At 49.8% G+C, this 142,669-nt stretch overlaps 3 protein-coding genes and 1 pseudogene across 4 annotated transcripts; 3 read left to right on the top strand and 1 right to left on the bottom strand.

Annotated features, from left to right (window-relative positions):
- The first annotated feature begins 50,594 nt into the window (after window positions 1–50,594).
- On the top strand, window positions 50,595–51,139 carry LOC130881484 (40S ribosomal protein S10-like; annotated as a pseudogene).
- A 2,168-nt stretch (window positions 51,140–53,307) lies between these two features.
- Ccn5 (cellular communication network factor 5) lies at window positions 53,308–63,836 on the top strand. The gene is made up of 5 exons (XM_057781499.1): window positions 53,308–53,608; window positions 53,831–53,923; window positions 57,867–58,083; window positions 60,312–60,566; window positions 62,793–63,836. The coding sequence occupies exons 2-5, from the start codon at window positions 53,864–53,866 to the stop codon at window positions 63,011–63,013; spliced, it is 753 nt and encodes a 250-aa protein (XP_057637482.1). The 5' UTR covers window positions 53,308–53,608; window positions 53,831–53,863; the 3' UTR covers window positions 63,014–63,836.
- Window positions 63,837–75,559: 11,723 nt separating this feature from the next.
- Kcnk15 (potassium two pore domain channel subfamily K member 15) lies at window positions 75,560–81,017 on the top strand. The gene is made up of 2 exons (XM_057781879.1): window positions 75,560–75,857; window positions 80,329–81,017. Exons 1-2 carry the CDS (start codon window positions 75,575–75,577, stop codon window positions 81,015–81,017), a joined length of 972 nt encoding a protein of 323 aa, XP_057637862.1. The 5' UTR covers window positions 75,560–75,574.
- An 863-nt stretch (window positions 81,018–81,880) lies between these two features.
- Window positions 81,881–141,184, bottom strand: Rims4 (regulating synaptic membrane exocytosis 4). 2 transcript variants are annotated; one of them, XM_057781638.1, is made up of 6 exons: window positions 140,793–141,184; window positions 102,973–103,111; window positions 88,666–88,778; window positions 88,333–88,434; window positions 87,793–87,932; window positions 81,881–86,153 (listed from the first exon to the last, which is right to left on the bottom strand). In XM_057781638.1, the coding sequence occupies exons 1-6, from the start codon at window positions 140,887–140,889 to the stop codon at window positions 85,935–85,937; spliced, it is 810 nt and encodes a 269-aa protein (XP_057637621.1). In that variant the 5' UTR covers window positions 140,890–141,184; the 3' UTR covers window positions 81,881–85,934. The 2 variants fall into 2 exon arrangements, with proteins under 2 accessions (XP_057637621.1, XP_057637623.1); XM_057781640.1 differs by having other exon boundaries at window positions 102,973–103,108.
- Between the last annotated feature and the right edge of the window lie 1,485 nt (window positions 141,185–142,669).

Below are 142,669 nucleotides of genomic sequence, written 5' to 3'. Positions count from 1 at the left end.
TGGTCCTGAAAAACTCTTCTGGGGGTCCTGTAATCTGGCTTCTGTGGACGTAGCCATGTGTTCTTCAGTTCCTACAATGCGGCCTTTGGACCGCCTTATTCACTCCAAATTCCCCTTTCTTCACAGTTCTCTCTGATTTCCACTACAAAGCATTTAATAAATGGGTCATCAGAAGACCTGCCCAGTTTACTCCTTGGCCATTGCTAGCTAAGAAGGAACATTCTTCCTGGTCTGAGGACCTTACCCAGGGCAGTCATGGTAACCCACACTTGTAATCTGGGAAGTAGAGGCAGGAGAATTAGAGATTCAAGATCATGTGTGGCTATATAGCATGTTTGAGGCCAGCCTAGGCTGTAAGAGTCTTTAAAAAAAAAAGCCTTAAATTGAGTGGTGGTGCATGCCTTTAATTCCAGCACTTGGGAGGCAGAGGCAGGCGGATCTCTGTGAGTTCAAGGCCAGCCTGGTCTACAAGAGCTAGTTTCAGGACAGTCTCCAAAGCTACAGAGAAACCCTGTTTTGGAAAACCAAAAAAAAAAAAAAAAAGTTTGATGGGGCAGGAAGGTTCCACGTGTCTGGGAGCATCACCAGCACTCTGGTACCCTGGCCATGCTAAAAGCTCCCACTTCTACAAACACATAGCCACTCCCCCTGATTTTGAGGACATTTAGGCTCTAAGATGCCCAATCCTTTTTTGAATGCAGATGCTGAATCTCAGGGTAAGGTCATATGAGTTCCCTATTTGGGAGTGGCTTTAGTCCCCTTTACCCTTTTCTTTTAGGTCACAGAAAATGAGTAGACTCAGCACAATGGGGAGTCCCCTCACTCCCAATGACTTACCCTTGGGCTGCCCAGCCCCACTCAGGGAAGGGAGCCTTACTCTTGTTCTCTTCTTGTTTTCTTATGTTCTCACGTGCTGATGTCTGACCCATGTCCTCGTGGATCTGTTACTGTTTGGTTTCTGAACTGGGCAGCTCTGGTGGGGCTGAATAAACGTTCTTCCCATGAAGCAGAGAGAGACATATAGTTATGATTTGTGTTTTTCTTTTTTATATTTGTGTATGTAGTTGTGCATATGTGTGGTTGGTGCATGCAGATGTGTGTTCACATGTGTGGAGGCCAGAGGACAAGCTCAAGTGTTAGTCAGGTGTCATCTGCCTTGCTTTGAAGCAGGGTCTCTCACTGGCCTGAAGTTCATGGGTTCAGCTAGGCTGGCTGGTTAGAACCAGGGCTTTGTTTGTGTCTGCCTCCTCAGGGCTGGAGTGTAAGTACCTACTGCCAGGCCTGGCTTTCTATCATATGAGTTCTGGTGATCAGATCAAGTCTTCTTGCTGACAAGACAAACACTTAGGAGTCTGCCCCATGTTTATGTCTTCTAAACTCCTCTTGTGGCTAAAAAGGATTATATGTTATTAAAATAGAGTTTCTCCAAATATCTAAGAATATACTCTGACTTAACATGTGTTCTTTTAGTTTCTTATCTGTGTTCATGATAATTGTTGACTTCATGCAAGTGTTTACATGTCATTTTGTCATTACCCTGACATTAGCCTTCGACTGTGCTGACTGATGATGAAGGCTTAAAAACTCTGAGGAGGGCAGCAATGGTCTCATTAGAGATTTATCTGTCGAGGGTCTCCAGACCCCAAAGAAAAGAGACAAATGCTTACCTTGGCCTGCTGTGGGCGACCACAGGTGTCTAGGGTCTTAACAGAGGCTTCAGAGTGTCTGACCCCACACCATGCGTCCACCTCACAGGGCCTCACGTATCATATAGGAATGAGGGTTGGGAGTGATTCAGCAGCTGCTCTGGAGAATCCTGGTGTGATGGCCCTCGTCACCTTGAACAACCTGCACCCCTTGATGTTGGGGTTTCCTGAGACTCCTAATGGAGGATATCTGGCCATTGGTGACTCCAGGAAGTATGGTTTGCTGAGTTCAAATGCTTCCCTAACACAGACTCTCAGAATGAGCCTCCACTGATGTGTCCTGAGGCACTTGGGCAACCTGCAGGTGCTTCAGTTCAACACTCTGAACTCACCTTACAGATCTAGGTTGATACTGGTGTGCGTATGTGTGTATGTGTATATATGTGTATACATATGTGTGCATGTATGTGTATATGTGTGTATACATGTGTGTGCGCGTGCACAAGTGCATGTGTGTATCTCAAGGGCTACAGTTGAGAAACTTCCAATTTATTGTGTTTATTCTCTTCTGTTACCTCTTTTGAAAATATAGCTTTGGCAAGATTATCGTAAACCAGCCCTGCACAGAACCCAGACGTGCAAGAACAAATGATCAAACTGGTAAAGTGTTCAAAGGTGACTCTTTGAAATCCAGTCATCCAGTCATCCGTGAGGCTTGCTTAAGACTGGTCTCTAGTCAGGCAAAGTGATACAGATCTGTAATTCTCAGTCTTGGAGATGCTGAGGCAGGGAGATTATGAGATAGGGAAACCTAAGCTACATAGACTCTTCTGTCTGTCTGTCTCAAAAAAAAAAAAAAAAAAAAAGAACCACTTACAACACCTAAAAATTGTTAGGGTTTGATCATATAGGCAAATGACTCATTTATTCTGCCATAAATATACCTCATCATAAATATAATTAAATTATTTGTGTACTTACATTACTTTGGGATTTATTTATTGTTTGTTTTTTGAGACAGAGTCTATGCAGCTCTAGCTGTCCTAGAACTTGTTATTAGGTCAGGCTGGCCTTGAACTCACAGAGACCCACCTTCTGTAACCCAGATGGGCCTGAACTCTCAGCAACACTTGCCTCACCCTGGGATTGCAAGGCTGCATCACCCGGCCCAGCCTTCAGTACTCCTTTTCATTTCATTTTTGTTTGTTTGATTGATTTGGTTTGTTTTTCTGAGATAGGGTTTTTGTGTGTAACCCTGGCTATTCTGGAATTCACTCTGTAGACCAGGCTAGCCTCAAACTCAGAAATCTCCTGCCTCTGCTTCCTAAGTGCTGAGATTAAAGGTGTGCACCAGCGCCGGGCGTGGTGGCGCACGCCTTTAATCCCAGCACTCGGGAGGCAGAGGCAGGCGGATCTCTGTGAGTTCGAGACCAGCCTGGTCTACAGAGCTAGTTCCAGGACAGGCTCCAAAGCCACAGAGAAACCCTGGCTCGAAAAAACCAAAAAAAAAAAAAAAAAAAAAAAAAAAAAAATTAAAAAAAATTAAAGGTGTGCACCACCATTGCCTGGCATCAATACTCCTTTTCAAATGAGTAGATTATTCTCGCTACACTCCTTTGTCTTTGGACTCAAGTTTTAGCTTGAAGTCTATATAATCTCAGTTTGTGTGTGTGTGTCTGTGTGTGTGTGTGTGTGTATATATATATATACAGATATACATACTATATCTATCCATATCTATATACTGCCTTTTGTATTGGTATATGATATATTTGCAAAATAAGGTTCTCCAAAAAGACTTTTATTCCAATTGACTTATGAATAAAAATGTGCTCATATAAAATTAGGTCAAATTCCTTTTAGTTTATAGAACTGAAGTCATTGGCAAGTAAGTTAATTTGTTGGTAATATAAACAGAAACGTGCTGGGCAGTAGTGGCCCACACCTTTAATCCCAGCGTTTGATAAGCAGAGGCAGGAAGATCTCTATGAGTTAGAGGCCAACCTGGTCTACAGAGTGAATTCCGGGACAGCGAGGGATACACAGAGAATCCCTGTCTCAGAAAAAAAAAATGACAGCAAGACAAACAAACAAACAAACAAACAGAAAAGTCTCTATCACTGTAAACTTAATCTGCCTATATATGGATTTGCATGTGTTAGATGTTTACAACTGAGTGTTCTTCACGTTCTCTGTTTCTGACATCACTTCCTGGGTCATCGCTAAAATATAAAATATGTGATTTTATTCATGAAGAAATAATTTTGTTTAAGTTCAGGAATTGGTAAAGTTTGTTTTGAATTTTATTGTTTAAAGAAGAAAATAAGTCAGATAAAGGAACCAGCTGGGCTGGCATGACGGCTCAGTAGTAAAGGCATTTGAATACAAACTGGACGACCTGCGTTCAAATCCTGGATCCCACAGGTGGCAAGAGAGAACTGACCCTAGAGTTGTCCTTTGGTCTCCAACTAGGCACCATGGTGCATGCACACCTGCAAGCATGCACACACATACACACAGAGAAAGAGAGAGAGAGAGAGAGAGAGAGAGAGAGAGAGAGAGAGAGAGAGAGAGAGAGAGGAGAAATTATTAAAATTTAAGGGATAAAATTTTATTTTTGGTTAAAAAAAGACTTTTTGGATTAAAAGAAGGTTGCTTCCAGATAAAACCAAAAACTGATAAGAGCAAAATTATAAGGTTAAAGTGTGTCACCAAAGTTAAGGAAAGATATAAATTCTAACACACACACACACACACACACACACTCACATGGCAGGAGGCATTCATTGGTTGGTTGGATGGCTGGTTTATTTTTGGCCCCTACATAGCCTTAAACATATGCAACAAGAAAGCCTAACCAAAGAACGGAGTCATTGGTATTGATCCAATGCAGAGTGAGGGAAATGGGCCCTTGGGGTAGTCAAGAAAAGACTCCAGTGGCTTCTGTGTGCAGGGAGGAAAGCCAGAATGTTCCAGCACTCTCCAGACTCAGCTGTAGCATCTTAAATCGTAGCCATAAAACTCTGGACCCCCAGTGCTGTGGACTCTTGCAGAAATGCATCCTTCAGCCCTTCCTGGGGCATTGTCATTCATGCATTCTTTGCATTCAGATATATCTTCAGTTTTGTGAATTACCTCAGGCTTGGTGCATCAGGCTTGGATCCAGTGACTACAAAGGCCTTTGGAGCTGTGCTTTGGAGACTAGACTTTTTTTTTTTTTTGAAAGCTGACTCACTCAATCTAATCTTGTTCTGAACATTCTTAGGGATTCTGGTAGTCATTCATCAGCTCTTTGTATCTTAACATTTAAAAAAATAATTTATTTGTATGTGTCTGTGTGTGACTATGTGTACATGTATGTGGGTGTCCTCAGAGGCCAGAGAGGGCCTTGCAGCTGGGATTACAGGCAGCTGTGAGTCACCTGACATGGGTATTGGGGAACAGATTTGGGTCTCTGGAAGAGCACCAAGTGCTTGTAGCCAGAGCCATTTTCCAGGCCTGGGTTCCTACATTTTAAGCATTCTTGTGTATTTTTCTTTTTAGTTTTTTCTCCCCTTCCTCCATCATTTTCTCTCTTCCTCTTTCTCAGATAGGATCTGTGTAGCCCTGCTTGACCTTCATGACCCAGGCTGGTTTTGAACCTTCATAGTTCCTCTTCTCTCCTCCAAGTGCTGGTGTTCCAAACCACATTGCCCATTAAATTCTTGAAAATTTTCATCTCCTAGGATCAAGGCCCTGGAAATCAATCAATATGAGGATCCCTAAAAATCAAAACAAACCCCTATAGTCCCTCGAAAAGCAAGCCTGGATTCTCTAGAGCAGGTGTCTAGATTTAAAAAGCCAGCCAGAAGTAGTCATAGAAAATAAACCTTCATCCCTCTGCAACTCCTTAAAAATAAGGGATGGACATCTGTGAGGAGGTATGAAGTAGTGACTGATCAGAGAGTAGAAAGTGGTCAAAGGGAAAATCTATAGGTAAAACAAAAAGATAAAAAGGAATTTATAGCCCACGAACCATGTGCACAGGTGTGTCCACAAAGTTCACACTCAAGATGTAGATGTCGTTACAAAAAAGTTGATCAAAAAAAAAATCTCATAATGTTTTAAGTACATTTATGACTTTTGAGTTGGGCCACACTCATAGCTTGTTTATATCCTGATAGATGTGGCCTGCAGGTCACAGGTTCAACATGCTTTGTAACGTTCAGCCAGATGCAGGCCACAAATTAGACATGCTTGCCAGTATCTAGACATGTAATTAATAGCCACCGAACTGGAGCATGAAAATCAATGTATGCTGCAGATACCGCATCTGCCACAACCCTCATCCTCAACATAGCAATATTCCTTGTAAAGTTACTCTAGACAAAAATAGCTCCCATAACCTCATACCACATCCCCTAGCTTTAGAGAAGGCACACCAGCCAGGCAGTGGTGGTGCATGCCTTTAATCCCAGCACTTCGGAAGCAGAGGCAGGTGAATCTCTGTTAGTTTGAGGCCAGTCTGGCCTACAAAGCAAGTTCCACGACAGTCAGGGCTGTTACAAAGAAACCCTGTCTCGAACCACCCCCCCCATGCAAAGAAAAAAAAAGAAAAAATAAAAAAAAAAAGGCATACCAAGAAAAGCCTGTGGGACAAGACTCTCTCTTGGGAAGCCCACCCTCACCCCTGGATGTAGACTTTCACTCTGTAATAAACTTCCTCCCATGACTTAGTGGGTAAGGGAGTTTGTCACAGCACCAAATGACCTGATTTCAATACTCAGAAACACCACACACACACACACACACACACACACACACGTAACGAAAGTTTAAAAATGTAGTCCTCCCAATGTCTTATCACGTCTCTGCATTCTTTCAGACATACCAAGAACCTGAGAACATCTCTGCGGTATGAGTCCTGGCTATCTTGGGGATCTCCCAGGCTGTTACCACCAGCACCTGAAACTCATGACACGCATGAGGCTTCTGTCCCCATTAACTCACATGTGAGAGTCTTACAGACCCAGCATTCCTGTGCCTGATTGTCACAGCTCCTAATTCTAATGCTGATGCTGAATGTAACAAAAAGTCAGTTATTTTATCAGTGAAGGCCTTGCGCCAGACCTGCCTTACAAAAGTTACAATTGTTGCCTTTGTTAAACAGTTACAATTGTTACAACTGTTACCTTTATTAAATAGTTACAACTGTTACAACTGTTGCCTTTGTTAAACAGTTACAACTGTTACAATGTTGCCTTTGTTAAACAGTTACAACTATTTAAAATCTTGCCCATAGTTCAATTTCTTTATTCTGATGCCCTCCTGATGCTTTTTGGAAATAGCTGCAATCCTCAAGTTTTCAGGAGGTTTGAGAAAAAGATGGAAGAAGTACTGTGGTAAAGATGGGTCTCAGGTAACACCGGGACAGTACCATAGAGAGGGTTTCCAGACCCCTGAGGAGGGCATTGACCATGGGCTCGTGACAGAGTCAGGCAGAAACAGGCAGAACCGGAAACACTGACAGCAAGACGGGAACAACTTGATTTTAAATAACGGGCTATGCATTTCTGCGACCTTTTGCTTCAACCTTTGGCCCACTGGTGCTAGTCCCAGAGACCAATCCGACAGGATTTTCAGGTTAGGAGAAACAAAGAGGCTTTTCTATCACCTCAAACTCTCATTCCTGAGGAGGGACATTTATTCACCCTCCACCTAACAGTTTTAGGGTCCTAGGTGAGACCAATGTCTCACCTCTCCAATTCAGGCTTTACTTGGTTGTCACTGGCAGTGGGGGACCCCTGAGCAGACTTAAGGATGTTCCTTTGTTGAGCCTCACTGCGTCTGTCTTTGGCTTAAACCTCTTGACATTTGTCTGTCCTGACATTACACCAGGACTGCCTACTAACACTAAAATCATGCTAGCAAAAGGCCTGGGTATGATTCTGGAATTTACTGCACTTGGCACATGGCTGCCTAGAAATGACCCTTCCTTGTGGCAAGGGATCTCCCCTACAGATTTGTTATTGATATTATAAATGCCTTCAATGGAAAGATCATCACCAAATGAGAACAGTGCTAGGGATATGGTTCAGGGGGTAGAGTGTTAGCCTAGCATGTCGGAAGCCTTGGATTCCATCAGGGACAGATAAACGGCATGCGGTAGTTTATTTAAACCCGGCACTCAGAAGACAGAGTTGGAAGTTCAAAGCCATCCTTTGGCTATATACTGAATTTGAGGCTAGTGTCAGGTACGTAAGACCCAGATCAGAAAAGAGGATGGTGGCGAAGTCATGAGTAAGAAAAAGAAAGTGGCAAGTCTCTGTTAAGCCTGCTAGGCAGGGGGACTCTGGGAATCTCAGGTTCTACTTGAGTTGGACCTTGGACCATTCCGCCTCCATTTGTCATGGTCATGCTGACATGATGTGAATGGAAAGCTTCCCAGAAAGACTGTGCTCCAGTGTCCTCTATATCTCACCTGAGCCCAAGGGACCAACCAACACCCAGCGTTCTTGCCACCAATAGTCAAGCAGTTGTAACTGCTCATCCTGTTCTCGTTAAACCTGTAACATCAGATTCTTTGCATCCATCCCAGAGTGTTGATTCTGACAATTAGTGTGTGTTTTCCCAGGTAGTCCGGCTCAGACAAACTCCTCTGACATGCTTGTGTGAGAGTCAGTGACTTAGGTGGTGTTGGGAACGTTCAGGGTTATGGTCACAGGCAGATTCTATGTTTTAGGTTTGTAACAGAAACCCTGATGTCTCAGAGTACCAATGCATTTTGGGATGTGGAGTGTTTGGGGGTTTGGGCAAGTATATGAAATATATTATTTACCACACCTATGGGATCTGGATTAATGTTCCATAACTCAATGCATTGGTATTTCTTTTTCTTTTTTTTTTTGGTTTTTCGAGACAGGGTTTCTCTGTGGTTTTGGAGCCTGTCCTGGAACTAGCTCTTGTCGACCAGGCTGGTCTTGAACTCACAGAGATCCGCCTGCCTCTGCCTCCCAAGTGCTGGGATTAAAGGCGTGCGCCACCACCACCCAGCAATGCATTGGTATTTCTGCAAAGAAGAAGGTTTTAATAGCCAAACATCTTTCTTGTTTGTCATACATCTTTTCAAGTTAGGATTTTGCTGTTGTTCTTTTAAAACAGGGTCTCACGTGTTCCAGGCAGGCTGAGGATCACCTTGAACATCTCATCCTCCTGCCTCTTCATCCCAAGTGCTGGGATTACAGATGCAATCACACACAGTTCATGCAATGCCGGAGATCAAACCTGGGGCCTCAAGCATGCTAGGTGAGCACTCTGTCACCTGAGTCACATCTCCAGTCCCCAGGTCAGAGTTTTTCTACTGAGTCTGATTGGTCAACTTCCTGTGTTTAGAAATGTGTGTGCCTCAAGGCTGTGTAGACGGTTGCAGCATTTGTTTCTACTATGCTTTAATGGACATTGTATGACTGTCATGTGGTCAATCAGTCCTTGAGGACAAGTCAGAACTTTTGTATCCACAACCCCCTTGGGTTCTTGGAATTTTCCAGCATGGCCTTTCTAAATTAAGTTTGAGGACCAAGGGACTCTGTCTGCTGTCTCTATCCAAGCCTGAAATGTAGCGATGTATTCCTGGTCCCTTGAGTGTGGTGTTTGTGGGCTGGTGAGAGGGGAAGGCCAAAACTCTAAGACCCTTCTCAGTAGAGGGGAGAGCCAGCTGGCCCCCGAGGTGGGAGGAGGGGCTGTGATTCTGGTGAAGTTGCTCTTGGTCACAAGCAGTCAACTCCTTTGCGGGAGCCAGCAGAGTCCAGAGAGGCCCCCAGCACCTGCTGTGTGTCCACTGTCTCATGGTAGAACCCGCACAGAAAATATCACGTTTCCTTTTGAACACTCCAGGAAATGCTTGTCTCAACAGGCATGAGGGGATTGTTGTGATATTGAGATGGGCTGGACCTCTCCTCGAGCATGGCTGCTGTGAGGGGCCCACAGAGAACACATTCTCTAGGTTCTCCAGCTCCACTCAAAACAGAAATGACCTTGCTATGTCTACTTGGAATTTACTTACAAATTTATTGGTTTTGAAGTTTTGTTATCTGGTCCTGCTTCTACAGCGAAGGCCTTGAACCTTTCTCAAGAGTGAGACAGTGAGTTTGGCTTTCCCAAGGTTTGTTTCCTATTCCCTACAGTCCAGGGTAGGTCATCCGGGGAGCTCAGTCCTCTTGTCTCAGGGTTCTTCCTTCTCCTGGGGTCTTCTCTGTCTGGCTAGCAGCAGGGGAAGATTGTGGCAAGGGAGGTTTTATTACCATGCAACATCATACTTCTGTTCATATTTCTTTGGCTGGAATGTAGTCCTATGGGTCTAGCTACAAGGGAATCTGGGGAATATAGTCTAACTGTGTGTTACGAGGAAAAGGGACACAGGTGCCAGTGTTGATACAAACTGGAAGTTTATGCACAATCTTCTGATTTTTAAATAAAACCAAGACATTTCATTTTATTATTATTTTTTGAGACATGGTCTCATGTAGTCCAGGCTGACCTTGAGCTCACTAAGTAGCCGAGGTTGACCTGATGACTTTGAACTTCTAATTCTTCTTCGTCAACTTCCCCAGTGTTGGAATTGCAGACACTTGCCACCATACCTAGTTTTCTCAAAAGCTGGAGATTGAACCCAGAGCTTTGTACTTTCTGGGTAAGCACAAACTGAGTGAGCTATGTTCCCAGCCCCTGGAAATCCAAATTTTAAAAAGATACCACATGGATTGAACAACTGTCCATGATCCATCTGGCTGACAGACTCCCAGTTTTTGACACTTGGACTGGTGGGTCTCATCTTATGAAAATGAGCTGTCACTCTACATGGGCAGGCAGGTGACAGGTGAAGCCATTTTCTTCACAGGCATCCTCAGAGAATCATCAGCAGAAATCCTAAAGTTTCTGACCCAGAGGGACTGTGTGAAGGTGTGAGGCAGCTGAGCCTGTAGAGGAGGGAAGGTCCTGCTTGGGATCTTGTTCCTGAAGATGAAACTCCATCATGCTTCTGTCTCCAGGGCCTGAGCATGTCCTCTGGTCTCACATGTTCTGTGTATGGAGGGACTCTCATTCATCCCATTTTATGAGTGAGGACATTGAATTTCATTTTTAATGGCTAAGTAATACTCCATTATGTAAATGTACCACATTTTCTTTATCCATTCATGTGTTGAGTGTCTTCTAACTTGTTTCTAGTTTCTGACTATTTTAAAAAGAGCAGCAATGGACGTGGTTGAACAAGTGTCTCTGTGGTAGGATGAAGCGTCTTTGGGTATATTGCCCTCCTAGAGTGGTATAGCTGGATCTCCAGGTAGATCAATTCCTAACTTCCTGAGGAACTGCCATACTGTTTTCCTTCGTGGTTGTACAAGTTTACACTTCTACCAGTGATGGATGGGTGTTCGCCTTGCTCTACATCCTCGCCAGCATGAGCTGTCGCTTGTGTTTTTGATCTTAGTCATTCTGACAGGTGTAAGATGTTTTGATTTGCAGGAGTTTTGATGTGCATTTCCCGGATGGCTAAGGATGCTGAACATTTCTTTAAGTGTTTCTCAGTCATTTGAGTTCCTCTTTTAAGAATTTTCTGTTCAGATCTTTATCCCATTTTAAAGTTGGATTATCTGTTTTCTTGATATCTAGTTTCTTGAGTTCCTTATATATTTTGGATATTATTCCTCTACTGTACATGTAGTTGGTAAAATCTTTTCCCATTCCGTAGGCTTCCACTTTGTTTAAAGGTATCCCTGTTGGATTGAACCTGTCAAGTTCTAGCTATGCCAAGATAACTATGAGTCTTAAAATGCCCAACTGTGGACTCAGGCTAAAATCTTTACCACACTTGTATTAATGCTCATTTAATTTCACATCTCATTTTAATTTCCATTGCACATTCAATCTATTTTTCTGTCATGGTGTTCATGGAGTTCATCTGCCTCATTCATGGGTCTATCCATTCATTCTGGGTTGGTTCCTAGCTCCACTAATTTTATCTGGGAGACCTGGACAGGCTACTTTAGCAGTTACAATTTGAGTCTATTATGGATTAGATTATTATGGATTATCAATATTTTATTTCTTGTATTTATGTGTATACTTTAGAGTGTGTACGTGTTCCTCGGGAATGCTATCCACTTTCTTTGAGACAGGGTCTCCTCCCACTGAAACTTACCAGTTGACCTAGCTTCCCCAGGTCTTAGATTACAGACTATTTATTTATTTTTTGGTTTTTTAAGACAGGTTTTCTCTGCATACCTTTGGAGCCTGTCCTGGAACTCACTCTGTAGACCAGGCTGGCCTCGAACTCACAGAGATCCGCCTGCCTCTGCCTCCTGAGTGCTGGGATTAGAGGTGTGTACCTCCACCACCTGGCCCACATCTGACATTTTTACACAGGTTCTGGGGACTCAGATCCTCATACCTGTGTTGCAAATGTTTGATCACCTGACCATCTGACCAGCCTTTGTTTTATGGGTGCAGAGCAACTAGACACAGGGGCTACTGGTGCCATAGAGTAGGTGATGGGCTGGGTAGCCGGCCTACCCCTCTGGAAGAAGTGATGCCTGAGAAGCAGCTGTTGGTGTTCAAGAGGGAAGAGCAGGCCTTTCATTCTGAGGAGAGGCAGAGGTAGATTTACTGTGAAGTCAGAGACTTACACCTCAGAGCAGCTCTGGGCTCCTCCCAACAAACTGGGGGATGGGCCCAACACATGTATAATCACATGCTTTTGTTGAACTGCCAAAATCATACATTTTAACAGAAGCTGATTGTGAGCTGATATTGCCACCTCTGTCCCCTCCAACTTCCCTCTGCAGCTTCCTCTCTTCTTGGGCATCGTGGGTGGCATTTAAGGAGAAGTTGCTGGGGAGTAGTGCTGACTATAACAATGACTAAAGTGGAATTATGTCACCCGTGGAGGATGCTGACACTGAGCTGGTCAGTGGGTGGTGTCAGTCCAAAGAATCCTCAAGATTAAAGATCAAGAAAACCGGTTTGAAAGCTGACAGCTTTTGGTCTTTGTTTTCACGGCTGCTGCAGAATCCAGTCTGACAACCATTGTCTTAGGGTGTTTTCATGTGAAAAAGAGACCTGCTGTGTTGGCAAGATCTCCAGAGCTCACACGATGATCCTCCTGCTTCAGCTCTCTGAGTACCTGGGATTAGTGGGTTCACAACCATGTCCAGGTGGCCTTAAAGCTTTGCTACGAAAAGGGATTTAGTTTTCCAATAAGGAGTGGAGACGCTGACTCTTTCCCAAGGGCCAACAATAAAAAAGTTTTGATCATTTGCTAGAGAAAAGATAAAATTATCTCACTTTCTGATGGAAAGATGACATCACAAAATTGACATGCAATAGGAACTTATTCTAAAAGTAGGCAACTAAGATGCAGTGATAAATTATTAATAGAGAGCTTTACATTAATGCAAACATGGATGCACATTTTAATTTACATAATTGCCTACATAAATGCAAAGTTGATCTCATATAAACTTAATGTTTATTGTTACTATGCAACTTTAGCATGCTCCTATATTTTATTATTAGGATGGTGTAAACTCTTGCTGGCTGTGTTACCAAACATGGAAAGGATTTGGGGATCTATCTAGTGAGATCAAGGCCAAAAAAGGAGGTGAATGGTATTTCCTTCAACCTCCCAGCAGAGCAGGAATCCTCTCCCACGAGGCTCAGCGTCACAGACTTGTGGGGGGGGGGGATTGGAGCGCTTTTCCAGGCTTGTGTTGTTATTGTCGTGGGTGAAGACACTGGCTGCTTTGTTCTTGACTTGTGTGTTCTAGGGTGTCCTAGTCAAGAACAAAACACTGGAGCCCTGTGCCTCAGAGTTATCATGAGGTGGAAGGAGAAGTAGCGATGTCTGCAGCCCTGTGGATGCTCAGGAGCCAGAGGTGAACCGCAGACAGCAATCAGCTGGGCAGAAGAACGCCACAGCCAAAGAATTCTTCCCCAGTGTCTTGTTTTCCATGGTCTAGACTCTTTCTCATCCCTGAGATTATATATATATAGTATATATAAATTATAGATACACACACACAGATATATATCTCCACCATCCAAGAAAGAGTTAATGACCCTGGGAGACTGACTCCAACTCACACGCCAGGCGCCACGTGGACTTCAGCTTTACAGCAATCCTAAGAGTAGACAAAGTCGTATAGACGAGGAGAGACAGACGGTCTGAGAGGTCAAGGACCCTGCCTAACTTACAGAGTACAGAGTGGGAGTCGCTGGGCTTTCTGATTTCAGAGTCTGAGTCTTTAGTCACCCCATGGCTGGAATTAGCTAGTTGCAGGTTGTGGGGTCGGGACTAACGCTGCTGATCCAATCGTGAGCAGAGAGGTCCATTTGTCAGAAACCTCGACAGTTACAGTTCCACACATGACCAACAAAGAAACTTTAAAACACATGAAGCAAGACGAGGTGGGATTAGAGAAACAGAATTCACGGTGATAGGTTTAGAACTGTACATATTTAAATGTTGTTGTGTAAAACTCCTATGAGAAAAACTGCCACCCTAACCTTAGGGCAACAGCTCAGCCTTGCTGAGTCAATGCGTTGTCAGGGAACCAATCTCCAGAAATTTCACGTGGACCCACTGAGCAACAGCTCCCACGTCCCTTCCCCAAGTCCCTGGCAAGCAGCATTCAACCTTCCGTCTCTATGAACGTGACAGCTCCATACACTTTACACAAATAGTCTGTTCTTTGTGATGTGTTTTGATTGACACAGGATCTTCAAGATTCCTCCATGCTATGACATGTGTCAGAATGGCATTCCTCTTTGGGACTGGGTAATGGTTAGTTGCACGGACATCCTGCAGCACCAAGGGGGCTACAAGGGGACCAGAAGAGCAGAGGGCACCTGCCAGCTGGGTGTTCCTAAGAATGGAGCCTTGAGCATCTTATTTCCCTCAGAGTCAAACCCTTAGCAGGCCACTTGCAAAGTATAAAGGCCGGTTGTCAGCTCCCTGCTGCCTGGGCTGGGCCCCCAAGCTTGGCCTGGGAGGGTGAGATAAGCAAGCAGCCACCTGGCTCTGACTCCACAGAGGCCCTGCTCATCCCAGCCCCCGGGCAGCCCCCTGTGAAAGGGTCAGGCTGAGCCTGTTAACAGGGATCTCAGAGAGGAATCTGGCAGATCTAGCTGGCCCAGCCTGGGGCTGGGGGTGGTGGTGGTGGTGGTGGTGGACGGGGGGTGGGGGGGTGGGGGGGGTGGGGGGGTGGGGGGGTGGGGGGGGGTGGGGGGGTGGGGGGGGAAGGGAGAGTAATTAGTCTTTGTCTCCATCCCACCCATTCCTTCCCTGCCCCAACCCACCAGGAAGCTGGGTCCCCAGCTCTCAATGCTGTTATAGTAACAGCTATTCATCGCTACTGTACCCTGCAGGGTTCACCAAGCAAGCTCCACCCAGGCATCACAGAACCCTCACAATGGGCTCCAAGGGGGGGAGGGGGGGAGAGACGGGGAGTGGGCATCAGGGACTGGGTAGTTGGCCGTTTTGGAGGTGAGAAGAATAGGCCCTCTGAGGATCCGTTGATGCATCTGCTTTTTTTTTTTTCATGTTGGAGAACCATCTGGAAGGCCCACACAACTTTAGCAGAGGGGTGGGAAAAAAACAAAGGGGTAAGTTAGAGATGTGGGCACCAGCAAAATCGTATGAGGCCTTGCAGAGCATGAACAAGAGTCTGACTTTTAAATTGGGCCTGGTGGTGCACACTACAGTCCCAGCAATTGGGAGATAGAGACAGGAGGGTCAGGAGTTCAAGGTCATCCTAGCTCCACAAGTCTTTCAAGACCAACCTGAGTCTGTGTGTCTCAACACAAAACAAACAAAAAAGAGCCTGGTGTTTGTTTGTTTGTTTACTGGCACTCTGTAGTGGACTTCCCACTGACCTAGGAGAGAGTTCACAGTACTGAAGTAACCTCTGTCAACTGCTGTCCCACGCTACCCAGGCCACACCCTGTGTGCAGTCCTCTTGAAACACTCCAGGTCCCCTTATTTGGTTACCCAGAAGTCACTGGTAGGTGAACAGACACCGACACAGAGGAGAAAACAGCCAGCAGATCAGTGTGTCCCCATCTTCTGGTGCTCAGTGGAAGTTGACAGAGCAGTATGGAGTGTGACAGAGGACACAAGAGGGTGGCCCCAGGGGGCTGAGAGAGGTTCACAGGGAGGAGACCCGAGCATGGAGCAGGCTTAGCCATGTTGGAGGGAAGACCTAGAGGGAGAGGAATGGATTCCGGGATGGGAACAGCAGGTAAAACATTGAGGACAATGCCTGAGGCTCTCGGGGATAAGATTTGTCACATAGATGGAGGGTTAGCCTGGGTTGCGGGGCAGCGGTGGACAGGGGCATGTCTGTCCTCTCCCTGCATGCATTGTCAATCCTTCCTGACAGCGCTAAGCCTTTCCTTACAGCCTTCATGCCTTCTTTCCTTGCCTGTCGCGTGTGTGTGTGTGTGTGTGTGTGTGTGTGTGTGAGAGAGAGAGAGAGAGAGAGAGAGAGAGAGAGAGAGAGAGAGAGAGAGGTGTATGGTGTGTGTGTGGTGTGTGTTAATTCTGGAGCATAGCCCCAGCCCCTGGCATCCATCCTGGCCCCCTGGCCCTGGAGTTGCATTGGTCTGGACTAGAAATCCCAGCATGCCACGTCCTGACCTCTGGGGGGGCGGGTCAGGACCACTCCCACAGGGTATTTAATTGGGCTCCCAGAGGAGAAACACATGGTTCTGGGTCTGCATGTGCTCCTTGCTTTCCTGTCTCCCCGCCATGCCCTCGGCCACCCAAGAGCGCCATATTTAATAAAACAATGGGTATTTTAATTTGGTTTGATATGATCTAATTGGATTTCTTTGCGCCGGTGGAGCCACCCGTCTCAGGGTTTTTTTTTCCTAACAGTGGTGTGTGTGTGTGTGTCTATGTGTGTGTGTGTGTGAGAGAGAGAGAGATGTATATGGTGTGTGTGTGTGATGTGTATGGTGTGTGTGTGTGGTGTGTGTGTGTGATGTGTATGGTGTGTGTGTGGTATGATGTGTGTGTGTGATGTGTATGGTGTGTGTGGTATGTATGTGTATTGTGGGGTGTGTGTGATGTATATGGTGTGTGTGGTGTGATGTGTTTATATTGTGGTGTGTCTGGTGTGATGTGTATGGTGTGTGTGGTGTGATGCGTGTGTGTGGTGTGCATATACGGCAGATGATAAATTTGAGGAGTTGATTATTGCTTTCCACTGTGGACTCCTGAGATTAAACTCAGGTCATCAGACTTGTGTGCTAAGCACTTTTACCTGCTGAGCTTTCTGGTCAGCCCCAGATTTCTTTTTTGTTTGTTGTTTTTGGTTTTGGAATAGAGCCTTGCTCTGCAGGTTAGCCTGTCCTTGAACCACCCTATTGCCCTAGTCTCCTGTGCTGGGGCTGCAGACCAAGTCACTGTGCCTGGCTTTCTCGCAGACTTCCTGTGCCTTCTGTGGTGTATAGCCCACCTCCGAGGGTTGGATACTGCGACCTTTCTGGTTTTTCTCTGTTTTAAGCAGGGGACGAACATCTCTGCCCACATCCCTTCACGCAAGTGTATTATTTCTGTACGATAACAGTGTGGAGTCCTGGGGTCTAGGTGGTAGACAGGGCTGAGCACTGCCTTGGAGGGACTGAATTGGCTCTGTTTGCAACCAGCCCGGGGACCACCAGGGCAGTTCTTGATGGGTTTCTCCTCCAGGGGCCCCAAACAGGGACATTCTGGGAGAAGGCGTGAGCATCAGATAACGAGCCTTGACCACATTTTCTGTGCCAGATAACAGACATGGGAGAAAGGAGTCCCGCCCAGGTCAGGGAACTCATGTCCCCTTTCTTGCTGCACACCCAGCTGTCAGCTGACATGTCACCAGCTGCCAGTGCCTTTCTGGGAGATGATAACAGTGCTTCAAATTGAGCGTGGACCTGAGTTCAAATCACAGCTCTGCCGCTGAAGTGATCTTGGGTCAGCTCCTCAGTGGCTTTTGGACTTAAGTGTTCTTCTTTTTTGCACAATAAGGGGAAATAACCTGATAGAAGCATCCTGAAAGGCAAAAGAGGAGGAACGAGTTCCTCCCTGGCTAATTGTCCACACTCCAGAAGTCACGCTGTATATTTTCATTGTCACCTAGGGTCTCCATTCTCTTTTTAAAAGGATGTTATTGGGGCTGGGAGATGGCTCAATGGATAAAATGCTTTCTGCATAAGCATGAGATCTCCAGCATCCATTTAAAACAGTCAAGAGGATGTGGTGGCCCAGCTGTAACCCTAGCACTTGGAGACAAGGGCTAGCAGGGTAGCTACACTAGATAGAGTCAGTGAGCTCTGCGGTCAGCAAGAGACCCTGTCTCAGTAATCAACGTGGAGAGCAATGAGGAAGAAAGCTGCTGCCAACTTCTGTCCTCCACATGTGTGGACACAGATATGCACACTTCCACTCATATGATCATGCACACACACATGCAAATAGATATAATTATAGCACACCATACGATTCACATGCTTGAAATGTTCGGGTCAGTGTACATCGAATTTTGTCATCCCCTAAATAATCTTGTCCCCATCAGGAGGCATCCCTGCCCCCAGCAGAGCCCCTCCCACCCCATGACTACTACCTGACTTCCTGTGTGGATTTGCCTGGGCTGGACATTCCATAATCAGCGCAATCAAGCATTGCACGTCTTCTGCAACAGCCTCCTTCACTGAGCATGCTCTTTTCACACTGTAGTACAGATTGCTACTCCACCCCTTCCGTTGTGCGGACCAACCATGTTTAATGTGTCCTTTTCTCGACTGATTGGCTCTTACAAATGATGTCATGGAGAACATTTGCATGTAGACACTGGGTCTGGACAATGGGATCTGATGGTACAGGCACAACAGAAATGATTCAAGCCAGCTATCATGAAGACAGGCATAATCCCTTTACTGAGACTTTAGCTGCAGCCAAGGGGGGCAGCACTGAGGAGAGGGGACCAGGTTGTTTGCTGTACAGAGGCTATAGAAGAGAGCTGATCGTTTTTAATAGCCTTGGGCACAATTTTGTACGTTTGTATTTATGTGTGTACACAGGAGCATGTGCATGTGAGTACACAGGAGAGCGTGTACATGTGTATATGTAGGAGTGTGTGTACATGTGTGTGTACACAAGAAGGAGTGTGTGTGCATGTGTGTACACAGGAGCATGTGCACATGTGTGTCACAGGAAGAAACGTGTAGGCATGTGTGTGTACAGAGGAGTGTGTATGCATGTGTGTATGTAGGAGTGTGTGTGTGCATATGTATACATAGGAAGGAGCGAGTATGCCTGTGTGTATACAAAGGAAGGAGCATGTTTGCATGTGTGTGTACACAGGAGCGTACGTGCATGTGTGTACACAGGAGCCTGTGTGCGTGTGTGTACACAGGAGCGTGTACGCATGTGTGTGCTGATGTGAGATGTTTTCCTCAGTTGTTCTCCACCTCATTTGTGAGACAGAGTCTCGCACTGAACCTGAAGCTCAGTGATTGGGCTGGGCTGGCCGCCTCCAGGGATGCTCCTGTCTCTGCCTCCCAGTGCTGGCATGACAAATGCACACCACCACGTCTTGAGTTCTGGGGCTCAAACTCACATCCTCATGCTTGCGTATCGGGCATTTTACTGACTGCACTATCTCCCCAGCCCATGGGCATGGTTCTAAAAGAGATCTTCACTTGTGGGACCTTGGCCTTGTACTTGCTAATAGTCCAGTCAAATAGGCTCAGAGCAACTGCTTCTTCTGTGAATGTCCTTGAATTATGATAAGGCTGAAGGACTTCCATGTTTGAGCTGCCAGGAAGGTACAAGGGCATTGCAAAAGACACAGGTCTCTGCTCCAGTAGGGAATGCCGGAGGTCAGTCTGCATTATAGTCTTAGAAAAAACATTTCCCAAACGATCGCTGTGTGTGTATGTAGAGCTGAGTGGAGTGCCAAAGGGAGCAGGCATGGTTTGAAGACAGAAGCTAAACTCATGTTCATCACCCCTCAGCACCTGTAGGCACAGGCACAGAGTCAATATTTTTTTTTTTTTTTTTTTTTTTTTTTTTTTAGCAAAAGTGACTTTCTACAAAATAACCTAGGTAACTGCTATCACACCCCCACACTCAGAGGTATAATCTGCAAAGTAACCAGGGGATTCACAAATGGCTGCTCAGAGGTGTCTCCTGCAGCGCAGGTGGCGAGAATCCAATACTGCGTGCTCGGGGTGTGACCTCCACAGTCAGTGGTGTAAAAACTCACCTACAGTGTGCGAGGATAGAGGGCTTATCTAGGTTTTGCTAGGCAACAATGGTTCTTTCTTTCTGATTATCATGTGTGACCACCTTGTATAGCTCAGTTCCATCTTTAGGGCCTCCTGACCTGTGGACATTCTGACCTTGTGGGCTAATCCGTTGCTCAAGCACAAGTTCGGATACAGAAGAAAACACATACTATGTTTTGAACATAACAGCCTTTTGTCCCCCTGTGGCGGTCACGAGCGGGTTCTGTTTCATTTCTCTGCTCAGCATCGGGAACTCTGGGTCAGAGTAGAACCCTGATACATTAAGGGGCTGCCAGATGGTTTCCAAGGGAGCTGCCTCGTCTGCCACCCCATGTTAGTGCAGGAAAACTCAGCTTTCCCCATACCTTCCCCGACCCCTGTTATTATCTGTCTTGACTGCAGTCATCTCCATGGTAAGTAGCTCACTGTGGTTTTGATTGACATTTCCTTGATGGCCAACCTCCATCTTCTGCATGTCCAGGGGATAAATGCTGGGTTCCCTTTCCTAATTTGGACTACTAACTTGTTCCAAAGAAAGAAAATTTCTATGGATAAAGATGACAGACATAGCTACAGAAAACCTGCTTTGAGACGCTGAGACGCCCCAGTGGTCTTATCTCTAATAATCACAAAAGACTGGGTAGTTACATGGAAAATACCTAGGATATGGGATATACAAAAGTAGGGTGGAAGTATAGTTATTTAATATCTACTTAGTCGCCAGGCAGTGGTGGCGCACGCCTTTAATCCCAGCATTTGAGAGGCAGAGACAGGTGGATCTCTGTGAGTTTGAGGCCAGCCGGGTCTACAAGAGCTAGTTCCAGGACAGCCAAGGCTACACAGAGAAACCCTGTCTCAGAAAAAAAAAAACAACAAAAAACAAAACAAACAAACAAAAAAAACCTCACTTAGTTGTGGTTACAGAAGCTTGTTAAAGGGGCCGAGGAGCCCATGTCTGCAGGAGGACTTGAGTTAACTCCCAGTACCCACGTAGACAGTCAGGTACAGGTAAGCGGTTGTACTCCAGTCCTGGGAGGCAGAGCCAGGTGGATCCCTGGGGCCTGCTGGCTAGCCAGGTTAGCTCTGGGTCCCAGTGGGGAACCTCACTGTGTCTCAAAAGGGAAGGTGGTCAGCTCTGAGGAACATCACCATGCGTTGTCCAAACACACGGCCCCGAGCAATCAGGGACTGTGACCTCTGACACCATCAGTGACAGAAATATTAGAGTTTTCGTAGGGGTGACACAGTGCCTGAGAAGGGCAGCGTAAGCGAGGAGAGATGCATCTGGGATGATGGCTTCAGAGCGTCCGTTGTGGAGGGGGGAGCCGTCAACAGGGCTGAGCGGCTCATCCTGGAGCAGAGAGAAGTGCTTGTGCTCCCGCTGACTGGGGATCCCCAAGTGTGGGATACTGCCACCCACATGCAGGGTGTGTCTCCCCTTCTGTCAATCTGTTAATTAATTCTGTTAGCCTTCTGTTAATGTGAAATGCCCTCACATCTTACCCCAGCTACACCTCCACTTGAGCAAATGAATCGGTCAGATTTAGGGTTGGCAGGAAAAGTCAGGTTCCAGAGTCACCGGTTGACTTGATGGAGTAATTCTGACATTCCTCTGCTCTCTGTAAAAGTAGATTTGCTTTTCTTTTAGGATGTTTTTATATATATTTTCTTCGGTTTCAAGAGATAATTTTTTTTCAAGACAGGGTTTCTCTGAAGTTTTGGAGCCTGTCCTGGAACTAGCTCTTGTAGACCGACCAGGCTGGCCTCGAACTCACAGATATCCACCTGCCTCTACCTCCCGACTGTGTGCGCCACCACCACTGAGCTAATGATTTTTATTACCAATATGCCATTGATAGAAATGAGAATCCAACAAGTCTCTAACAAGCAAGCTGAAAATCTTTAATAAACAACTACAACACAGACTGACTCTTGGGCAATGTGGTGCATGAAAATGCTTCAGAGAACAGGAGGACAAAGCAAAAAACCAAACCCAAATAATTAAGACACAAACCAAAATAAATGTTAAATGAAAAAAAAATCTCATATAGGAAAAAATTTCTACTATAACCCAAAATCTCAACACTGGTTGGTTAACCCAGCTCCTGGGAAGTAGAGGCTCCAAATCCCAGGCAAGAAACAAAACAAAATCCCAAGTGGACTAGATGGAGGGCAGAGGTATCAGGTCATCCTCAGGTACATTAAGTCTGGGGCTAGCCTAGGGTACAGGAGCCCTCTCAGACAAAGGAAAAGGAAGCTGCAAGCAAGCATCTGCAGATTAGTGAGTCAGGGGTGGCCCTCCTCTGCCTGAAAAAAGCCCTCTCTATAGATTCAGGAACCCATGGAGATTGGTTCACCGTGTGACATGCCATCTCCACTGTGGTACCCAGATTTCCAGGCAGAGATCGAGTGCCTCCTCCAGGCTCCCAGAGCTGCTGGGATCCTAGGGATGTCAGTGTTCAGGGAGCACTCCCTCCTCGCCCTGAGCTGGCCCCATTAAAAGCAGATGATTAGAAAGAAGGTCTCCTCCTGACATTGTAGAGATGCCGGCTTCTGCATCCTTGCTCCAGACGATGGTGATGAATGGCTTGCAGTGGCAGACAGGAGCTGAGCTGGGTTCCTGCTGGTACCTGCATCACAGGACTCAAGTCTCAGCTTGCTTCTTCAGGTTAAGTCTGGTGGCCAGGGCCTTGCAAGCTTCCCCATCAGGGTAGGGATATAAAGATTTCTGAATGGTTTCTTCAGCGAGTATTGAAGACCTAGAACACAGTAGGGTGGGGGAATATGGAGGTTCTTCCATCTTGAGTATAGCCCAGCATATATATAAATATGCTGATATTTATATTGCATGCCAAAGGAAACACAAGCTCAGAGAGATCTAGGCACCCACACAGAAAAGTGTGAAGAGCTAGCTTCTGAAGCCAGTTCTTTGTCCCTACTGCAGCCAGGGAAGGATGCCTGAGCTTTGGATTTGATGAACCAGCAGCTTTCTGAGCACTGGACTTTAGAGATTTTTTTTTTTTTTTTTTTGTGGGCCAGTTCAACCTACCCTCACCACTGGTGGCCGATTCAAGAGACACAGGACAACTACTGTACCCTTGGCTGGCCCAGGAGCCAATCCTGAGCCTGGAAGGAAGCTGCGCAGCGCATATCCTGCCGCTGAGGGCATTCTAGCGGGTGCAGACCTGGGCGAGTCTAGTGAGTGATGTCTGGTGCCCTCTAGTGGGCAAAGAGAGCAGCGCTCTAGCTTCATCCAAGCTGGGGAGGCCAGACTTAGATAAAAATACTAACAATAATGGCCCCACTCAGTGAGTATTTTCACATGCAGGTACTTTGCATGAATATAATACCTGCACCAACTCCTTGGAGTATCATCACCATATTACAGAAATAATCTAGGACGGGAAGATGACGCCATCAATCCCTACCCCCATCCCCAGAAAACAACTCAACTTCAAGGCTTTTTAGTTGTCAAGAGCCAAGGAAGACATCATCAGGCAGGGACACTCCTGAGCCAGGAGAGGTGCCGGGGCTGGACTTGGAGGTGACTCATGAGGCTTCTGGACCCTTTAACCCTCCACCCCTTTACAGTTTTCTTCCCCAACCTTTGGAGGACTTCAACAGTATATTCACATGGTCTATAACATCTGCAAAAGAAATATATTTGACTGCAGTTGTCTGTGATTTGAATGTAATTGTCACTCAGACAAGAGCTGAACGTCAAAAAGAATCAGACCAGATGGTGGGGATCAGAATATGTCAATACACTCTCCTCACCCAGCACCGCCAAAAACCACGGCCGTGGGCTTCTCTGGGCACCCTTGTGAAGTGTGTTTGTGGGAGGCATTGCCAGGTGTCCACTGCTCCCGGAGAGGCTGAGTCTAGTGCCTCAGGGGCCCCTAAATGGATGCTGGTGCGCTTAGCCTGGCGTGGAGGAGAGGCCGGGCCCCTGCTGACTTGGGCCTGGGGAAAGGTTACACAGGTGTGAGGGTTTCTACATCCAGCTTCTGAACCGTTTGCTGGAGAGTGAGGAGGCCATTTTGCAGAAGAGGGAACTGGAGTCTAGACACTGGCTGGATGGTGCTGGGCCATGGAGGTGCAGCCGTCAGTTGTCTCCCATACCTGCTCTGGGCTCCTTTCAGAATGTCAGCAATCCCAGACATCTTGTGGCTAGCACTGGTTGTCCATCACACCCCCGAGTGGGTTCGGGTCCCACCACCTAAACACTGGCCCTGCAAACCTGTGAGCAGGAGTCATGGTTCTTTCCACTTGACAGAGGGGAAAGTGGTGAGCCCGGACTGATGCCCAGATGCCCCTGCTTCCTGCTCAGGGATGTGAAACTCATTTTGACCAGCAGGGGGTGGCATGCCCTCAGAGATAACACCAGGCAGGGCACCAACATTCTCGCTAGCAGAATTCACTGATATGTGAAGTACCAAACCTTCAACCAGAGCTCCATCCCAGGCTCCAAGAGGGCTGGGGGAGCAAGCAAGAGGCGCAGGGAAGCGAAAGGCACTGGTCCCACTGGCAAGTTGACAGTCCACAGCCAGAGCAATGTTATGCCTTCTAACACCGAAAGAGGCGCCTCTCACGCCCAGCGAGAGAACTGCGTGTTAGCGCTGCTCTGCTCCAGCTGGTACTGTTTAACCAGTAGACAAAGCTACCCAGGGTGGGATGGGCCAAGGGAGATAAGCTTGGGCACGGTCTGTGGGCTTGCACTGGCTTTACCACCTACAAATGACAACCTGACAATGTCTATCAGCATCAAGCATGTTCATGTAGTAACACACGCACATAACAACCAATGGCCACGAGCCCAGGAACTGTGGCTGGTCCTAATTTAGATGTGCTGTTACTGTGAAATGTGTACACATCATTACAAATCCAAGGTGTGCGCATGTAACACGCACACACATGCACTCACTCACACTGGGGAGTGGTGAGGTCGCTGGGTTTTGCAGCACTGGGGGTTGAACCCCTTGCCTTGTGCATGGCAGGCAAGTACTCTACCACAGAACTACGCTCCAAGCCCTGTTAGCTTTTGATCTGAAAGAGTTCTGTGAGGGAATGGTGGTCCCGGTTGTCTGGCGGCCACTACAGTTAGATACGAAGAGAGTGAGCCTGATGCTGGGTATGTTAGCATGTAATAAACCAACGACATGAAGGGTCTGTAAGGTGAGAACATTTCCAGGAATAGATGGGAAATAGAAACCAAGGAGAGACTGGGCTGCTGGGCAGCTCCCTGGGAGTGCATTCTGGGATTGGTTCCCCAGCACCTGGGAAATCAGTTAGAAACCAGGAGCCAAAGGGAGGAGAGGAGGGCAAGGTGCTGGGTGGAGGGAGGAGCTACGTGACTCCAAGATGCCACCTGACACCAGAGGTGACCTTTCCCCAGCAGATCACAAGTACAAGGGCTGGCAGGGGAAGGCCAGCAGCCTACCCTCAATTTCTCACTCCCCATCAATGACCATGAGATGCAGAAAAAAGATTAGGGGCCGTGGGGCGGAGCCAGGACAGGCGGTCCAGTGGGCACAGCTCTAGGTGTGTGTGTGGGGGGGGAGGGGGCGGAGCTTCAAGATCAAATATGGGCTGCGTGTGCATGTATGGAGAGGAGGGCTGTCTTGCCCACTAGGACCTGCTGGAGGGACGAGGAGGACAACAGCTGGCATGGGCTATAGACTCCCAAGGGCTGAGGAGAAGGTTTGCAAGGGAACCCCAGAAACAGAGGTGTGATCTCTCAAGGCTAAGGCTTGTGAATGTGGCCATCTCTGTGAGACCCAATCCAGCCGGCAATGGGTCCAGAGAACTGGACCAGCAGTTCAGGCTGAGGAACCCGGACGGACCCTTCTTCTTCATCACCTCATCCAGGGCCTCAGCCTCCACCTGAGGCATGAGGGGAGGGCTTGAGAAGAACACCAGCTGGGGTATAAGTCCAAATTGGAAATTTCAGTCAAATCCTGACTGGATATTCTCATTCCTTTCCTCTCCCTTCCCCTCCTCTTCTCTCTCTCCTCCTCTCCTCTCCTTTTCTCACCACCTCCTCCCTCCCCGCCCCTCCCCTCCTCTCCCCTCTTCTCCTTTCCTGTACCACCCCTTCATATAGGGTCTCATGTAGCCAGGCTGGCATTGAATTTGCTATGTTCCCAAGGGTAGCCTTGAATTTCAGAGGTTACTGCCACCTTCCTGTGTGCTGGGATTATACATGTAGGCCACCACGTCCCCCTTCATGTGGTGCTGGGGACTGAATCCAGGGCCTCACACATGCTAGGCCAGCACTATATTGACTGAGTTATACCCCTATCCCTGGACATTCTCATTTTTAGGTTGAAACTGTGTTTGCAAGCTAAGGTGACCTTATATAGGTTCTGTGCTCCCATTCTACATAGTCCCCTTGGGGAGAAGGGGTGACAGAGACAGAGATAGGGAGAGAGACAGAGAGACTGGGGAGAGAACACAAAAGGTTGAGGCCTGGACTCCCTCAGACTTGTACAAGGTCTCTTCTAGCACACTGTGTTGACCAAGGAGACCCCCAAAATAAGCTCAAGACATACTTGGGGGAGCAACAGGGAAATTGGACTCTGCTATATCTGCCACACAGACTTGGATTTCCCAGTCCAGGGTGGAGGTCAAGATGCAGACTCACTAACATCCAGACCCACTGCGCGTCCAGAAGAGAAAACAAGTTCAGAGAGTTGTCTATCTCTGCCTCTCTGCCCTTCCTCTCCCGAAGGAACAGCCCCTGTGTGCTCAGCTCAGCAGGGTGGCCAGGGGAGTGGGAACCGGGGAGAGAGAGAGGGGGTTGTGACCCCTATCCCCACAACTGACACACATTGCCTCTGAGTCCTCATCTGTCAACTGGAGATAATCTGCTAACTTCTCTCATTGGTACAGTGACCATGGAAGAGTTTTATCAATGCATGACCTGCTGAGATCATTCAAAGAGGTGGGTGGCTTTGTCCCTATCCTCAAAGGATAACCAGATGAGACTGAGGGATTGTGTTAGCAGAGGGAAAACGGGAGAGACTGCGGCAGGAGAGAATCCAAGGCCTAGTCTTGGGCATGGGTTGAACGGGCCTAGACAAAGGGGACAGAGGTTAACACGGCAGGGAACAGACACACGGGCACACAGGTGTGGAGAGTAAGAACATCCGTGGTGGGTGACAGGGTCCCACATCCCATGATAAAACGCAGAAATTCTAAGGGATTCATGTTAGCCATGCGGGAGCTGAAATTGGTTTGCATGCTTGTTCCTTGGCAGGGTCGAATTGAAAGAGGGGGAAAAAAGACCAGCTGATTGAAAACAGATTCCCGGGGAGGAAGTATTTCAGGCTGGCGTGAGATAACTGCCTGCAGCCTCTGGCCCCATCCCACCCATTCCCCAGCCCTGACGCAAGGCTGGCCAGAACAAGGCTTTCTTCCTGGCTTCATCAAGCAAGCTGAGGGCCCTGCTGGCAGGAGATGAAGCTTCTGCCATCCCTGCCTGGGTGCCAGAGTCCGCGCTGAACTTCAAACATGGACAGTCAGACTACAGGCCCTCGGCCAAGCTAACTGCTCTCATTGGCCTTGACTTCTCACTTCTGAGGGATTGTCCTGTTTCCTAGGTGAGCCACTGAAGAGAGAAGTTAACCAGCTAGTTCACAGGGGATCCTGGGGCCTTGCTGGCCAACCAGTCTAACTGAATGGATGAGCTTTGGGCCAGTGGATTTATCCTGGACCTGGGGTGTAGATAGGGAGGCTTAGGATGGAAAGGAAGAAATGGGTACACTATGATATGAGGGCAATATGGTACAGGGACATTTGTCTGATGCTAATTCAGATGCAGGGGTTGTTTGTTACAGTAGCATTACCTAGCTTATCCTAACAGATACAACTCATGATAAACTAAGGTATTCTCACTGTCTCTCTCTCTGTTTCTGTATATGCGTGTATGTGTGTGTGTATGAGTGTGTGTATTGCACTGTATTGTGTAGTGTATAGGTACATGTGCCCAAGTAGGGGTCAATAGTCAAATCAGGTATCTTTCTCTATCACACTCCATCTTCATTTGGGAGTCAGGGTTTCTCCTTGAACCTGAAACCCAGCATTTTGAATAGGCTAGCTGGACAGTGAGCCTTGGGATCTGCCTGTACCTGGCTTCTAATGCTAGGGTTGCAGGTGTGCGCCATCATACTGGGGACTTTCACAAGGACTGAGGATGGAACTCAGGTCTTCATGCTTGCACAGCCAGAGCCCTTACCCGCCAAGGCATCTCCCCAGCCCGATGGTGCATATTCTTTGGAATGCTAAGGCTTACATCTTGGGGCTCGGGAGATGGCTCAGTGGGTGCAGTGATTGCTGCCCAAGCGTGAGGACCTGAGTTCAGATCCCCAGACCCCCTGAGAAATGACAGGTATGGCGGCACTGAGCTGAAGCAGTAGCACCAGGGCAGCAGAGGCAGGCAACTCCAGATTCAGTGAGAGACCCTGGTCACCAAGTGGCAAGAGGAGAGTAATAGAGAAAGACTCCTAATGTCAACCTCTGGCTTCTACACATTCCTCTCTGTGTGTGTGTGCATGTGCATGTGTGCACATGTGTGTGTGCGTGTGTAAATACACAGAGTGTAACATTACTGTCTTAACTTTTTGGGTTTTTCAGTGTTAGGAATTGAACCCAGGGCCACACCCACAGGGAGAATGCGTGCCCAGCCCACCTTACTTTTCAAAAGTTCAGCTCAGTGGCACTAAGTACACTGTGTGCAGCCCTCACCACCAACAACCCACAGAGTTCCTCCTCCTACAAAACTGAAACTTTGTATCCATCAGGTAACAAGAGCGCCCCTGTCCTCACCCAGGGTCTGGCAATTTCACTTTCAATCTTTGCGAACTGGACTATTTTAAATAATTCTTTTAACTGGAATCCTCCAGTGTTTGTTTTTGTTTGGTTTTGTAACTGATTTATTTCACTTAGTATGAGTCGGAATTTCCATATTTTTCAAGACAGAATAATATTCCATTACATGGACTTACCACATTTTGGTTGTCCATTCATTGGCCATTGGACATTTAGGTAGCTTCCATGGTTTAGCTATTGTATATAGCTTTTTAGATATTTTTAAGCATTGTGTGTGTGGAGATGCTTGCCAAGAAGCCAGAAGAGTCCAGGCTTCCGGGTTTGGGTTCTAGCTTACTAGGCAGTTTTGAGTAAGCGGCTTCCTGATCTGAGGCCAGCCACCCTCACCTACCTGCCTGCTCTCAGCTGTGTGGCGAGGGCCAGCTGGGACTGCAGTGTGAAAGCTCTGGGCAGAGAAGCCACCACGGGAGACTATTATTGTTATTGCTCAGTGGACAGAGGCCAGTGGCTTCCCAGAGGCGTGAGTCACTCCTGGTGGAAATCCAGGCACCAGGAGAGGCTGTTCTGGGCAACAGAATCTAGATTCCACACAGAGCAAAGGCCTTGACCCTGAGCCCTTGGGGAAGCCACACCCTCTGTCCTGGGCCACCGCTGCTGTGAAGAAGCCTGTGGAAGTCAGAAGCATTCAGGCTCTTAGGAATAGAGTCTCTAGCCTCACTACCACACATAACTGTTAAGGACATACAGAGAGGGGGATATACTTACCCAGAGTTGCACAGCCAGAAGAACTGGACTGGATACGGAATCTCAGACACACAGTGCCTCTCTGCCTCCCCCTTGGTACCAGTCATCAGTGAGTAAGAAGAATGAGTGGCCCGAAGGCCCCCAGAAGCAGGTTGGGCATTCCTTTGTGTTTCAGGGACACTGCTGAGGACTGGTCGACTCACAACCATCTGTTTACCTTCTCACTTCTTGGTTAACATGGAAACGGCTCAAAACCATAGGAAAGTGATTAAGCCCTTCCTTCCCACATCCGTGGCACGGGGCTGAGCTGTCACACACAGATTTACATGTTTGCCCTTTTGTGACCCTGGAGCCAGTGCTCCACCACTCAAAATCCCCAAATCCCTGGTTGAAAGGCATTCCCAAAGTCATAAAATGAGGACAGGCAAGAGCTTTGATGGGAACCTGAGCAGGAGGCCTGTGAAATGTGTTCACAAAATGCATGCCCTGTGCCCCTTTGGAGCTGTGGTGTCTCTGCAGAGCTCAGCAAAGAGCCCTCTGTGCCCACTGTCCAGGTGGGACAACTGAGGCTTATCACAGCTTCCTGACATGCCAGCCAGAGCGGGCAGTGAGGGTGAGGACCCACCTTGTCAGGACTGGTCATTGCACATGATACAAGGAAGTGTGTGCAGAACAGGATAGACCAAATCTTGGAGATGCAGACCAGGAAGGTAGGGTGATGGGATCCGAGTGCCACCTACTTACTGCTCAACGACAACCGAAGCATCCAGTATTGTGACACTGAAGAGCTCAACGTAAAGACAAAATGCTCAAACCGCACTCAGAACTGCCACACTTACTAATCAGGCCACAGCCATTAGGAGCCTGACCTGGGATGTCATACATAAAACCCGGAGCCTGGGTTTCTTTTTAATTTTTTATTGCATTTAAATTCATTTATTTTGTGTGGTGATGGGGCCTCATACCATGGCACACTTGTGGAGGTTAGAAGCTGGTTTTCTTTTTTTTTTAAATTTATTTTTATTTTATGCTTATTGGTGTTCTGCCTGTGTGTATGTCTGTATGAGGCTGTCGGGTCCCTGGAACTGGAGTTACAGACAGCTGTAGCTGCCATGTGGGTGCTGGGAATTGAACCTGGGTCCTCTGGAAGAGCAGTCAGTGCTCCCAACCACTGAGCCATCTCTCCAGCCCTAGAAGCTGGTTTTCTTTTTTAAACGTGTGGGTTTCAGGAGTCCATTAAGCTTGGTGGTGGCTGCTTCCAATTGCTTGGAAAGTAAACTAATTTGGGGCTGGAGAGATGGCTCAGCAGTTAGGAGCACTTGCTGTTCTTGCTGAAGACCTGAATTCAGTTCTCAGGACTCATGTCAGGTGGCTTACAACCACCTGTACCTGTACCTGTTCCAGGGGACCCAAGGTCTGCTCTGGCCTCTGTGAGCACCTACATACACGTGTGCATATGTTCTCAAGTCATACACAAATAAATCTTAAAAAGTTTTATTTTTAGCATATGTGTGCATGTGTGTATGCGTTCCTGTGTGAACAGATGCACACACAGTTGGTCGTGCACATGTTTGTGTGTGTGTGTGTGTTGACCAGAGGTCAACCCCAAGTGCCTCTGCTCAGGAGCTCTCCACTCTGGTCTCAATGAGACCTGGGACTTGCCGATCGGTTATACACGGCTAGTGGGTCCCAGGGATCCTCCAATCTCCAACCTCCCTCCCCGGCTCCCAGCACTGAGATTATGGGGCTGTACAACCTGCCCTTTGAAACTCAGATGCAGGGAGTAAACTAATATCCTCACGCACAAGCAGCAAATGCCTCACTGACTGAGCTATGTCCCAGTCCCTGGGCCTGATTTCTTCTGACCCATGGCTCCTCACTCAAATGGACAATCTCAAGAAAACAACTCCCACTGTCAAATTTACTATTCAACAAAGGAACGAGAGACACACTTGGACCCTCAGATCTGGGCTTCGCACAGTAAGACTAAGCCACCTCTCCCTACAGCTCCACCCCATCTCAGCGAGGTGAGGCTCTCACTAGGACCTGGTCTACCCTCTTCTGCAGTGTATTTCAATAAATCCTCTCTTGTCTTTGGTGTCCTGGTAAAGTCTTTTACCTTCCACATCACTGACCTTCCCTGCGCCATTTTCCACAGCATGTTGGTGGCCTGTAGGGACAGAAATCCCCCGGGCTGCCTCTCTCAGTCACTTATTGTGGACTGAGACAGCTGAGAAACTCTGGTGCCGCGCACCAAGCCCCCGTGTCTGTGCTCTGTGCGCTGGCACCCAGTTACTGAGCTTCGAGCAAGGGGCTGGAGGTTAAAATACAGACACACAGACAGAGAGACAGCGACACGGGTCATCCTTGAATTCCCCAAGAATGCCCCCTTTATTATGTTCAGGGGCAGATTATATAGGGATAGCCACGACCCAGCCAAACCCACCAGAAACCACTTTCCTGCCATCAGGAACTCCTGAAGGTCTCATGCTCAGAGCAGCTGTAGGCACTCAGATCAGGGGAAAACAAGAAATTCAGGATCTGGGGTCTCACTGCTCTCACTGCTCCCACCTCCGGCTAGGGTAGCACCCTACCATGGCTTTGAGGCTGCTGCCAGTTGTCAGGCCACAAGCCAGAGGGTTTATTTAGGTCCTTGCGGATCAGTCTATGAGATCAAGGGCAACTCTCCTTCCTTTTGGAAGTTCCCTCACACACTGCTGCAGCTGCTGCAGGGCGGGTCTGCGCACCATTGCGAGGGCTCCTTCATCCCTCTGCTCACCCCTCTCTGGCACTTCCATTGCATCATTGCCCCCCAGAGCAGGAGGGAGAAGTGTTTACATGGCTGCCATCTGCAAGACTGGCAATTCTCTCGTGGACACGCGCAGGTGACCAAGCTTTCACATCTCCGGGGTGTTGGTGTTCCTGTCTCTCATGACCAGTCCACAGCTGGTTTCTATCTGTGAGTCTCCTTTGGATGTCGATACAGCCTGACCAACTGGACACTCTGACCCTGTGTGACCCAGGAGGCTCCAACATCAACCTGAATTTCATTTTCACAGGCTGGAGGCCCTCCATTCTTAGTGGGATCACGCCCGGCAGATTTATCAGTAAACATTAGCCCAAGGCGAACACGCCCCCAATGGGTGGGGCTATATCCCTACACTCCAGCTTAGAGTGCCACTTACGTCCCCTGCAGACAAGCAGAAGGGCTGTCACCTGCTAGTCATACCTTCTGAACTGAAGTTGCACAACGATGGGTTTCACACCTGCTCTTCCCCCCAAGTCTCCCCGAGGATGTGTTCTTTTCCAGCTGTTCTCTGCTGTGGGATCCCTTCTCTCCATTTCCTTTCCCTGATGCCGCCTATAACCACATCGCACGTCTGCTGACAGTGTGTACAGTGTCAGACTTAACTTTTGCTCTCCACCGCTGCCTCGTTCTGCAGCTCTGGGGACAGCACTGGGGACTGCCAACTTCTTTCTACGCTGCTTCCTGATTCTGACAAACTAGAGGGACACTTTCCTAGGAAAGGAAGTGAGATCTCAGTGTCTCTCACACTCCCTTCCTCTTACAAGGATTGTCAGCGGTGACCCCTCAAAACTAAGCTCCCCCTTGTAACTTCTTCCTACCACTCTGAATTAAAACGAGACCACGAAGAGAAGACAAACAACTGGACAATGGGTCTGGGCTCCTTCTTGGGACCTTAAGAGAAGTTCCTGAGGCTGAGGGTGCCAAGAGCAAAGAAACAATCTGGAGATGAACACCCCTATGTAGCTCTCTGGGGAAAATATCACACTGTAAAAAGCATATAAGCATAAAGATTGTAAAAAAAGTAAAATTTTTGAGGGAGGGGTAAGATAGGTAAAAGAAGACTTCTTTTTCAAAATGAAATGGCAATGCTGACGCTCAAACCAGAAATGTCTGCCAAAGTTCATCGTGGTATAGCCACGCTGATGAGAGCTTTTAAAACTCCCAAGGTCAGGACACTGACGTAAAGCTGGACTGTATCTTCTGTTCCAAACAGTGAGGTTCTCTTAAGATTTGTTCCGGATAACATTTATAATACCTGAATTCAAGAACAAAGATTTTGTTTTATTACTTACTTTCTTTTTTTTTTTTTTTTGCTCAGTCTGTCCAACTTAGAAACTGAAATCTTAACAAAACCAGTCATTTCAAAACATGTTCCCCCTAAGTTTTATCTAAATGTCACACAAAATATTAAAACTAAAATCTGTTATTTCATCTTCAAGATGGGTGAAACTGTCCTCTCAGTATTTGGCTTCCTAAGCTTGAATTCCTAAACCAATGAGATCAAAAGATAACCAATATTGTATTTCTTATCCTACTAGGTCAGCCAGGGTGAAGGGGACAATGAGGTTCCTCTCAAAGGACCCTACGACTCTGAAAAAAATTGTTTTGATCTCATAAAATCTGTTGGCATGATCAGAAAGACCATGGAGAACGCAGAGGTAACACTAACAAACTCCACATTCTTCAAAGTGGAGAACCAGTCAGAGGAGGAGATGCCCCCCCCCCGTTACATGGTCCTCAAGACCCTTATCCATTGTAGCACACACAGAGAAAAAAAATTAGGCCCCTTTGAGTTGGGCATGGTGGCACATGCCTTTAATCCCAGCACTCGGAAGGCAGAGACAGGACGATCTCTGAGTTCAAGACCAACCTAGTCTGCAGAGGGAGCTCCAGGTCTTGAAGAAAACAAAAATCAAAACCAAACCAAGAACAAGAACAAAAAACAAAACAAACAAAAACAAAACAAACCCAAAACAAAATCAAATGACAAAAGAGTGTAACCCTTGAAGCCCTTGATGTATCTCTACTGAGCTTCACAGTTTAATGAGAAAAATTAACTCTTGGCCACCCGTAAGGCCCAAGGCACTCAGCGGGAAATCGACTCCAAACAAAGCAGTGTTAGAAAACGAAGTTTGCCCAGCTCCTGACCGCAGTTCTCATCTGACCTGATTCAGCTGGGGACCTGGTGATCCTTGAGACCTATAGCCATCCAGGTGACCAAGTTCAGCCCCTTTTACAGAGACTCAAGGACTAACCACATAAGTAACCTATGGACACCCGTGCATAGCTTCTGATTTGGAATTATTCAGGTGGAAGATGTCCTATGCTACCCACGCTTGCCCTTACCTGTATCCCACCAGGCAGGTCCTTTCTCAACTGCCATAAAAATCTTTTCAAGTTGTCCTGTTCTCCCATCAAAACTCATTTGTCTGACTCTGAGTAGAGAGAAACCCAACCCTCTGTTATTGCTAGAGAAGAATCTCCATCACAGCAGGATCCATTGCACCCATCCCCAGGATCGCCTACACAGCTGGCCTACACAGCTGTATGTTGCCTCAGTCCTCCAAACACACCCTTCACTCAGCTTAAGAGTCTCAAACCCCAGAGCGCCCCTAAGGTGTCCCTCGGTACACAGTAACTGACCGTATCTAAGCCTGTCTCCTACTGTCTCCTGTTTTGATTCTCTTCTGCTTTGTGGGGGGCTTTCAGGAAAAATGAAGCTCCCCCAGCTCCCCGTGTCTGCCTGCTCTCTTTCCTGAGAGATAGGGTTTCTCCTTTATATCTGGTTCACTGCTCTGTTCTTCCTCTCACAGCTTGTATGCCCAGTCATTTTTCTGGAAAACTGGCATGGTCATGGTTGGCCTCCATTGTCTTCCTAGCAGGGTTTTGTATTCTATTCTGTATTTTTAGTCCCTGCTTTCTCCAAGGCGAGTCAAGTTGTTTCTTCCAGAATTCCTGGCTGGGACAATTCCTGGGCAACTTCTCCAGATGGATTTGGACTCTCTTGTTTCCCATGGCCCCTTTCTTGCTGTTATTCATCCTGTTTTATATTTCCAGCCCCTGCTTACTTAACCTTCTGTCGTCAGTGTCTTAGGGATCTATTGCTGGGATAAAGCACCATGACCTAAAGCAACTTGGGGAGGAAAAGGTTTATTTCATCTTATAGCTTTTGTAAGTCCATCACCAAGGGAGGCCGTGGTAGGAACTCAGAGAGGGAACCTGGAGGCAGGAACTGAAGCAGAAGCCCTGGAGGGGTGCTGCTTACTGACTTGCTCCGTGTGGCTTACGCAGCCTGCTTTCTTCTGCACCCAGGACCACCAGCTCAGAGGTGACTCCGCTCATGATCGGCTGGGCCCTCCCATGTCAGTCATCAATTAAGAGATTCCCTACAGACTTTCCAGAGGTCAGTCCCATGGAGCCATTTTCCTGATTAAGGTTTCTTCTTATCAGATGACCCTAGCTTGTTTCAAGTTGACATAAAAACTAGCCAATGCAAATTGTTATCTTCCAGACAACATGATATTAAGGTCCAGATTATACTGTCTCAGGCCATTGCCATCAGAGATAACAACCATTACCATTGGTCGTGGCTATTCTTGGTTGTGAACTTGACCACATCTGGAATTAACTGAAACCCAAGTAGCTGGATATGCCTGCAAAGGATTTTTTTTTCCTTAATTAAATCATTTGAGGTGGGAAAATCCACCTTAAATCCAAACCTTTTGAGGTAGGACTATCCATCTCTTTTTTGTTGTTGTTTGTTGTTTGTTTTTGCTTTTTGAGACAGGGTTTCTCTATGTAACAGCTCTGGCTGTCCTGGAGCTAGCTTTGTAGCCAGGCTGGCCTCGAACTGAGAGATCCTCCTGCATCTGCCTCCCAAGTGTTGGGGCTAAAGGTGTGCGCCACCATGCAGTGGAATATTCATTTTAACTCTGGGCCACACCTCCTGCTGCCAGCCCTATATAAAGGACGTGGAAGAAGGAAGCGCTTGCTGTTGGCCTGATCGCTCTTGGTCTTGCTTCACTGGGATTAGAGCCCACTTCTTCAGAGTTCCAGGGTATACTAAATTCCAACTGAGACATCAGCCTCGTGTACTGAACAACCATGGGATTCTAAACCTTCCGTCGGGAGACAGGACGGTTGGGCTAGCTGGACCACAGCCTGTGAGCCATTCTAATACTTCCCCCTTCTATATAGATAGATTCATTCTACCAGCCATGTTCCTCTAGAGAACCCCGACTAATATACCACCTCAGAGTTATCGACCATTGTCACCATCATCTCAGAGTCGCCAGTTGTTACCACCACTGAAGGTCTCTCTATTGCTAAATGGTGGTCCCACAATCTGGCCTTCCGCTTCTTGTAGTAGCTATTCCCCCCTTCTCTGGCACACTTCTGGAGAATTCTATACCATCCTACCTGTGTTAGTTAATTTTCTAGTTGCTGTGTGAAAATACCTGGCAAAAACATCTTAAGGAAGGAACCGTTTCTTTTGGCTCACAGTTTGGAAGCGCAGGCTGTCGGGGCAGGGAATTCACAGGGGCAGGGGCCTGAGTTGACGGGTCACCTCGCACCCATAGTCAGGAAGCAGAGGCAGATGGAGTCTCGTGCTTGGCTGCTTTAGAATTTCTAATGCAGTCAGGACCTCAGCACATGAAATGGAGCCACCACACGTAGGGTGGGTCTTCTCTCTTTAGTTAACTTAATCCAGATAACCCCTCATGTATAAAGCCAGAAGCTTGGTGATTCTAGACAAGATGTTAAAAATCAATATCAATCATCACAACCCTAGCGTGTCATTCCTAAAGCTGCAACCATGAATCCCTCAGGACACCTTTCCCACAGGCTCATGACTGTCTCATGATGCAAAATCCATACTGCCCGATGTCTGAACTCCCACAGTCTTTCAGAGTTCCAACACGGACTGTCCAAAAGTGTAAATTCAGAGTCTTCAAGCCTCTGTACAGTAAAAAGATGAAAATAAAAAGCCCTGTACTTCAAACCCACAGTAAGGAGGACCAGGTTTCTCTTCAATAATGACTGTGGCTTTCAAACCTGCCCTGCCTGTAATGTTAAGCTTGCTCCCACCTTTTGATGTCTTTGCGCTCCATTTCATGTGTGTCTGTAAGTACCTACAGGACCCACATGAGACACCAATCTGATCCCCTGGAGTACAGGTGGTTATGAGCTGCTGTTGTGGATACTGAGAATTGAACCCTGGTCCTCTGGAAAAGCAGGAAGGGCCCTTAACCACTGAGCCATCCACACCTTCCTCCAATTACATTAGTTTAGGAAGGCAGAGAACAATCTGTAAGAGTCAGGCCTGCCCTTCCACTATGTAGGTCCTGGGGACTGAGTTCTGGTTGTCAGATTGGAGGCCTTCCTGTTCTGAGCCACGTCATCGACTCTTTGTTCCGCCCTTTTCTCCCTCTGACTGCGGTCTGACTGAGAGCATTAATCAATATTCGTGTGTAGCCTGAGTTCTCGTCTGTCTGGAAATTTCCTCCACCAAACAATTAAACCCACGACTCCTGCATACAACCTCACTCAAGTTTTAAGATGGGGCAGAATCCAACCAGATTCTCTGCTAGAATGTAACAAGAATAACCCAGTTCCTTATGGAGTCCTTGTATCCCTCTGTCCAGTTAGCATTAATTGTCAAGTTGACTGTAGTGATTTGAATAGGTATACATCCCATGGATTCATGTGTTTGAATGCTTTGCCCATAGGGAGTGGAGGTGTGGCCTTGTTGAAGTAGGAAGTGTATCACTGTGGGGGTGGGCTTTGAGGTCTCATATATGCTCAAACTATGCCCAGTGTCTCAGACCACTTCCTGTTGCCTAGGGATCCAGCATCATGTCTGTGTGCATGCCACCATGTCTCACCATGACAATAATGGGCTAAACCTCTGACACTGTAAGTTAGCCCCAATTAAATATTTTCCTTTAAAAGAGTTGTTATGGTCATGGTATCTCTTCACAGCAATAGAAATTCTAGCTAGAGCTGGAAAGGGAAATCTCCACTGAGTGGTTGTCTTTATCAGGTTTGTCTATGGACATGCCTTTGAAGGATTATCTTAACTGAAGTAGAAGAGCCCAGCCCACTGTGAGCAGCACAATTTCCTGGGTGGGTGGTCCCGGGCTCTATAAGGAGACTATCTAAACATGAATCTGTGTGTGAGTCAGAGATCCAGCCAGAAAAAATAGCAGTCCTCCATGGTTTCTGCTTCAAGTTCCTGCCTTGCTTGAGTTCCTGCCCTGACTTCCCTCAGTGAAGGACTCTGACCTGAAAATAAAAGCTGAAATCAACTCTTTTCTTTCTTTCTTTCTTTCTTTCTTTCTTTCTTTCTTTCTTTCTTTCTTTCTTTCTTTTTCTTTTCTTTTTTTTTTTTTTTTTTTTGGTTTTTTCGAGACAGGGTTTCTCTGTGGTTTTGGAGCCTGTCCTGGAACTAGCTCTTGTAGACCAGGCTGGTCTCGAACTCACAGAGATCCGCCTGCCTCTGCCTTCCAAGTGCTGGGATTAAAGGCGTGTGCCACCACCGCCCGACTAACTCTTTTCTTTCTCAGGTGGATTTTGGTCAAGGGTTTCATCATCTCAATAGAAAGGAAACTGGAGCACACTGGAAACCTTTTGAGTCAGGTCTCTACTGCCTGCATTTTCCCAGCATTCTGTTCTTCCAGACTCCCACCAGAATGGCTCATTAATCTCTGCTTGCAACATTCAAGAGCTTTTTTCTAGCCCAAAGCTACAAATTCTTCTACATTTCTCCTGAAAACTTGTTTCATGGTCCTGTGAACCACAAGGCTTCATCACATTTAGTACCCCACTCCTGGTACTAACTTCCTCCTTGTTACTTTTCTAGTTACGGTGACCAAAATCAGCTGAAGGAAGGAGAGGTTGATTGGTTTAGGTGAGGGTACTGTCCAATCAGGGTGTACCTGGAAGTCAAGGGAGCAGAAGCTTGAGATGTCTGGACACATTGCATGTGTGGTCAGGAAGCAGAGAGAAATGAGAGCTGGTGTTCACTTAGCTTTCGACTTTTCATGTAGTCCAACACCCCAACCCATAGAATGGTGCTGTGCACAGTCAGGTGTGTCTTCCCCCTTCAGTGAACCTGATTGCACAGTCCCTTACAGACATGCCCAGAAGCATCTCTCATTAGTGATTCTAACCCGAGAAGTTGTCAGTCAGTATTAACCATGACACTGTCCTATGATCCAATGGTAGATTAGCGATGCTAATTAGGGTTCCATCATCCCTACTCAGCTCTGAGGCAGCCCCAGAAGAAAGATAATCTTTGCCATTTGCTGATCTGTCAAGGGGGAAATATAGAGACAAAAGTGTTGTAGGAGGCCGCTTGTTCATTTCCCAGCCACTCAGACAGATGTAGCCCCGCCAGAGACAGACACCGGAACTTTACCTGGTAAACCACAGCCTCCTGGTGATACACAAACGAAAGAAATGGGTTAAATTAAGATATAAGAGCTAATAAGAAGCTAGAGCTAATGGGCCAAGCAGTGATTTAATTAATACAGTTTCTGTGTGGTGATTTCAGGAGTCTGAGCAGCTGGGAAACGAACAAGCAGCCTCCTACAACACAAAAGATCAAAAATAAAAATTCCCACACTTTAACAATCAGGCTGCAACCACTTGGAGTTGGGTCCACTGTGTCTTACACAAACACCTGGAGCCTAACCCCAGTGCCACAGTGCCTTACCCCAGTGGCCAGACTAAAAAAAAAACTCATAAAGATTACTATTTAACAACTTAACGACCCACCTGTGGCTCCAATATCAGTTTACCTGGGAGTCCTTCAATGATAAGGCTAAGCTCTCCTCCCTCGGCTGCTGTAAAAGCACACCCACCTAGCAGCAGCGTGGTCCTCTCTCTGAGAACACACCTGTCACTTTCTAGCAGTGAATTTCAACACATCTCTTTTATCTTTGTGTAGCCTGGCGGATTCCTTCACTACCCCATCCCTGGCCTTCTCTACATTTGGCACGGTACGCCACATTTATTTCCGCTGTTTCGTTTCCTCTCCACCCTGTTTCTCAATAAATGTCCTCTCTGGCCGGGTGGTGGTGGCGCATGCCTTTAATCCCAGCACTCGGGAGGCAGAGGCAGGCGGATCTCTGGGAGTTCGAGGCCAACCTGGTCTACAAGAGCTAGTTCCGGAACAGGCACCAAAAAGCTACGGAGAAACCCTGTCTCGAAAAACCAAAAAAATAAATAAATAAAAATAAATAAATAAATAAATAAATAAATAAATGTCCTCTCTGTTGGTGGCTGTTGAGGTAAAGGACTGATGGCCACATTGTCGGTCAGCATGTGTCCCATTAGCCTCACCTCAGCGGTAGGTGGTCTGAGGCTCAAGGGGAGGTGGCCCAAGGTCATGCAAATAGGAAAGGCAGAGCCAGGGTTTGGGTGCAGTTCTAGCTGAGCCCTACTATGTGCCAAGCATCATGTCAGGCATGTCAGGTCCTGTTGGAGGCAGCAGTCCTGCCTGGGAGAGATCGTAACTGCCATTATTACCACCTTGCTTTCTCTGTCCTCTCTCTCTCTCTCTCTCTCTCCTCTCTCTCTTTCTCTCTCTCCTTTCTTTTTCTTACTAAAAAAGTTCAGACATACAGAAGACATTTGCTGTTTATCCATCATTTCAATTCCACAGCTGTCGACACTCTCCTCGCTTTGTTCTGTCTCTTTAGTGCCGACATTTTCATTCCAGAATTTCCTTTTAGAAAGTTTGAAGGTGGGGAGTCGAGTCTGGTTTACTCCCTGGCAGCTGGTGGGCTTTCCATAAGTAGTCACCGAATGGAAAGATCTCAGGGCTCCCCGTGCCAAGCATATGCCGTAGGTGCCATCTGGAGAGAGGTGAAGCCGGGAGAAGAAACTGGAGCCTGGGAGAGGAACCCAGCTTGGAGGTGATGAGGCAGAGTGCCCTGGGGCTCTCTCTAGGGGCAATTCCTGCACTCTCTTGGTTCACTTGTACTGTCTAGACATCAGCTGTGGGGGCACCTGAGGGAAGATGGGGGACTCGGCTGACAGGGGCAGGTCACACCTCTGGGAACCCTAGTGCTCTTAATGAAGCCTGCGCCCTTCTTCCCAGCCCTGGGGTGGAGGCAGAATGCGCCTTCCCAGACGGGTGACCTTTGGGGTTTGTTATGAATAGAGATTCTTTCTGGGGAATGTGATGGCTGATGGCGGGAGCCTGCGTCCCCAGACTTAACACCCAGGAATGTGGACAGGCATTTCCAGCCTCTACCCTAGAGACCAGAAACTGGCTCTCTCAAATGGCCCTGGTTCTAAGCAGCTCTCATAGACACCCGGCTGCCAGGGAGGAGGCCTGGCACCAGCCATCCTCAACTGGAAGGCAGAAGTTCATAAAGTGGGCTCTAACACTAAAGACAGCTAAGATCCCTCTTTGCCTTCCCAGCTATGGGACTGGACAGGCACCAGCCTGGGCAAGCAACTCTTCACATCATCAAAAAATGAGATGATTATCAGAGTGGTTTTGCACCAGGTCTGGCAGGGGAAGGTTAACCAGGCACCTAGAATAACCTTTATTTTTTTGTAGTGCTGCAGATGGGGACTAGTGCTCTATTCTAGAGCACCCCCCCTACAGTTTCTATTGGCTGTTTTTCTGCAGTAGGCAGGACCCATTTTCTAGCCATGGTCCCTCTTGGATCCCCTTAGCATCCCTCCACCTCCACCTCGTCTTCCACCCGTACAATCACACTCTTGTTACCTGTCCCCGGTCAGCGTGTGTAATTGCTACACTCTCCTGTACCTTCCAAGGACTGGCTCTTTGCCTCTGTGCTCATGCTGTGTGACTAGTGACAATGGATTGCCACCTGAGTAAAGTGCTTGTCATGAGAGCAGGAGGATCTCAATGATCTCCACCAGAAGCTGAGTGTGATGTTGGGTAATTGTAATCCAAGTACTGGGGAAGCAGAGCCAGGCAGATCTCTGGGGCTCTCTGGCAAGTCAGCCTAGTGTACTTGGCCAGTTCCGGGCCAGTGAGAGAACCTGTCTCAGAAAACCAAGCAGATGGCACTGAGAAACAACACCAGAAATTGACCTCTGCCTGCCGTATACATTCATCATACCCCCCAAACCCCACATACAAACTAGTGTTTGGCATGTACCAGGCACCGTGCTGGTCTCTTCTAATCTTTATTCTGGTCCTTTGAGGTCTAAACAATAGGCGTGCACATTTTGAGGAAACTGAGGCATGTAACGGTTACGTAACTCACCCAAAGATGTGCTCTGAGGACAGGCTGATGTTAAAGGTAGATTCAAAACAATACCAACCTCCAAACCCAGGAGTGGGGAGCCCAGAATACCCTTCTTCTTCCACCTCTAACAGGGCTCTCTTCACCAGAGAACACGGGGGGAACTCCAGGCGGGGGCCCAGTGATGAATTCAAAAAAATTGACCTTCCTCAGTTAAGTCAGGTCTGGGGCTGAAGCTGTCTGAGCATCTCCAGACAGAACCAGTTACTTCTGGGTTGAGGTGTTTGCCTTTAGGTTTTGATAGTCACACCAATGGGGAAGATCCTGACTTCTATTGACAGGGCAAGATCCTGGAGCACTGTGCTGCTGTGACCAGCCTGTTCAGGGTCTGCACGAATCCTCACAATAGCCCCTTCCTCATCAACATATGTGTATGCAGAGGATGCAGCTCTCAGGGACTGACCAGACCCCTGGGTACCAGGACAGGGTCTCATTACAGCACTGGTCTGTCCAAGATCCTGATCCATGGTCAGTTTCCCAGTGGGCTGGGGATAAAAGAGGTTTTGTGAGAGTCTGATCCTGGTCCCTGCCTCCTTCTGGGCCTCCTCCTGGGCCTCCTCCTACCACCGGCACCCAGCCATTGTAGGTAGGCGCTGGGACTTAGTGGGAGGGAGGTTCACTTCTGGCTCCAGCAAGCTCCAACATCACATAGTGCACACTGATTTTGATGAAGTGGGACACAAAGTGAGTGATTTTGACTTAGCCGGGTGGACTATCACCAGGAGCTATGCTAAGCCTCTTTATTTGCACGAATTTAGCTTTTCTTCTTGTGCCCTGTTTGTAATTCACTTTCCATCCAGGTCATGTGAGTGGCCCTGTGTCTTATCACATGCAGTTTCTACTCAGGAATCTCCACATTCCTCAGTCCTGCACATTGGTGTTTGTCACTTCACAAAGGTGCCAGAGGTAAGCAGACTTACTTTTTTGTCTTCCCACAAGTGAGGTACCCCATCATCTTTAATGTGCCCTTGCCTTAAAAGTCTTCTCAATGAGTGCATTATTTTCTGAAAGTCCTGTCCCCAGATCTTTAATTTTTACAAGAAATCCTCTTGGAAACCTGGGCTCAGAGATGTGACGTAACTAGATCAAGGTAACCTAGGACAGAGCAAGTAAATGACAGACCCAGGACACAGCCAGGCCTGTCTTACTCCTCTGAACCAACTCCATCTGTCTTACTTAGGATTTCTGTTGTGAAGAGACACCATGACCACAGCAACTCTTATAAGAAAACATTTAATTGGGGCTGGGTTACAGTTCAGGGGTCTAGTCCATTGTCATCATGGCAGAAAACATGACAACATGCAGACAGACATGATGCTGGAGAAAGCTGAGTTCTACATCCAGGTCTGCAGGCAGCAGGAAGACAAAGCAACACTGGGCCTGGCTTGAATATTTGAAACCTAAAAACCCACCCCCAGTGATACACGTCCTCCAGACAGCTACTGCAACAAGGCCACACCTCTAACAGTGCCGCTCCCTATGAGGCTATGAGGGCCATTTTCATTCAAACCACCAGGCCATCTTCCTGTCTGGATGCCAGGCAGTTGGATCTAGGAGGTGCTTGCAGGCTGTCTTTCCCCCTCAGCGTTAGGGGTGGATCCCAGGTCCTTATATTACCAGACAAGTGTCCCACTCACTACTGAGCCATGCCCCCCCCCACTCCACCACCACAAGTTCCAATCATCTTTAAAGGGGCAGTGAGAGTGGAGTGGGTGCAGAGACCCTGGGTCCACCTTGTGGGGGTCGAATCCCAGTTTGGCCTCCTACCTTTGTGACCCATTTCATTTACTCTTTGATACTTCAGTTCCCTCTTCAGTAAAATCGCACTGCAGAGAACTATCTCACCTGGGATGATGCAGGGGCGACTTTCATGCAGAACTCTCTGAGGATACGGTGGTTCCCCCACCCATCTGGGTGTGTTGTATGTGAACATATGTGTGTACACATGTGTGGAGGCCAGAGTTGGCATCAAATGTCCTCTTTGATCACTCTCTGCCTTACTTCCCAAGACAGTCTCTCGCTGAACCTGGAACTCACTGATCTGGCTAGACTGGCTGAGCAGCAAGCCCCAGGGGTCTTCCCATCTCTGGATCCCCAGTGCTGCAATTATCGACGTACGTCACCATGTCCAGCTTCTGTGTAGGTGTTGGGGATCCACCTCAAGCCATCCTGGTTGGAGGAGCAAGCACTTTACTGACTGAGCCTTTTCCCAGGCTCACGGAGGCAGTTGCTTCTGCCTGATCCCCACCATTCCTGCTGCAGGGGGTGAAAACCTAGGCTTGGGATTGGAATGATGCCTAGGGTACCCCTAGGTCTATCCTGTCTTGGGTAGTATAAGGTGTCTGAGCCCCTGGGTAGCATGTCCTCAGCCTTCTTGAGTGAATGAAGGCCCCATGGAGGAAAAGGAGTGGACAGGAAGTCCCCAGGGCTCCATGCCACCAGTACCACCAGCTCCAGAGAAAACACATCATTACTGGAAGCCCAGATAGGCAGAGGGGGTGGAAGTGGCCATGTCATAGAAAACCACATGAGGCCGGCCAAACCCCATGTGGCTAGCTCAATGGGATGTTTACGGAAATGCTGGCCCTGAGGTCGCCCAGCTGCTGGGCTGGGATGCCCTGGGTACCCTTGGGACCCCGAGTGCCAGCTTGGCAGGAACCATCAGGAGCCACAGCTGAGCCCTGTTTACCTCCATGGCCAGCCTGGGAGAGGAGAGCGAGGGTCAAGAGAGTAGGCAGAGGGATAGCAACCCTCTAGACCACTCCTGGGCACCCTGCTACAGTGGTTGAGCAGGGCCCAGGCCCTCTCAAGTACCCTGGGAAAGTGACATTCCCTCAGGAGACACACACACAGAGGGCACTCCGATTCTGGTTGTGCCTACACTACCTAATCCTGTAAGGCTAATGCAACTTCTTGGTGCCTCAGTTTCCCCACCTCTGGAGTGGGGACGGTGGCAATAGTACGATTTGTGGGGACGTTGACATAATGAAGTGATTTAATGTTTAAGGTTGTTCCGAACCACCTGTGGCTCATACTAAGTACCCTGTATCTTTGCTGTAAAGATAGGGTATCTGTATTCAGATTCAGACCTGAAATTATGGAGGAACTGAAGTTATGAGTCAGTCAGACTTAGGTTCTGTCTGGGGACTGACGGGTATATTTGGGGGGGCCACTACCCACCCCTAGTCACAACTGCAGTAGACTAGGGTACCATTTGCCCCATCAGTCTCTGTTGGAACAGGGAAGGACTGGCCTCCTTGGGTCTACCCATTGCTCTTTTGGGGACCCTGTCTAGATCAGCCTAGATTCATGTTTTTCGTCTGGATGTGGAATAAGCAGACAGACACATGGTGCTCCTGAGCCTTGAGCATGCTCTAGGCCCAGAGCCTTCTAGTCAGGGGCTTCCCTCAGCCTCTAACCCAGAGGAGGGGTCAGCTGTTCACTGTGGTAATTTGAATGTAATTGGCCTCTGGTGTGGGAGAATTGTCTATATTCTGTAAATCATGTTTTAAATAATTCTGATTGGCCAGGCAGGAAGTATAGGCAGGTCAACCAGACAGGAAGTAGAGGCAGGGCGATGAGAACAGGAGAATGCTGGGAAGGAGGAAGACCATTCCTCCCTAGTCCTGCCCAGATCACAGAAGATGTGGGATGTGACCTGCCCTGCTGAAAAAGGTACTGAGCCATGTGGCTAACATAGATAAGAATAGTGGGTTACTATAAGTTATAAGAGCTAATACGAAGCCTGAGTTAATGGGCCAAGCAGTTTATAACCTAATGCAGACTCTGTGTGATTTTTCTCTGGGACTAAACGGCTCAGGAACTGGGCAGGACAGAAACCCCAGGAGCAGGCCTTCATGTTACAGGCCTCCACAAGCTCATAAGGAGCAACACTACTAGGAGGTATGACTTTGTTGGAGTGGGTGTGGCCTTATTGGAGGAGGTGTGGCTCTGTGGGATGGGCTTTGAGATCTCTTTTGCCCAAGCTTCCCTCAGTGTGACCTTCAGACCATTCCCTGTTGTTTTCTGATCAAGATGTAGCTAGCACCATGTCAACCTGCAGCATACCGCCATGCTCCTGCTATGTTGATAATGGACTACACCTCTGAAACTGTAAGCTGACACCTCAATGGGATGCTTTACTTTATAAGTAAAAACATCATGGTCATGGTGTCTCTCCACCCTAACTAAGACACTTGCATGCGGCAATCAGGAGAAGGTACACTGGCCACAGGTAACTTTCTTGCACATTCTACACAGCCCCCTGCAGCTACTCTCAGGGAATAGGCGACAATCTAACTGAGATCGACCTCTCTCTGAGCTCTCTGCATATGTGCTGGGAGAAGCGATCTCCTAACCTCCCAACCTCTAAGGACCCAGAGAGGGCTGGACCCAGCTACCCTGGATGTCTCCAGCACTGGACTGGGCAGCACCAGCGTCAGAAGAGATCAGCAGGAGTGAACGCTGATTGTGTGGCTTCCATCTCTGGGCTTCTCTGCCCTCCTGAGTGGGGAGGGTGCGGGACTCTTGGATGTAGTAGGGTTTAAATTCCCAGAGTGAGATAGATCTGGGTGAGATAGCTCCCACCTGAAATTCCAGCACCTGAAAGGTGTATGTGTGTGTGTGTGGGGGCGATCAGAAGTTTAAGGTCATCCTTAGCAACTAGCAGACTAGCACATTTGAGACCAGCCTAGGCTTCCTGGACTGTCTCAGAAAGAAACAAGACACTCCTCCACAGGGTCTTAGGGGCTGCTCCAATCAAGGACCCCCTCCCTCTGCTACATTTCAAGCCATTTTTGGGGGGCGTGTTTTAAACATAATAGTTTTCAAGGGGCTGTGTTCTGAGTCTGCTGTCTGGCGAGCTACCCTGGAGGCAGCTATGAGCAGAGAGAATCGGGCTCCCATCTCCCACTGGGAGACCCTGAGGCCCAAGCTGTTGACTGGAACAGTGGCCCAGCTCTTTCTTGGCATCTCTGCCACCCCATAACTAGGGCCTTCAGTGGTGCCTCCTAACCAAAATCTCCCACTCCCTAGCTAAAGCTCCCCCAGCACAGCAGAGACGGGAACAATTAGCTCCAGGCCAGGCCACATGCTCACATACCCTCAGTTTGCTGACCACATGGTGGCTCAGGAGCTAGACGGGTCCCGGGAGGCTAAAAGGACAACTTGTGATGTCATCGTTGGGGACTAGGCCTCGTAGAGTTGCCCATTGTCACTCTGTCAGGTATGGGAGTGGGGTTCTGATTCCTGCCTCTCCAAGCAGCCCTGCAGTGTGCCCAAGGCTTTGGTATCATCCCTACCCCAGCTCCCCAGTTGACACTGGCCTGCCCAGCTGCAGTTCCGCTGAGCCCCTGCCCCGCATCAGGACCTCATCCAGACTCAATTCCACCACCTACAGGTCTCTACTCCCTCCTGCCCCTGCTCAAATCACCTGGATGGCACCCACAGTTGCTTCCAAATTCAGTGTCATACCCTGACTTAGGCCTCCCCCCTCTCCCTTTCCCCTCTGCATCCTCTACTTACCACGTGGAGATGGTCTCTACTGGCCTCTGTCCCCAGACCCCTTGAGCTTACTCTGGACAGGGACGTGCTTTTGAGACCGAGGCATGGCATATACAGCCTGGGCTTGTAGAATGAGGACATGGATGATGGATGGATAGACGGATAGATGGGTTGGTGGATGGATGAGTGTACAGACAGATGGACATGTGGGTCAGGTACACAGACATGAGTGGAAGGATGGACAGATGATTGATGGGAAGATGGACAGGTGTCTTAGACAGAGAGTGTCACCTATAGGGACCCCTCGGGAGAAGTGGGTCCTTGGAATGGGGGTCTTCTAACCAAGACAGGGGCTCTCAGATGGGGTAGGGATAATCTAGCTTCTTATTGCTCCCTGACTTGGTGCCCAATCAACTGGTCCTAACTCAGCGGAGCACCTCGAATTCTGAGTTACACTGTGGGTCTCTGCATTGCTGAAGCCTTCCCTCCAAACCTATCTCCTGGTCAGGACTGCCTCTGGAAATAACTGATTTCCAGGGATATAAAACATAGACCTCTGGGACCAGGGAGGCCTGGAAAATAATTACTTTTCATTCATTTTACAGATTTGGAAACTAAAGCCGAACAAAACAGAGAATTTGCCCAAAGGTGCACAGCCATAGGGCCAGGATTGGAGCTTGGCTTCTTCAGGTCCCTGATTCATCCAGACACCTACACATGCTGGGATCTGTAGCTTTCCCTGGCATGCTGTCCTGAGAATAAGCCCTCATACCAATTCCCAAAGCTCTGCCATGTGCCATCATAACCCTCAGCTCGCCAGCAGCTGCACACTTGGCACTATCCCCATGCTGTCCCCTTGCTCTGAAACCCCCAGCTCACACTGGCTTACAGCCACACGCTATGACAGTCATATGTGTGCGCTAAGATCACCACATTCCAGCCCTCTGTGGGAGCATGTCATTTCCCACACGCTCCTTGCCAGCTCAGACTTCAGCCAAGTGGTAAACTATCCAAGTCTGCAGCTGTCCCTGGGGACCTGTCACACGGCACCTGGGACCTCAGGATCACGAGGAGACATCTGAATTCCTGTCCAGCCTACAGAACACGTGGAAGGAGAAGCCACAGAGGGGCTCCGGGGGCTGGATGTTTGCAGTCAGCCAAGCAGGCGGTCATTCTCCCAACCCGTCCCTCCCGTCACAGCGGAGGCAGGGTGGTGTGTGTGTGTGTGTGTGTGTGTGTGTGTGTGTAACATCCATTGTGAAGATAGAGCCTCCAGCTTGGCAATGGGAGCCCATGTCTCTTCTATGATGCACATGACATTGCTAAAGATGCAGAATGGGTCAGCATCGAAGGGCTGAATAGAGGGTTGCTGTGTGCAACAGGAGAGTCCATGAACAAATCAACAAGCTAGGGATCAAAAGAATTCAACAAAACAAGACAAAATTAAGAGCAGACACACGCTGAGCCTGCTGACCAGAATCTAGAGAAGGGGCTGGGATGTGTCTCAGGGGCAGAGAGCACTTCCCCGGATTTCACAAGGTCCTGGATTCCATCCCTAGCGTGCACCCACCAAGTAAAACAAAACACACAGCAAAATGGTGGCAGTCACCTGGACCTAAAGGTTAAGTAATTTAAAGGCTACTGTGAGCCAGTGATATACATCTGAAAAGCTAAAGGCTGGGGAATGGAGCACTTTAGGAAAGGAGGAAGGGGCCTGCAGGGATGACTCAGTGGGCAGCATAGGAAAGCCTGAGGACCTGAGCCTGAATCCCCTAAACTCATACAGAACTGTGGAGTCCGGCAGTAAGCACCTAAGGCCAGCATGGGAAGGCAGAGGTAGAAGGATCCCAGGGGCTCAGTGGGCAGCCAACCTCATCAAATCAATGACTGCAGGTTCAGAGAGACCCTGCCTCAAAAAACGGGCTGCAGAGTCACAGAGGAGGAAACACAACATTACCTTCTGTGTCCAGTGGGGCACACATCCACCCTCAAGCACAGGGACACAGAAACACTGAGATGTCAAAAGACTCTCCCAGCCAGCCTCAAATCATCAGCCCCAGGGGGTCTAGTGGCAAGGCTGTCCTGAAGCGCAGGAAACAATTCTTATGTTGCTCAGGTTGCAAGGGGAGACGGGAAGGGGCGGGGAAGCTGCCAAAAGAGCTATTTGATAAGTGACCGGCATTACAAAAGCGAGACCCATCAAGGAATGTTACAGGCCCATTTTATTTATGAGCACAGATGGAGACACTGAATAAAACACTGGCTGAATCCAGAAAAATCACCACATTCCCCCACTATCAGGAAGTTTATCCCAGAGAAAACGGCAACAGTAGAGGGCTGGCCAGCGTGTCTGCCTCGGAGGATCAAGGGGGAAAAAATAGCCCAGTGTTCATGAAGCCTGGGGCAGACACAGCTCCTGGACAGGGTCCACAGTCTTCATGGAAAAGAATTACCTTCTTTCCAGCCTCCGTCCCGGACCCTGCAGCCGCCGCGATGTTGATGCCCAAGAAGAACCGGATTGCCATCTATGAGCTCCTTTTTAAGGAAGGAGTGATGGTTGCCAAGAAGGATGTCCATATGCCCAAACACCCTGAGCTGGCAGACAAGAACGTGCCCAACCTTCATGTCATGAAGGCCATGCAGTCTCTGAAGTCTCGAGGCTACGTGAAGGAGCAGTTTGCCTGGAGACACTTCCATTGGTACCTTACGAATGAGGGCATCCAGTATCTCCGCGATTATCTCCACCTGCCTCCGGAGATCGTGCCTGCCACCCTGCGCCGCAGCCGTCCTGAAACTGGCAGGCCTTGGCCCAAAGGGCCAGAGGGTGAGCGCCCAGCAAGATCACAAGAGGGGAGGCGGACAGAGACACCTACAGAAGGAGTGCTGTGCCCCCTGGTGCTGACAAGAAAGCCGAGTCCGGGACTGGCTCAGCCACCGAGTTCCAGTTTAGAGGAGGCTTTGGTCGTGACCCCGTCAGCCACCACAGTGAGCCTGAAGACTGTTGTTTGGAATAAACTTTAAAGAAAAGTGAAAAAAAAAAGAAAAAAGAAAAAAGAAAAGAATTACCTTCATCTCATGGAGCTTTTCATCCTCCAAAGCGGCACCTATGTCCTGGAAGGCCAGGCAAAGGCAGGAGCAGCAGATACTGCTGCTGGGGTCTGAGGCCTGTGGCAGACAGCCAGGCATGTAGGGAGAGAATGGAAGAGATGCCATTCCTGGAGGGAGACAAGGCTAGACAAACCAACAGACGGAACATTAGATGGGACTTAGCAAAGCTTCCAGGTTCGTGGTCACCAGCAGTGATAATAACAACAACAATAAAATTGCTATTTTTTACATCAGCAGTGACTAACTCAAACTCATGTCAGTGCAAACAGGAGGGTCTATGGGGACTATATAAATATTAAAAAACAGTGGTGACATACATATCATTACCCCCTTAACTGTGTAAATTAAATCTAGAAGGTGCATCCAGGACACATATGTAACTCTAGGGTCAGGGTCTTTCTATGTAACCTAAGCTAACCTTAAACTCGCTATCCCCCTGCCTCAGCTTTGTAAGTGCTAGGGTGACATGTGTGCTTCTCCGTGCCTGGCTCCAGTCCTCCTTTTTTAAGTTTTATTTCATCTCCCCCGTACATGAGATCCATCTTCAAGGTACCGTCATGGCCAAGGTGGCTGCCGAGCTCCACCACTGCATCTTTGACCAGAAGCAAGAGTAAGAAAGAGTGTTGATGAGTCAGAGAACGTCCTTCCTTTTAGGGACTGGTCCCAGAATTTGCACCCAGTGCTGTACATAGATCTCTCAGCAGGAAGCTAGCCACACGGCCTTGCCTAGCTGCCAAGCTGGGCACATCTCCGTCTCAAACAAACTCAGGTCATGGTGATGGTGACAGAAAATAAAGATGGTTATTGGTGTAGCCATCATGCAGGTCCGTCTGAGGCCCAGAGAGGGTATGGAATTTCCATGCAGCCACAGAGCAAATAGGCCACCAAGGCAGGGTGTCAAGCTTGGCTCAGGGTTGATTGCACACCAACAGCTGTCTATGCTCACCTCAGCGTGCCCAGCCACAAAGTCCAGCTGCTTCTCAGTCCCTGTCTGCCTCATTCCGGGCCTGTCCCACCCCCCCTTCCTCTGCCCCCACTACCTAACCAAATGACTGCGATCTACCTTTCCAGTCCCCTAGTGTCCCGTCTTCATGTGACACAGCTTAGACCCTGTATGCACGAGAAGGGCCAGTGGGGGAGACCTACAAACAGCAGGTGCCCACACTGGCCACACCACTTCTTCTGCAGCCCTCCTGAGGCAGGTCTCTCTTTTAGAGATGGCTCTTAACACCCACAGTGGTAAGCGTAGCCTGCGTGTGACCAGGAGGGAGCACGTGGACTCCCCGCTTCTTTGTTTTCTTAAGAGATGGGGTTTTGCCTTGTAGTCCAGGCTAGCTCCCCATGTTCTGGGCTCGCAGGCATGTTCCCCTGTAACTGGAACACACTCTACAAACTGAGCTGTAGCCCTGGCCTTCAGATCCCATGTCCTTATACCCCCACACCCATCGATGAGACCTTAGGCAATGTTCCCTGCACCCAACAGCTAAGACACTGGAGACGTCCTACAGCTGGCCGTGTGAATCCTGTGCTTTATCCTCCATGTATTCCCGCACAGTCCAGTACCCAGGAGGCCTCAGGCCCACCAGGCATCTTCTGCTCTGAATAGGCAGGGCTGCTGTGCTGGCTTCCTCCTCTGGGCATTGGTATGTGCTGCTTCCTCTGGAACACTCTACCTCAGAGCTTCTTTCTTGGCTCTCAGAAATGGCATCTCCCTCAGAAGGTTGTACCCCAGCTTTAGTCTGAATAAGGGGGCCTCCTCAGTGTTTCCATTGCTGCTCCCACACCCAGCACTTGGTCCCCAGGTCTCTGTCCATGTCTCCAGCCCTACAGAGCCCCTCAGTGCTGGTGGGATTTAACAAAGACGATTTAGCTTAATCAGATCAGCAGGGCCCAGCTAGAGCCAGCAGCACATAGTAGGCCCAGCCTGCTCAGACTTGGCCACACTAAGCCACCTTTGAAGCCCAGGAGGCAGGATAGGGAGGCTCCTGGTCGTCAAGAGAAGCCAGGCTGCCAGGGAAGCTCTGCTCTGGGTCACACCCACCTCTGGGTGACTGCCAGTCTCCCTGCCAGAAACCGCAGGCTGGGTCTGGGCTGCCCAGAGTTCGGGCCACAGGGCTCAAGACGCTGTGGGTCAGATCTGCAAAGAGGCGTTTGCCGGACGCTTCTGGTCTCTACAGGCCCCTGGGGGTGGGACGGGGGCTCTGGCAAGGCTGGTGCTGCTGTGGCAGTGGCTTGGGCTGGAGGACTTTCTTCCTGGGAGCTGAGCCGAGAGGCTCCTACCGACTGACTTGTCCTCAGCTCTTGGCACTGGCGGTGGCTTGGGCTTCACACACTGTCAGACGCCTTCTTGGTGGCCTCAGTGGCCTTACATTCAGGTAACTGGGCTCATTCCTGGGACTATGGGGAGGAGAGGGGGCAGTACAGGTGGTGTGTGTGTGTGTTTGTGTGTGTGACCGTCTGTCCATCTGCCTATGTGTCTCCTCTCTCTTCCTCTCCCTCTCCCTCTCCCTCTCCCTCCCCCCCCCCCTCTCTCTCTCCTCTCTATGTACCTAGTAGAACCTTATAAAACATATAAAGACTCAGGTCTTGCCTCCCAGGTTTGAAGCTGGCTTCCCGAGGGACACAGTGACATGAGGGGCACCCCACTGACCCATCTTCTGGCCATCTCCTTCCTCTGCCTACCCTCAATGGTAAGGGATCCTGGTCTTTTAAAGTAGAATTATGGGTGCACGGATATGTGGTTACAAGAGGACCCTTGGCGGGACCCTACACTGGGTACAGTCTGGTCCTCCTTGGGCTCAGACAGCCTTTCCTTGCAAGTTCTGCTGTGTGACCTCAGGCACGTGTCCTTCCCTTTCTGAGCCTTGGCCTCAGCAGAATGGGTACAAGGATCCTCTGGGGAGATTAGTGAGGAGAATTGCTCTGTAAACAGTAGTGCAGACCCTGAGCCAAGACAAGTGTCCAGAAGAGGACAGTGATCAGGCAGGGACCCCCAGTCTCCTCCGCAGAGAGCAAATCAGATGTAAGAGTTGCGTAATCAGGGCAGGGATGGATGCTGGGGTTGGATTACAAAGCACAGAGTGCTGGCCCTCGGGTGGTCAGTGACCCTCTGACCCTGGTCAGAGAGAACAGGAGACATCTCTGTGGGTAATGTCCCTCAGTGTCACGTGGGACACTTTTAACAGACTTCTGTATAGTTCCACTTTGCCGCCCACTCACAACAGTCTTATAAGGTACTTTCCTCTTTTAGTCAAATGAGACTCAGAGAGGGTGAGCAATTGCCTCAAAGTCACACAGCAAAGAACAATAGATGAGTAGCATGCTGGAGCCTGGGACAGACATGTTCTGAGGAGACCTCCCACCCCAACCTGGGCAATGCTTCACACTAAGTGCTGACTTCCCAGTAACATGGATCTGGGGCCCCAAGAGGTCTCCCTGACAAGGTCAGAACCAGCCGGCTTCCAGTCTTGGAAAGGATGGGCAGAACAAGATGCTGGAGTGGGTGACTTCGTCTCCTGGGCTCCAGGGAGCGAGAGGGGCTCTGAGAGACCGAGGAAGAGTGACCTGGATTCACCACTGGAGTGGCATCTGTGAGGTTATCCCTCCTGGTTCTGGCAAGGTGATTGGCAGGGATGCAGCCATGGGGAGCATGTGAAGCCACATCCTTCACGGGGGCAGGAGTGAGTTCACGGGGGCAGGAGCGAGTTCACGGGGGGGGGGAGCAGGAGTGAGTTCCAGGTCTTCCGGGCAGGCTGCGGGCTCCTGGCTCTGGACTGGGGTCGGGACAGGGAACCTGAAAACAGTGAAACTCTGTTGAGACAGCTTGAACATGGGGACATGATGGTTAGCAAGGGCATAGGTGAGGAGGGGGCTGGAGGATGGTGGGGGTACCTCTTCCATAGGCCAGGCAAGAACACGTGCCCTGCCTTGTCACTACCCTCTCACAAACGAGTAAACCGAGGCAGAGGCTCAGCTGCTAATAGGAGTCCCTAGAGGGTAACGGGTAGGCACAAGAGTTAAGTCTGGGCTCTGGCTTCCCAGAAACCTCGATTCTGCTCCTATCCACCAGGTAATTACTTCTTGCTTTTGACCTGTTTTGCCATTATTGTTTTGGACTTCATTTTTAAACCAATAGCCTCTGTAGCCCAGGGTGGCCTGGAACTCACTGTATAGCTCAGGCTGAGTTCCAACTTGAGGCAATTTTCCTACTTCAGTCTCCCAAGTGTTATTTCATCATCTTTAAACCAGACAAGCTACCCGAGCTCCCAGAAGAGTGCTACACAGACAGCACCCAGAGTAACCGGTATAATTAGTGGGTTGTGCTGGGGGTCAGGACCTGGAGAACCTGGGTGCTACCGAGGGCCTGCAGCTGTCCTGGGGCTCAGTATAAGGCTTATTTCCTGCTCAGCCAGTCCTGGTCAGCAATGGGAGTTAAAACCCTGTTCTGAATGTCCCTCCTCTTTCCTCACAGGCCAGCTCCAAGTAAGGTACCCTAGAATTTATTATATCCCATACTGAGGTTACACAGAAGGCTTGGAGAGGTGACAGCGTGTGTTCTTTATAAGCTCCCAGAGACTGCTGGTCCCAGAACCCTTTGGAACCTGAAATTCTGCAGAGTACCCAGCATTAGATGGGAGCCTCTGGTCAAAGACAGGCAACTACTCTGTGGCGGCCCCTGCTGGTCACAGTGAGAACTGCGGGCCCTGGAAAGCAGGGTTTTGGGACTCTGGGTCCAGGGGTTGAGGACAGGATGCCCCTCTCCCTTAGGTAAAGGGATCACTGTCTCTTTGGGCCAATCGGGAGGTTTGGGTCTTTAGTTTTTTCTTCCTAAATCGCAAATCATCCACATAAGGCCGTCTACTTCTGCTAAAGAGTGAGTGACCTCCACCGCTAGGGCAGACAGGAGCATCTTGAGTGGTACCTCCCTCGTGGTCCCCACCCTCTAGGAAGCCCATGGCTTCTGGCACTTCATCTAGGTATTTTTGACCTGGGTGGAAGGCACAGTCGTGTCTTTGGGGGAAGTCTTGGCCCTGCAATGAATGGGTACTCAGATTTTGCCTGTTACAGAGGTCTACTTCTCTGGTGTAGTGATATTTCATTTGTATTTTAGTAAACAAAGTTTGCCTGAAGTTCAGAGAGTAAAACAGCCATACTGATCAGTCTTACAGACCAGGCAGTGGTGACACACACCTTTAATCTCAGTAGCCACACTAGTTTGCTGTAGAAACCAGGTAGTACTGGTGCATACCTTTAATCCCAGCACTGGAGAGGAATATAAAATGGGAGGAGACAGCTCTCACACACAGTCTCATTCTGAGATTCCTGGAGGCAGGGTCGCCATTTTTGGACTGAGGTAGAGGTAAGAGCCAGTGGCTGGCTGCTTTGCTTTTCTGACCTTCAGATTGAACCCCAATTTCTGTTTCTGGGTTTTTAATCATCATGTTACACTCTGGGGCCACGAGTCCACATCAGGGAGGCGGTCTTGGACAGTTCCCAGATGTGGCTATGGGCAATCAATTTCCCCTTTGGAGTCAATTTCCCCATCTGTGCAGGGAGGTGGGGAGTGGGGATGGGATGGAGGTGTGGGGGTGGGGAGTTGGGCTGGGTTGTGCCAGAGAGTCTGTGAACCTAGCTGAAGCTAGAAACTTCTAGATGGCTTATTAAGTAGAGTGCGGGTCCTGCCTCTGTGACTTCTAGTTGAGTCCTGGTGGCCTGGGAATCTGTATTTTCCCTTTCCTGGCTAATCTGATGTACACTCAGGGCTGAAAAATGTGTTGGGCTGTGCCAAGACCAGGAAATTCCATGTTCTGTGTGATTTCTTCACCCTGAGGGTAAGCACTCACCCAGGAAGTCTTGGCTTCTCTCCTCACTCCTCAGGCTCTTGCTCTTGCCTTAGGTTAGCCTCCACTGTGACGAGCAAAGATGACCACCAGCGTCAACCACACTCAGGAGGCTGGGGAGATGGCTCAGTGGGTGAAGGGCTTGCTGAGCAAGCTTGAGGACCCGAGATCGATCCCCAGCACCCGCATGTAACAGCCAGGCACAGTGGGGCACACCTGTACCCCCAGTGCTGAGGGTGCAGAGATGGACAGGTCCTCAGGGTTTACTTGGCAACCTAACCAATTGGTGATCATTGGGCACAGTGAGAGACCTTGTCTAAAAAAAGAAAGAGAGAGAGAGCTGGATAATGATAAGGACAGAGACAGCCGTGGGGTGGTGATCTCTTCACATTTACACACATACATGTGCATACCACACATACATGTGTAACCCCCCCCCCACAAAAACCATATGGCTGACCTACCCATGCTCAGGGGTTAGTGACATCATCCCCGCTTTCTTTTACACGTGAGGAAAACCAGGCTTGGAGAACTCAAGGAACTCTCAGGGAACTCCACCAACATGGCAGTGCCTAGAACTGAAACTCTGGCCGGGGGTCCTTGCTCCAGAGCACAGTATCATGCTGCCTCCTAGGAGCACCCTCAGATGGCCCTGGTTCAAAGCTGGTTCTGTGTGACCCCAAGGCCAAGCTACAGATCCCACGCTGTCTGATTTGACCACGAAGTGACCGGTTGTGAAAGTCTCCATACCTGCCGTGATAGTCAAAGCTAAGTGAGGTCTCTGTCTCCTCAGGTGTGTGCCCAGCTGTGCCCAGCGTCCTGTACTTGTCCCTGGACACCACCCCAGTGCCCACCGGGGGTGCCCCTGGTGCTGGATGGCTGTGGCTGCTGTCGAGTGTGTGCCCGGCGGCTGGGGGAGTCCTGTGACCATCTGCATGTCTGCGACCCCAGCCAGGGCCTGGTTTGTCAGCCTGGGGCAGGCCCCAGTGGCCGGGAGGCCCTGTGCCTCTGTAAGCAGGTTTGCCAGACTAATGGTGGGGGCGGGGGTTGTCAAGGCCAAGGGTCCAGAGCCAAGTGGAGCTCTCTGTGTCTCTCTGACCTCGCTGTAGGCGCTGTGTTCATTCGGCTCAGCCGGTGACCCAAGGCCTCCTGGGCCCACTCCCTGTTTCTTCCCTCTTGCCCTCTGCTGGGACTCCCCTGGTGATTTCAATCCACACCCATCCAAACCACAGCCAGTTCCAGAGCTGGGCCAACTGCTACCCCAAAGCCAACGCACCACCCTGTGGGGAGCAAGAGCACAGGCTCCAATGGGGAATGGCGTGTGTCCCCAACAATGCTGGTCACTCACTGTTCGTTGCACCAGTTCTACACACAGGGAAACTGAGGCTCAGAGAGGTCCGCTAGCCTGCTCTATGCCCTCCAGCCTGTCCCATCTTCAAGTGTTCCCTCCATTCCCCGCTGGGAACCGTGGGCTGCGGTTTGAACCCCAGTGCTGTTTCCTAGTGGTATTGGATATGTGACATTCCTCACCGGTCTCAGGCCTGAGTGTCCTCTGACACTTTGGGGCGGGGCCACTGTTGAGGGGAGGCTCTCTGTGGCCTAACAGCAGCACCCTCTGGACCTATGAGGTGCCAGAATCAGCTACCACTGGTGATTGTGCCAAGGTCACCAAAGAGCAAAATTGCACCGGCTGAAGAACTTTAGAGAAACAGAGAAGGGTTAGATTTTTACGATTCATCTATTTCATCTAAGTGTGTTTCACACTTTGACAAAAATGACCTACCTCATCTGCTCTCTTTTTTGCTCCTCTTCTCGACTCCAGCCACACTGGCCTTGAACACCCAAGTAGCGCTCTCCACCTCAGGGCCTTCGCCCTGGCGGTTCCTGTACCCTCATTCGTTCCCTGACACACATGGAAAGCTTCCTCTCTGCCTTCACACCCCACTCACACACTACGTCATCCATGAGGCCCTGTCACCACCTAGTTAAGATATTGCAATTCCTCTCTAGTCCCTTACTTTCTCCCGGCCCCATCACCAGCCGGCCCAACCTCATTGGCTGTGTTTGTTTTCATTGGAGTGCTCCAGAGGGGAGGATGCTTGCCCATTTGCCCACATAGCCTGAATTACAACTGCTTGGCACATGGCCTAGGCCACTGTAGGTGCTTAGCAAATATTTGTGGCATCACGTGGCTGACGGCAGAGGTTCCAGTGGGGCGGGCAGTAACAGAAGCCCTTTCCTTGAGTCAGTCCTGCGGGAAAATGCTTTATAAGCCGGTTTTACTTTATCCGTAACACTGAGGAAAGAGCCCAATGTTGCCTGTTTTGCAACTCAGAGAGGCTCACGCCACTTACACAGGTCACACAACTTGCAAGCCGTGGAAGGGGAAAAACAGTAACTCCATGATGACTTCCAGAGGGGAGAAGGGACGTTGAGAGCCCCCAGCTACCTGAGCAGTTCCTAGGAAACTATTGGCAACATGGCCCAGGCCAGAAGGTCCAATCTTTGTATCCAAGGCAGTGATCTGGAGGCAGTGGGAACAGGGGCTGATACAACCGTCCTCTCAGAAGAAATACGGGTATGTGAAGATGAGCACTCTGGGCTCCAGCTCTCCAGGCAGGTGGTGACGGGGCCGGCCACTCGGAGGATTTAAGTAGCAACTACTGAGCCCCACGGCCAGAGAGTTAAGCCTTGGCAGACAGTGATGACCCCACACAGGAAGAGGACAGACGGAATGCTACCTGAAGCCCCAGGCCCAGTGTGCTTTACGGCTAACTACTAAATAATTTCACAGGGTCTCCAGCCCAGGCTGGCCTTGAACTTGTAAATCCTTGCCACCACCTCCCGAGTGCTAGGATTACAGAGTGCCACCAAGCATGCCACCACACCGAGTTCATGCATTGCTGGAGATTGAGTTCAGAGCCATGAGCAGGCCAGGCATGCACTGCAACCCACCAACTGAGCCACACCCTTCACCCAGGCTTCATTTTGTCAGATTCATTACAATCATCATTTCATTTAGTCTATGACACACTCTGAAACAAGAGCCAACATATACTCTTTTTCACGTAAACTGGTGCAAGAAGTGAAATTACTTGGTCCATGGGGTCCAAGCCAGGCTCTTTGATGCCTCTCTGGTGGGCTGTGGGGGTGGGTGCAGTGAGGAGTGACGCCCCAGCAGGGTGCCTGTCTTGCGGGGGTCCCAGGCCCCAGAGCTGCTCTGCTTTCTCCTCCGCAGTGGAAGAGGATGATGGAAGCTGTGAGGTGAGCGGCCGCAGGTACCTGGATGGGGAGACCTTTCAGCCCAATTGCAGGGTCCTCTGCCGCTGTGACGACGGTGGCTTCACCTGCCTGCCGCTGTGCAGCGAGAATGTGAGGCTGCCCAGCTGGGACTGCCCGCGCCCCAGGAGAGTAGAGGTGCCTGGCAGGTGCTGTCCTGAGTGGGTGTGCGACCAGGGAGCGAGGCCGAGGATCCAGTCTTACACGACCCAAGGTGAGTGTACGGCAGGCCAGGGCCACCAAGGCCTCAGCTGCTGGGGTTGGGGACGAGTGTCGGGATGCAGCAACAGCCTCCTGGAAACTGACAGAATAAGAGGCAACCACTTAGAGATGTGATTTCAACTAATAAGTCATTTAAAATAAAGTTTGAGGGACTTGAGCTATGACTTGGTATTTAAGAGCACTTGTTCTTGCAGATTCAGTCTCTAGCATCAATATGGTAGCTCACAACCTTCCATAACTCCAGTTCCAGGGGATCTGATGCCCTCTTCTGACCACTGGGGACAGCAGGCATGCACAAGGTGCACATATGTGTATGAGGAAAACTGTACACGGGTAGAATAAAAATAAATCTTAAAAAAAAAAAAAGAGTTCTCATTCAGGTGACAGAGTGGAGAGGAGGGAATGTTAGCCCTTGAGCCAAATTTGTGCATCTCACAGCAGTGGTATAAATAAAATAGCACAGATAATAAATATAGTATAGACTAATATAATATGACTATATATATATATAGAGAGAGAGCATATATTTATGATACTTAATACATGTGGACAATTTATAATACTATGAATACATAATGATTTGGATTTAGTAAGCAATTCGGTAAAAATGGAACCAGGCAGGACTGGAGTTTGGGACACAGCCCAGGGCTGGGCAGAGATACAGACAAGACAGCTACATTCTTCAACCAACTCCTCAACTTTGGGATTTTGTTGCCCTGTTTCTTTAAAAGCATAACTGTTATCACATGAATTTATCTGGGGAAGGTGACCAGGAAGTAAGGACTGGTTCTGCGGATGCCACCACATGTAGAAGGCAGGAGACGGGGTGGGTTAAATACGTGGATGCTGCATTTCTATACCGATCTCTGGCCTTGCTTGCTGCGTGACTCTGAGAAAGTTGTTGACGTTCCCTGCCTCAGTTTCTCCAACTGGAAAGTGAAACTAATAAGAACCCCCACCTTTCAGGACTGTGGTGAGGACAAACTGAACTAGGACAAGTAAACAGGTTGTAAAGATGCCCGACACTAAGCCTGCATGAGTGCCCTGGCCACCATCATCCCTTTCAGGGATATGACACATCGAGTTAGGCACGTGAGAGAAAGTCGTCCAGCTCACAGTATGTATTCCACACCCCCATAGTACTTGGAATTGAACCCAGAGCCTTGTACACACCAGGCAAATGCTCTACCACTGGGCCATGCTGCCAGCTCTTCACTTACATATTAAAAGTTAAGATAAAAGCTCTACCTGCCATCTGACCTCCACTGTGTGTACATGCATAGGGTCCTCTATATCCGTGGATTCAGCCAGCTGCTCATCAAGGATAGTTTTGTCATTGGTTTGTACTGAGCACTGCAGACTATTTTATGCGTGAGGCTCTTCCTTAGCAAAGGTGGTTTCACAACTCTTCAGTAACGTTTCCCCATTTTAGCTAGCCTTAGTGACCTGGACGTGACCTGTGTTCCTAGGCGTGTGTGTGGGTTCTGTGCAAACACTGCACCATTTGTACAGGGGTGCCGGCACCCTCACATCTTAGCACCCTTGAGCAGTCCTTGATCCAACACCCGCTCCTCTGACACATAAACATGACACCTGTGTGTTCAAAGCAGGGTTTTCATCATCAGCACCAGTGACGTCTGGGATGAGTCTCTCGTGTTGTGGGGCTGTTGGGGATATTGTGGGATGCAGAAAGATTACTTGGCCTCGGCACTCTAGATGTCAGCAGTACCGCCCCCCACCAAAAACAAACAAACAACAACAACAACAACAAAACCCTTGTATACACTGACCATGACAACTGAGAAATCTCTCTAGAGTTTGCCAGATGTGCTCTTGCTCCTCGGGGCTAGAAGGAAGAACATCAAACATTGGAAGTGAATGGGGAAGGTAGAGCCAGGCCATGGACAACCTGTTATCTGGGCCATTCTTGCCACCAGGCTTAAGGGCCACACAAGTGTGCCTGTATGATGCCCTGTATTAGAGGGTAGGAAGGCGAGAAAAAAGGAAGATGGCGTTTTTTAGTCATCTCGTGAAATGCCAGCGGGGTGCACTGTGCTTAGATTCCCCAGCCATTGCTAATTCAATCCCCAATGTCGGGAAGTTTAGGAAGAAACTAAGGCCAAGTCTCACCAGGGTCCCTGTGAGGGCTAGCAGGGGAGCGGACTTGTCTATGGAGTCCTGACTTTTCCATGTTCACCCTCTTCTTTCTAACCCCCAGGACACCAACTTTCTGGCCTTGTCACTCCTGCATCTGTTGATGTCCCCTGTCCCACATGGAGCACAGCCTGGGGCCCCTGCTCAACCACCTGTGGGCTGGGGATAGCCACCCGCGTATCCAACCAGAACCGATTCTGCCAGCTAGAGATCCAGCGCCGCCTGTGTTTGTCCAGACCATGCCTGGCTGCCGGGAGTCGCAGCTCATGGAACAGTGCCTTCTAGAGCCAACTGGAGATGGAGATACAGAGCCCGCCATTCTCAGCAGGTGTCCCTAGGACCTGGCCCTGGACTGATGATAGATGCCCCTTTCCACGCTCTTGGCTGCAGTTAACTGTCCTGGTTAGGTTCTTCGTCCAGGGCCACTGAGGGTTGCCTGTTCTGTCCGAGGTAGGTGGAACAAATGACCAACTCCATTACTCTAACACAGCCTGGGATTCTGACCCAGGCTTCTGGGCTCTCCTGGCTAGTTCCTTATCAAATATGCACACGGGACAGCTTTCTCTCCAACTTCACCATACAAAAAAAGACCACAGAAAGGATCTTGAAAGCTAAGCTGTTCTGGGCAAGCCTCGCCACCATGCCGGGGACGATAGGGGTGAGGGGACACCAGGAAGCAGATTGCCGGAAACCCCCAATTCTCTCTTTGGACTTCTGTGCACTTGTTCCCAAAGACAAGATTATGGGTGGGCTAGTGAATCTGGCTTCCCTGGTCTGAGAACACCTTACCTGTCTGGGAGGAGTTTAGTGGCAGAATTCTCTGTGAACGTGAATAGATGAAGTCATACTGTCCCGAGGAGCGTCAGCAAGATCCGTGAACTTCACTCTGTATTTGTAAGAATGCAGATTTCTTAAGCACCCGAAAAACATGAAGTTCACAGCCCCATACTCCAGCAGACCAGGCCTCTTCAGCATGAGGAAGACGAGGGACAGTGGAGTGTCCTCTGGAGGATAGGGCCAGCCTGGAATAAAAAGCCAAGCCACGTGCGGAATTTTGTTTGGTGTCCTGTGTTTTCCTGTCAGAATAAAAGCAAAAACAGAAACAAAACTCCACCTACATATAAACTTCACATCCTCTCCCATGGTCCACTTTGTGTTTGTTTTAAAATAGAAGTGCGGGCTGGGGAGACAGCCTCGTTGGTAAAGTGTTTGTTGGGAAAGCATGAGAACCCAGGATGAATCCCTGGAACTTACATACAAAAGCTAGGTGTGGTGGGGCTCACTTATGATACCTGTACTGGGGAGTCGGAGGCAGGAGGATCCCTGGGGCTCCAAGGCCAGTCAGCATACCTTACTTAGTAAGTTCCAGGCCAATGAAAGACCCTGTCTCAAAAAACAGTGGACAGCTCCCAGGGAAAAATGCCTGAGGTTCTACACACGCACACATTCATAGACACACAAGTGCACATGCACACACATACACCACATACATACACATACATGAATACCACAAACGACAAATAATTTTTTTTTCAAGACAGGGTTTCTCTGTGTAACAGCCTTGGCTGTTCTGGAACTTGCCTTGTAGACCAGGCTGGTCTCAAACTCAGAGATCCACCTGCCTCTGCCTCCTGAGTACTGGGACTAAAGGCATGAGCCACCATACCCAGCAACAAATACTTTTTTTTTTTTTAAATATTTATTTATTATGTATACAATATTCTGTCTGTATGCCTGAAGGCCAGAAGAGGGCGCCAGACCTCTTTACAGATGGTTATGAGCCACCATGTGGTTGCTGGGAATTGAACTCAGGACCTTTGGAAGAGCACGCAATGCTCTTAACCACTGAGCCATCTCTCCAGTCCCAACAAATACTTTTTAAACTGGTGCTATCATCAAGGTCTAGCCAGACAGTCAGAGAAGTCTCTGGTCAGTGTGGTAGCACATGCCTCTAATCCCAGAACTCCAAGGAAGAGGCAGGTAGATGGATCTCTGTGGATTTGAGGCCAGCCTAGTCTACATACTGGGTTCCAGGCCAGCCAGAGCTACACAGTGAGATCCTGTTCAAAAACCAAAAGCTAAACAACAATAATAGTCTTTGTTCTTAAACAGTGATTTTTTTCCCTATGAAATTTTGTTGAGATGTATGTAATTCACGCAGTTAAATGCACAAGCCACAAACCTGTTGAGCCTTCACAACTGTTCACCCTGCAACCAACACCTCCATTCATCACCTCGGAACAGTCCCGCTCTTCCTGCTGCCCCTCTCGTGATTGACGAGCCTGTCCTACCTGATCTCCATCTCCACAGGAGTGAGATTTGCTTGTTCCTGAGCATCACACATTCGAAGCCACACTTTAACGACTGATGTGTCCCACTCAACAGAATAAAAAAAAGAAACGTTCAGTATAGGTCCCGAGTTTGTCTGAGAAGCTGGGTAGAGAATCAGGTTCAGCACCACACCTGGAAGTGAAAGCAGCTTCCGCTGGCAGGACAAGGTTGCCAAGCCCAAAGCTGGCTGGAAGGCAAGAGGAGAAGGCCGCCAGTTCCAGAGTCACCACACAGGGAGGGGAAGGGCAGCCTTTGTGATTCTGTGTGGTCAGAATGATGGAGGGCAGGAACAGGAGTCCTCCCTGTGTGAAGAGATGGCACTGGGCTCAGAGATGAATGAAGATCTTCTGACCTTCCTCCGGCAGGCTTTCCTAGCTGAGCTTCCTGGGCCTGGCTGGCTGAACCTCAGGAAAATGTCTGCGCTTCCTTGCTTAGTGCTGGGTTGGAGCAGCAGGGGAACTGTGTGCTATTAACCCATTGCTCTCTGGAGACTCTGTCCCTATGGCTGAAGCTCCCAGAATGGAGCCAGACTCTGTGGACTGGGGCACTCCATCTTCCTGCACGTTGAGGGAGATAATGAAGGTGGGGCTCCCTTAGTGGAAGGCAGAGAGAGCTCCCTGGCCTGACAAGATGCCCAGCCCCCTCTCTGTCCTAACTGGTAACAACTCTAGAGGATCTGGCCCTTCAGACCTTGCCCTGGGGTTGGCACCAGGATGGTGTCATTGTCTAGAGAGCATGTGCTGTGTCCTGGTGCCCCTGTCCGTGACCTTACGACCTGGGAGATACTTGAAGGCGCTCCTGCTTTGCAGAGGGGATGCTGAAGCTGGAGAAGTAAAATTCAGCAGCAATCAGGGCTGGGAGACTCCGAACTAGCTGGACTCACAACCTGTGAACTCTGCCCCCCACCCATCTCTCTCCTCTCCTTTTCTCTTATCCTTCCCCTCTATCTTTTCTCTTCTCGTTGCTTTTAATCTACCTCTTCTCTCCCCTCTCCCTTCCTCCCAATTTGTCTTTTTCCTCCCCTTTTCTCCCTCCCTCCCTTCCTCCCCCCTCCCTCCCTCTCTCTTTCTTTTTTTCTTTCTTAACTTTAACTGAACTATTAACTATCCAGAGCTCACGTGGTCATTTGTTAACTGTTCAAGAACAGCCTTCCCCTCCACCTGCATCTGGTCCGAGCAGGATCGTGCATTTCCTTAGTCTCCTGTCCCCAGCCCACCCTGAGTCCAGTCCCCACTTTGCTAAAAATCTGTGTATTATTGGTGGTTTCAAACGGGCTTTGGTAGAGGAACCAGTAACGTGGTGCTGCCCCCTAGTGATATTTGTAAGCATGAAGAGTGGAGAGGCTGCCAGCTGATGAGGTCCTGGAACTAGAGGTCACTGCCGCCCCCTATCGCCAGTTGTAAAAGTGCAGCCTATTTGGAAATGGAGCCCCAAGTTTCAGAGTGAGGTGGTGATAGAGGTAGCTAGCTTCCTCCTCCCCTTCTGGGGGAGGGTATTTTGTTGTTTTTCTATTTGTGCTGAATGTGTTATTTAATCACCAGGTCCCGAGGCAGGGTACCTTGTCTGACCCCACTATGAGAGCCTTCTCCCATTGGTCACACTGAACAGCCAGGAATACCTCTGTAAGCACAATCATGGCTAAGTCACTCTGCTTAAAGCCCTCTGGGACCCTTAGATAAACCTGCACCTGATTGGACCAGATTCCTATGACTCCCAGGCCTTTTGTGTCTTCCATATCCTCTGTGCCGAGCACCCCCATGGGTGTGGCATCCCCTCTTGTCCAGATTCTCCCCTCTAGGCCTTTCCCCAGGCTGCCTGCTCTGACCTGGATGGCTCTGGATAGTCCTTGTGACTCTTGGTCTCACTTTTCTCTGAGGTGAAACTCCTTTGGCTTCCAACTAGATAAAGAACAGACCCTTGTAACTAGTGATTGACAGGTTCAGAAGTCAGGGAGAGAAAGTAGGAACAGAGGGAGGGTGGAATAGAACAAGCAGCCATGACTTTTGGGGGAATTATAAGGCAACGAAGAGACAGATATTATCACTTAATGCCATCCGGAGAGCTGGCAGGGGTCTAGCAGTTGGTACATCGCAGGCCCAGGACCTAAACCTGTTCCCTCGCTCCTGAAACTTACCCTTGACTTCACTACGTAGGCTGAGGGAACTAGACCAGGAGGAGGAAACAAGTAGAATGTTTCTAAGAAGGGCCTGCAGGTGAGTCTTGGAGCTTTCAGGAACATAATGTTCTTGGTACCTTGTGTTTGACCTCAGCTGTAAGTCAGACTTTATCTGGGAACCTGAGCTATTAGGAAGTCCCACTCAGAAGTCTGTTGTGTATGTATCATCTAATTTGACTGTCGCACAACTTACCTGGTATGTCCATAGGGTGATGTTTGCTGCCTTAATAAACCCAGCAAGCATTCTGATGGGATGGAAGCTTCCCTTCATGTGATGCTCCTGGCCACTTACATGGTTCCCCTGTTCTCTAGAGGTCATGCCTGGAACCCACACTCTAACTTGCACTCCGTCAGTGATGCTCATCCCATAATCACTTGTGGCTGTAAGACAAGCTGGCAGATGAACTGTCTTGCTGGGCAGGTGTCTCCCAGAGTCAACACCACACTATGGAGTCTTTGTTAACATTAGGGTTACAACAAAATTCTCGTTAGTAATCTGTTTAAACAGCTCACTGGGCTAACCGGCGCTCTCCAGGCAGTTTGAATGGGACACTCCAGCCACACGCCTGCTGAGTGGCCAGCAGGCCATTCTCTGGCACCCTTGTCCCCTCTGGCTTCCTGCCATCAAATTGCATGCTTGCCAAGAGTTCGCGTCGGGTTTGTTTTCAAACTAGTCTGCACCAGTCACACTGGGTTTTGTAAAGAGGCAATTGAATTAGCCGTCCCATAAGGTGGTGAAACATGAGCACGAAGGGAAGCGATTTGCTTTTTAGGAAAGCTCAATAAAGACCTGTGGTTTAAAAGCTACTTTAAGTCTGGCTTGGAAGAAACAACTCCGAAAGCTCTGGAAAGAAATATCCAGGAGGCAACTGGAGTGACAGCTCAGTGGATACAAGCATATGCTGTTCTTAAGAGGTCCCAGGTTTGATTCCTAGCACCACGCCAAGTGGTTCACAACTGCCTGTGACTCCAGCTCCCGGGGTCCAACGTCTCTGCAGGCACCTGCACTCTCGTGTGTGCACACACATGCACACACACACACAGTTAAAATAATAGAAATAACTTTAAAAGAAGCACACGAGGGTAGAGGATTCTGCTTTCCAGCTGTTCCATCAGTTGCCTGCCAGTCCCTGGGCGTCCTTCACATATGGGGGGGCAATGTGTGAAGCTCGTGAACTGGGCTAAGCCCCCGCCTCTGTGATGTTCTCGGGCCGTGTGTGTGTGTGTGTGTGTGTGTGTGTGTGTGTAGATGTCCCATTCTGTGGCTGCACTTTCATCACTTATGATTCTCCGGCTTAACTACGGCTACTGCAGAGAGAAGTTTCTCTGACCAAGGCTGAGAATAGCACTAATCTATGGGAATAAGCATAAATATTTAGAAGGCAGCTTGGCAACATGTTGGGTACCAAAACAACAGTAGTGTGTTTCCCCTAGAACCTCTTGAGCCATGCTTTTGACCAGGTTTGAATTTCTTCCCGTGGATCAGGCCTCAAATGCAATCCAAAAGCAGGTGGTTGCTGCCATGACTTTCATGCCACTGCTGTTACAGTGGGCAGGCACATCTTGCCTGGCAAGGCGGTGTTGTAGGATACAGGGTTGACAGCAGAGCAATCCCACGGATGGCTTTTCTCCCCTAGAAAGCCCGCGTAGCCCCTCTGTCCTAAACAGACACAGCAGGCAGGGAGTTTTCGTGTCAGTCCCAGCTTCACGTCTCTGTGTCCTGCAGCCAAAACATGCTGCGTCTTCTGAAGCAGGGTCTTAACATCTGGTTCTGCTTGGCAGTTAGGAGCAATAGCAACAGTGTGTGTTGTTTTGGGGATTTCTGAGGCCTTCCTGATCAATAACCTATGTCTGATATTCTTATTTAATAACCTAAGTGTTCCAGTGGGAGTATTGTCCACAGATGCAGGGTATCTGTGTTCAGACCCATTCTATATTTTAATAATTTGTAATTAGTTTATGAAGCAGCAGGTTTCCATACTGGTTTTCAGGAAGTCTTTAGTTTTGGTTAACCCAGTCTCTCTTCTCTAGGGTGGAATCAAAGTGCTTAGCCCACGGCCTTGTTTTGAGGATTAACTAAAGGCACGTCTGGCTGTGGGTCATAACCAGGTGTGATGATACATGCCTGTATTCTTAGCACTCAAGAGGCTTAGGTGAAAGGAGTGTGAGTTTGAGGTCAGTCTGTAGTCTGTACCACATAGAAAGGTGTGTGTGTGTGTATGTGTGTATGTGTGTGTGTGTATGTGTGTGTATGTGTGTGTATGTATGTGTGTATGTGTGTGTGTGCGTGTGTAATATTTAACTAGGCAAAGATGTGCTGCCTTGGTTTAATTATGTAAAGGTGTGTTGCTTTGTTTATGCTGCATTTGTTTAACTATGTAAAGCTGTTTCACCTTGCCTGTCTAAGGCACCAGATTGGTCTAATAAGAAGTTAAACAGCCAATAGCTAGGCAAAGGAAGGATACAAGGGGCTGGCATGCAGAGAGGAAAAGGGAGTCAGCCAGCCAGCAGTCAGCCAGCTGGAGGCTAGCCAGTCAGATTTGGAGGAAGCAGGAAAGCAGATTGGACAGTATTTAGATGAGGTAAATAAGCCTTGGGGCAGCAGATAGAATAATAGAAGCGGGTTAATTTAAGCTAAAAAAAAAAAGCATGCTAGAAACAAGCCTAACCAGAACGGAGCATTCATAATTAATAAATTAATAATAAGTCTCTGTGTCATGATTTGGGGGCTGGTGGTCCAAGAAAGATGGCTACATGTTTGCTTTTTTTTGTTTGTTTGTTTTTGTTTTGTTTGTTTGTTTGTTTTTTGAGACAGGGTTTCTCTCTGTAGCCTTGGCTGTCTAGGAACTCTCTTTGTAAAAGAGGTTGGCCTTGAACTCATAGAGATCAACCTGCCTCTGCCTCTCAGGTGCTGGAACTAAAGGCACGCACCACCACCACCACCACCACCACCGGCTGAATAGCGGAAGTTTTAATATCTCCATTAACCTTACAGTATCCATCCTCATGCAGCTGAAAAGGAGCCTCGGTGGCTCTTAGTAAATGGTAGGGACAAGTGTCACCACGGCAGCCCTGGCTGAGACTACAAGCCAGAGAGGGGTCACGCGCACACAGTTGCCATTTGTCCCCTAGATAGCATCCTCATTCTGGGATGTCCCCTTTTCATCCCCCATGCTGATGACAGGTCACCAGCATTCTGTGGTTAGTGAGATGCAGCTATTTTATGTCAAGCAGCCCAGATCCCTATGACAGTCAGGCTGCTGACAGGCCACAGCTGTTCTCTAAGGAGCTCCCAACGATGTCCCCTGGGGTGAGAACAGTCAATTCTGTTGAGAGACACATGGGGATCTTATCAAGGGGAATGCCCGAGCCTGCTGGCCTTCTAGAAAATCACAGAGCTTATTTAACTGAAAAGAATCAATTTCCTCTGATCCCCAAAGTCCTTTCAGAGTGAGCAACAGGGAAGGACTTGAAAGAAACCGGTTGGATGGAGGGGTGCCATCATTTGCTGGTGAGACCCTGTATTGAGCACATTTTATTTGATTCTCACAGGAATCCTGTCAGGCAGAGATGGGTAAACTGAGACTCAGAGAGATGAAATCACATGCCTACGATGGGACCCAAGGTCTCAGATAACTATCTACTCCATCCTGGTCCCGTGTGTGACCTGAGATGAGTCCCCTTTCCTTTTCTGGGCCTCAGCTTCCTCTCTCCCAACATGGGAGTGGAAAGGCAGCTTTTAAGGAGCTCCCAGGCCTCACTGAAGGGCCGTGGTCAGAGGAAAATAACTAGGTCTCCTTAGGTCCCCAAGCAGGGGGAGCAGGAGGGTAGACAGAAGGAGGGAAGCTAGAAGGAACGCCTTGGGGAGTTCTGTTTTTGGTGTCTGCTCAGCTGACGACTTTTCAACCTGAGAAACACACGTACACAAACCCTAACCTCCTCCGGCTTAAAATAGAGCTGTGGAACCAAAAATGCCAAGCACAGGGCAGAGTCACCTGCCTGGCAGGGCCAGACAGTGCCTCCATGGCCCCAATTATACCCACCCCAGTGGGTACCTCTGACAAGGCACCCTCAGCTCTGTGACACCAGAGCCTCACAGTGGTGGGGCAGCTCCATCTACCAAAGCTCTCGCAGCCACCGCACAGGCGAAGAAAGCAAGGTCCCCAGTGACGTGGCTGCCAGGGCCTTGCCAAACAAGAGTGGTGCCCTTGGGACTTGGGCATGTTCAAGTCCTGTCTCAGCTATGACCCCAGGGACTGGGCAGGTTGGCACCTTCTCTTTCCTGGCCTATAGAGGCGACAGAGTGGCAATGCTGAGCACACACAGGACTCCAGAGTCTCTAGTCTCTCCTCTGTTTCTGAAAACTGAATTCCTGGCATCTGTGGACAGGCAGTTTTGAAGGGAGAGGAAACAAGACTACCAGCTCAGGGGCACCTGGGAAGCAGCACGCCACGGCGTCTGTCATGGTCCTTTGTGGGGAGCATTGGTATCTCCGTCCTCACAGGGGGAGACTGAAGTGCAGAGAGGCGGAGATGTCCTACCTGCAGACGTGTGACCAGAAAGTGGAGCAGTGGGAATTTGAACTCAAGACTTTGTGGACCCCAGCTGTGCTCAGGAGCATCCTCGTGAACCGCCCCCACCCCATGACGAAGCTGCTTCTCCAGCTCTTCTTGAGTGGAAGGGCCTGGTGCCCTGCCCCCACCCCAAGGAGTCTGCCCAGGTTTCTGCTTCTCTAATGCAGAGAAGAATCAGAAAAACAAACTTGCTGATGCCCTTACTAAAAATAAAGTCGCGGCAACTGTGTTAGCTCTCCCGCGTCAGCAACCCACTTCTGGGCCACTTGGCTGCCATCCTGACTCTCTGGGGGTTGAGGGTGTGCAAATCTTTTTCTATAGACACTGAGCCCCAATTCCACCCCAGAACCGAGGTCTTTCGGGCCAGGGTCTACTCAGTGTGATAGCGACAGTGGCTAAATGCCCCTAGGTAAATCCCGTTGGCAAGCAGGTGCTGCTCCCCAGCTTTCTCCATTCAGCCTATGGCAGCTGTCAGTCATCACAAACATGGAGACTTACCCCCACATCCAAAAATTTCCTTCTGGGGCTGAGGAGAGAGAGTTCAGACAGTAAAGTGCTTGCTTCACAACCATGAGAACCTAAGTTCAATCCCCAGCACCCATTTTTAAGTCAGGTGTGGTGGCATGAGCTTGTAATGCCAGCTGAGGAGGTCAAGTCAAGAGGATCTCTGGGACAGGCTGGCGAGCCAGTTGCCGGAACTGGAGAGCCCCAAATCCTAAGGAGTGACCTTGTTCCAAGGAAGTAACAAGGTGGGTAGCTGCTGAGGAGTACCACTCAAAGATGATGTCTGGCCTCTACACATATGCACACACATGTGCAGGCATAAGGCCCCCACATGTGTACCTACACATCCACCCCCACCCCCAAAACAACTTTCTGGTTCTTTCAACATGGGCCTCCATGGGCTAGAATAAAGCTGCCTGTGTGTCCACATTTCTTCGTTTCTCTAGACAAAGCAGGGATCCGTCCTCTTCCAACTTCTAGCTCCTGGATGTCACCCACCCTGCCTCATCTGGGGGCCCCTCCTCCGTGATCAGGCTGAGGAATCGCTTATGCTGCCATCTCTCTGGCTGTCTCTCCTGCCTTTATCTCCAAGTACAAGGTCTTCTGTGGTGATGCTGAACCCACCCAGAGGTTTGAGATCATTCCCCATGTTGAGGCAAGCTGCTCAGCAACCAATGGTATCCGCATCCTCAGTTTCTCTTTGCTAGGCAGCCAGATGTATTTGCAGACCCCAAGGATGAGGATGCTTTCACAGATCCAAGGGATGAGGCATGGGTACCCTTGGGGGCTGTTCTATGAACTACCACACCGCAGTTCCTATGAGATGGAAAAAAAAAACTAAAAACAAAAACAGTATTCTAAGCTAGGTGGTGGTGATCCATGCCTTTAATCCCAGCACTTGGGAGGCAGAGGCAAGTGGATCTCTGTGGGTTTGATGCCAGAAGCCTGGTTTACAAAACGAGTTCCAGGACAGCAAGAGCTGTTACATAGAGAAACCCTGTCTTGAAAAACAAAAAAACAAACAAGCAAACAAATGCAACATTCTATGGATGGTGAAATTCAGCCAACCCAAGCTCCGGAGGAAGCAATGAAGGTGAGCTGCTCTCAACTTGCTCATGGAAGTTCTTATTTGACCTCACACTGCCACTAGGTGTGTGCTGCAAGGCAGGGCTGAGTGCTGGAGACCAGAGGATGATCCTTGGTGGTGAGGCGCTGCATATGTGGAATGCAAGGGTTATACTGTACTGGGAGGGATGGAAGATGGCAGGCACTCAGGCCTTTGGGGGCTCAGAGGAGACCACCTGAGGTGTCAGGAAACACGTCCAATGGTGCAGAGTGGCAGGGTGGCCAGGGTGTGAGCCAGTTGAGTTGGGGGGATTAAGCACATCAGTCCCTGGCAGGGCTGTAATAGATGAAGGCTGTAATGAGTCCAGAGAGAGTTCAAGCAGGAACTGAAAGTTGAGGGTGGCTAGGCGAAGCAAGATGAGAGGTTTGGGGGAGATAGGCCCGAGTAATCATAATGATAGCAATGCACGCCATGTTGTGGCAGACACCTGGGAGAGCGAGCTGTCCCCAACAGCTTCAGGTGAGGGTAACTGGTGCTGCACTAGAAGTCTCCATACAGGCTCACAGGTAGGACTCTGGAAAAGGTACCGTTTTGATGCTTGGGGACAGGAGTGTGCTCCTTGAGAAGTGGGGTCAATGAAAGGTTTCCCAAATGCCTAGTTGCTCAGGTACTACCCTGGGGCCACCCTGAGTCCTTCCCTTTACTTCCACACCCCAACCCACCAGTGACTCTTGACCTATGGATCAGAGTGCATCAGCTTCCATGACAGATTGATCCCACCCCCAAATCAGACCCTGACATAACGGATCAGAAGTTCAAAACGGGAGCTCCCGATAGCACACCACCTTCCTATGGTCTTTGGGGTGCTATGTTAAGCTTGCAGGTGGGGAAAGGAGTGGATGGCAAGGGGGGGCAGGGCTTTAGAGCTCAGGCCTGGGAGTGGCATGTGTTGCTTCTGCAAGGACTCACTGGCCAATGCTTGGACTGGTGAAGCCTCTTGATGTCAGGGAGCTTAAGCAACAGGGCTTGCTGTGTGCCTAGCTCTCTAATGTATCCCAGGACCATCTGCGTTTCTTCATGTTACCCTAGGCTAGCCCCTTAGCATGTATCTGGGTAACGTCATCATCTTGAGGGTTCTCACTCCCTGCCACCTTTTCTTTTCCACATGGCAGTCCCTTGCTTTTTCTGAGGTGTGGTGGTGAGACGTGATGCCAAGTAACCCACCCTGGACTCGAACTCCTGATCTACCTGCCTCCACCTCCCAAGTGCTGAGATTACAAGTGTGGACTGCCATGCCTGGCTCTGATGCCCTTTTGAAAAACAAAAAGCAAACAGGTGATGGTGGAATTGTGTGTGTTTCTGCTTACGGCTTTTCCATGCTTTCCAGTTGTCCTGCAGATTCATCCTGGGATCTGGAAAGGCAGTTCAGTGTTTAAGAGCACTGGCTGCTCTTCCAGAGGATGGAGGGTTCGATTCCCAGCACCCACATGGTGGCTCACAACTGGAGACTGTAACTCCAGTTCCAGGAGAATCTACGCCCTCTTCTGGCCTCCATGAGTCCTGTGCAAATGGTATGCAGGTGTATATACGTGTAGGAAAACATAAAATAAAAATTAAATTAAAAATGGATGTATAGATGTCACTTCTTTCTGTTCCTCCTGTCTCTTCAGCCTGCATCCCAGTTCTCTAGACTCCAGCTTCACTGCTGCTCCCTGTTGTCTCCTGTCACCAAATCACCTCCCTTTTGATTGTGGCCTGGATTTTGTCTCCTTGGTCACTCCTGGATGGCTTGGCACGCGCCTCTCCAAGCGCTATTTTTCTCCTTTATCACACCTGTCTTACCCTATCTTTTTGTTCATTTATCATCCCTCCCTGCTTGCTGACGTACCCATTCTACTCCCACTGAGAATGGTAGGCACCAGAGGGCGCTTAGTAAACATTTTCTAGATGATAGACGGGAGGAAGGAAAGGGTGACTAGCCCCAAGTCTTAGGGTGAGCTCGGGATGTAGGCGGGCCCTCTGCACACCTGAGCCGGGCCTCTGCACCAGAAGTCCCTGAGGGGACCTGCGTGAGCTAGGGCGGGGAAGCAGCGGGAGAGCTCAGAGCCCGCCCTATGCTGTACTCCAGGCGCGAAGGGATGGAGCTGGCACCGTCGGGGCGCACAGAAACCGGGACTCAGAGCCGGCCAGACGTGATGAAGAAGCAGAGTGCGCGCACGGCCGCGCTCGTCCTGTGCATCCTGTCCTACTTGCTGGTGGGCGCCGCGGTCTTCGATGCGCTGGAGTCCGAGGCCGAGCGCAACCGGCAGCGGCTGCTGGCCCGGAAGCGCAGCGAGTTCCGCAGAAAGTACGGCTTCTCCGCCGACGACTACCGCGAGCTGGAGCGCTTGGCGCTGCAGGCAGAGCCGCACCGCGCCGGCAGCCAGTGGCGCTTCGCAGGCTCCTTCTACTTCGCCATCACGGTCATCACCACTATCGGTGAGCCCTCGGAGCCTCCCCTTTGTCCCGCTCAGTCCCGATCTCTCCTGGGGTGCGATCCCACCCCGGTCCCTAAGTGGCATGTTAGTTAGCTCTCCGAGGCTCATTTGCCTCGCTGGGCAAAATGGGGTAGTCAGTAATGGCTTGCCACGAGGCTGTCACAGGATGGTTAGAACAAACCCCAGGGTCTTGGGGAACAGAAGTGGGGCTTTCTTGTCCCACTCTGTCAGCTGTGTAACCTTAGATAACTTTCTTGACTTCTCTGAGCCACTGTGTTCTCCTTAGAAAACTAGGAGTCCTAATATGTTTTGTTAGGGGAAGAGAGGAACGCCAGCTGTAGTGGAGATTATTATGTGTGTGTGCAGATCGTTTTAGCATAGAGCCTGATCCACAGAAAACACCGTGGAAATAAGATTGCCTTTTTATCATAATAACGATTATTCTGTTAGCCCCGCATAACAGAGCTGTCATTTGTCTTGGGACCCAGAGCCTAATAGGAGCCCTATCACTTGATTGCTAAAGCTTTGCCGCACATTGGAGCATCCAGAGGAGCCCCTGTGTATACCATCTGAATTCCAGCTGTGGCCATAACTACAGTTGTTCAGGACCTGGGGGCTAAGCCTAGGGAGCTTGCAAGGAGAGAAGCAGGCTCTCCAGGGCTCAGACCTGTGTTAGCTAGCCACTAGGTACCAGGCTCCAACTGTAGTTGCCAGGTGTCCCGGTGGCCTCAGAGGAGCAAACCGAAAACCAGCATCTGGGACAACGTGTTTGCACAGGAGCCATGGGTTTAAAAGCACACCTGCAACCCTAAGAGCTGAGTTCTGGGCACCTCCAGCCTTCTGCCTTCTCAGGCAAGCTACCGTGCCCCCTCAGAGACACCTGTTTTTGTCAAAGGCAAAAAGCAAATGTTCTACCTCGCTGGGTGAATACCAGGTTTAAAGTGAGGTCATATGTGTGAGCCGCCCAGCATGGTGCCAAAGGCTATGCGGGCACTATTCATTAGGAATAATTTATAAGTTGCCAGCTGTAAACCCAGCTCCCAGCAATGCTTCTGCCATCTCTTGTCTACAAGCCCCATTCTCAAGACCGTGCCTTCACAGAGGTTGTGTCTCTTCTGAAGCCTCTGCCCCTTCCCTTTTCGCCGAAGGTCTACCAGCCAGATTTGGCCTCTTCCCGTGCTAATGCTAATTTGAAACCAAGGTTGGGAAAGAAACCAGGGATTGGGGCGTGGGGGATCACCACCACCAAAACAATGGCATAGAAATGGGAAATGTTTTGGCTTTCTGACCACTTGGGGGCACCACTACCTGCTTTTTTTTTAAAGGGGGGGGGCTTGCAGGAAGCCAGGCTCTTGGAGTCCAGGAACTCTGGTTCTGCTTTAGCAGAGGCATGGAAGACCTGTGGCTAACAGCTCAGGCGCTGGGACCTTTGCACAGCTCCCTCCCCCACAAGCCTGCTTCCTTTATCATAAAACAGGGTTAACCTGGCCTAAGGAGAGAACAGAGAGTACCTGGTATGTGTTGTTGTTATCACTCATTTCCCTGCTCAGACCCGGCAGAGAGCAGCACTTCCTGGCCTCCGGTCCTGAGGAGCCCTGTCTCCCTCTGGCTTCCCTCTCCTATTTGCTTGGAGTCAGTTAGCTTTCTTTGAACCTATTGTCTGAGTGTCTGTACAGAGCATGGATGCTCAGGGTGCACAGACGTGGCTACCATGGTCCCTGCCCTCAAGAATTCACAGTAGTGATGGGCAGAGTGTATGCCTCCCCTGGTACCACGGGACTACGCAGTGGAAGGGCCATCAACCATAGGGGCTTAGAATATTACATATGTTCACACTGCACATTTCACAGGGTACCAAGGGGTACAGGATGAAAAGGAAACTTGTTCCTGCCACCCCTTTCCTGGAAGCCGTTTGTTCTTTTTTCTTAGCGTATATTAATTGTGCAGAACAATGACGTTTTCATACACGTGTACCAGGCATGCTGATCATATCTACCCCCCTACTTTCTCTTGTCCTCCTCCTCTGGTCCTCTTTCTAAGTGGTCTCTCTTCTAGCTTTCATGTCTTTAAAAAAAAAAACAAAAATAAACCTCTAGATTCCATGTCCTAAATTAGGGTCTAGGATATGACTCAGTTGATAGACTGCTTGACTAGCATGTCTGGTGTCCCATGTTCAATTCCCACTACCCCTCATATAAGGCAAGCATGGTGGCACACACCTGTAAATGAAACATGCAATTTTTGGCTTTCTGAGACTCTATCCTATCTTTTAACCCGTTCATCAATCTCCCTAATATTAACCCGTTCATCCATCTCCCTGGTTCCCATACATCTGACCTGTCTCTCACACATGCCCAGCTACGTGCTCTGTATATCTCTGCATATGCTCTGTGTATATTTTCCTTCAAATACCACATGCTGTCTGATATATCAATATATATCAATATATCAATATATATATATATATATATTCTTCTGCCTCTTCCTACTCTTTTCATTTCGTACACCCTTTGCTTTTTTGTCTTTTTGTTTTTTTTGAGACAGGGCCTCATTGTGCCCAGACTGGCTTCAAAATCACTATGAGCTGTGAATGACAGAACTTTTGGTCTTCGTGCCTCCACCTCCCAAGTGCTGGAGATTTACAGGTGTGTGCCACCATGCTTGCCTTGTATGAGGGGTAGTGGGAATTGAACATGGGACACCAGACATGCTAGTCAAGCAGTCTATCAACTGAGTCATATCCTAGACCCTAATTTAGGACATCTTAATGCTTTTCTTATATCAACCTTAAAGAGCCAGGACATTTTTTTCCCAGGCTGAATAGCAGGTCTTCTCAGCCTTAGAAGTACTGACATCTTGCTCAGGTTAATTCTGTTTTGGGGGCCTGCCCTGGGCCCTGTTAAGATGTTGGTAGCATCCTCGCCTCTGCCTCTGGATGCCAACACCACACAGCTAACTCCATTTTCGTCCCCTAGTAGAGAAAACCAAGAGCTTCCTTAGGTGCTGCCAGATGTCTGCATGGTAATGTGACCATTGTGGTCTGGTGAACTGTTCTACCATTCGGATAATGCTGAGACAGAGCTAGCCAGGCTTCTACTGGTGGATGGGTGCTTGGTTCTGACTTTGGCTATGACCACAATGGCAGCCCATGTGTGCATACCATTTTGCACACCTGTGTGCACTGGAGGTCTAACCATGTGGAGCTAGGTCTAGGGGTCTGTATGCTTTGCCTTTGGGCAGAGAGGTCAGTCTGCTGGAGGAGGGATATTGTCTTTGGGAGAGGTACCCCCTCGCTTCTCCCTGGCTATGGGCCCATTATGCCATTGTTGTTCTCCCCAGAAAGAGACATATCCACATCCTCCACAACAATGGTACAGTGACCCACAGCTCAAGGAAGCCCACACATGTTTAGATCCATGAGGGAACCAGTGAACAATACTTAAACAAAAGACTCCCAGAACCAGTTGGTGTTTAGTGAAGGCCGACAGGATGGCAGAAGAAGATGAGGAATTTGAAGGGATGGGGTGCTGGGAAGGGAACAGAAGGCAGTCCAAGGGGGAGGGAAATCTGAAAGAGGAGGAGAAGCAACGTTCTCGTAGGGAAACAGCAGTGTGTGCCTGGAGAGTGTGGGTGTCAAGGGGGTGAGGAAAGAGACTGGGGATTTGAAAGAAGGGGTGAGGTTGGAGAGTGGGGACAAGGGGCGAGGCTGGGGAGTGGAGAAGAGGGGTGAGGCTGGGGAGTAGAGAGGAGGGATGAGGCTGGGGAGGAGGGGTGAGGCTGGAGATTTGAAACGAGGTGTGAGGCTGGGGAGTGGGGAGATGAGCAAAGAGGGATGAGACGGGAGGAAGGAGTGGATGAGGATGAGTGAGTGGAGGGATAAGGATGGAAGTGTGTGTGGGGAACTGGGGCTCCTTATGAGAACTGAGATTTCACCCTGGAGGTACTAGAAAACCACAGAAGACCTGTCTCCAGTCCCTTTAGACCAAGACATAATTTGCTAAAATTCCATTCTCCGTACACTGCAGGTTGTCAGAGCACCTATGAAATACGTGTAGACCAAGTCACAGAACCCCTCCCAAAGCCTCTTGTGTAGTCCTCCAAGCCCTAGGGCAGCCAGCCACAGCGCTGTTCTGTCCTCCAACTGCTATTTCCAGAGCATCCTATCAACTGGGTCCATGCTTTGGGGCTGAGCTTCCTCCACTGCACCGGGCAAAATACATTTCAGATCCTTCACTACCGCTGGGGACAGAAGATGCCCAACAGATTTCTGTGGTTCTGAAGGACCACAGGTAGATTATCCATCTTTGGAGGGGGGAGCGGCAGGAATTGAGACACTGGGATGTGAACAGCCACACAGGGGTTCAGAGTGTGGGGACGACCTAAGTGGGGCTTGGAGCTGCTGGGGGCAGGCTGGGCTGGGGGTGCCTTGAGGCAGGCTGTACTCTCAGTACCCCATCCCTCTCCCCACACAGGGTATGGCCATGCTGCGCCAGGCACGGACTCCGGTAAGGTCTTCTGCATGTTCTATGCACTCCTGGGCATCCCCCTGACGCTGGTCACCTTCCAGAGCCTGGGCGAGCGTCTAAACGCGCTGGTGAGGTTCCTGCTGCTGGAGGCCAAGCGCTGCCTGGGTCTGCAGCGGCCGCACGTTTCCGCAGAGAACATGGTGGTAGCCGGGTTGCTGCTGTGCGCTGCCACCCTGGCGCTCGGCGCCGCTGCCTTTGCGCACTTTGAGGGCTGGACCTTCTTCCACGCCTACTACTACTGCTTCATCACTCTCACCACCATCGGCTTTGGCGACTTCGTGGCGCTACAGAGAGACGAGGCGCTACAGAGGAAGCCGCCCTACGTGGCCTTCAGCTTCCTATACATCCTTCTGGGGCTCACGGTCATCGGTGCCTTCCTCAACCTGGTGGTCCTGCGCTTTCTGGCCAGCGCCGACACTCCTGAGCGCTCAGCCCGCTGCGCCAGCGCATTCCGCAGGGGGGCGCTCAAGAGACGCGCCCGCACTGCGGCCTCCACCTGTATCTCTCAGGGCATCCATCAGCTGGATACTTGGGCATGCGACAACCCGGCCTTCTCGCCTCCCTTGAGTCCAGAAGCCCTGTACCACTGCCACAATAGTACAGACAGACGCCGAGCTCGGAGGAAGTCCATCTGAAAGTCCTATCCTACCCGGGCGAGGGCTGACCAATCAATGTCTAGCCGCGCCTGTTAACAAACCCACCCTTTCTCTGGCTTGGAGGGGGTTGAGGCTCCCGTTACCATCTGTGAATTATCCCTTCTAGATACATGAATGTTGCACTAAAAGCAGAAGCCGATTCTACAGTCACCCTGGAGGTGTAAACTGTTTGGTATAAACTTGTAGGAAAATGTGCCTTCAGCCCCTAGGAGGGGTGACACCAGGTCGCCCCTTCAAAGGATGACAAGCGGCTAGCTTCTGCCCTGAAGAGGAAAGGCACGATTTTAAGCACTAGAATTTGACTAGTGGGACTGGGTGCTCATGCTAGAAGTATGAGACAGAGACAGATTGAAGGCAGTTTATGGCTCACAGTGGGCAATTTCTGCACTATATAGATGGCATTCCCTTTGCTCTGCATGAAGGGTGGAGTTATCCCAACTGTAAATGGTTGCCCCACTGTCAAGCAGAAGCCCTGTCCCTGCGTAGCCCCTTCTGGATGAAGGGGATGGTCTCCCCCTCTCACTACCTGTAGGCAGCTCAGTGGTGGGGGATGCATTTCATTCTGGGTCCCACCAATCACCAGCAACATGTCATTGGGATTCACATCACTTTCCTGAACCTCAGCTTCTCCACCAGTAAGACAGAGCCCATTTGCAGACCCTGTTTCACAGGGCACCTGGGGGAGAGCTTCCTGACTTGAGTTTCTGCTCACAGAGGATGCTAATCAGCCCATGGCGAGACACCTTAACACCCTAGAGCGCTCACCCCTTCCAACACATGTCCCTTGTCTTCCCAGACGGAAACGTCTTGATGCGGAAAAAAAAAAAAGAGCAAAACCAGTGTAGAAAAGCCAAAAACTTTCATTTCCAGCATGAGCTATGTGGTCATGAACACAATGCAATGTGACCCACTCCAACTCAGAGACCCCCCAAAACCCTCCCTCCCTGAAGGACCAGGCTATTCCTGCTCCCCAAGAGGACACAGGGAAAGGTGGGTAGATGGATGGAGGCTCCCAGTCCAAGGACTCTGGGGTCCCATCTTCCTGCCACCTTGAAGGAGGATACAAAGGGCTCAGAGGTAACACCTATGTCTGCTTCCAGCCTCCACCCAGCCCACACAGGCTCTCTTACTGAGATGAAGAACCCTCGGGCTTGCCAGGTAAGCTTATGGAACTCTTCCTCACCAAGGTCCTGTTCCACAGACACAGGCCCTCTTGGGGGGCCAAGAGAGCCATTGCAAAGGACAGAAAGGCGGTCCAAGGCTCTGGGTCTGTGTAGTGCTGTTGCTCAATAAATAAATGCAGGTGACCTTGCCTGGTGCAACAGCTCTGTTTTGGGAGAGCGTGGGGGCGCCGTGCTGCTTCTGAATCTCAAAGTGCTCCAGAATCTCCTGCCTTAAGGAGCCCACTGGTGAACTGCTTGTAAAAAGTTAACTACTTCGGCTGTGTGCTTGCACGCCTGTGCTGTGGGCCGCCGGAGAAGGAGCTGGCGCTCAACCACTGTCAAAGCCGGCACTTCGGTGGCAAGTGCTTCTCAGGACCTCCACCTCTCCCTCCTGACAACATGAGTCGCCTTTCACTTGCTCTTTGAGGGTCAGAGTAAAATCACTGGAGGACACACTGGGAAGTGCTATGGGAGGTGGTGTTATCCCTTCTGGAGGTGAGAGGGGACTTCCTGGAGCCCCCACTGTACAAACCCAGGAGGGAGCTTGTGTTTTCCACCTCTCAGCTGGACCTGGAGAGGTTATGACCCAGAACAAAAGGCCACCCTGGCACCTCCTCTTCTCCCAATTCAAGCCCAGAAAAGGCACTAGCCCAGTGGAGAGAATCAAGCAGGGCAGTGCCACCTGTACTTAGAAGCTGGCAATGGGGATGGCGGCAGACCTGCCCTTGAGCGCTGGTCTCCTGGCTGTGGCTCCCAGCTCTGTCCTCCCAGGCATAATGCTGAGGGGCCTTAACCAAATGACTTCCTGCTGGGGCCTGGGTTTCCTGACCTCTCAGATTGGCTACAGCTAGTCGCGCCATAATCTGGAGCCACTAGGAGGCTCCAAAGAAAAGGGATAGAAAGGATGAGACCCCCACTTCATCCTGCCCTGGCTCCAGCGCTGCAGGAGACATGAAGGGGAGATCTAGGTAGAAGTGTCACTGGGAATACTAATGACCCCAGGATGGCTCTCCTCCAACAGGGCTTTGATATCCTTATTTTTTTTCCTGCAAATGCAAATGGACTAAAGATTCACAGGCCCTGCCTTTCCGAATGCAGAGGCATTCTGGGAAATGAAAATGGAGATGACCCTTTCCATGGCAGTCCTAAATACTGCCTCTGTCCAGAGAAAAAAGAAACACCCCTAGAGACCCAGCACCAGAAAGGCCCCCAACTCCGCCCTCTTACTCCTCTCCAGATGGCAGAGTTTGAGTTGACAGAGGATCAGACAGCAGTAGGGACAAGCTGAGCTCCATAATCCCCAGAGCTAATGATAAAAACCACTCCCCTTCCACAAGTCCTTGGTGAGGACTGATATGGTTCCCACACCCAGTGGTCACAGCCCCTTGAAAGTGGGGCACACGCTTACAATGATACAAAGAAATGGGGCTCCAGCCCCCACTACACCCCTCCAGGAGGTGAGTGAGATTTCACAGAACAAACAAGAAAATCACTGAGGGGCCTCACTGACCACCCCAGGGTGGTGTTATTGCTTTGGAGCCAGTGCTCCTGCCTGTTCTCTCTCTCTCTCTCTCTCTCTCTCTCTCTCTCTCTCTCTCTCTCTCTCTCTCTCTCTCTCTCTCTCTCATAAGAGCTGAGCCCCTCCTCTGGTTGTGACAGCCAGGTTCTGTCCCACCCTGAACAACCACAGCAATGACGGCTGGGTCTGGGTAGAGAAGCCGCTCTCCTGGCTCAAAATATTCCAGACAGTGAGTAATAACCTAACTGCAGAGATAATCACACTGGTTAAAAAATAAAGGTGGGGTGATGGCTAACTGTGGGCCTCAGGTGTGAGCCCCCCCAGAGCCCTTCTCCCTTGTGCTGAGGGCCTGCCCCTCCCTCCACAGACTCAAGGACACTCTGAAGACCAATTGGAGGAGAGGGGCCTGTGCACAGCCCTTCCTTGTGCAGTGTCTACAGCTCCACGTGGAGATGACAGAACTGGACCAGAACCCTAAAGGGCACTCAGAGCTAAGCCAGCTTGGAAATGGGGAGAATTTCCAAGTAGAAGGAGTTCCCTGGTATAAGAACCAGGAACAACAGGGGGTTCAACAGAGCCCTGGCATCCTCAGTGGAAAATGACACCCTCTCGTGGAGTCCAGGCCCCTCTACAAGGCCCAGCGATCCTCAGGAGTGAATCCAAAGATCAATGCTGAGGGTATTTCCCCAGAATGCTGAACACAATGAACAATCAGGACTACTACCCTATAAGGGAAGAGAGAGGAAGTCGGGGAGGAGAAGGTGGAAGGGCTCCCTCCAGCCCAGGCTAGAGAAGGAGGTCGCAATCTTCTGGAATGTACTGGGCCCCCCCCTTTAACCCCAGCCTGGGGCTTGAAGAAAAGACGACATCTGAGCTAAGAATAGGGCTCAGGCGTGAACACTAACTACCCAGCTAACCTGGACTACACCCTACACAGCAGGGACTAGGTGAAGAGGAGTTGGCAGGCTGCTGGGCGGCTCCCGGGACAGTGACAGAAATGTGCTTCTATAGGGCCAGACTGTGTCCTCCCTCGCATGCAAAAGGGCTCCTGCAGGCCCTAGGGAGGGCTACAGGAAAGGCAGCTACCCAGGCCTCATCGGAGCTTCTAATTCTTACACTCATAGCTCTGCATCTCTCTTCTTGTACCACCTTGAGCTATGGTGATGAGGCTGGGGCAGTGGCTTCTGCCCTTCGTACAGGATGGTTTATTTAAAAAGATTAAAATGGGAGGGGCTCTAGTGCCTCCCCAAGACCCTAGACCAGAGGCAGAGGGATAACAAGATGGCCTTTGATCTCATCCAACAAGGAGGGGTTCTCCTGTTTGGGAAACCCTTACCTTGGTACCACTAGGCTTAATCCCAGCTTTCTTCAAAGCTCGGCTCCCACTACCCCTACACACAAAAGAACCCTGTGTGCAAGATTCTGGAAACTCGGGTCCCCACAGTCCTCCACCATATCACAGATGACAATGTTCCTTCCAGTCCACCAAGAGCTCCAGACCTGCTTGTTGCAATCTCATGGAGCAAGGACCCCTGGGGATCCGTGCCAGGCCTCAGGCACCTCCTCCTTTCCTTTAATCTCTGCTGGCCCCCAATTCCTAGAGCTTACAGCAGAGGGGCAGGCAGGAGGGGATGGATGGATGGACTCAGACAGGCTGCGGCAAAGCTCCTTCCACGGGCAGGCAGAGGGAGACCCACACTCCCCTTCAAGTGGGGAGCTCTGGGCCCCCGGGAGCTGGCTCCGGATCCTTGCAAACTGCCCCGTCAGCGCTGGGGCAAGAGTAGCTGCCTGAACCCGGTGCCGCAGGAAAGACACTTGCTGGTAATTGGCACCATGGAGAGGGCCGGCTTGGATCTGGACTTGGCTCTGGGCAGCGAGCTTCCAAGGAGGCAAAGGGGGTGACAGGTGGGGTGGGGTGGGGCAGGAGAGTCGCTTGCTCCACCGCCTCAGTCTTTCTCTGACTATAGCCGCATCCACCAGGTCAAAACCGGCCAAGTCAAAAGTGTAGCCAACCCACTGGGAGAGGGAAGGTCTCAGGGGTAGGAGGTGAAGGAGCGAGGAGGGGCCCAAGGGGGGCAGGTCTCCCCATTCTGCTTCCCCACTGTGGGGAAGAACCCCATCCTCCAATGTCCAATGTGCCCCTGGGCCTGGGGTCCCAGGTCAGGGCTGGGTGGTCTCCAGGCCATCTCGGGGAGCCCCTCCCCAACCCTGGCATTAAGATCGCTCGCCACAGGGCCCCACGGTGCTCTCAAGGGACAGCTGGGATGCCTGCCGGAGCAGAGGACCTGTGGCTGGGTCCACCATGGAGGAGGTGGGGAAGAGCTTGTACCAGCCCACGGCCAGGGTGGTCAAGTCCAGCTCCTCCAGCAGCACTCGAGCCACGCCCATGAACTGCTTCCGCTCCATCCGCCCGTAGTTGCCCCACACAATCACCTGTAGGACAAAAAAAAACAAAACAAAACCGCAACTGATTCCCTTTTGCTATTGAGAGCTCAGCAGTTTGCTCAGCTGGCTGAGCGCTTGCCCAGCATGCACAAGGCCCTGGGCTTGATTCCCAGCACCACCCAGGCACCAGGACCACAAGCGGTACACAGACACATACGCAGGCAAAATACCCATACAATAACATTAAAAAATAATGCCTGTCACAGTCATTCATAGGCTCTGAGCCAGAACCTGGGGTCCCTCAGGCCAATGCAGCTAAGCCCTGTAGTCTACCTCTTTAAAAGTCATGCAAGGGAGCTCAGCAAGAAAGCTCAGCAGGTAGAGATGTTGCGGCCAAGCTTGATGACCTAAGTCCAACACTGCCAGAGTTCACATAGCCCACAGAGCAGGAGGGGAGAATGGACTTCCGCAAGTTATCATTTGACCTCCACATGCACATGCCATGTGCACCGCCAGGTCCAAAGAAATAAAAATAATGAAAGTCACTCATCTGACCACGTTTTTCTGGCTCTAGTGTCCCTATTACTCCATCTATACCTTGGCTTCCTTCCTCTTGCTCACACTATCTGCTCCATCTTCCACATGACCCTAATTTGAGCTAAGTCAGGCCTTGAAGGATGACCCTGCACCTGCAACACGGTTCCATCCCCTGCTTTCCCCACAGGGAGCCCCAGACCCCCACATAAAGCATGCTCACAAAGTGTGGACCCTGCAGACACTGCTAGCTTCCTTTCTTGGTCCAATCTTTCTCTGTAGCACCTTCCTGGTCTCTTGGTCAGCACCTCTTGGAGCTGACCTGTGGATCTGGGTTGTGGCTGCAGGTCCCTCATCTGCCGTCCTGCCCCTCAACAACGGTGAGTTAGCACAGTCCAGCTCAACAAAACCTAGAGCAGTGGTTCTCAACCTCTGGGTCATGACCCCCTTGTGAGTTGAACAACCTTTTCACAAGAGTCACATATCAGATTTCCTGCATATCAGATATTTACATTATGATTCATAACAGTAGCAAAATTACAGTTATGAAGTAGCAACGAAATAGTGTTATCATTGGGGTCACCACAACACGAGGAACTGTATTTGAGGGTTGCAGCATTAGGAAGGTTGAGAACAGGCTTAAAGGATAGTCACTTACTGTCTGCTTGGGTTTTGTTTTTTAATCTTTTTAGAAAATTGGTTTTGATTTTATGTGTGGTATATGTGCAGATGCATGGGTGTGTGCATGTGCACACATGTGTGTACTGCTGCCTACAGGGGCCAGTAATCACTCTTAACTACGGAGACAACTCTCCAGCCTATATATACACATCATATACATACATCTTTGATATTAGCTTGTTGAGTGCATGTGCACAAATGTGTGCATGCATGTATGCAATGTTCATGAAATGTCATCCATAAGGAGGTCAGAGGACAACTTTTGGGAGTTAGTTCATTCCTTCTCCCATGTATTCCAGAGATGAAACAGTCAAGATTCATGAGGGACCAAATTCATAGTGACACAGGAAGTTGTGGGTACAAGTGACACAGGAAGTTGTGTTTCAATTCCCCTGGGTAAGGCCCTTGAGAGACCCTGTCCCCAGTTAACACCATACACACACACACACACATACACACACGACCCCCTTACCTGCAGGACTTTGCCCTGGGGACTCTCAGGAAACAGCAGCACCTGGTTATACAGTGGGTCCAGTGACTTGCGGGCCACTTTGGTCTTCTTCTTGGCAATGCAGACACCATTCTCCAGCAGATAGGCCTTGATATAGGCAGCTGGGGACAGAGGGCAGAAGGCAGGGTTATAGGCTGCTCCCTTAAATCATGGGTAATAGAGGGGTCACCACACACTTCTGGGAACTGGAGAACCCTCCAGGAGTATGGGAAGGGCCACAGGACAAATGGGTGAGGTCATGTCTGGAAGGTCCTTCTAGGTCTTCATTGCCTCCTCTTTTCTCAATCCACAACTGCCCACCATGCTATCCCCACACATTCATTTACCAACCTCTCCATAAACGCTTTCTGAGCCCTTCTGGGTGCCCAGTATACTAGGTATGTTAGTATATACTAGTATATACTCGGTAGGAGGGTATAATGATAAACAAGAAAGATGTCTCTCTCTCCCAGAAGTTCAGTCCGGTGGACCACACCATATATCTCTCAGACGTCCTCACACCTGGCAGTGTCTTGGAGCCTGGCTTGGCAGTCAGTCCCCGAGCCTGGATGATGTCCACCTCCAGCTGGCCATTCCGCTCTTGCAAGCCAATCTCCACATCCCCTACAAGAGATGACACTAGAAAGTGGCTCAGAAGCTCCAGCAGGGTCTTGCTGTCTACACCCACTCCCAACCCAAACAGCAGACTAAGTCCCATAACGACAGCATGAACACTTCAGAGTTAGGCACCGTGAAGGGCTGGACTATGTGGCCCAGGCTCCAAACCAGGTGCTCAGGGCATGAAGCCATCAGGCAAGGGCAAGGAGGGAGGGGCACAAGGCTTCGAACACTCACCCATGGGTGTGGTAGCCAGGGTCTGGCGGCCCACAAACTGTGCTGGCCCCATGCTCCCTAGGAAGTCACTGAACTGGGCATCTGAAGCCAGGCAAACACCTCCATAGTTAAGACTGGCAGAGGAAAAAAGATGTGCGTTAGGACTGATGTGCAGATCCAAAATGTTCCTCATCTCATGGTGATCATTTTGTTTTGTTTTGAGGCAGGATTTCTCTATGTTGCCCTGGCAAACCTGGAACTCATTCTGTAGACCAGGCTAGCCTCAGACTCAGAGATCTGCCTGCATCTGTCTCCAGAGTCCTGGGATTAACGGTGTTTGCCACCACTGCCCAGCCACCATGGTGATCTTCCTCCATACCCACCACTGACCTGTACCACAGATGCTGATTTAACCAGCCAGGGTGGCTGGAGGGATTATGGGAGACGGTTTTGGCAGGTGCTGGCACAAACGGTTTAATGCCTTGATATTCCCAGAGTGGTCCAGATATCAGTAGCATCAGCTACATCTGGAGCTGGTTAGAATTACATCACATGTGATGTCTCTGCAGCTGCTAGACCAGAATCAGCAGCTCAATGAGAGGCTCACTCAAGACAAGGCCAGACGATCAATGCCCTGCACATCAGCCTTGGACCAGATAGGTACCACTGCTGCTGTTCGGCTTCCTGATACCCACTTTTCCTTCTTTGGTAATAGAGCCTCCAGTTTCCTTCGGGGACTGCATTTCTCCATGGAAGGCATGTGATTGTGGCAGAGAGGACCAGCTCCCTTTCTACTTGGTGGGACCTGGCTCCAGGACAGACATACAGCTCAGTTCAGTAAGTGAAAATCTGACATGGAAGATTTTTGGGAACTATGGGAGTGTGAAGCCCCCTACTACATCAGACATGGGCCTGGGACATGGGACTGGAGTGTTTGATATGGAGAGCCCAGGGATGCAGCCATTATCAGACTGGAGGTATTGTGTGGGCTTCTGGGTCAAGCTTTGACTGATACAGTTACCTCCTTCTGAATACATAAGTCAGTAACAGTTACTATTATTACTTTGGTTAAACCAGTTTTAGCTCACTTCCCTCCCCTCCCCTCTCCAGGGTCTCTGGCGGTACTGAGGGAGAAGTGAGGGACTCTGACTGATCTCCACCTACAGGAACAAGGATCTGCAGACCATTTTCTCATCCTGTCCTCACCGTCACCATAGGTGGCCCACATCTTCACAAACAAATAAAAAAACACACATCAATCTTTTCCACCATCATTCAGATGAGAAGCACATTTTCCCAGCAAAAAAAAAAAAAAAAAAAAAAGGTAACCCTAATTCTTGGTCAGAGATGATGGATCCAGGGTCAGATGCCTGAGCTGAGCCAGGTCACCCAACAACTCCAGTAGTTAAAAGGAGTGCCCCAGGGGGCTAGACCGGTGACTAGCCTAGGCTTCATAAAGCCTGCATGCTCTGCTAGCTCCTCGGTCGGTGGATGCTCAGGTCTACTCTCCACCATGCCAGGTAAGCTGCTCAGCCCACTTGTCCCCTTCCTGTGTAGTAACGGGCAGAGCCATAGCAGACACAGAACTCCACATCCCATGATTTCCTTCTGCCCTTTGGGTTCCCCATGCAGCAGCAGCAGCAGCAGGGAGACAGAGGGGTGCTTTAGGAGAGGGGTAGCCCAGGAGGGTGCACAGGCCAAGGCTCAGCTTCAGGACTTTTAATTGCAAATCTAAGAAACAGACATAGAAAGATGGGAACAAAAATGGGATAGTCCCACCCAGAAAACAAACAAAAAGCCATACAAAGGCCCCAGCCTAGACAGCAGAGGGAGTCTAGCAAGGACGGAGTGAGCTGAGACCTATGGACCCCAGGTGAGCTGGTGATACTGAAGGACCACAGAAAACCACAGACAGCCTGTGGGGATCTGAAAGCAGCAGGCTCGCACCACCATTCTTAGAAGGTAGAGCCAAGAAAGGGCACCATGTCCTATAGAAATGGAAGCCTGGGTGTCTTCCCAAGTAACCCTGAGAGAGTCTCTGAGGCCCCAGTGTTCCTCCACATCCCAGATACAAAAGTTGTGTGTATACTGGAGAAAAAGCTCCCCGGAGGCTGATGGGCTGGTGAAGGAATGTGGCTGAGACCAAATGATGACAAGGGGGCAGGCAACAGCGGTCACACGCCGGAAGACACTGCAATGATGGATGATGCCTAAGGACCGCACATCCTTCCTCCGCGGTCCCAGCGGCACAGGGATAACAGCTGAGACCACTAACGCTACCAGCACCGATAACTCTGCAAAGAGACAGGCACTTCAGCCGGTGTCTACATGATTCATTCATCCACCATATGCTCTTAGCACATCCCTGGCACCGTTCTGAACATAGACCCCACCAGAGAACAAGGCAGACAGTGATTTCTGTCCTCAGAGGCATGGAACAAGAAATACTATCAGTAGGCTGGAGAGATAGCTCAGTGGTTAAGAGGGCTGGTAGCTCCTGCAAGGACTCAGGTTCTATTCCCAGCAACCACACTGCGGCTCACAACTGTCTGTAACTCTAGTTCCTGGGGATCTGATGCCCTCTGCTGACGTCTGTGGGCACCAGACACATACACGGTACACATACATTTGTCCAGACGAAACATGAATACACATAAGTAAATAAACATATCTAAAAATAGTATCAATTATATACCAGGAAAGAAGGTGACAGATGCTACGGAAAGGAAGAGATGAACATGTGGGATGCTTGCCGCAAACTAAACAATGTGTTCAATGTCTGTGCTTTCTCCATCCTATTAAACCAACTGTCCCTTGGTACCCATGACAGATTGATTCCAGTCCCAGGACCCCTAGAGACCCCAAAATCCACACAGATGCTCAGGTCCTTCCTATAAGATGGATGCATTGATAGTGTTTGCGTAGACCTATGCGTGTCCCCTCATGCACTTTATTTTTTTAAAGATTTTTAAAAATTTAATTTTTTTTTTATGTACATTGGTGGTTTTGCCTGCCTGCGTGTCTGTTTGAAGGTGTCAGAACTCCTGGAGTTGAAGCTACAGAGAGTGGTGAGCCGCCCTGTAGGCCAGCTTGGAATTGAACCCAGGTCCTCTGGAAGAGCAGGCAGTGCTCTTAACCACTGAGCCATCTCTCCAGCCCCCACTCATGTACTTTAAATCATGGGCAGATTACATATGACACTTCCCACAATGCCACTGGACGTGATAACGTAAACAGTTGTCATGCTGTGTTGTTTAGGAAAAATGACATGGAAACTTCATACATGTGCTGTACCTACGTGACCGCTGCAGATCTAACAGATCTATGACCTAACAGACAGTGTGAACAAGGTGGATGATGCTCGCACAGTAGGACCACAGGAATGGAGGGCCCGAGAAACGGCAGATGCTGCGGCAGGGCGCACATGTGCCCCATTCCGTCAGTGTGTCTTCATAACAGTGATAGGTGTATGGCAAGTTCATATTTTGCTTTGGAAATGTTCTGGAGAATTTTTTTCAAATATTTTTGAGTCGAAGTTGGTTCAGTCCATAGAAGCAACTCATGGATATCGAGGGCAGACATACTCTGGCTGTTTCCCCGGGCCTGTTTTGGAGTTAACATGGATTCTCTCCAAATGAACTCTATGTCTAGGACATAGATAGAACCTTCTGGACAATCCTGAACCACCTGAGAGTAAGCTTCAACAAACCAGAAGAATGGGGCCTTGACTTTGAGGTCTGTAACAGGAAATGAACCATCCTCACTGTGGGCCACCAAAGGCCTAAAGGCATTCACTACCCATATTAATTTATTTGGCTACCTTAAAATCTCTCGGCATACTATTTGTGGACCCATTTTATAGATCAGCTGGAGGGAGTAGTAGCTACTCAAACCAGGCAGGTAGTGTCTGGCTCACCCTGTTCTCCCAGCATGCAACTCTGTACTCTCCCCTGGGCCACACAGTCTGAGGGCCTCTCTTCTGGCTCTGACAATGTTTTCTGCTTATATGCAGGGCAGAGAGGAAGCCCTTAAGGGTTAGCCCCTCCCACCTCACCCCAGAAACAATATCCAGCTGATGATAACTGTGAATGGCCTGCAGGTGGGCTGATGGATGGATAACTTGATCTCACATCTTCCACAGCCTCCTCCAGCTTTGGGGAAGGGGATCATAGGTATGACCTCTGCTCTATATGAGCCTCTTCCTTTCTATCAGATTTCTTCTCAATTCCAGTGTTGCTTTCTGGGGTGGCCTCCTATTCCACCCAAGTCAGCCTCAGAAAGAAAGGCTGCCTGGCATTGGAGACACACAGGAAAATCCCTGTGGCTATTATTTTCATTCGGCAGCAGTACTTACTGTACTTATAGAGAAAGTAAAAAATAAACACTCACTTAAATGTTTGGAGATTAAAGTGTGTACTTACTACTTTGATGAAACCAGAGACCTGAGTTACGTTCACTGAAACTGGCACTAGAGTCCCAGTTGAGATGTGGGTTTTGTTCTGTGGTCCTGGGTTCCCCCATCCTACCTTCCCAGAACCCTGGGGGATCCAAGATCTATTCTGTAAGGAGAATGTGGGCTCTAGAACCGAGAGAGATGGAGAGGTAGAGGGGCCTTGTGAGTTTCAAGGCAGTAAGGAGCCCAGCCCCCAAATGGCACCAGGCATTCTGCAAACCAAAATTGAAAGTTTCCTCCGGCGTCCTCATTGCCTGCTCCTTGATTCCTGGTGGAGTGCAAGCAGACAATGGGGAATTGGCAGGCCTGGTAATTAGCGGTAATTGTTTCTAATATCTGGGCGGCTGCCTGATTTCCCATCCCAGGGTGCCTCGCTGGCTGCCAAGGCACCAAGCTGCTACCCTGAGCTAGCAAAAACAACATCCGTGGAGAGAGAGGCACAGTGCGCCTTGCCCGTGCTGGCCAGAGGATCAACTCCACCTTGGGATTTTCCCTTGGAGGTATGAAAAAAAAGTAGTCTAATATATCAGATGTGGTTCTATGTATGCCTCTCTGACTCTTAGCAGGTCACCACTGTCACTGCGCTTCGGTTGGCGACCTTAATCCGTTAACAAGATCACTCTGCTAGGTGCCCAGTGTGCCTTGCCACGTCGGTTGTACATGTTTCCAGGCTCTACACAGATCTGTTAGCAAAGGGACTTGAGAGAGCCTGCCGACTGGGACATGTTTCGCACACGCTGTGACACAGAATAGTCCTTGTGTGTAACAGGAGTTCAGTAAATGTTCCCGGCCAAACTACCGAACTAGCGGAATAAAGGATAACGATTAAGATTTGTGGCATGATATGCACCTTATATTCCAGTACTGGGCAACATGGGTGAAGTTTTTTGCATTTTTAATTGCATTGATTTGTGTGTGTGTGTGTTTGTGTGCGCATGCATGTGCACATACACACGTGAGTGTGCATTCACATATGGCATCAGAGTGCATGTAAGTCAGCGAACAACTTGCATGGTGAGCCCTGGAATTGAACTCAGGTTCTCAGGCTTGGCAACAAGTGACTTTACCCTCCGAGCTGTCTTTCCAGCCTGTCTGGGCTACAGTCTCCTCTTATATCAAGTGAGAACGAAGAGTTCCTGTCTAGCTGAATTGCTGGGGAGCTTGGGTAGGATATCGCAGGTCCACACAGAACTGCTCCTGAACCAGTCACAGCAAGACATCATGTCTGCCCATCCCTACTTCCAGCTTGGCACAGTCTGGTCCTTCCCCTTCCGGCACTGCAGCATCTGGATGCCTGGGACAGAGCAGAGGCCATGGGGGTAGCGGAAGGACCTTCAGGAGCCAGTTCCTCCCGCGCCAGCGCAACACAGGCAGAGGCAGAGGCTTGAAACACAATTTCACCCACTGTTCACTGGCCTTTTATTTTGTTTTAATGGTGAAATGAGATTTCCTGCAACTCAAATCCTATTAGTTTTGTTTCTGGAGCGCAATCCATTTGTCTTTGATTATTAACCTTTGAGCTTAGCTTGGACCCTGTGTTCTTCGTGGTTAAAGAAGTAATTGGGTAATTTACAGGTTCGACTCTATTCTCTTTTCCAGTTGGATCACCTGACTTAATGGCATCTGAAATTAAAAGGCTGAACAGCCCTCGTGGTGATTACAGGCTGTGGTTCTAAAAAGTTCTGGAAGCCCATTCTCTTGCCCATTTAATCACTGCCCACTGCCTGTTCCACGCATGTCCATCCAGCCAGTCACCTCCCCACAGATTTAGCTCACTTACACTACAACAGTTCCGCTGTAAGGCAAAATGTGCATCCCAGAAATGACTGAGGAGAGAAAAAAATCCTGCAGTGAAGATCACAGGTTATGAAGAAAATGGGTCAGTGTCACATAAAAAGGTGTGTGTGTGGTGCGTGTCGGGGGCGGGGGCAGGAGCCTGGTAAATACGGTATAGAGTTTTACACACATTAAATGGTTGAGAAGGGCTTAAGTATTTCAATAAATTCGGGGCTGCACCTTGCCGAGCTGAAGATGGCTGGCAGTGTGGAAAGGGCTGCCCTCTGTGATCTGTTGTGAAGCCGTAGAGAGGGTTGGCTAAAGCCAGTTGGGGGCATTGTACCACAGCATATCCTGGTAAACTGGAGGTGCCTTGGTGTTTGGAGACTTGTGAATTCCTAGGTGAGAGCAGCCATCCTCATTCTCCTCCTGTTGCTCATAGCCGAACCCTGCCTGACTGAGCAGATGCGGAACCCGGGTGATGCTCAGATTGCTACTCAATACTTCAGTCGCGCTGTGACAATTCTAGTTTTCAAAACAAGCACGGTGCAGAATTGACCGGAGGCTGAGACACTTTGTCACATGATCTAGACTACAGCTCTCAAGGAGTCAAACTTTTCCTGCCCGCTCCCTGAGAGTGGGTGGGGGCTCCTGAGAGTGGGTGGGGGCTCCTGAGAGTGGGTGTGGGCTCCTGAGAGTGGATGGGGGCTCCTGAGAGTGGGTGGGGGCTCCTGAGAGTGGATGGGGGCTCCTGAGAGTGGGTGGGGGCTCCTGAGAGTGGATGGGGGCTCCTGCATGGAAGATTTGCTTTTCTTTCCTCGACAACCTGTCACGAGCCAAGCCTGATACTATCAACTGATTCATTTACTTCAACACCTTTATAAAACTTGATGAACCTTACCACCAATGTCTATTCTAGAGAAGGGTAAAGCAAGGCACAGAACAACAGGAATCCAACCAGGACGACTTGGCTAAAAGGAAGCTCATCTGAGATTTGAACCCCAGTTGTCTGGCTCCAGCATCCAACTTCTTAACCCTTAGAAGACATGGTTGACCCCTATTATGCCCACAGTACTGATTCCCAGATTTCTCCTGGATATCAAACCTCATGGATGCTCAACTCCCTTAAAGAAGATGATGTATTTGCATATTGGCTGTGAGCAGTCTCCTGTATGCCTAGATTACTAATGTCTAACACTACGCAAATTCTATGCAAATATCTGGTCTTACTGATATCTGGTTTAGGAGGAAATAACAAGAAGAAATGTCTGCATGCTATACATGTTTAACACAGGCAATATTCCATCCAGATATTTTCTTGATGATTGTCTGAATCCATGGATGTGGAGGCCCCAGATAGGGAAGGCCAATGGAACTGTCTTCATGTCCCCAGAGCAGAGCCTGTGAATTTTCAGTTCCAGCTCTGGGGTTAGGCAGGCCCGGGGTTCACCTTTCCAGGCCTTTATTTTCTTTCTAGTAAAACAGAAAGAAGTAACTCTGAGTATTGAATGAGCTAGATTCCTGGGGCAGAGTCTGACATGGTCAAGTGCTCAGCAAAGCCTAGTGCTTACAAAACAAGAAAAAAACTAACCGCTTTCTCCTAGCCCAGGGTCACACCCTTCACTAGTCAGGTCGACTCTGCTAAGCAGGACAGGTGCGAGGGCAGGCGGGAGGGGGGGTTCTTGCTATCTGTTGAACTCCTGGGCCTTTGGTGATCACACAACCCCGGGCCTGGGTTGCAATGACCCTGTCATAAGCTCACAAGCTACTTTCCTAGGCTGTGGGCAGAGTGACCCAGACAACTCAGAAGAACAACAGACAGAAGGAAGAGGCAGCTGGGTGCTGGAAGCCAGGTCTGGGAGCTGAAAGGGAGAATGCTGAGTTCCTGGCTTTTGGAAGGTGAAGGGGACAGAGAGGACAGAAAGGAGGGGGATGTGCATCTGCTTCTATCATCTCTAGTCTTCAAAGTTTCAGGACACCAACAGTGGGTCAGCGAGGAAGGCACTGAATTTAGTGTCTCGTGGAACAGACAGTGGAGAGTGCTATGGTTGGAGAAGCCAAGGGTGTGCAAGGTGCTGACCCAGTCAGAGAAATGGCAGACTTGCGAGCCATCCATTCCTCCCGCCCATGCCCAGAGCAGACATTGCTAATCAACTTCAGCACCCTGACCAGGCTTGAATTTGGCTCCATAATCCTCCTCAACACATCGATGCTGGGGGGTCACTACAGTTCAACTGGCCCATGAGCTAAAGCAACGTGCTAGCTCCTCCTTGAGATCTGGAGGAGCTAGTCAGAGGGTGAAGAGGGGGTAGGGACAGGAGCACAGGTTGAGGAGCCATGGATGCTGAGACATGAGGCAATCAGTGGTGAGCAGAAGGTTCGGGGAGGTGGACTGAGAGAGGCTGGGCAAGGTCAGCAGCATTAAGAGCAGGATGACAGACTATGGAGTCTGGACCAAAAATAAAACTTGCAGGTATTGAGGCAAGAGCAATGGGCACCTCAGCGAGGGTCCTCACGAATGGACATGGGAGGAATGGATGATCCAAGAGGCCATTAAAATGGGCACATCACTACAGGTTAGGTAAGGAATAAGGGAGAGGAAGTTTTGGGTTGGGTGGCTGGGCAGTTAGGGGTCCTGTGCACTCAATGTGATAGGTTTTACTGATCTATCTGCCACTTCTAAGGCCACCCCTTGCCCATGTTTCTCTGGACCCTCAAGAATTTCTCTAGTTCCTTGACCATGGTTCTACAGAAAGAGCAAGAGACCAAAAGAGGAGTTGCCCAGTCGGTAACAGTTACCTGCTGAGGTTGCACGGAGTAGCCTACTCCTTACTACCTGCCAGGCTCCCCCTAAGGACTGAGCAGCCCATAGAGGAAGCTGGCGCCATCGAACACCTCCTCTTCCAAGTAAACCTTTTCCCACTGAATTCACATGTGAGGTCTGGTTGGAAGAATCTTAGACCTGGGGGCAGGGATGTGGGATATGTGCATGTGTGTGTATGTGTAAAGTGTGGTACGTTTGTAGGGATATGTGTGTTTAGGTATGTGTGTGGGAGTGTGTGACATGTGTATATGGGGTGTATGCGTGGTGTGTGGCATATATGTGTGATGTGTGTAAAGTTGAATGTGTCTGGCGTGAGTATGGTATGTGGACTATGTATATGTGGTGTGTTGGTATATGCATGTATGTGTATAGGTGTGTGCATAGGTATGTGTATAGATGTATGTATGTAGGAGTGTATAGGTATATATGTGTTTGTGTGTGTATGTGATATAGGTATATGCTTCTAGGTATGTGGGTGTAAGTGTCTGTGTATCTACAGGTGTGTATGTGTAGGTGTGTGTAGAGGTATGTGTGTGGGGTGTGTGTATGTGGTATAGATGTGCGTGATATGAGTGTATTTATCTAGGTATGTGCAGGTATAGAATTGTGTAGGGATGTGTGAATGTGGTATAGGTTTGTGTATAGATGTGTGTGTGATATAGGTGTATTTATATAGGTGTGTGTAGGGATGTGTGTATGTAGTATAGGTGTGTGTATAGATGTGTGTGTGTGATATAGGTGTATTTATGTAGGTGTGTGTAGGAAAAGACTGGTGTGTAGGGATGTGTGTATGTGGTATAGGTATGTATATAGATATGTATGTGTATGTGATATAGGTATATGTGTCTAGGTATGTGTGTTGGTCTGTGTGTAGTGTGTAGTTGGTGTGAGTTAGTATCATCGAGGCTCTTTCTCAGGCTTGAACTCTAGCTTGTACGCTTTCCTGCTCTGACGCTAGCCCCTCCATCCTTAACAAACAGAACTCCTATCGGGATGAGGAAGAAAGGGACTCTGGAAAAGGAAGGTCTTTCCAAGCTCCAAAAGATAACACACAGCTTGTATGACATGTTACATGCCGAGTCCTGCAGAGGAGGAAGATGGAGGGATTTTGTGTCCTCTGCCTCCAGAATCACTAATTAAATGAGAGAGGGGGTTGACTGTAATTGGATAGGTGCCGGACATGAATCCCAGTTCAGCTATTTCCTTGCCCTGTGACCTTGGGCGAGTTACCCCCAGCTTCTCCTCATCTGTAAGTGGGGCTATTAGCATTCACACCACCATCCAGCTGTTCTGGGGATTAAATGAGTCAACACAGGTCAAAGCCCTTGGCACAGTGTCTGCACAATGCTCTCTGCAGTGTTTACACGGCGGCCTCTATGGCCGTTAAGCCAGGGTGTCTTGACACACCAGCTGGGCATCTTGGTGTCATGTGGCTTCTGATCCAATGGTGTGGGCAGACAAAGGTTCTGTAGCAAGTACCCAGGGGATGCTGCTGTTGCTGGACTACGGCCCACGCTTTGGCCAACAAGGGATAAGTCCCTGGTATTTTGTCGCCTAACCTACAGCATACTCACAGGCAGAGGGCTAAGCTGCATGTATTTCTCTACGTGGGCTCGCAGCTTGGCTGCCATCTTCATACCTGCCCTTTGTATCGGTTTCTAGATGAGTGGCCAGTGCTCTACAGTGGAAATCCCTAAGCACATAATTTCCCTGATGGCCAACTCGACTGTCTGGCCTACTACAGGTGCCTAATCACATGTGTTGACATGGAAACTCATGTGGGAAGCCCCTCTGCTTTTACATGCCTAGTAGCTGGGTGCTCGGTGGTCTGATCCAGAAGTGCCAGGGACAGTGGCTTTGTGGGGCTCCTCAAGTGAGGCTGGTTTCCTGTGAGCATCTGCTGGCTGGCAAGAGTCCAAGAGGTGGGGAGAGGGGAGGACACTCACACCCCTTCCTGTTTCAGAGCCCCGCGGCTGGGTCTGAGCAGCTTTCTAAACTCCTAAGGAATGGAGGGCGATGACCGCAGATGAATTCTGCCTGTCCCTTTTTCACCCAGGCTCCAGGTAAAGTGGCAGCACCTGGTTGGCCTCCAACAAGATTCAACCCCTTCTGGATTTCTAGCGGTTGATAATTCTGGGGTGGCTTCGTAGGCTGGTGATGCCACCATGGACACAACATCCCCCACCTTTCTCCTTTCAGACTAGGCATATGGTATATTAAGTTGTTGTGTATCTATTATCCTCTTTCCCCACTGCTGGGGCTAGAATCTTCCAGACAACTTCGATCCTTCCTTGGTTTGGTTCAGTCTCCCCAAACTTTTAACGGTCACTACAGTCAATACCTGTTCGGTGCTCATTTGCGCTCTGTAGACTCATTTGTATCTGGGAGGGCTCACGCTATCTGCTAGGAGGTGACTGACCACAGACAGCAAAGGACACAGCTCACAGTGACTGAATTAACAATAAACAATGATGACAAGGACCACCATCACTGTCAGCTGTATGCTGACCATTCTTCTAGGTGCTTCCCATATGTCCATTCCCTCTCACCCCTGCTCTCTGTGCAGTCCCCTCTATTACTGTCCCCTTTGTCCTGTTTGTCCCCCCCTAGACAAATGGCTCAGGGAGGAGGAAACTTCCCTCAAATCTACATGGCTACTAAGAAGCACAGACCACAGATCTGGGCTGCCCGACTGCTGAACCTATTTTGACCCTGTCTATAATGCAGTTGGACGCTCTGGTCCCTGTAATCATATTTCAGCAAATGACAGCCAGAGCCCCTTCCTATCCACAAGCAGGCAGTGCCTCTCGTCTTTCTCACGAAACCTTCCCACTATGCTTCCCGTGAGGGAGACCCGTGAGGGACTGAGCCTTTCTTTCCTTTTCCACGATGTAGGACTGCAGCTTTGATACGTCAGCTGCCACCCAGGGCACAACACTGCTTCTCCGGGGCCTGGCTTTTTAAATCTCCCAAGGCCAACACTATGTCTTCTGGCCTAGAGATCACAGATGTACCCAAGGACAGACACCTAACGTGCCAGTAGCAGGGACAAGACTGAATTGGACCGGCACCGGTGAGGAGGCAGGCACTACTCCCCGGATTCCTAGATAATTTCCTCCAAGCTTGGCTGCCCTGCCGAGAGTTTCAGGTCACACAAAACTCCGGCTATTGCCCTCTTTCTCTCTCCTCCTCCTCCTCCCCCCCCTCCTATTTCTCCTCCTCTCCCTTCTGCTGTCCACCCCTCTTCCCTCCCACAGGAAAGTCTCCCTTGAGGTGGGTGGAACAGCAGCTCTGCCAAGACCAGGCCATTCATGAGGCCGGAAATGCTTAGTACGGCAGGGGACAGGAGGGGTGAGGATGGGGTGGGGTAAGGCTTTTAGCCAGCAGGAGTCCCAGCTGAGGCAGACCAGAGAAGAAGGGCAAAGGCTGAGCCCTCCCTACCCCACACTGGCTGAAGTCTGTACCCAGTCCCCAGCTGTGAGGAGCAAGCCACTCAGCCAGTGCAATCCAGCAAAACCCCCACAAAGACAAAATGTTCTGTTTCTTGCCTTATCCAATACAGCTGCCACGAACCACGTGCTGCCACGGGGACTTGAATACAGTTAGCATGACGGAGAAGCATGGCGGGCTATTTAATTTCAGTTCATTTGCATAGCCATGTACAGCAGACAGATGTACATACAGTACAGACCATATTTTCCCCAAGCCTCAGTTTCCTCCTGTGTAACGATAGGGAATGTGACACCCAGGTCCCTTCCTTGCCCCAAAAGACAGTTGGAAAAATAAAGTAATGTGGTAGTGTAGAGTGACCTCCAGCTGGGAGTCAGGACTCCTGCATTCCATATATGAGTGGCCGTGTGGCCCTGGGCAAGCTCCCAAACCCCTCTGAGTCCTGGACTGTCTGTCCAGTATGGAGTCATTTTGAATCTAAGATTCTTAGTCAGGAATTCATGGATGGGCATGAAGGGAATCTAAGAGGAGGTTTGTGTGACTCGTGTGTGTGTGTGGTGTGTGTGTGTGCGTGCAGGTGTGTTCATAGTGGGAGGCAAACCCTAAATGTCCCCTAGTTTTCTAAGGGCCCCATGAAGGCAAAAAGTCCCTACCCTAGATTGGATCCTCCAGAAGGCTGAAAAGCTGACTTTCTGGGCGCTGATCAGGTGTCTGGGATTCAGGGCCCTGTCATCTGCATTGGTAACACATACCCAGATTCCAGTGTGCAGCCCCAGAGGAAGCCCTGGCGAGAAGCCAGGCAGCACAGCCTCCTCAGGACTTGACATACATGAGTCTTTATCAAGCCCTAGTTTGTATTTTTAAAACCCAACTGGGATTTAAGAGAAGGAAACAATAATGACGTAATACTGAACCCCAGCGACTCCTTCCTCTGGGTTGTCTTTCAACGCTGGTATACAGTAGGTGTCAAGCACTGTCCTGTGCTTTTTATACACACCAGCTCAGGATTACAAAGATTGCAGAAACGCTTCATCCTTGAACGTCTGTGTCTGCTTCCTCCTGCTGCTGTGACCCAACCCTGTGACACAGCTGCTTAGTAGAGAAAGGACTGATTTCAGCTGGAGGTCAAGGCTACGGACCACCACCGCAGGAAGCTGGGGCAGCTGCTCTGGGCCACCCACAGCCAGGAAGCACAGGGCCACAGCCGCTAGTGCTCAGCTAGCTTTCTGTTTTTCAGACAGGGTCTCAATATATAGCCCTGGCTGTCCTGGGACTCAACGTAGACCAGGCTGGCCTCAAACTCGTAGAAATCTTCCTGCCTCTGCCTCCCGAGTGCTGCCACCATGCCCACTCTTAGCTTTCTCCTTTTTCCATGTGGTCCAGGGCCCACACGCAAGGAATGGTGCTGCCCCCTTTGAGTGTGGGTCTTCCCAGCTCCACTAAACCAACATAACCCTCACAGGCATGGCTAGAGAGACGTGCTTGGAGGCCCAGGTGGTTCTCTATCCTATAAAATTGACAGCTAACAGTAGCCATCACAATCCCAAGGTGGTTGATGCTATTGCCTCATTTTACAGATAAGGAAGCTGAGGTTCAAGGATGTGCCCTGGTCAAGGTCACACAGCTTTAAAGTGGTAGAGTTGGGATCAAGCATAAAATCGAGGCTATGCACCTTACTGATTTCATCTGAAGGCATAAGAGGCTTAGCCAGCATCTCACCGGCCCAAAGACTAAGGGAGGCTTGCTTGACCCCCCACCCACCCACCCACCAACCGAGAAGACTAGGAGCAAGAAGGCTGCAGGAAGGCTCAGGCCCCACACTCACTTGCCCTCCGAGCCATAGCTATTCATGCTGTCCTCGATGGACTCATGGCTGGCTTGGCGCAGCGTCCGGCTGGGCATCTCCACGGCCAGTCCCGTCTCTGTGCTCCTCTGAATGGCACCCTTTAGCCTCCGGCTGTCTGCTGTTGAGCACAGGGACCAAGAGAGATGGGGAGAGACACAGGGAATAAGAGGGAGAGAGAAAGAAGTTTTCTGGTTAGCATTTCAGCAGTTCACAGCAGCCAATCTTCAGCCCTAACCCAGCTCACCGTTGCCCTTGGTCCCGCTGACTCAGCTGTACCCACTCTCCCTGGGGCACAGGGTGTTCTTCATAGGAACCCAGCACGCAACGCCCTCTTGAGCTTTGTAAACGAACAGGCTTATTGGCATACTTCTCCAATCACCCCCTGATCCTCTACAGATATGATCTTAGGCACCTACTATAGGTCATGGTCTTTGGGGTGCTCTGCAGGGTCAGGCCAGGGCTTCTCAGTGCCAGAGTGACTGTGAACATCCTGCCATGTTGCTGGATCTGTCTTGTCCACTCTGGAATCCCTAGCAGTGTCCCTAGCCCTTCACACTAGATGCTAGTAGCGCACCAGCCCAGTCGTGCCAATCAAAATGTATCCAGACATTACCAGCTATTCCCTAGAGAAGAAATTCACCATCCCTGAGGACCAATAAGATCACTGGCTTTGAAGCCAAATGGCAGGACTCAAATCCTGAATGCCTTTCTCATTGGCGAGAGTGCGTGAAGTACTCAGCCTCCCCACTGGGTCTCCATTTGTCTATCTATAAAATGGGAGAGCTGCGGGGTAATGGTGAAACAAAAGGCCCTTTGTGGTTGGAATTCCTTCCCATCATGCCTTTCTTTATCAGCCACTCTTTTGCATCCATCTTGTGATACAATGCTTTCTGTCTGAAGATCTCTGGCCAGCTCCTTCAACCTAGCCCCTCTACAGCCAGTACCTCTGCCTAAGAGCCTGTTCTCTGTCTCCTCCTGGTGCTGACCACTCAGTGTGGGCCCGTGCTGGTTTTTTATTGGCCAGCTTCCACAAAGGTGGAAGCCTCTAAGCCAAGAACAGTGGTCACTGTGGGTGTCCAACAGGTGACTTCTAGATAAACCCCGGTGCTCCAAGGAGTCCATAAAGCTGAGGTTCCTATTCTCCCCACTTCAGTGTGGAGGACAATGGCACACATCAGGAACTAGTCATCAGATCCAGTAAGAAGGAGCAGGAATATGTCTCCAGGTCGCCCTCAAAGCCCCATGGCCTGGTAATTCATGGAAAGCCTTACCTGTCCCACAGGGACTATGGCTCACTATGGATGGGGTAGATTCTTAATGAGAACTTTCCCACAGAACCCCAGAATCTGGAGAGAGCCTGGGGACCTCAAAGACTTCATCGGTATTCACTGACCGACCCATTGGGGAATACAGCCATGTGAACCCTGTCTGCATCTTGCTGCCAGGTAGGTCAAGCCACCTCTAGTCTGAGCTGTCCCTTCCCAGTTCTATAATGGTATCATGGCGTCTCAACTCTGAGTATCTCAGATGCCCATGTAGAGAGCTAGCAAAGCCATGTATGTTTGCCAAAGTGTGTGCTCACACATTCCTGTCTCCTTCATGTGTCCTTGGTGTACTGATACAGAAATGCCTGTATACTCAGAAAAACACATATGACTAGACACGCGAAGATGCAAGGAATCCAAATGTCTATAGTGTGTGTTTCCACCTGTGGCTAGCTGCTGTCCGTGTTATCTGAGTGTCCGTGTGTTTCCACCTGTGGTTAGCTGCTGTCCATGTTATCTGAGTGAGTGTCTCTGTGTGTTTCTGTGGGTCTCTAGCCACTGTGTGATGTGTGTCTGAGGTAACGGGGTACACCAGGAGTGCATCCTTAAAAGGTCGCTGCCCACCCACTGGAGAAAGCACACTGAAGAAGCAGCATTGTGCATTTCTCTGATGTCACCCGGTGTCTTACAAACATACGATGGAAGTGAGTTCCTATCTCTCTGCATTCAGAACCAGAAACATCAGGTGACAGAGGCGTCCCTCTACATGTGAACACATGCAGACAAGTGCAGTCATGAACAGAGACAAACAACCCTTCCCTGAGGCTTCGGCCCCCCAATCAGGCACCTGTGGACATGTTTCAGACCTCTCCCTAGGCATTTGACTCCCATCCTGAACTCTGTGTCCCGCCTCCATGTCACTGTCACGGACTGACACAGAGTCATGCATGACAAACAGCTCCATTTCCAGGGCTGAGGAGGCCAGGGTGTAATTTATGTCTGTGACAGCCAGTGGCCCTCAAGGAACCTCACACTTAGGCTCCTCGGCCTCATGCCAGCTGGACTCAGGAAACAGGGAGTCTGGCTCTTTAGGAGGATGGCCAGGCAGTGGCCATGAAGACCAGATTGTTACTCACGGAGCTCATAAGAGGTTAATGATGGGATGTTTGCCACCATGCCTGGTGGTCAGAAGAGATGGGGACTAATTTAGGACACCGATTCCTTGACCGGCTGAGCTGGAGCTACGGATGCCGTCTTTCCTTGACATCTTTGATGGTCTCCACCTGCCTCTGGCCATTGCCTCTGTTGTTCACAGCCCCATTGGCTTCTACACGCATTGGGCCCTGACCAGTCACACATTCTTGGGGGAATCTCTCTCCCCAGCCCCTTGCCATCAGTGGCTCATCACTCGCCCACAGCCTCAGAGCCACTCCATGCAAATGAGCCCTACACTCAAGTTGCAGCCCCTAAGCCTGTGTTTATTGCAACTGCATTCCATCACCATACAGAAAAGAACTGGGCCCCTGCCTGACTCAACCTAAAGAAAGCTCAGTCTACTATGGGCTTTCTTCTTCTAATAAGATTCTAATCCATCCCCTCCACCCCCCGAATTACACATGCTTTTCATTCTCATCCATTGTGTTCCAGGGCTTGTAAAGTCTTTGTCCCTTATACTACCTACTCCCCTCCTTGTCCATCTTCACAGCCGGGCACCCCTGCTCCCTCGCGCTTGAACTCTAAATGGCTTCCGAGCCGCTCCCAACCCACCTCCCACAAGCCATTAACGGACTGAAACACCACTTCAGACCAAGGCACTCCACTCTGGCTAGTCCACGCTACACAGGTAATCACGAAAGAGCACAAAGCTGTGCACCCAGGGGTTCCCCACCGTTCCGTTCCCATCAATGAGATGCTGAAGTTAACTGCCCATCGATGGAGGACCAGTTAATTAAATGACACATCGTCACAATGAAAGGCCGTGTAACTGCTGAAAAGACTCAGCTACATCCACAGCACCACAGAACGCTCCCTCGGCGTACTGGCAAGTTAGAAAAGCAGGTTGCAGGCCGTATGTAAAGTGTGGTGCCATTTCTGTAAAGCTATAGATAGCTGTGCATGCGTGTGTGTGTGCGTGTGTGTGTGTGTGTGTGTGAAGAGAGGAGAGAGAGAGAAACAGACAGAGGGAGAGAGAGATTGAGCAGCTCATTTTTATATTTATTTATATGAACAGAAAAATCTAGGAAGACATGAGCTAAAAAGCCAATGGTGAGTAACCGTGGGGTGGGGCTGTCAGAAGGAGTGTGTACAAGATCATTTCTTTTTCTTTGTAACTTTTTAAGGATAAGTGCACAGACTGTAAGTGCAGAGCCTGGTGAATTTTTTTTTTTTACAAGCTAAATAAGATTGTATAATTAGCACAGATTCGAAACCAAACAACAACAAGCGTCCCTAGGCCCTCAAGGAGCCCGGCACCTTCGCCAGCAGCTTCCAGGGGCAGCCACCACGCGGGGTCTCTAATGGCAGCAATTGCCTTGGCGTGGTTTTTACCATTACATAAGGAGCAATGCCTTTCTGGGGAGAAGCAGCTGCTTTCTTCTGCGCGCTTCCACCTTTGAGATCCGTGCATGCTGCTGTTCGCCGTCGCTGGACACAACTTGTTTACACACTGTTTTGGGTGGGGGGCTGTTGCTGGCTTTCCATCAAGTGTGAGGCTGTGGAGGAGTGATGTGCTCTGGGGGAGGGGGGGATCTGCACCTGCGACTTTTGGAAATGTACCTGAGAGGGAAGCGCTGGGTCACAAGGTAGATATTTGTTCCGCTTTAGCTGACTCTGCCAAATAGCTTCACCGATTTAGACTTCATCTAGTCCACTGGGGAGGAGATTTTATTCCTCTTTTGTGTGCTTATTTGCCATTTGGATTTTTTTTTATAGTTAAATGTATTAAGTCCACAATATAAATGAAAGTAAAATACAAATATATTCATAAATAGATCACAGCTCTAACCATGCATGACCTTACTCCAAACCCTAGAACGGCTCTTCCCGTCCCGACAAATTAAATATAATCACTGCGCCTGAGACGCCACCGCTCCCTCTGTACCCGTTCACTCACAGCTCCCTGCCTCCCTGTTTCCCTAGCTTGTCTGGGCTCTCCGTGCTCTCTGTCTGTCCGCGTCCATCCTCAGACTTCCCCATCTTGGTTCCCTCTCCTTCCTTTCTCCCCTCCCCCAACTTTGGCATCAAGTTTCCAACCATCACTCAGAGTCTATCCTTGACAACACCTAGGCCACTCTATGGCGCACTCTAGATCCCATTTTGTCATAGACTGGGAGTGACAGAACAGAACTCTTAGAGGAGTAGTGAGCGTCGCATGTCACAGGTTACATACAGTATGGCAGACAATGCGGTCACAGTCCCACAGCGCAGGAGCCGCCTGCAATGGGTCTGTACCACACTGGCTTTGCCAACAGCCAATTGTAGACCCAAAAGAAGCTGACAGTGCCCTGATCCTTCCTGCAGAACTATTGGCTACTGGTGGGTTCTGAGAGAGGGGCACCCATTCTCTCAGCTGTGTACCCAGAGATCGGTCCACACTCATGGTCACACAGATGGGTCAGGTTAAACTCAGTAGGTCACATGAACATACACACAAGACATGGGTATAAGAAAGGGACTTTGAGGGGGAAGTGGGGGTCCCCGGGAAGGTGGAAGATGAGGGAAGATGGAGGTAACAGCAATCAGAAAGCATTATATCTGTTTATGAAATTGTCAAAGAACAAGTTTAATAAAAGATAAAATAAATGTAATAGTTTATGTGATAATGTACTAGGACTCCGCCGTCTGGAAATTCTAGTGACGCAGGTCGGCACTCAACAAAGGTGGCTGTCATCAGTGCATCATTGCCGTCACGTCAGTGCCATCGACCTGCCTAATTCTCACAGTAACCATGAGATAGCTGCCATTCCACTTCACACAGGGGGCCAAAGAGCGACTTCCACTGGGTGTGGGGGTGCACAGTGGTGATGCTAAAAGTTGGGACAGGCAAGCAGAAGAACTGCAAATGTGTGATTAGCTTAGTAACTTTCCTACGGACTCCCGCAGCTGCCAAACCCAGTCTTTCTAATTCCCACTCCAGGTGTGTGTGTGTGTGCATGTGCATGTGTGCATGCGTGTGTGTGTGTATGCGTGTGTTTTGTGTGTGCGTGTGTATGCGTGTGTTTTGTGTGTGCGTGTGCATGTGTGTATGCATGCGTGTGTGTGCATGCATGTGTGTGCTTATTTTGTGTGTGTACATGTGTGTATGTGTGCACGTGTGCGTGCGTGTGCGTGTGTGATGGTATATGTGGAAATCAGGAGTCAGTTGTTACGTCCGCCATGTGGGGCCTGGGTCTTGGCCATAAGCACCTTTACTTGCTGAGTCACCCTACTGGTACCCTCATTCAGATTCCTTCTTTAGTTAAGATTGATTTTTATTATTTTAATTATGTGTAGGTGTGTGCATGTGTATGCGAGTATGTGCACACGAGTGTAGGTGCCAGCAGAGGCATCAGATTCCTCTGGAACTGGAGTTATAGACAGTAATAAGCTGCCATGCAGATGCTAAAAACCAAACCCAGGTCGTCTGGAAGAGCAGCCAGTGCTCTTAACCACGAAGCCATCTCTCCTGCCCTAAACAAGCCACTGAGCTGTATTCACCGGCCTCTACCACAGAGTTCAAAACCATATCTTCCAAGGGGATTTTTTTACCCAGATCCTTGAGTTGATGCCTAATGTCCACCTCTACTGGAGCGCGTTGGAGCAGGGTCATGCCAGCCCCACGTTGCCAGTGTGAGCTCAGTCCACACCTGCTTCCATGCAGCACCGAGGTCACCACCCAGTTGCTCACCCCACTCAACCTGTGTTTCACCAGACTGGAGTAAAGACAAGACCCCAAGAAAACGACACGTCTCCAGCAAGGGAATGTTATTCCTTGCTCATACCCAAACAGGAACAGGCTTAACGCATCTTCTTCTAAGAGCGTTTACAAAGAGCAAGAGAATAATAATGACAAATTATGAGAGCAGACGCAATTATTTTTGGCTGTTACCCTGTTCTTTGCACTATTAGACATGTAATTCAATCTACAATGCCTCTGAGAAGCAAGTGTTATAGCCTAATTTTACAACAAGGAAACAGGCTTGGAGCCGTTCAATAACACATCCAAGGCATACATCAGGCAAGCCGGAGCACGTGTGAGGCCAGGACCAGAGCGGGGACAAAGACCCTGCATCCTCAGCCACTGGAGGTCTTGGCTGGAGGGTGGAGGATGGAGGTGTAGGAGGGAGGGTGGCGAGCTACTTCTCACCTTGGCATTTCATTGCAGGTGAATGCTGCCGGCTTTGTTTTCCACACAGGAGCCTGAAGCTGAGAGAGGTCACATGGCACTTGTCCTAGGTCCCTAGGCCTTCCACCTCTAACCACCACTGGTCTTCCAACTAGTATCTAAATCTCTGTGAGTGTGCACTGTCGGCCCACATAGCAGCCTGTAAATCCCAAGGTACAAGAGCTCCAGGTGACTCGGTTAATTAAAACCAGGACGAGAGAAACACCAAGGCCCTGGCTCATTGCTGCTTTTTCTGATGGTTGCTACCTCCCTCTGTGGCCAGCCTCTCCCCAGCCTTGATATTTCTAGGATTTAGCTTCCCCTGCCTTACTTGACTGAGCTTCCAAATCCACCTGAAAATTGAAGGCTGAAGCCATCTGTGGGGTTCAGAGTGCTGACAGTGTCTCTAAGGACAGACAGAGAAATTACAAGCCTGGTGACTTCTGTGAAGAGCCTACTGCCCCCTCCCTACTTTGGCCTAGAACCCCCACCCAGCCAGCCAGCACTTTGACCTAGAGCGATCAGAATCTGCCTTCCTTTGATGACAAATCAGGTTCCATTTGGAGCGACCTTAAGGACCCTCCAGACCAATACCTTCATGGTTCACAGGACAACTGAGGCTATAGGAGGGGCATGCATCAGTGGTCATGCTGGTGATGCAAGAACTCGTGCATGGCTCTTAAGCTCTCTGTTCTTTGGTCCACAGCTGCTCACTGAGATATGTACAGCATCTCTGTTGTAAGAGGCTTCTTGTTCGTTCCCGGCTGCCCAGACAGGAAATAGCATACAGAAACTGTATTATTTGCAATGTTCTTTGGCTAATAGCTTAAACATATTGCTAACTAGCTCTTATATTAGAATGAACTCATTTCTATTATTTTATATTTACCATGTGGCTTGTGGCCTACTGGCAAGGTTCTGACTGGCGCCTTGTGTCTCTCTTGTCGGGGGCTCCATAGCATCTCCTGACTCTGCCTTCTTTCTCCCAGCATTCAGTTTAGTTTCCCCCCTCTCCCAGCTCTACTCTGCCCTATCACAGGCCAATGCAGATTCTTTATTCATTAACCAATAAAAGCAACACATACAGAAAGACTTCCTACATCACATCTCCAGGAGGTGCTGGTGTCTAGTGGCCTGAAGCATGGGCCATGTCTCCACGATCCTGGTTGCCTGGGTCCTTAACCCTGGCCCCAGCCATACCATCAGCTATATGACTTTGAGTAAGTTACCCCACCAGGCAGCCTCAGCTTCCTCCTCAGCTGTACAAGGTGGTGCACAGCTGTGAGCCCAGCACTCTGGGGGCCGCAGTAGGAAGAGACAGTCCAAGGCCAACCTGAGGCCCAGGCTGCCGTGAGATTCTACCTCAAAAAGAAAAGAAAATTGTAAAGGGCTGGAGATGTGGCCCAGTGGGGGAGCATTTAAAAAATACACATAAAGTCTAATATACATTGACCCCCAAACTGAAACACGCGCATACAGATTTTAAAATATCTTACCGTCATTTTCCTCTTCTATGCTAAATGCTGTGTCCACTACACGACTGTCCTTCCCCACCAGCTCTCCCCCATGGCCTGCATGAGCTTTCTAAAGAACACACCGTTTCTTTGATTAGAAACCTTTGAGGCACCCCATGGCTTGCAGAATACATCAAAGGCTATAACACACCGCTTTTCCGACCTGGTCCTAATTTACAACCCCAGCTTTATGCTGTTGATCCCTTTCCCCCAGTGAGCTCGACATTCTGGTAGATGGAATACTTCCAAATGCGGTCAGCCACCTCCCAAACTTCTCATATCACCCTGCACGGAAACGTGTTAGGCCCTCTCCTCTTCTCCCTTGGATAGAGTTTTGATTTGCTTTTGAGACAGCGTCTCACTATGTAGTTTTGGCTGGTCTGGAACTTGAAACAGACACCAGGTTGCCCTTGAACTCACAGAGATTCACCTGCCTCAGCTTCTCCATAGCTGGAACTAAAGGTGTGCCATGACCCATCACACCCAGCCTGGGGGAAGATGTTTTAAAAGCAATTGTTTTGCTTAATTATAATATATACAAAGAAAAGTTTACAAGTATGTAGCATACAGGTTTTAGGAGCTCAGAGCTTAATGAATATCACACAGTGTACTTACTGGTCTACAGTGTCAGCTACCAGATGTGGAGACAGCATTTCTAATGCCCAGAAGCTCCCTCTGCCCACATCTAGCTACCTCCCCACAGGAACATTATAACTGTTCTGACTCCTAAGAGCGCAGACTGTATTATCCACTATATTGTTGTCAACCCCCACCCCGTTTGTGTGTGTGTGTGTGTGTGTGTGGTTTAAGTTTGTGCGGGTCTGTGGAGACCAGAGGTCAATGCTGTGTGTCTTCCTCAAATACTCTCCACCACATCTTTTGAGACACAGTCTTTCACTGAAGCTAGAGCTCCCTGATTGGCTAGAATGGCTGGCCAATGGGCTCCAGAGATCTGCATGTCTCTGCCTACCCAGTGCACCTAGAGCTCCCTGATTGGCTAGAATGGCTGGCCAATGGGCTCCAGAGATCTGCATGCCTCTGCCTACCCAGTGTTGGCTTACAGATGAGCTCCTCTGCTCTTTACACATCTGTTGGGATCATCCTCAGGTGCCGTGCACAGCGAGCACTTTATGGAGGGAACTGTCTCCCCAGCCTAGTCTGTAATATCTAGATCCACCTAATCTATTTTCTTCCCTGTCTGGCTTCTCTCACTCAAAATTACACTTCCGAGGTTTGTCACTCTAACAGCTCCATTCACTTTCTATTGTAGCACAATGTGTGAATGTATGAAAATAATTCTCATCCATTCTATCATTGGTGAGCCCTTGGGTAATCTCCATATGGAGATATTACAAATGGCTCTGCCAACACTATTCTTGTACGTGTGTTTTGGTGACCATTTGTGCACAGTTCTGCAAGGCACAAACCTAAGGCTGGAAATGCTGGGCCATAGATGCGGATCTAGAAGGCTCCCTATAGCATGCTCGGGACTGGGTAGGTTAACACACAGATTCTCCTTCAGTGGGAAGCACATCCGAAGAAATGGCATTCAGTGCAGGAAAATAATGGTGGGAAGACTGTAGATGAATGTTGGCTTGGCTCACAGCTGCATTCTCCAAAAAGAAGGTTCGTTAAGTGTACAGAGAGTGGACAACACTCAGGGTGGGAGAGAGAGGAGTAGACACTAGTCTGGAACCATCTGGCGTTAAGTAAACTCTGTATACTATCATTAACCTCTGTCAACTGCTCTCCAGTACCAGGCCTGAGAGTAATTGTCTCACCGATCTTACGACACACATCCTCGCATCTCCAGAATCGAGGAGTTAGGTGACTAACGGCATGTAGAAGCTAAATTCTGCAAGAGTTTGACCCTTTTGGTGGAACAAAGTCATGAGTGGTTCCTAAAGGCCTCAGACACTACTGTGCATAGGAGGCCAAGCAACAGCAGCCAACAGCCATGGGAACTGTCCATGGTGCTAATAACCAGGTGCAGAGGTCATGGTGCTCATGGGGACTGGCTGGGGTGGGGGTGGAGGTCTCCCGGGGGGGGGGGGATTCTAAGACTGGGAGACATGTCCATCTCATCACACTTTCTTTCCACCAGCTGCCTCCAAAGAATCACGTATCAGGAACTGGAGAAAAGACTCAGAGCAAAGGGAGCCAGCATGAAGACCCGAGTTCAGACCCCAAGCACTCATGTAAAACTACGGGTATGGCCACATGCATCCGTAACCACACGGATGTGGAAGGCAGAAACAAGAGGGTCGCTGTGGCTTGCTGGCCACCAGCCTGGCTCCAGGTTCAGTGAGAGATCCTGGCACAACTGAGTGACAAAGAGCAGGACCCCAACATTATCTGTGAGGCATTGGTATGAGCACTGGTACACACATGCGTGTGCAAACATTAACAGTAATAATAAAATCCCCTACTTTCATAGGAGATCACATCACCAAGTTGGGCTCACGATTAACTCCACCCCTTCCACTGATGCTGAGTATGGACCATTTTCACAGAAGAGTTGGACCTGATGTGCCCGCCCAAGGTGGACAGGACGCTGAAGCCAGAGCAAGATCTTGTCACAGCAGACCCCTTGGGCATTGGGAGAGGAGCATCTGACCTTATCACACAGGGTCTGAAGGAGAGACCGTGAAGACACAAGGATGCGGTGAGGCAAAGGTGGGTGGTGAAGATCCACAAGCACTAGAGAGGAAAGGGGGGATTGCGAGAGGGTCTCCAGACTGATGTTTGCAACATTTATACCTTGCTTTGCAACCCCACCTGCTCCTGCCCTAGAAAGAAATCTACCTGCACTTATCCAATAAACTAAATATTTATTGGGTTCACTTCTTACGCCATGTTTTTCTTGGTACAGGGGTGGGAGGGGGTCTGGAAAACAATCTCCATCCTGAGGGGCCATCAGGTGGTGCAGGGCGGTGGGGGGGGAGATGTCGCAGGTAGTTTCCGTTCACCCGGCAGTCTCTTTACTAATTACCTATTCAGTACCCCAGCCTGTGCTGGAGACTCCCAACGCAGATGAATGAAAACCTAGACTTTGCTGAAACTCTGTGTACCTGAAGAGGCAGACAAGCCAAGGGGCAATTATAACACAAGGTGTTAAAATTACAGCGTAGTATAGAACAAGGGCAGAGATGTATGCAGAACATTATGAGACCCGGGGAGAGAGATAATTAATCTTACCCCAGAAGCAGAGGTGGGGTCTGGGTTGAAAGCAGAATCATTTCAATGCTGAATTATATTTAATTGCAAGTAAAATATAGTATCTCATTGACCACGCAAACAAAATAGTATCTCTTTGACCATGCAAAAAGTGCTACGCTTGGGTACAGCTGAAGAGTCTGTCGACATGTGGGGAACACGTGGGAAGAGGGTGGAAAAAATGACTCAAAAGGTCAGTGAAGGCTGGAAGGTTCTGGATGCAGAGTAAATACCATAGGGGAGAGGGTTCTCTACTCAGCACAGGAAGGAAGGCAGCCATTCTGCTGCAGCCAACATGAAAGGATCTTATAGAGAAGGGGCTTTGCAACAGTCACCAGGAGACAGCGGACATCGAAATGATGTCCCCACCAATGGCTACCTTTCCTCAGGAAGCCATTTCTACCAGCACGCAGGACCAACTGAACAAACACACTGGAAGAAGCAGACTATGGACAAAGGGACGGTCTATGTCTCCGTCTGGCATTGGGAAGCATCACGGGACACACAGCATCCAAGTCTTCCAGGGTTTGCCCCAGACCTGTACTATGAAGCCAGACATCACGTGCTTACCAGGTGCTCCATCTATACCCGCTTACTCATCCCTCACCCAGCAGCCCACTCACTTCCGTCTCAGCAGCACAGGCTCTGGGTTTAGGGTGGAAGCAGCTGTCTTCTCCTGACCTCCCTTCTGAGGTGCCGGGGCAATCCAGGGCTTGTCCATGCTGGGCAAATGCTCTGTACTGAATATATCCCCAGCCTAGCATCTGTCACTTCCTGAGAAAACTAAAGGAAGTTACTGAATGTATGGGCCTCGATTCCCTCGAATGGTAGAATCCACCACACACTTTTGTAAAGAGTCAGTGTTATCAGTCGGCTCTCGCTAGGTTATGCTGCGGTAACAAAGGCTCCAAATTTCATTAACTTATAGAACAAAGGTTTAGTTTTTTTCCCCACATTCAACATTATTTATGAGTCAGTAGGAACCCTGTCCCAGGATTAACTCTGGGACCTGGGGTGAAGAAGCAAGTCCTGTGTGAGAAATGACACTTCGGTGGCAAGAAAGAGAGACAGGGCCATGGAGAACGGTTTTCAGTCACTGTACTTTTCTCTTTGTTTATTTCAAAGGTTTAAAAGGCACCTCAAAGAAAAGGAAAAGAAATATGATCGCCCTGATAATGTGAAAAGGCTGAAAGAACAGAGGACGGGGAAGCCTGGGCACCACACTGGAGAGAGAACGCATCTAGTCGCTGAATGACTCACGATGACAGGACAGCATGCGAGCTTCACAGCAGAGAGCCATGCTAACTGGGAGACAGAGTCTCTCCTGTCCTTTGTGGGGCTGAATTCAATGGCATAACATGAGCAGGTCCTGTCACAGCAAGAGAAGGGCATAGAGGAAATTATCGCCATGATTACCAATGACACTGGGTTGGACAAAGTCTTCCCAGTTCTCAGAAACTCGGGAAACGAGCTCTGAGAACTGGGGCAATCTGCCGAAGGCGCCACACCAGACAGTGGTAGAGGCGAAATTAGTGGGCACGGAGTACAAATGCTGACAGCAGCTTCCTTTACAAGATCCAGGGAGTCCAAAGGTCCATGAAGACATGAACAGCTATGCAAACTGGGGTATAGACACACAATAGATTGTTATTCAGCTATAAGAAAGAATGAAGTGGTGGTATATGTCACAACATAGCTAAACCTTGACAACATTATGCTAAGTGAAAAAAACTACTCTCCTCTCTCTCTCTCTCTCTCTCTCTCTCTCTCTCTCACACACACACACACACACACACACACACACACAATCAGTAACTTGATTTACACCATTGCAGAAGCAAATCTATTGAGATAAAATGAGTAGTGTTTGCCAGGGCAAGAGTGAGGAGATATGGGAATTGACTCGTGAATACAAAGTATCTCTGGTGGGTAGCAACAGTGTTGTACAACTGACTGGGATGACAGTTAATTTTCTATGGGTATACTAAGACCCACAGAGCTGTAAACTATACAAACTATATGGTGACCTATATGGTTTGTGGATTATAGTTCAGTAAGAGGTGTGTGTGTGTGACATATATCTCTCCATCTATATCATCTCATATCCCAGGCCTAACTTTAACTCCATTCTACACAGACCCCTCAGAGTCAAGTACATGGGGACAAGGAAGGCCTCTGTCAGGGATAGGAAGCACTTTAGCTGAATACGAGGTTAGCTTGTGAATCCTGCTGGAAGGCCAGGTAAGCCTTCATCCCAGAATGCACTTGAACACCAACAGGGACCCAGGGATGAAAACACCCTGATGGGTGGCCTGTATCTGCAGGTTGTTCTTCAGTGGCAAGTCCCTGAGAGGAAGGACCAGGAGATCAGAAGATAAAGAGGACAGGAAAGTTTGGAACCAGGAGGTTTTGAACAAGCTATGTCTTATGCCAATCACGTTTATTAAGAAGTGCCACATCTTATATATGGGCACAGGAGACCACTTCCTACATATAATCCCAGCAGCACAGACATTAAGGGCAACATTGAATAAATGGGACCTCCTGAAACTGAAAAGCTTCTGTAAAGCAAAGGACACTGTCACTAAGACAAAAAAGGCAACCCACTGACTGGGAGAAGATCTTCACCAACCCCGCAACAGACAAAGGTATGATCTCCAAAATATATAAAGAACTCAAGAAACTAGACTTTAAAATAGTTTTCATGAAAGAAAATCAGCAGCAAAACTATCATCCAATAGGACGAAGTTAGCAGGAAGCTAGCTAACCAAGCGATGCTGCACAAGGGAACACGGGATATCTCAAGTAGACAGCGCACATGGTGGTCTTGGGACTGGTAACCACAGCCCCTTGTGGGGAAGAGTTGGCTTCTCAGGATCAAAGCCACAGCTCCCCCAAGGCCCAGATCCCAGGCCATTACTGCCCTTGTCAAGCATGTACCTGATTTTTGATAGTTCCTTCTCCATACATCAGGGCCTCATGGAAAGTCCCAGAACAGCCTAGCCCTTAACAATGGAGAACAAGAATGTGGGGCAGAGGGTGGGACTAGGGGGACAAATTCCTTCCTCCCAACCCACCAAGGCAAGCTGTCTTCTGTGCTTCAGGCTTGCCACCTCCTCAAACACACGACCAACTTCTTTAGAGCTTACCAGAGAGCAACCAATTGGAATCAGCTGAGAGCACCTAGCAGCAGCGCCCATGAAAGCAATTCCACCTTGGGTGAGCTGTCTTCAGCGCCGGGAGGCGTGAGTGATATGTCTGCTGGAGATCCTGCTCCATTCCTTGGGTCCCAAGACCAGTCCTTCTTTAAACTGCTCGGCAGGACAGCAGCTCCCTGCGCCAACTAATTCTTCCCCACAAGAAACGCCCAGTTAATGCAGGCTGGGATCCTTTCTTCTCTTCAGTTTAAACAAAGACATCTCTTGAATTGGCCTTAGCAGACCCACTGAGCTACTTGGCCCCGCTTGGCTGTGGCACCTGTTTCTTTCCATTCTCTCGAATGAGGGCAGGGACCACGCCTGCCTTAGAACTGGCAAGCAGCAGGTGCTCCAGGCAGACGCTGTGCCCGGTGAATTTCAACCTGGCATCTCTCAGTGGTAACGCGCAAATGGCCCTCTGGGGATCTTGTCAAATGCAGATTCTGTCCCTGCAGGTTTGGGATGGGACTTGAAAGGCTGCCTCTCTGACACCCCCTAGATGAGGCCAACGCTATCGATCTGTGGCCCACATATTGCGTAGCGAGACGACTCTCTTTTTTGATTTCATCACTTTTCTTGGTCTTGAAGGAGCCTCTTGGGGAGCTAATGAATGCTATTCACTCCTTCCTTAGAAAAGAACCTTCCAGACAGACAATACACTGCAGAAATCTTTAGGGCTTGTAATTCGCGGGTTAAAAGCTATTCTTCAGCACCTAGAAACCTTAGTTCTGATGGAAAAAAGGGAGCAATAGGAGCAGGGAATGGCAAGCCCTAGCGAGGACTCAGGCAATGTGGATCTGGTCCCAGCTGTACCGTGGACTTCCCATGTGACATCATAAAAATTTCTGACCCATCTGGCAGATTGGTGATGATGATCAACATATTCTCTCTCTCTCTCTCTCTCTCTCTCTCTCTCTCTCTCTCTCTCTCTCTCTCTCTGGTGGCTGTTGCCTAAAATAGTCCATGCTAAGAATTCTTACACTGTGTCTGGATTGAGAAAATAAAAAAAAAGTGCCATGATTGATTGGTGATGCCTACCATGGTCCTGGGGAAGAGGGCCTTGATTAACTGGTGATGTCTGCCAAGGTCCTAAGCCTAGAGGGCCTCTGGGACTTCTTTCCAGATGTCTGCCTACCCCGAAAAGCCTTCCAGTGGTGACAGCCATAGCTCATCTTGAGTCACACTGGACTGGAGAGAGTGGGGAGTTGGGAGAGAGGTTTGGGCTTATCTCTAAGATAATAGGGAGGGACGGCTTTTTAAAGGTGTTGCCCTCCTTGGTCTGTAGCCCTCTTTGAAAAGAGGGAGCGGAATCCCTGTTGGTGGCAGAGGACAAGGTGCCCTTGTACTCCCATCCTTGGCTACTTCTAGCTGTGAGGACACAGGTCCAGGTAGACGGTGAAATATAGAAGGGCCCCCCAGTTCCCAAGGAAGGGGGTGCCACGGCCCTCTCATGGTTGCCAAGTTGCCACACGTGTAGCCAAATGAGGCATCAGGCAATCTGCCAAGGGACAAGAGGGGCCTCACTTCCCATGAGACTCCCCGTGTCTCCTTCCTGGGCTTTCTCAGGCTGGACCAGTCACCCCTCCTGGGCATATCTAGGTTCTGTCAGCTGGTCCCACCCTTGACCTGCTTCTTCAGACACCAGATGTACACACATGTGCTCGTGTACTAGTGGGGGGAGCAATGAGCATTCAGGTCGGGGGGCAGAGCACTGAGGTGGGGGGACACAGTACTGGGCAAAGCAGGTGAAGTCCTTGTCCTTGGGCCCTTCCCATCTAGGTCAGAGAAACAGCCAATGGGACAGCAGCTTTATAGATGGTGTGCTCAACAAACAAGCTGGCGATGGCTCATTCAGTAAAGTGCTTGCCTGGCAAACACAAGGATCTGAGTTCAAGCCTCAGAACCTACATAAAAAGCTAAGCGTGGTGGCTTACACTTTTAACTCTGGGGAGGGGGTGACCAGAATATCCCTGAGGTTGCTGGACAGCTCCAGGTCATTGAGAGGCCCTGTTTTAAACAGAAAACAAAAACAGGGTGGATGGCACCTGAGGAGTGACAGCTAAGATTATCTCTGACCTCTGTGTGCATGAGCATGCAAGCATATTCCTGCACACTCATGCGCGGGCACACACATACACACACACACAGGCACACCAGTCAGCAAGAGTAGCTAGGACACAGTGATCAAGGGGAAATAGAATTAGATGAGATAAAGATGCGGGAAAGGGGCTGGAGAGATGTCTCAGCAGTTAAGAGCATTTCCTGTTCTTGCAGAAGTTCTAAATTTGATCCCCAATACCCACATTAAGCAGCTCACAACTGCCAGTAACTCTGGGGGATATGACACCCTCATTTGGTCGACAAAGGCGCCTGCACACATGTGCACATATCCCCACACAGACACACATGCATACACATAACTAAACAATAAAATAAACGTGTAGAGCTGCAGGAAAGGTGAGAGAAGGCACGGTGTGGAAGACAGGACCTCCAGTCTGGAGGCCTGACTGACAGTGATGATGATGACCTTGACAGCGATGATGACCTTGACAGCGATGACAGTGTGATGAGGGGAAAAGCAACCCTACATTCTGGGTCTTATGCTTACTTCATAGGTGTGTGAATGAGGTTCAACAAGGCTTTCATTGCCTGCATTCAGAGGAGTTGGGGTAGGGACACCAGCAGCCGGGACCTGAGCATCGTGTCTTCCTCTAGCACACCCAGTCCCATTCCATATAAACCGGGAGCATATGTTTCTGTGCTCTTAATTCTGTGGACTCCCTTGAAAGTCTATTGAGAGTTGTTTTCCCCCGGAGAATAGTCCTGATTTCCCCCAAAGGACAAAAGACAGGCATCCATGATACCATTTGTATAAAACTCCGTGAGGATCAAGGTTATGAACTGAAAATAAGTATTTCATAAACACTGGGGCTTCCAGGTGTCAAGACTTAGATTGGCAAGGGAAGTGAGCCAGGAGCAGGGAAGCCGGGATCATGGAAGAGAAAGGGAACCAAAGGACGGGGCTGAAACGATGGGGGTTGAGACTGAGGAAGTCCCTGTATCCAGTGCAAAATGATCTGCCAGCCCCCTTCCTTCCTCCCTTCCCATAAGGACTGTTGGGAAAAATCTGTTGAAGCTAAAGAAAAGGAGAGAAAGACGTGGAAGACGTGAGCCAGAATTTCCCAGCTTGCCAGCTGAGTGGATTTTAGAACCCATCCCTTACCCCAACTTTCTAACTGTTCTCTTTCCCCCCATCTCACTCGTTTATTTTGTTTTGTTGAAATGGGGTCTCGTGTATCGCAGGTTGGCCTTGAACTCCTGGTCCTCCATTTCCCAAGTGCTGGGGCTGCATGTGTGCACCACTACCTGGTCTGTGTCTTCTCATCAATAACACTGAACGACTCACCCCACCGTCATGATGATGACAAGTGGGACTCACCAGGCTGACACAGAGGCCATTTGTCAACTTGCTCGCAATGTTCCCATCACCCAGGGTTGGGCTGGTCACACACTAAGCACTCAATAAAAACTTTTGGGATATTGATTTCACCATTCAAATGTCCTCCATAATGGAAATGATAGAGCTGGCTGCTCACACACACCTGCTTAATCTTTCCAGTGACCTGACCATTAAGAACCACACGTCCCTTAGGTTACTCACGTAGACACTGAGATACAAAAGGACAAGGACACAGCCTATAGGGTAGGACAATAATAAAGAAGGGAGATGCTTGAACTCAGGTCTGACTGTGTTTGAAATCCATGTTTTGTTTTGGTTTTTTTGCTTCCCAAAGTAGTTATTTTGTGGATAACAAAAGTCTCCACTGTGCATGCTAGATTAGCCATGTGGTCATGCGTCAGGACTAATGGTTCAGGTGACTTTGGATACAAGAAGAAGCTGCCTGTTGGTGGAGCAGGAGCCCCAAGAGGCTATGAACTCCCTTTCCTACCACTGGAGGCACCCAAGAGAGACTATGCCCCCATTCATCAGGGAAATCAGGAACTGAGCTGTGGTTCCTGGATGGAGACCGGACAGCATGTTGAATCCCCAGTGTGGCTGAACACAAGCATCACCAGGGTGCGTACGAGACAATGAGTTTCCAGGCTTCATGAAGATATTTGATTGAGTGTCTAGGTTGAGCTGGGAATCCAGAAAAACATGGAATCAAGGACCAGTAAAAGAGGGGCACGCCCCCTCACCTAAGACTACTGGATTCCAGAAGTTTTGGGAACTACCAGCCCAAAAAACACAGTGCCCACTCTCACTATGCATAGTCCATTTAGTAACAGAGAAGAGTTGGTCTGTACATGATTGTATCCAGCATGATCAATGATCCATCAGCTCCTTCTCCCAGGCTGCCTCCTCCCGGGGCTCCTCCAGGAAGCACCCCCTCCCCACTTCCCAGAGTCAGGAAGCCTCTCACTGAACTTCCACACCAGAAGGTTCTCCTCCGTGGATCACTGTGTCTACATCTACCTGTCCCCTGCCTTGGAAGGCTAAGGCGGGGTTGTTACCACAGCCCGTGTACCCATCCCAGAGGGTGTGTCCCTGTGTAGATGCTCATGAACTACTCACAAATAGGGCCCGCTCTGCTCCACGCAGGACAGACAGGAGACAGTAAGTAAGGGACGCAGCCACTGCAGGGAGGAAGTAATCCAGGTCACCAGGTTGGGAGGAGACAACCTACAAATGCTTCCTGCCACCGTGTGGAAGAGGCTGGGGCTATTTATAGCTCACAAGCCTTCTGCTTCTGCATTGAAATGCAGGGCCAGGCATAGAATAAAATCCCAGGGAGGGCTCTCAGTTTTCCGTTTTATTTGCTGATTGGTTTTACAAGAAAAAGACCGGAAAAGCAGGGATAGATACGCGCCATGGCATATCAGGCTGAGTTGTATGAGCTGTGCTGTCCCTGTTCAGCCTGGACAAGCTCGTGACCAACAGCATTCAGTTCTAGACCTGATCCTAAAAATCCAAGGGACGCCAGCCTGTGAAGGTCCTTTTGAGGTGATTTGTGAACGCTGGTGGCTCCAGTTCACAAAACAGCGTCATAGTATAAGCCTGCTTTGGTTTAAGCGCATCTTCCTGCACACACATCCTCTCTCTGTCTCTCTCTGTCTCTGTCTGTTTGGAGAGAGAGAGAGAGAGAGAGAGAGAGAGAGAGAGAGAGAGAGAGAGAGAGAGCGCATGGAGGCTGAGGTCAATCTCAGGTGTCATCGCTCAGAAGCTGCCCACCTTGTGTTTTCAGACAGGGTCTCTCAGGGGCCTGGAACTCACTAAGCGGGTTGGGCAGGCTGGCCGCAGAGCCCCAGGAACCGGCATGTCTCTGTTTCCTCAGTACCAGGATAACGCGCATGTGCTATCACACCTGGCTTCTTCTTTTTTTTTTTTTTTTTTTTTTTTTTAATTTTTGAGACAGGGTTTCTCCGTAGCTTTTGGTTCCTGTCCTGGAACTAGCTCTTGTAGACCAGGCTGGCCTCGAACTCACAGAGATCCGCCTGCCTCTGCCTCCCGAGTGCTGGGATTAAAGGTGTGCGCCACCACCGCCGGGTTACCTGGCTTCTTTTTGCCCCCCATACATGGTTCAGGAGCTTAAACTCAGTTCTGGGAATTGTTTTTATTTTCTTTTTATCTGTTTCCACTTGGGTAGAAGGCAGATGTGGTGGTGCGCACTTGTAACCTCAGCCCTGGGAAAGTGGGCCCAGGATGGAGCTTCCTGGCTAGCCTGTCAGTGAGTGCTGTGTTCAATGAGAGACCCTGCCTCAAAAAGTAACTTTGGAGAACAGACATCTGACATCAACTCTGGCCTCTACGTTCATAAACAGGGTGCAACACCCCTACACACACACACGCAAAAGTTAAGATGATGAAGGGCAGTTCTGCTTTTCCTGGGAATGAAAGGTACCCTGTGCAGGGACAAGATCACAGCCTGAGGTGCTCAGGGCTGAGGTCCAACCCAGCCTGCCAGAAGTGTGTGAAGGACTGGCTCTTCCTCTCTCCAGCCCCGTTCTCTGAAGGATGGTGAAGGTGGAGGTTAAGTCCCACCCATCTCATCCGACCAGCAAGATCTGAAGATAATGATGTAATCTGGTCTCCACGAAGGCCGTTACTGAGCAAAGCTCTGGGGCCTTCTCCAGCCCACCCATGCCACCCCTCTTCCCTGTATCCACTTTCTACTGTACCTACTTTGCTCCCAACAGACATAAATAATGTAATTACTTTGTTCTCAGAAAGCCCATCCTGTGCCCAAGCCTGGGTGTCTTGCAGCTAGTAAGCACCTTCTGAACCACAGTGGCTCTCAGCATCCTACGCTCAATGGAACATCCCCTTGGCCATGCCCTGAGTTATCTGACCTGTTGTCTTTGCCCTGGGCAGTAAAAGGTCCTGGCTCCATAGCAACAAGGATCCAGCACACAGAAACAAGTGCCAGTGACCATTGGCTACATCAATGAAAGGTGGCCTGGTGTGACAACCTCAGTGTGATCCCTGGAACTTACACAGTAGGAGAGAACCAGCCCCTGCAAGTTGTCCTTTGACCTCCATGAACACACTGTGTCATGCCCTGCTCCCATACACAAGATCAGCAGATAAATGTAAAAAACAAAAGCTTTTTTTAATGATGAAAGGCAGTACAGGACAGAGGCTAGGCTAACAGATTCAAGGAGCAGGCAGATGTGGATCTGCCATTACTACTGAACGATCCTGAGCCAAATTCAAGCCTGCCCTTTCTGTGCCTCGGTTTCTCCATCTGCAGTGTCAGCTGTGGTATCGTATTCTCCTCCCAGGCTGACGCCTCGATAGGGGCTGAAGTGCTCGGAGTATCTGCAGTACCTGGTAGACACATCCATTAGGACGAGGATGGCTTCAACACTGAGAACAGTTCTGGATCCCAGAATGTCAGCACTTTCCCTTTGGGTCCTGATGGCGGCTTCTCCCTGGCTCTGGTCTGAGAGGATGCTGGGAACTCTTAGGCAGGCTGTGCCCTAAACAAAGGTGCCTCGGGGAGGGTGGCAATGGCAGAGGTGAGGCATTGCTCATGGAGCATATCCTGCAGATACTGGACTGAGGGGTTCTTTCTCCAACTCGCCCTCCTGGAGGAAGTGCCTCGGGGTGTGAGAAAAGACACTGTTTTCCGACGGGCACAGAAGTACCGTCTAAGCCAGCCTCCTGCACCTGAGCCCATGACGTGGGTCACAAGGGTGGACGAGCCAAGCAGAATGTCTCACTCTTAGCTCAAAAGATGATGTAAAGGCCCCTAATATGTACGGCTCTGGCAGGGATACAAACGAGGCTCTCATACTTATTCTAAATATTTAAAAGTTATAAATCAGGGCTACTAAATAAAATATGTCCCCTCCTTCTATTCTGAGAAATATGTCTTCATAATGACCTTGAAGGCTGGGGCAGGCTCAGATTTAGAATCCGCAGAGTCCCGTGGCTGACCGTCAAGAGCGGAGGGTGCTGGATTTCAGCCATAGCCCACCCCTGCTCTCCACTCCCAGTCCCCACTGCACACCTGTGTGCTGTCTTCACCTACACAAAGGGCAGCTTCAAGGTCACTGGTCAGGTCACCAGTGGTGGAGTCTGCCCTCAGTTGAATGAACACAGGGAAGGGATCTGAATAGACCTCACTGGTTCACGGCTGCATAAGTTGGGAATTCTGGGGTCCCTAGCATGAAAAAGCTAGCTGGGTGGCTCTACTTTTTCTAAGGTTTCTCATACCCATGAGATAGTCTTGGCTGGAGGAGGGTCAGACAGAAGCAACCAGGGAGTCTGGCAACTCTGAAAAATCGGGACTAAGGTGGTGAGAAAACCAGGGCCACCAGTAGCCACCTGCAGGTCACGGGAACAGTGGCTGATCCTTTTGAGATGGTGACTCAGTTTTTACCAAACTCTCTTACAAATCTAGAGATCTGACACCTCCTTGGGGCGGGGGGGAGTAAGCCTGAAGGTTTTCTCACTCTCTTCCCCCACAAAGCCCAGATTTGGGGGTTCAAATTCTAAGACAGACCTGAGTCTCTGCAGGTCTGGCCTGATGCTGAGCCCTTCCCAGAGCTGGAGATATACAGCCGGGGTCAACCCCTCTAGCTTCAACCTTTAACTAAAGAATAGTTTTCCTTTTTTTATTATTTTAATTTTTTAAAAAAGACTTAGACAGTCACCTCTGGAGAGAAATTACGGGTTTCAAAAGCTCTCGACAAAGAACCCCCTTCCAGAAATGTAAAGCCGGTATTTTAAATTTGGCTCTTATTCACGGCTGGAAAGTATTAGAACGAAGATTACAAATTTAATAATGTAACCCGGCAGGAACTGGCCCGGCCTCGGTTCTGGGAGAGTAATTTGTTTCTGCCTTCCAGCTGCACTTCCCTGCCTCCGAGCATCACCAGACCAGCCTGGTGATATACTCCTGCCTTCCCTCCGGTGCTCTGGCCCACACAGCAGCTTGGACATCCGTCCATCACAGGCCTGGACCAGGGCCCATCCATGTGAGAAGAATCACTATGTGCAAAGGGACCGACCCTCCCCTTTGTCTCCACTCCGCCCTGTGAAGCCAAAGAGGTCTCTGAATATTTGCAAACCCCATATCTGAGCATCACGCCCCATACCTGCTAAACAGTCAACAATGCCTCCAGTTGCCCCAAAGTTCAGGTACAAGGGGTGACAATGACGTATGACCCAATGAGCCACCCCATCAGCCACATAGTCTTTCCTCTGGGCTTTCAAAAGACCCAGCCCTTTTCCAACTTCAGGATCCTTGACAGCTGCCGACCATGACAAGAGCTAATGTTTCCTGAGCCCTAGGTCTCACTGAGTGAAGGCTTCTCTCTCTCACCCCTAACCTACGAGATGGCAGCAAAGCCAAGAAGCTAAGGTCAGATTCCAGGAACCCTGCCTTTGACCACTGCTGTGTGACCTTGGGTGGTCTCTGTCACCATCCTGGGTCTCTGTCTTCTCATCTGTAACATGACATCATCAATCCTCCTTAGGATGCCATGGGGCTTCACTGAGCTAGTGAGGTGATGGGCTCTGTGTGTGTGGGCTAATCAGCATTGTCCCCTTCTACAGCAAGAAAGACAATCATCTCAGAGTCGCAAATAACATAGTTAAGGTCACCGATTGCCAGTGGGGGTCGGGCTGGGGTTCCTGACTCTGAAGCCCTCGGTTTTTACCATGCCCCATCTTATTGGAGAACCTCTGGAAGACACACTTGGAGAACAAAATCTAGTTATAGTTCTATCATGGACAGACCTTAGGTTAGTGTGTGTGTGTGTGTGTGCCTGCCTGAAAGAGTCAGAGGGACAGGGACAGAGTGGGGAGTGGGATGGCAGAACAAGCACACAGACTCCAGGGCACCACCTGTGTCCCCATACCTGTCTATCGGAGCTTGGCACAGTGGCCTCCTGTCCACTCTAACCCTCTGCTGCCGCACAAGGTCAACTGTACTCATGCCCCAGGTCCCATCTTTGCTGTCCCCTCTGTCCTTCTCAGGGTCAGCTCCCTTGCCATGGCCTTTTCCGGTATGTTGTCTCACCTGGCTCTTACCACTGGAGTAACGGACTCATCTGTTGTTTCTTTGGATTGTCCAGTATCAACCCACCCCCAAAAAAATCATTCCATGAAGACAATGAGATGGAACTTGACTTGGGTTCCCAGAATGGGGCCTGGCAACAACAGCCACTAGAGAAAGAAAGGAAGGAACGAGGTACTAGGAAGGGAGGAAGAGGTTCGGGAGCCAGAACTGCCTGTCCTAAACCAGTGGTCCGGGTGGGACACAGGATCACACAAGTCCCTGGAGAATGAGAAAAGCAGAGGGCCATGGGAACTCACAGTGCAAGCCAAGGACTCCGGCAGCGCTTCCCAGAGGAGGGAGAAGCACCCCAGGAGCGGACACCAGCAGAGGCACAGAAGAGGAAAGCTAGAACAAGATCATCCATTGGGGCTGGGGAAAGAGCTCCCTGGAAGAGCGCTTCCTTAGCAGTGCGCGGTCCTGGATTCTGTCCATAGCGTGGAAAGCAACGAAGCCAAGCAGCATCAGGTGTGGAGATGCCATTTTGAGTCAGAAAGCATCAACTGCTTGCTAACAGCAGAACTGTGAGGTAATAAGGCCCTGTCATGTGCTTGCTAAGGGCAGAACTGTGAGGTAATAAGGCCCTGTCATGTGCTTGCTAAGGGCAGAACTGTGAGGTAATAAGGCCCTGTCATGTGCTTGCTAAGGGCAGAACTGTGAGGTAATAAGGCCCCCCCGTCATGCTCTTGATGTTCTGTTCATCCTTCAGCCTTCTTTCCACACTGCCTTCCAGTGGTCAAGCAAGCCACACCCAGTGGTCAAGCTTCAGTGAGCTGTTGCCAATCCCTGGGTTCACTCCCCTATCCTGACCTCTTCTACCAGCATCTGCATTTCTTTGCTGGAGGGTTATCCCCCCCCCCCCCCGCATTCTGCTGAAAATGTTGACCATGATCCACTCTTGGCACCCACCCCTGCTCCCATTACTAAGGAAGCTGAAACATAAACAACCCAGCTCCTTTGTTAAGTGTGCCTTCTACTCTAGGGGTTCTCAAGCTACAGCCCTTAGACTAAGTTCACCTGTCAATAAAGCTTTATTAGCACCCAGTATCTGTTCATTTGCATACAATCTGTGGGGCTGAAAAGTTGCAACCGAGATCCAGGACCTGAAAAGATCAACGTATCCCTGCTGTACGGCCTCTCACAGAATAGCCCCAGAGAGTATCCCCAGAGTCTCCAGCCAGGCTAACCTCCGGGCCCCCTCACTCAGAGGTCACCAGCCTAAAGACATGCTATGTCTGGCTTCTCCCCTGTCTCACTTTCTCACGTCCCTCCCGGGCACCACAGACCACTCTTGTCAACTCTATGAATAACACACAATCGCTATTTGACTTTCAACTCAGAAAAAAAACAGTAGCTTCACGAGCGAGGTTCCTCTGCGGCTTGAGTTTGAATCCTCACCTCAGTCTGCATCTGAGGAAACCCAAACACGGACAGCAGGGCAAGTGCTGTTGTGCCCCTTCTGCAGAGGACCCCTAAGCTGAGACTATCCCCATGTATACATTGCTTCTTCCACAAGCACAGAGTCCATCGCTGTTTCTTTTCTCAGCTTCTCCGCCATGGACGAACCAGAGTCAAGTGGGTTCACGCAGCATCCTAAGCTCTCAGGTTAGCTGCTGCTTTAGAGCCACACACTATTCAGCCAATGAGGAAACCAGGGTTCAAGAGGAGAATGACAAGCCCCGGGGTCATCCAACCTGCAAACTGGCAGAAATGAGATCTCAAATCCAGGTCACCCTAGGACAAATCGGCTTCCCTGCGAACTGTCACATCCCCTCAGGCAGCCTGCCCACTTCTCCAGTTCAGGCCACGGTTCCATGGGACACCATGAGATTGAGAAGCTTGAAATCCCTTTTCAGCCTGGAGGACTCTGTGCCTGGAAGATGCAAAGAGGAAGTCAAGGCAGATGGCCTCCGAGGTGGCACTGGGAAAGAAGCCCTGGGAAGCATCGGATACACATGTATGTTCTGGAAGAACTGGAAATGCAGTACAGAAGGCAGAAGGGACCACTGGGATGGGTTCAGCTTAGGCTCCTGCTCTCATGGGGTGAACGGCCCTGGCCAAGACAGGAGTCAAGCCATAGACTCCTTTTGTAAGTGGGCCTCTTGAGATAAGCAGGCCTACCTCGCAGAATTATGAACAGGCGACATGCCATTGCCTAGGTATGGGTCATTACAGAGTTGACTCATCAGCTTCCCCTACTCTAGACAGAGGTTCCCTGCCTGCAGATGTCTGAGCCCCGTCAGTTCCCTGGATATACCCTTTACCAAGTCTCACCCTCATCCCTCAAGTGGCTGTTCTAACTTTAAAGCCCCGCCTTTGGCTGACGGGAGCTGCCTGGCCCTGGAAGGTATATCTGCTCCCCAGTTGGAAGGCTATTGACACAGGGGGTCAGAAAGCTGGTTTCAGATGCTACCACTCTGGGCACAAGCAATCGGATACCCATGGTGGCTCCTGTGTTCCTTGCTCACCCCCTAGGTCTCTCTGCCATGCCTCATACCTATGTTCAGCCAAACCCAAAGTTTAAGGTTAAGTTGTGAAGTAGGAGGGAGAGTTTGCATGGCCTCGATATTGCTTTCCACCTGAGACAACCTCGAGGACCCTCAATATCATCTATGTGCTAAATCCTCCCTTGAGAGAGACTCCCAGTTTGAGGGTTCCCCCCTCTCCAGCACTGATACCCACCCAGGTATTCACTGACCCAGGGTATCCTGGAGTCAGGGCACTTGAGGGTGGCCTAGCCCAGGCTCAATGGGCCTTAGAGACTTCTGGTCCAGCATGGTGTTGGACTCAGGCATAAGAAGTATGTTCCTCAAGACATGCTCTGAGGCTCTAATTAATTTCCATGGCAGGTCCCAATCAGTGACACATCCTCCCACCGGGTCCCCGGGTGACTGCAAGTGGCATTTTCCAGGGACATTGCGTGCTGGAAATGTATGGTACAGACTTGAAGCCTAAGGTGCCAGCAGGGTCCATCCATCACAGCACATGGCACATCTGGGGTCAGGGAAGGCTGAGTCACGAGTATGGGAACACTGGCACTGTTTCTGGCTTTCTTAGCCACCTGCTGTGAGACTTTGGACAAATGAGGATGCCTCGCTGGTCCTTATCCAAGATAGCCAGGGTCAATCTCAGGGGTTAATGCCCCATAATACTAAGCACTAGTACACCTCACTTTTAGTGCACACGAGACTCTACATAAAGAACTTGACAAATACCAACTCATTCAATCCTCACGGCACCTTTGCAGTGGGAAGGGTCTCTGATAAACCCATTTTACAGATGGCTCAGAGTGGTTACATAACTCCACCATGGTCTCTCGGTAACACACGGTAGGGCCAGGACCCAAACCCACACCTTCTGCCTGAAATGTGACTCAGTTACCCAGGGTCAGCTGGCTCTTGTGCAGCCTTCACAGTGCCTGGCTCAGAGACAGAGCCTATCATAGGCACTGGATTCAATCTGATAACAGGAAAGCAAGGAGACACTGGAAGCCTTGAAGATGCTGGGCATGATGGTGCATGCCTTAGGGAGGCAGAGGCAGATGGATCTCTGAGTTTGAGGCCAGCCCGATCTACAGAGTGAGTTCCAGAACAACCAGGACTATGCTGGGAAACCCTGTCTCAGAAACAAAAACAAAAACCCAAGACTGACGTGGTGGCTATGAAGTGGACCGGCGGGAGGTGGGTGGATAGTTTCTCTGATGGCCTTTGGTGCCGTTCAGCTTGTTCCAACACAGTTGTTTTTATCCACAACAGTAGCAGACCTGGTTGTGAATCCTGGTGCCAGTGCGCATATCTGGAGGGGGCAGGAAGATCCAGTGATAGGAAGGCTCATGATACTTCTCACTGGATATCTTTCATGCATTTAATTTTAGAATCCACACACATGAATGTCAAACATCCATTTTTTTTAAAAAAGGGGTTTTTTGTTTGTTTTTGTTTTTTGAGAAAAGTCTCTCTTTGTAGCCCTGACTGTCCTGAAACTTACTCTGTAGATCAGGTTGGCCTTGTATTCAGAGATCTGCCTGCCTCTGCCTCCTGAGTGCTTATTTTTTAAATTATTCAATGATCCATCCACCAAAGATCACCTGAAGTGGAACTCTAAATGCAAGAACTTGGGGTGGGAAATAAGTGTGGGGGGGTGAGACCTTTTCTCTGAAGGAGGTTCTGCTCTTGTGGAAATGAAGACTAACAGGCTCTCGTTTGGAAGACGGTGTACCGAGTCCTGGGGGCACCTGGAGAGAAGGCTCAGTACACTGCTCTCTATGTAAAGACTTGAGTGTAACCTCCAAAACACCCATAAAAACCATAGGATGGTGGTGCAACCTTGTACCTCTTCCAGTACAGGAGGGGTAGACAGGAGTGTGCCTGAGGCTCACTGTTTGGCCAGCCTGGCCTAACTGGAAAGTTCCAGGCCAGTGAGAAACTCTTACTTAAAAACAAAACAATGTAAGATGGATGTTCCTGAAGAACAATGCCCAAGGTTGTCCTCTGGCTTTCAGGATTCATGGGCACACACATGCACCCACATGAATACACACACACACAACCACATGTGACCAGAGGAGACACCAAGATTCATGACTGTTCAGACTCCTGAGGCAGCCTCTCAGGCTCCAGGGGCACCCAGTGAACCACCATCCAGCCAGGCCCAGGCAATGCCACCCCAGTCTGTGGCATGCTCCCACCCTCCCACCGTTCAGCCAGCCATGCATGTGTGTCGCCTCATTCCAGGAAGCCAGGAAGGGCAGCAGTTTCTGCTTCTCCACATGCGGTACAGATAGCCTCAAACTGTCACAGGATCTCGATTTTTGTGCAGCATTTTGTAACACACAAGACTGAAGCCCAGGCCAGTTACCTACAATGGACTCACAGTTGGCATGGTGCAGCGATGTAGACCCAGGTCGCTGCTACCCAAGCCACCCCTCCAAGAGAGCACTCCATCTGCTTAGGTCACACCCCACCAGCAGACTAGCTCTAGGTACCTTGTCTTGCTTTTTGGAGTTGTATTTGGGCCAGATAAGAAATTTATTACTATGCAAGGTCCACCTCCTGCTAAACATTCCCTAGACACTGGCCATCCTGTCTCAGAAGCATCTCAGCAAACTGACTCAGCCAGCCCCTTGGCACCACTTCGCAGCAGTATGTTTCTAGACCCATGATCACTTTGACTTACTTCTTCCGAGTCGAGGCTGTCCTTGAATGAACTTCTGTATGCACACATGGCCCTGCCTACTTTTCTTCAGTGCAGGACAGGACAGTGCCCTGTTCCATCTGGTAAAAGGCGCTGGACCCTGTCCCTCCGAGATCCCAGGGCTGCCTGTGTCCAGCCCTCGGCTTGCTGCATCTTCTAAGTCACACTGCTGCATTCATCACTTGGTCACGGGGCTTCCCAGAGGCTCCAGGGAGCTCGCTGTAAGTATCACACAGCTGAGGTTCTTCTGGCCCTCAGAAACCAGGAAGAAACAAGAGGGCCTGCAGACAACAGCCAGCGCTGAAGCCGAAGACGTGAGGGATGCATTCAAAGGCCTTTATTTGAGCTGGGGAGATGGCTCTGGCAGTTAAAGTCCTTGCCACAAAAGCATGAGAACCTGAGTTTGAGCCCCAGAAACTGCATAAAAAAGCCACATATAGTAGACATGTTTGTGATCCCTGGGCTGGGAAAGTGGAGACAGGCAGATTCCTGGGGTCCATGGTTGACCAACCTTGTTGAGTTCCAAGCCACTGAGAAACCCTGACTCAAAAACAAGATAGATAGTGCCTGAGTTACATCACCTAAGGTTGACCTATGGCCTCTACACATTCATGTACATGCACACGTACGCACACACACACAACCCAGAGAAAGAGAGGGATGGGCAGATAGACAGTCAGGCAGAGAGACAAACAGAGGGGAAGGGAGAAAGAGAGAGGTGGGGAGATGGTGAGAAGCAAGGCTCTCAAGGACTGTCCCACACTGAACAAGAAACCCTGGATCTGCCAGGCAGTGGTGGCGCGCGCCTTTAATTCCAGCACTAGGGAGGCAGAGGCAGGCGGATCTCTGTGAGTTCGAGACCTACCTAGTCTACAGAGTGAGTTCCACAGCTCCAAAGCTACTGAGAAACCCCATCTCGAAAAACAAAACAAAACCAAACCTGGATCGGGGCAGTCAGTCGCCTGTGAACAGACCTAGGTAATCCTGGGGCCCATTGCTCAAATTGATGGGACAACCACAGCAGTCACCACTGCTAAAACCTGCTGTGAACTGGGTACCGGACGCACAATCACAGAGGCCACAGCCCTCCATGTCCAGCTCTGGAGATGTATGTTATATAATCCATCCCTTGCAGCAATGAGGTGTCTATGACCATGGCCCATCTTATAGAGGAGAAATTAAGTGCAGAGAGGTGAAGAGACTTGCCCCAGGGTCCCCAAGGTCAACGTGAGTTAAAAGAAGCAGGGACAGAAGCAAGGGTCTGCAGACAGCCTCACTCTCTCTTCCCCACCCTGGAAGCCGCCAGGGTCCCTCTCAGTTCTGTCAGCCTGAGAAGCTATGGAGCTGGGCCCAGTGAGGAAGAAGAAGAAAGAGCAAGCAGGATGAGCAGTAAGAGGCCTGCCTGGCTCCACAGTGTCCCCCAAGGAAGCCAGGCTGTGCTTCCAAGGACGGGTCTGAGGAGGTGTTCTTGGTCCTTCACTCTGTCTCTACTCACATGGGGGTCTCTCCTTTCCCTACACTGGATCTCAGTTCCCCCACCAGATACCCCTGATCACTCCCTACCAGGCAATGAAGATCCAGTTCCTAACCAGCTACCTACCTCCGTCTGCTTTCTGTTCTCTGGGTCACCCTGACCTCAGGGCCTTTGCCCTGGACTGCCTACCTGGAAAAGGTGGACTCGGACTCTGTCATTTAGGCTTCAACCCTGTTGTCACTGCGCCTCAGTTTCCCCTGACAACTTGGTGCTATCTCCTTGCTCATCACTTAACACAATCTGAAAATATGTATTTTCAATTGATTACATAGTTATTGTCTATATGCCTCAGGCCAGGACACAGCTCCCACATTAGAGCAGAAACCATGTCTGACTCATTCCCAATACATCTCTAGCACCTAGAATGTAGTTTGGCACTGAATAACTTAATGAATAAAGGCCAAAAAGCTCAACAGTCAAAACTCTGGACCATTAACATGTGACCGTGACAAGCCACTCCAGCCCACCTGAGCCTCAGTTTCCTTCTTTGCCTAGTGAGGAGAACGGACCACCCACTACTTTCCAACGGTCCTTTCAGGACAGCTTGTCTTAGAAAGCCAGACCTGGAACCCACCCAGTTTGGTCCATCCAAAGCAGGCAGCTAGCCAGGGTCCCGGCAATGCCTCCTCTGTCCCTACCTCCACCTGTGTCCCTGCCCGGCCACCCAGCCCTCTCACTCCCCCACCGCAGAAACTGTTAATGAAGTACACACTGCTCAATGCAGTTACAATTACGGGGGCTAAGAATAAGGCGCTGACATCAGTTTCCAAGTGAATCAGAAGGGGAGGGGGGAGGAAGGAGGAAGGAGGAGGGAGGAGGGGAGTGGTGCTCCAGAGCTGTCAAGTAGAAATAGCACAGCGTTAAATATAATCTAGCCCTGGCCTACATCGTTCTGCAGAGGCAGGTGACGGCTGGGCCCTCAGGGCCAGGGCAGACAACTGGATCCTTCAAGGAGGTCACGCAGCCACAGCTGCCGCTGGCCAACTGATGGGGACCATCCAGGAATGGTGGTCTAAAGCAGGCTGCCAGTCCCTGGAGTGCTTACATAAGCCAAACAGGCCCCAGTACCCTGGCCTTTGTCATTTGCTCTTGTGACAGCCCCTTCCCACATGGGAATTCATCTCCAGAGCTGGAAGGTAGCCTCCAGGCAAGTACGGCTGGGCTGAAATCACCATCCATGGATGGCTCCCGCTGACTAGGATTTGGCATCTGTAAAATGGGCATGAATGTAGCAGCAGCCAGCACCTCAGTTGATACAGAAATCCATGAGATCGTGGAAAGCAGTGGACACCACCAAGGAAGCCCTTCAGATATTTTATTTTAAACCATCCTGAGAGATGCTCCGACCAAGATCATTATCCCTCCTTGAACCCTGAACTCAGGAATTTGCTTGAGGCCACAGGTCATGGAGTCAAATCCAAGCTCTAGTATCTTTTCACGAAGACAGTGACTGGTGCGGCCCCGAGAACAGAAGGGGCTCTTCCCTGATAGCTTTTCAAGGGTATGCTGGCGATGGCTGTGGGGTAGAAAAGCATCTGGGGTTGGGGGTGCTGCCTTCCAGTTCCACTTTCCTGCACAGTCCAACTGCCCCCAACTCTGCCTCCAGCCAGAGCACTGGAGAGTGGAGGAGAACTGCAAACCAAGAAAGTTGGCGCCTAAGCAGGGGACTGAAGAAAAGAGCTCTGGGGGTCAGAGAAAACCCTAGCAGCAGTACACGTGTGTGTGTGTGTGTGTGTGTGTGTGTGTGTGTGTGTGTCCTTGCACCTGGCTTTCCTGAAATGATTCCTTCAGGATAACATGCTTCAAGTGCCCTGGTCTACACGCTCACCTTATTGCTCAACTTGAACTACAAAGGCATTCGGCTTGATACACTAAAAGGCTTCAGGTTTCCCCATCAAGAATTCTGCCCAGCTCCCAGACTTACAGACGATTATGAAGCTGGGTGTGGCAGTACAGACCCGTAATCCAAGTGCTCAAGAAGCCAAGGCAGAAGGATCACACATTTGAGGAAAGCCTGGGCTACACAGTGAATGGCTGGCCAGCTCGGGCTACTTAGTGAGACCCTTTCTCAAAAACAAACAAGGAGATTACAGTTCTAGGTGGTAAGCTGGGGGTGTGGGTAATAGATGGCAGAAAAGAAAAGGGGCATGGGCTGTAACCTCCCCTGGGGTGAGGAAGGTGAGGGAGGTAGAGGAGGCTCCGGAGCCGAGACTCAAGCTCTAAGGTGCCCGTCCCCCGTGAAGATATGCTAGGCTGGAGCCTCCCTGTATCATGTACACAGCCCCAGCCCCCTTCTGGAGCTGAAGGGCTCACTCTGTTCCCACCATTTCTAGGGGAAGGAGCATTTTGTAGGACATTTCGTTTCCCAGATGAAGCTTGGGTCAAATTTCAAGGACAAAAGTTAGCACTTGGCCTGGGAATGAAAACTCCGCCAAATCCTGTAAATTTGGGAGGGAGGGTGAGATTTCAGTGTGGTCATTCCAGGTGCTTGGGGGTGCTGGTAGGAACTGGAACCCTGATTCCTCCTGCCAAGATCTGTCTGGCAGGAAATGGGTGGCTTCACAACCTCGAAGTAACTCAAACAACCCCCTCCATTTCCCCTCTGTTCAAAAGCGGGGGTGGGGATGAGGGCTGTGGTACTAGTTTGTGGATCCCACCCACCATGCTCCCCTCAAAAAGATTTGGTCTGAGCGGAAGAGGGAGGTGCTATGAAAGGCATTCCAGCCCAGAGATGTGGCCTTAACTGCTAGAAGAGGGACTGGTAGCCGGCTGGTGTTGCCATGGTAACTTCCTCCCTGAGCTGGATCGAAGCAACCATCCTATGGGCAAATCAGAGCTGGCTCCTCCAGCTTCTCCGCCCTTCTCCTGGGCGGGCGGGGGAGAGCTAGACGCCAAATCACTTGGTCAGGCTCAGTGACACTAGCTTCAGGTCCAGACCCTGATAAAACAACTTCTTTTGGTATCTACTAGAAAGGGGGATATAACCCCTGTTCCCAACTATACCCCCCAGGGAACCGGCCTGGGAATGTGCTACACACAAACTCATTAGAAAGAGGAGGGAAATGAGAAGCCAGACTGCTTCCTACCTTCCTTTGGCTTGCGAGTCCCCTGAGATACCCACCCTTTAGGCACTTCCAAGAAGGTGAGCCCAGCTCTACCTTCGTAAACTACGATGCAACTAAATTAGTCTATTAAAATGATGACAGCTAACGTTATGAAAGTCGGGATTTTCTTTGCCCAAATGCACAGGAGTCTTCTCCATGGCCATGCTCAGAGACAACTCTCATTTGTTAATAAGACAGACCAACACTAGAATGTATTGAAGCCCACTTCATGCCAGGTACCATTTGCATAGCAAGCAGCATGATTAAAAACAAGTGTGTTTGGATCATTTTCCAAGATTTAAACCCCAACTCCCTCACTTCCTGGCTAAATGACCTTGAATGAATTACTCTGCCTAGACCTCAGTTTTATTATCAGAAAATGGGGGCATTAAAAAGGATATTAATTTTATGAGGGCGTGATGAGGAAAGATTAAAAGAAATGCCTAGAAAGACATGCAGCATATGACAATAATTTTAAAACATCGACCCGATGGAATCTAACTGGGAGTGCTACTATTTTCCTCCTCGTGTATTTGAGAAGAAGGTCACATGTCTAGCTCCTTCCCACCCTAGTTGCAAACCCATGGCCAGTAAGACTGAGCAACAAAGACATGGACATCAGTACCAAAGTCTCCTCGCTAAAGCCCCAGCGTCCTTGGGAACAAGGCAAGGCAGCAGCAACATAAGACATGCACCAGAACAGAACACACGAGGGAAGATTCCTCTTGACAGGCATTGGAGCAACCCTGCAGTGGTCCTTTCCTTGGGCTCAAGGGTGTTGGAAAGACACGGGAAGAGAAGGCAGCTTCTTCTTCTTACCCCACTGCCCAACACTCCTAAGTCCAAAGCAGGGATGTGATCTGTCCCATTTAAAGCCAATGAAAAGTCTCCTCCTCGGCCTATGACTCAGGGAGCTAGCTGGAGACAGCATGAGAGCCTTGAAGATGTCTCTGGCCTAATCTAAGGGATGGGAAAAGATATCTCGACATGGGTTGCAAACAGCAACAAACGGGAGGCTCCCAGATGAGCACGTAGCCTGTCAGGGACACACTTCAGAAATGGAGCCACCAAGGACAGACTGACAGTAAAAGGGGCCCGTGGGAGAGGGGAGGAAGTCAGGAGGAGTCAAATCTGAGCTGGCCTCCTCTGGCTAAGCCAATCCCAGTGCAGGACCTCAGAACCTATTCCAACTGCCTTTAGATGTTAGCTCAGCTCGGTACTGTTTTAAATACTTGGGAAATAGGCCCAAGATAAGAAGAAATGAATGAATGAGAAGATCAAGAGAAATTAAGCATCAGGACAATGGTTCTTACTTCCAGCCCTTACCAGCCCCTCATTATTCTTCCAGATATGAAAGCAGACTTTCTCCTCCTCCTTCCCAAGCTCAAGACAACCTTAGGCATGAGCAGGTGGCCTGAGATGCCTGAGCAGAGCCCTGGGCTGCCAACCGCTCCCCAAGGCCTCCTCACCTGGGAACCATTTTCTGCACTATGAGATTTGGCTTTTTAAAAATCCTCCTCCAGAAAGAGAAGCCACTGGTGTTCTGAGGGAGAGCAGGAAACCTGGTTCTGCTCTCAACTTTGGGCAGGAGACACCAGATGACCTTGGGTTTTACGCACGCACGCGCGCGCACACACATACACACATACACACAAGGGCTTCAGTCATTCACACACATTCTCATGGATACACAATCCCCACCCTGTGGATTTGGGGCCTAGGAGGGCTGAAGATGTTCTCTTACGAGTGAAACACAGGATTTAAAGAAACTCAGTTACGAAGGGGGAAATTAGACTGGCATTTAGAAATACTGTTAAAGCTCTCAGCGAAGCTGTCCTTGACTCAAGTGAAGCCTAGAGAGAGTCTTGCAGTAGGAGTCAAGGTCCCTGACCCACAATCTGCAGCATGATTGGAGAAAAACCAAACCATGCCTGTCTCGGATGCTCCCACACTTCCGGGCTCCTGCCCAGCTTGCCTCTTGAGACCCAAGTAAGTGGCCTGCTGAACTTTAGGAGAGCAATCTGACATCCTTTTGGGGCTGGAAGCCTGCTCCCTCCACAGGGGTTCCAAGACCCCTCTCGTCACTCCATCCCTACAGCAAGCCTGAATTCCTCCCTCTCTGAGTTAGCTGCTGTAGAGGTCACCACATTGGTAGCCCCTCCCCAATTCCACCTCACCTGGTCCTGTCTAGACTAATAATACAACATTCCTCAGCTATATGAGGGGAGAAGCTGAGCTCCTGGGCCTGGGTTGTTTGATGTGTTAGACAGCGAGTACCTAGGCTGAATGTGTCACAACCATCTTCACCCCCAACTCCTGCCTCCAGGGTAGTAGAAAATTCTCTCAGGGGTCGGCCTCAACTGTTACGGCTACCTCAGCACCCACAGACTCTGGGGAGCTTTCCCTTCCCCATCGGTCACCCGCAGATGAGCACCCATGACCCACCACTCTGCCACATAGCAGAACCCAGGCAGAAAGCTCCAGCCAGAAGGGAGTTGAAAGCTGAGCTCTTGAATTCCTTAAATAGTGCAGCAAAATTCTGGGGTAAGGCATACATGCTTTTTTTTTCCTTTTGAGAGAAAATTCGTGTTTTAATCAGTATCGAACCCACTTGTTCCAACACATATACACACTCCTCTTCCCCACCCCTCATCGACTTCAAACACTCAAATTATCAGTTCAAGAACCGTTCCACTCCACCCTCCCACCACACGGAGCCTCGTCTCTGAGGCAGTGTCAGCCACCTGCATTTTGCAGGGGAAGAAACTGAGGCTCCCGATGGCATGACTTGTCCAAGGTCACAGCTATGGAATAAAGGAATAAAGATTGGAATCTGACTCTAACTCCTAGTCTTGGAACTCTTTGGAGGACCTCTCACCCAAATCTTCAAGGTACCCCACCTGTTGTTGGATTCCCTGCTTTACCCCAAAACCAAACTCACAGCTCTCTGTACCCTCAGCCTGGTCCCAGGATCAGAGAGGTGGTTTCCTCCCCACCCCTGGGCACTGGCTGCCATAGGAGGGGGGAGGTTTGGTTTTGGTTTGTTTGGTTTGGTTTTCTTGTTTTTCTAGGCCTAGAAGCAGAATTGTTTGAGTTGTGGGTTGGCAGCTGGGTTTAGCCCATCCAAAAGGGTACTCTAGGGACAAGGGCACCTGAGTCAGGGGCACACACTGGAAGGTGCGCTGGTGTAGTTAGCACTTACGCTGCCTTACACCTCCCTGGGGAGGAAAGAGGAAAGGCCAGCAGACACCGGGCCAGTTCTGTGCGGGCCCGCCCCAATCTGAAGAGAGTCTGGAGCCTCAGCCTGTGGGGGAAGGGAACGAGAGACAAACAGGGGCACTCAAGGTTTTGGCCTCTGAACAGGGATCTTAAGCGAAGAGCCTCCGGATGCAGCTAAAACAAAGACCTCAGAGAGGTAAGGTCTGCGTACCTCCTCCAACGGACGGACAGCAGGGAGCTACGTCGGAAGCCCAGGGGTGAGGCGGCCTAAACCCTAAGATCTTATTAGGGGCCATATACTAGACTTAGGTGGTGTCAAGTCGGGTCGCCGGGAAGTCCTGTAGGTACGCATAAATAGGAAGAGTTGAGTACAGGAGACCCAAGGGCCCACCTGCGCGAGAAGGATGCGTGCAGATGATCAACGGGTTCCTGGGGCGGAGGGGCAGGACCAGAGCTTATCCTAGATCCCTGGGGTCCCGAGGGAGTGGAAAGGACCCCTGGATACCTTTCCGGGAGGGACCGGGAGTACAGTGGAGAGAGTAGTCGCCTCTCGCCCCGGGTCCCCGAGGGTCCCAGGCATCTGTATCCCGGGACAGCCTCCCGGGGTGGGTGGACCGAAACGCGCTCACCTGCGTCCTCATCGTCGAAGGAGTTCATGCACGGGAAGTAGATGGCGAGCGCCTCGAAGGAGGCGGACAGGCTGAGGCGGCTCTGTGAGCGCTCCATGCCCGCACCCGCTCCAGGAGCCTCGGCCGCGGCGGCGGCGGGCGGCTTGGGCAGCTTGGCCGCCCCATTTTTGACGCGGAGTACGGCGCGCGGCGTGGTGGCGGCGACCCGGGGCTCCGCGGGCGGGCGGCTGGGCTGGCGGCAGAGCGCAGAGGGCCGGACGCTGGTGGCGCGTGGAGCTAGAGACGCGCGGTGCTCGCGGCGGTGGCGGTGATGGTGGTGGTGGTGGCGGCGGCGGCGGCGGTGATGGTGGCGGCGGTGGCGGCGGCGCAGCGCGCTCTGGACCGCGGCGCCCCCAGCCTGCTTACCGCGCGGGGCGGGCCGGAGCCTAGCGCCGCAGCCAATCGCCGCGGCCCGGGGGAGGGGGCGCCGCGGGCGGGGCGTGGGAGCCGCGAGGGTGCGGGCTGCGCCGCCACTGCCAACCCGGCAGGTGCATGAGCCCGCCGCAAGGCTGTCTGCGCCCTGCTGCTGCGGTTGAACCCCCAGTGGCCGCTCTCACCCGTGACTGTGAGTTCTCAGACCGGCTCCAGAGGCAGGTGGCCAGTCACCCCATTCAAGCAGGCCTCACCCAGGGACCCAGATGTGTCCAGAGGGACACAGTTCAAATCAAAAGAAAAACACCTGCCAGATCCCCCTAGGACTTCAATTCATACTGAGATCCTCAGATGCACAATCAAGATGTATTCACTGAGCAAGAGAGATCTCGGCTCCCTCACACTCAGAGGGAGCCGAGATCTCTGTGGGGTCAGAGGGACAACTGAGCAGACACACCCTTGTAGGCACTTGAACAGACATTCTATAGGCACACAGAGACTCCTAGAGACATAATAGCAGATGCACTAACCAGTAACTTCAGAGGGTACACAGAGACCTGCAGAGTCACAGCGAGCAACAGGCAGGACATGTCCTCCCACACAGCGGAGACCCTCTGACCCCACAGGCGTTTAGACAGACACACACCTTCTCATGCACCCACACTTTAAGTTTGCAGACACCCTGGAAGTCTTTCTCACATACAGAACATAGTCCCAGACCACCTTAGACACTTAGCACCCCTCCTCCTGCGGTGACCTGTATGTCAAAAAGTGGGACAGTCACCCTCAGAATGTTCATACCCACAGACACAGCCGTACAGACTGAGTCACTCTCGGGGATGGATTCATTCTGATGCAGACACCCTCAGACTCAAGATCTGAGACATCGCTGCAACTCACACTAGCACACACTCCTGTGACATATCCTGATGGCCACAGTCCCTGGAATCACACCCACAGGCTCAGTTACCAGAGCCTGGGTATAGACAGACAAACTCAATAGCAACTCCCTGCTGCCCTCCCTACCGAAGCGGCTCCCCTTTCCAGCCGCTCCCATCCCTCTCCAAGAAGCAACCACCTGAGGTGGCCTCAGAAAGACAGCTTGGTCCCTTCTTTCCAAGAGGCCTAGGGCAAACCTCTCCGTCTCACTGACCTATTTCCTCATCTGTGTGATGGCAGCGGGAACCCACCATTCTGGATGGGTGTGAGTATTTGTTTTCTGTTGCTTCATAACCAACCAAATAGCTTAAAGCAACAGATCCTTATTAGTGTACAATCTGTCTAGATCGGAAGTCTGGGCAATTCATCTGGGTTCTCTAGATTCTTGCAAAGTGTTAGCCTGGTGCGGCTGTTATTGCAGACTCTGGAGAAAGATTTGATTCCATGATTATTCAGGATGCCATTGGGATTCAGTTCCTTGTGCCTGTAGGACTAAAGGCCATGTCTGATGGCAACTCAACACCTGC

The sequence above is a fragment of the Chionomys nivalis genome, chromosome 9 (assembly GCF_950005125.1).
Source record: "Chionomys nivalis chromosome 9, mChiNiv1.1, whole genome shotgun sequence".
Taxonomy (NCBI): domain Eukaryota; kingdom Metazoa; phylum Chordata; class Mammalia; order Rodentia; family Cricetidae; genus Chionomys; species Chionomys nivalis.
This window is presented reverse-complemented; position numbering and strand designations above follow the sequence as displayed.

Bases quoted from the DNA above. Each gene is read 5' to 3' on its own strand.
- Ccn5 (XM_057781499.1), top strand. From the start codon at position 53,864: ATGAGGGGCACCCCACTGACCCATCTTCTGGCCATCTCCTTCCTCTGC. The intron at 53,924-57,866 runs GTAAGGGATCCT...CTGTCTCCTCAG, and splicing joins TCCTCTGCCTACCCTCAATG to GTGTGTGCCCAGCTGTGCCC. The intron at 58,084-60,311 runs GTAAGCAGGTTT...TCTCCTCCGCAG, and splicing joins CCGGGAGGCCCTGTGCCTCT to TGGAAGAGGATGATGGAAGC.
- Kcnk15 (XM_057781879.1), top strand. From the start codon at position 75,575: ATGAAGAAGCAGAGTGCGCGCACGGCCGCGCTCGTCCTGTGCATCCTG. The intron at 75,858-80,328 runs GTGAGCCCTCGG...CTCCCCACACAG, and splicing joins CACGGTCATCACCACTATCG to GGTATGGCCATGCTGCGCCA.
- Rims4 (XM_057781638.1), bottom strand. From the start codon at position 140,889: ATGGAGCGCTCACAGAGCCGCCTCAGCCTGTCCGCCTCCTTCGAGGCG. The intron at 88,435-88,665 runs GTGAGTGTTCGA...CATCTCTTGTAG, and splicing joins CCTGGCTACCACACCCATGG to GGGATGTGGAGATTGGCTTG. The intron at 87,933-88,332 runs GTGTGAGGACGT...CTCTGTCCCCAG, and splicing joins AGGCTCCAAGACACTGCCAG to CTGCCTATATCAAGGCCTAT.